Genomic DNA, 144,179 nt, shown 5'->3' with positions numbered 1-144,179 from the left:
AAACCTGACATTACCTCAGCTGTGCTGGGCACTGCAATGGGATATATTTATGTACCGCCGGTGGGTTCCAGGGAGCCACCCATGCTGTCGGTCCACAGGGACTTCACATTAGTGAGTTGTACCTGCCTGTGTCTATGTATTAAAAACCCCGGTCTGACTGGGGAATGCAGTGTGGGCCGAAGCCCACCTGCATTTAATCTGACGTTACCTCAGCTGTGCTGGGCATTGCAATGGGATATATTTATGTACCGCCGATGGCTTCCTAGGACCCTCCCATGCTGTCGGTCCACACTGACTTCCCAATAGGGAGTTGTACCTGCCTGTGTCTACTTATAAAAAAACCCAGTCTGACTGGGGCATGCAGTGTAGGCCGAAGCCCACCTGCATTTAATCTGACGTTAGCTTTGCTGTCCAGGGCACTGCAATGGGATACATTTATGCACAGCTGGTGGGTTCCAGGGAGCCACCCATGCTGTGGGTGCACACGGAATTCCCATTGCGGAGTTGTATCTGCCTGTGACTATTTATAAAAAACCCCGGTCTGACCCACCTGTATTTAATCTGACGTTAGCTCTACTATCCGGGGCACTGTATTGGGACAAACTACAGGAGCAATACAGCGCTAATGAGACGTGCACAGCTACGCTAGTATAGAAGTCCGCTCTAGGCCCGCGATTGCTGAGGGTTTGTGCAGAGGCCTATGTCCTGGGTGCAGTAAAAGTCCACTTCCAGCCTAGGATTGCTGAAGCTGTGGGCCGAGGCCTATGTCGTGGGTGCGGTGCAAGTCTGCCATGTTTGGCCGCTCAGATCAATTTTTTTTCATGTCTTGGGCTTCCTAGGACCCCCCTATGCTGTTGGTGCAAAGTTAGTTCCCATCGCGGTGTTTGACCTGTGTGGCACAAGGGCATTGACTGACTTGGGTAGAGGGCAGAGCGCTGACGGCTTTCCCCTTGCAGTGTGGATTGAGCTATGTGACACCTTGACAGAATGAATACTGTGTGGCACATGGATTCCCCATTGCTATACCCACGTTTGCACCTCCTGATGGAGGTGGCACAGGATTGGAGTTCTCATTACTTCTGCACAGCATTGTGGGCTATTGCCCCACCCCTTTTAAAGAGGGTCGCTGCGTGGCCCTGCCAACCCTCTGCAGTGTGTGCCTGCGGTTCCTCCTCATGGCAGACACACTTACAAATAGACATGAGAGTGGTGTGGCTATGAGGCCAGCGTGTGGCATGAGGGCAGCTGAAGGCTGTGCAGGGACACTTTGGTGTGCGCTGTGGACACTGGGTCGTGCGGGGCGGTTGGGCAGCATGTAACCCAGGAGAAGTGGCAGCGGAGTGTCATGCAGGCAGTGATTGTGCTTTGTTGGAGGTAGTGTGGTGCTTAGCTAAAGTATGCCTTGCTAATGAGGGTTTTTCAGAAGTAAAAGTTGTTGGAAGGGGGGGCCTCTCTTGCCGCTATTGTGGCTTAATAGTGGGACCTGGGAACTTGAGATGCAGCCCAACATGTAGCCCCTCGCCTGCCCTATCCGTTTCTGTGTCGTTCCCATCACTTTCTTGAATTTCCCAGATTTTCACAAATGAAAACCTTAGCGAGCATCGGCGATATACAAAAATGCTCGGGTCGCCCATTGACTTCAATGGGGTTCATTACTCGAAACGAACCCTCGAGCATCGCGGGAAGTTCGACTTGAGTAACGAGCACCCGAGCACTACTTACATGTTCCACAATAATCTACAATTGAGTTCAACTTTTCTGTCCGTAGAAGGGCACAATATTTAAACTTTACACTTCACTAATAGTTTCCTAACATAAAATACCAGATTTCAGCAACTGTCTTTCTAGGAATAAGTCTTACGCTAGTGAAATTGTCCTTCAAGCAATTCATCTTTTAAGCTCTATCTATCAGTCCCCTCTAACTACCAGTATCCTGGGTGCAGTAAGTTTAACACTCCAGAGTAGTCTGTACAACTGGAAATGTCAACCCTGTTTTCCTAATTCACCTGCTCTGTGGAAGTTTGTATGCTCAATTGTTTCATTAACATAGTAGTCTCTACAATTGGGCTCAGATCTCAAAAGGATAGGTCATAGATTTCTACAGTCAGAGCATTGGCAACTCAATGATCTTGAATTTCCCGGATATTCTTTTCCACGCCACTCTTCTCTGCTTGCACACATGGAACTGCTTCTCTGCATCTGACTTCACCCTCAGTTCACTTCACAGCAGCTTTTCTCTCCTAGTGCCTATGTCGGCATGCACACACCAACCACTAGCTGTAGAAACTCTCTTGTACAAGAGTACACATACAAGCCCTGGAATATATTCTCAAATTGCAGGCCAGTTATAACTCTTTTCCGTTTATCCTCAATCTGCAATGCACAGGTGTTAGGTTGTGCTTCTGGGACCTGTAGTACTATGTGTTTTCAGGAGCATATTTCCACAGGTGTGGCATTATTGAGCTGTCTGGGTGTGAAGTTCTGCAGCCAGGCAATTATCACTGGTCTGTTGCATAGAAATATCAGCCCTCTGGCTGGAGGGAGCTGGTGTTCCTCATTCCCACGTGTTTGCTTTCATGCTTATTGTTCTGTGTGTGTGAGCTGTGATGTGTTCTGTGTCAGAGCTGGTTACCAGACATGTGGTATAAACAGTCCTGTTTAATTGTGTATGTGTTCCATACTGTGTTAGTGTGAACTGTGTCCTGCGCTGCTTGGATCTTTTACCATCTCTGGGCAAGTTACATCCTAAGGTTCCAGCGCGGGGCTGTCCCTATTTGGACAATCGCCTTGCATGGAGGAAACATTCATGGGGTTAGTTGTCTCATTAGAGTCGAGGCGAGGTCCCTTGAAATTGGCTCACAGGCTTAAGTGACTTGGCCAATCCAAGAACTAATACCTCTTACATTCTTTAGCAATTCAACGTATTCTGAGTGCAGGTATGTATGGTGCATGTTTTGGTTACCAGCCCGTTAGTTTTGTCTGTCGTCTCCATATTCCACTGGAGTTCGCCATTTCCCAAGTGTGAAAGACGTAATAGAATGCACACGTATTACATATAAGGAAAGGGAACAGGACAAAGGTACGATATACACAGGTCAGGTGCAAACAACATGGGCGTAAAAATCTGCCATGCATTCCTCCTACCTGAGACGTGCATTTTGTTACATCCTTCACATTCAGTAGCTGACAAACTCCCCCCTCCCTCCTCATCGCGTGTCTTGTGATCACTTAGTAACACTTTACTCTCTCCTCCACGCAGTCTCCCTAGTGGCGAGCACCCATAGACTTAGCCTGGGTTCACACAGGGCGAAATCTCGTGCACACGGGACGGCCAATCCGCTGCGGTAAGTCCGGCTGAAACCGCGGCTGCGGCAGCCGCGGTTTCAGAAGATGCAGCATGTCTATTTACTTTTTTTTTGTTTATTTTCGTTGCGGCCTCGCTCTCCTCTATGGAGCGCCGGCCGCAACGGAAAAGCGAGCGGCTGGGCCGCTTCAAAGCCGCCGCGGCTTACACCACGGCGGTTCTCCCGGCGGAAATCGCGCGGTTTTTGCTGCGGCCAAACCGCGAGATTTCCGACGGGAATACGCCTAGTGTGAACCCAGCCTTAACATTGAAACGTTGAGCTGCTTTCACAGGTCACTCGATGTATCAAATTCAAATTTTATGGTGGTGGTGAAGATGTCACTAATATAATGACACCAAAATCATCCACCTGCAGTCACACCTGAATTTCCAGGTTTTGAATGCATATTTACATTTAATATGTTTTAAAGGGGTTGTCTGGGACTTTTTGGATTTTTCTAATAACATATCTTCTGGATCCCCGCCAATCAACGGATTTCCAGAGCCGCTTTCACTGCATACAACACAGGAAGCAGGACAGGTCATCAATTGAAAACAATCCCCAAAGTCCTGGAGATCCCCTTTAATGCAGTGCACTGTATTAACCCTTTACATTCCAATTTCCCTGGCACCTACACACCCACCACCATATTTATTTTCGATAGGCGATTCCTTGGAATTATTCAACAGAAACATATAAAAAAGAACTGGCATGATGATGTTATTACCATTTTTTATTAACCTTTTTCAATCCAATGTCTGCCCTTGTTCGGCACTAAGATTTCCTTGCATAGCTCTGATGTCTGAGAAAGGCCAACACATTTCTAACAGTATGCAGGACAATGCTCAGATGTCAGAGACTGTTCACCATAAGCATGCTACAGTATGCAGGATGGCACTCCGATGTTGGAAGTTTTTCTGTACAAGTATTTTGCCTGCAGACACTCATTATTGTTCCGTTCTCCACCGTGCTTCACTGCTGCCTGCAGACACTCATTATTGTCCAGCTCTCCACCGTGCTTCACTGCTGCCTGCAGACACTCATTATTGTCCAGCTCTCCACCGTGCTTCACTGCTGCCTGAAGACACTCATTATTATCCTGCTCTCCACCTTGCTTCACTGCTGCCTACAGACTTTTTATTGTGCCGCTATCCCTACATGCTTCACTGCTGCCTGCAGACACTCATTATTGATCCACTCTCCACCATGCTTCACTGCTGCCTGCACTCATTATTGTCTCGCTCTCCACCGTGCTTCACTGCTGCCTGCAGACACTCATTATTGTCCAGCTCTCCACCGTGCTTCACTGCTGCCTGCAGACACTCATTATTGTCCCGCTCTCCACCTTACTTCACTGCTGCCTGCAGACACTTTTTATTGTGCTGCTATCCCTACATGCTTCACTGCTGCCTGCAGACACTCATTATTGTCCCGCTCTCCACCATGCTTCACTGCTGCCTGAAGACACTCATTATTGTCCTGCTCTCCACCTTGCTTCACTGCTGCCTGCAGACACTTTTTATTGTGCCGCTATCCCTACATGCTTCACTGCTGCCTGCAGACACTCATTATTGTCCTGCTCTCCACCATGCTTCACTGCTGCCTGCAGACACTCATTATTGTCCTGCTCTCCAGCCCTTTGGAGAACAAACTACCTTCTGCTACAGCCAAATATTTGAATTTTTGACTCATTAGTTCAGGCGCCTGCTGCCATTTTTCTGCACCCCAGCTCCTATGTTTTTATGCATAGTTAAGTTGCTTGGCCTTGTTTCTATGTCAAAGTAATAGCTTTTTGGCCGTAATTCTTGCATGAAGACCACTTCTGGCCAGAATTTGCCGAACAGGAGATGGTTGTATCTGGCGCACACTGGTTTTTGCGAATTCTAAGCTGCTGGACATCTTCCGATTTCAAATAAGAATGATGTATCTCTCATCTGCTGCACTAAGTTACCTTGGCCAACCACTGCATCTACAATCCTCAATGTTGGCCTTTTCTTTGTGCTTCTTCAAAAGAGCTTGAACAGCACATCCTGAATTCCCCAGCCTGCTTCAAAATCTTTGCCTGGAAGAGACCTTACCAATGCAGTAATACCTTGTGTCTTGTTGCTGTTCTCAGTATTGCCATGCTGTATGACATGAAACTGTCTTCCACAACCTCACCTTTGTAACAGAATTTAGCTATTCTTTACCCACTTTTAAGACTACTACACAGCTATTTCTGTAAATAACTATGTTTCAACCTACATATCAAAATTATGATCATTATCAGTTGTTTGGTATAATTAATCATACACCCAACTATAATCTTACAAAAATCCCTAATTTTGTGCAAATGTACACACCAGATATTGATGTGATGTAGATTTCAATTTTCTTCATTCACTTTGCATTTTGACAAAAATAAACTATTAACACTTATTTTTTAGAGCGTTCTTACTTTGCAGCATTTTTTCAACACCTTCCTAAAACTTTTGCACAGTACTGTAATGTGTCGCCAGATGACGATGACCCCATAATGAGGCACTATATCCTGTCTTCTACCTCTGTATTAGAGGCATCCTATGATTTTGGAAGCAGACAGGTCTAATTGTGAGGAAGCTATCTGTTCTGCATGGAAGATTGATACTTGTGTCCGTGATTCTTGGAGCAGCGATCACTTCTCAACTAACATTCCATTCTCTGGTAAAGCACATTCCGTAATGTATGACTGACTGAAAGAGATTTGGGACACATAGAAGTCAATGGGGATGCGACAATACGCTAGGAGATGCGTGAAACAATGTAATTGCTTAGGAATCAGAACACATTTGGAACTCACTAACCTAATTAGCTATTACAATGGCTGGGAACACCAGTGGGGTTTTTTTGGCACACACAAATGCACATGCTTAGCGCACAGAAAAAGTACAGTAAAATAAGCTGATGCGCACTCAAAAAAGCAACACTCGTTCCCCAAAGACGCAGTGATCATTCGCGCACAAATGTGCATGCGCTCATTTGAAGCTGGCTTGAGGCTGTAGTCACACGGGTGAGCATGGCATCAGTCCTAGAAACTCGGAACGATATCGCGCTTGTAAACTTGTGATTCTGGATGTGAGGACGATGTGCTTAAATAAAATGCATCGCATTGCCTCGCATGTACCTGCTATTAGCACGTGCGGGAACAGATCACAAGTCATTTCAATGGTAAAAACCGCATCCCACTGGCAATAATGGGCAATGCCTTACACGGAATCGCCCCAAAATAGGAAATGCTGCATTTCCATAATCTCGCAGCATCGCTCATGGGAATAAACACATTAAAATCAATGTGTTATTAACACGTCTGAGTCCACCCATATCGCTCTTGGATGGAACTGTCGCGTGAAACTCACCCCTGTGAATACAGAGAAGAGGATTCACACATCATCCATTTACACCTATAGTAGAAAGTCAGCCGTGTAGTAACAGGTACTTCAGTCCAGTAATGTCTGACTACATAGTGTACTGCCATCTAGTGGCGAACATGAAAACTGTTTTCATAACAGATTAACTAAAACTGATTAGAGCATAAAAAATAAACACTACCTCACCCAGCCTTGCTGCCCCCTGCACTACTACACCCAGCCCTGCTGCCCCCTGCACTGTTACCCCTGGCCCTGCTGCCCCCTGCACCCAGCGCTACTGCCCCCAGCGCTGCTACACCCAGCACTACTGCCCCCTGCACTGCTACACCCTGCACCCGGCAGCAGGGTTAGGTGTAGCAGAGCAGGGGGCAGCAGGGCTGCTACCCCCTGCTCTGCTTCACCCAGCCCTGCTGCCCCCTGCACTACTACACCGTGCACTACTGCACCCAGCGCTACTGCCCCCTGCACTGCTTCACCCAGCCCTGCTGCCCCCTGCACTACTACACCGTGCACTACTGCACCCAGCGCTACTGCCCCCTGCACTGCTACACCCAGCCCTGCTGCCCCCTGCACTGCTACACCCAGCCCTGCTGCCCCCTACACTGCTACACCCAGCCCTGCTGCCCCCTACACTGCTACACCCAGCCCTGCTGCCCCCTACACTGCTACACCCAGCCCTGCTGTCGTCTAAATTGCTACACCCAGCCCTGCTGCCCCCTACACTGTTACACCCAGCACTGCTGCCCCTTACACTGCTACACCCTGCCCTGCTGCACCCAGCACTACGCCGCTGCACCTAGCACAGGTAGACCCTGCACTGCTACACCCAGCCCTGCTGCCCCCTGCACTGCTATACGCTACACCCTGCCCAGCTGCACCCAGCTCTGCTACGGTACTGTTGTACCTTGTCACCACCGAAAGCTAGCTTTTGACTGTTTGGATGTAGGAACAACCTTGTCACACCCCTAGCTCCCGATTGTCTGAAATCGTGAAGGTCCTAGCAACGACTGCATTGATTTTTGGCTGTGCTGGAGGGTTAGGCTGCCATTCCACGGCCTCTTTGCATTGCGTTCTCTGCTCGCGGCCGGCAAATCGCAGCACGCTGGAGGTCCGTCTGCTGGCTTCTGCCCGTGGACAGGCAGCCTTAGGGTTAGTTTTGGCTAAGGCTTACATTATAAGCTCATGTACATGTTACAGCTGTAACATGGAAGCATTTAGAGGTAATAATGTAAGCCTAACAGAAAAACTAATCTTAACTCTCCAGCACAGCCAAAAATCAATGCAGACGCTGCTGCTATCACTCTCCCCGGAGCAGGCGTTCCCCTTGCATCTTCCCTAGCCAATCGCTCCCTGCCAGCCGTACATAGTGGCAGGGCAGCTGACCGCCACGGGTGGTGAGTCACAGCGATTCCCGCCACAGGAGAACCAGTACCAGAGATGATACTACGGCGGGGAGAGCAGTGGGAACCCCAGTGATAGCGCTACCGTCTGCAATGTGCGCCGGGGAAACGGGAGCCCACCTTATTACTGCGGCGTGGAGAGGAGGCTGGAGAAGATTTGCATCAGTCCCCGCTGGCAGCGGCCAACCGGGGGAACAGAAGTAGAGGTGGCCGTCAGCAGCGGTAAGCTACGTCACAACGATTCCGGCTTCAGACCGCTGTTGTGGAGAGTACGGCGGGGAGAGCAGTAGGGACCCCAGTGACAGCACTCCCGGCTGCAACGTGCGCCAGGGGGGAACAGGAGCCGACGTTATGGCTGCGGCGTGGAGAAGAGGCTGGAGAACATTTTCTGCAGTCCCCACTGGATTGTATGCCAGGGAACAATTCAGCAAATCGGGAGCTAGGGGCATGACAGGGGCGTTCCTCCATGTAACCCATAGCTTCCGGTGGTGACAAGGTAAAATAGTACCCACTGATACACCCAGCACTTCTGCACCCTGCCCTGCTACACCCAGCACTGCTGTGGTACTGGTGTATCCTGTCTCCACTGGAAGTGTGGGTGGAGACATGGGTGTGTTGCCACAGTGACAGGGAACACCTACTTTACGCCCTCCAGTAAAACTGTTTAGTGTTACACAAACAGGCTTAGGGTGACTGTAACGGTTAGTCATAGGGTTAGGGGTTGTGTTTGGGTTAGGCATACAGTGCTGATACAGCAGCGAAAGCAAGCCACTGTGCTGCCCGGCAGCCGGACCAGGGTTTTGCATCTTGGAGGCACTTTTCAGCAGCCACAGGACGTGGAAGGACCGGCTGAGCTTTAGAGCAGGCGGAGTAGCTGCAGACACTCCACATGGACACTTACACCGGAAGACTACCAGCGGTGCGCAGCACGGAGCCGAGAACCACAACCCCGCAACAGTGACAGCGAGGGGAGCCTCACAGCAGCACACAGTGGAAGGCCGCCGGGGACACTTACAATGCCGCTAGTCTAAGCCAGGAGCTGAGAGTCGAGAACCAGCACCCTGCCAAACCCCCGAGTGACAGTTTGGGCTGAGGGAAGGCTGACAGCGGCGCAAACTGCAAGCCTGGTGGGGACAATTTAGAATGGGGGACGGGGATACTGACAATGCGGGAAGTGAAAGCTGGGAGCCGACAACCAGCGCAGTGACAGGTTAGCTGAGGGGAGCCTGACAGCAGCAAACACTGTGAGCCTGGCACTGAAAACTCACAATGGGAGACGGAACAGCCGGGAACGCTAGAGACTGTTACAGGAGCGCTGACGGGTGGGTACAGGTCTGACATGTAGCCTAGCAGAAATGGTGGGTGTTGCTTTTGACTCCTGCAGGACAAACCCTTGTCTCCACCCACTGTTCCGATGGAGACAAGATACACCAGTACTCACTACTGCCCATACTGTTCAATGCGAGGTTGCAGCACACTATAATGTACCTTATACTCACAAGGGAGCAGCTTTAGGGCAATGATGCACGCTTAACCAGATGAGGACTCGTCATCCAAACATATCCAACTAGTTACCATATAGTAGTAAGCAGCATGCGGGGTGTAATGAATCAAGGAACCATATATCTCTTAAGACACTCCTCTTCCTTATTGTTCCATCTTTGCACTCAACAGCTGTTGTGTGCAAAGATGGAACAATAAAGAAGAGTGTCTTAAGAGATATATGGTTCCTTGATTCATTACACCCCGCATGCTGCTTACTACTATATGGTAACTAGTACTCACCACTGCTACACCCTGCACTACACCCAGCACTACTACACCCAGCACTACTGTACCCTGCACTGCTACACCCAGCACTACTGTACCCTGCATTGCTACACCCAGCACTACTGTACCCTGCACCACTACACCCAGCACTACTGTACCCTGCACCACTACACCCAGCACTACTGTACCCTGCATTGCTACACCCAGCACTACTGTACCCTGCACCACTACACCCAGCACTACTGTACCCTGCACCACTACACCCAGCACTACTGTACCCTGCACTGCTACACCCAGCACTACTGTACTCTGCACTGCTACACCCAGCACTACTGTACCCTGCACTGCTACACCCTGCACTGCTACACCCAGCACTGCTGTATACTGCACTGCTACACCCAGCACTGCTGTACACTGCACTGCTACATCCAGCACTGCTGTACACTGCACTGCTACACCCAGCACTACTGTACTCTGCACTGCTAAACCCAGCACTACTGCCCTCTACATTGCTACACCCAGCACTGCTGTACACTGCACTGCTACACCCAGCACTGCTGTACACTGCACTGCTGTACACTGCACTGCTACACCCAGCACTACTGTACTCTGCACTGCTAAACCCAGCACTACTGCCTTCTGCATTGCTACACCCAGCACTACTGTACCCTGCATTGCTACACCCAGCACTACTGCCTTCTGCATTGCTACACCCAGCACTACTGTGCCCTGCACTGCTGCCCTCTACATTGCTACACCCAGCGCTACTACACCCTGCACTGCTACCCGCAGGCTCCACCACAGAGCAGCACCTATGCCTTCACACTAACAGCGTCCTACGCCTGTGGCTTCCCCGACCAATCAGCGGTCACCTCTCACGGACCCGTAAGCAGTCACGTGCGCGCTTGTATTGACCAATCCGGAGCCTCGCTCGTGGCTGTGGCTGTGGCTGCAGCTAGGAGACGGCAGGAAGTGTTTGTGTCGGTCACTTCCGGTGCGCCCTGTGTAGCGCCCGGCGCTAGCGGTTCTCCTACCCCCGGGGGCCGCAACATGTCGGACACATGGAGCTCCATCCAGGCCCACAAGAAACAGCTGGACTACCTGCGGGAGCGGCTGCAGCGGCGGAAGAAGGACGTGAGCTCTCAGCTGGTGCTGGGTGAGGAGAGCCCCGTGTCCCCGCCGCCCCCCTGCCGTAGCCTGGCGCTCATGTCTTCCCTGTTCTTCCACAGATCTCCAGAACCCGGAGGCGCCCTCCTTCCGCAGCGACAGCCCGGTCCCCTCAGGGGCCCCACAGCCACCCAAAGGGGCCCCGCCGGAGGTGACGCCGCACCCCGAGCTGGAGAGGAAGCTGCTGCAGCACCTATCTGACCTGTCGCTGGCGCTACCTGCCGACTCGGAGGCCATCCAGCAGGCCATCACCACGGTGAGCAGCGTGCAGGACCGCCGATCCGCCCGCTGCGCTACAACGCGCATTGGCATTGGCCCCTCCCTCTATAACATGCCGCCTGTAGGTCGGACTGCATCTTCAATGTGACAAGTTTCCTTGAACCGCTTGAGGAGCAAGCTGGTAAATATATGGCACTTGGTCCTGGGCTTTACTCCCACCTGATAGCAGAAATACGGCCGGGATTAAAGCTTCTGCAAGCAGCAGGAGGAGGTCGGGTCCTCAGCTGTTAGTCACAGCTGAGAACCCAAAGGAGAAGGGAGAAGCTGTTTTTAATCACTTCTACCTTCTCCTTTACCAGGTGCGTTATGTATTAAAGGGGTTGTCCCGTGAAAGCAAGTGGGGTTATACACTTCTGTATGGCCATATTAATGCACTTTGTAATATACATCGTGCATTAAATATTGGCCATACAGAAGTTATACACTTACCCCCTCCGGTGCTGGCGTCCCCGTCTCCATGGCGCCGACTAAAGCTGCCTTCTCCCTGGCAGAAGACCTCTGCAGCGCGAGCACGCCGGAGAAGACCTGAAGGAGGCAGACAGCGCAAGCACGTCTAATCCAGGGAGAAGGCAGCTTTAGTCGGCGCCATGAAGGCGAGGACGCCAACACCGGGGGGGTAAGTATATAACTTCTGTATGGCCAATATTTAATGCACGATGTGCATTAATATGGCCATACAGAAGTGTATAGACCCACTTGCTATCACGGGACAACCCCTTTAAGTGGAAGTGTTTCTTCCACTACGCGAGCCGGCGATCACATGACTGCTGAGACCCCTGTTACAGCAGAGCTGCAGGTTCCTAGCAGACCCTGACCAGCTCTGCCAGTGACTATTATCACTACAGGGGATGTTTTCCCTGTAACTGGGGCTCCTATGGATGCCCCAGCTACAGTGGAAAAGTGTGAGATAAAAAACATGTGAACATCCCCCGGAGGTCTTATGGTGTAATGGGGGACATAGATGGTAAAAAAAAAAGTTCCAGGAATAAGTTAGGAGTGCGCCCACAATGCTGCGTGCCTGCAGAGCCGTGCCTGGTGTGCAAGCTGCCTCCAGGTAACAAGTTACAGCTTATATAAGATGTGTTAATCAGACGTTCCCCCGTTTGTCATTGTAGCCAGACTTCTCTGTCTCGAGGCAGGCCGTCGAAAGCCTTTTACAGAAGTTTGCAGCTCAGGAGCTGATTGAGGTGAAAGGCGGAGAGCATGAAGATGACGACCGACCCACCGTGGTAACGTTTGCCGACCACTCTAAGCTCTCTGCTATGATGGGAGCCGTTACGGAGAGGAAAGCCCCCACTACTGCGCCAGGAACCAAGAAGAGAAGAATTCAGGAAAGTGATTCCTCGGCCTCCTCGCCATCCTCTTCTGCTGCCGGTTCTTCAAAGGAGAAGAAAGTGTCAGAGCCGCAGAAGAAGGCAAGAAAACATGCATCCCACATGGACCTGGAGATAGAGAGCTTGTTGAGTCAGCAGTCCACCAAAGAGCAGCAAAGCAAGAAGGTGAGCACGCTGTTTTGTTTCTAAATTGTCCTAAACACTTGATGGTTGTGGTGGTTTTTTTTTTGGTTTTTTTCTTTCTGGAAACGGCGGTCAGTCAAATATTTTAGATCTTCTAGGTTTTCTCTGGCAATGTTTTTTTTACAGCCATTTGCCAACTAGTGTGCCTACATCTCCCCTACGTAATAACGCACACTATTCTACTTTTATGGCCTGGCCGCCAATGGTCCAATGGTCTCACTTGTATGAGGCTTATGATCTTGGTGAAAGTTACTGCGTCTGTGACCATTCCGAATAGAACACGCCATAACCTTGGTGCCGTGTTTCGGTAAGGCTATGACATCCCTGATCATACTCGTGCATTCTAGTATTCCTAGCTGTCCACACCTGGGGAACCACAGTTTTTACTCCAAGACACCAGTTGGGAACGCTGGAAGAAATAGAGCAATAATTAAATAGTTGCACTAAAGAATGAACATTACAACTTGGAGACATGCTTAACTAATTTATTCTTATTTTGCTACTACTTGTATTCTGTTATGTTAGGTCAGCCAGGAGATCCTTGAACTTCTGAACACCAGCACAGCAAAGGAACAGTCTATTGTGGAGAAGTTCCGCTCTCGCGGCAGGGCTCAGGTCCAGGAGTTCTGTGACTATGGGACTAAAGAGGAGTGCATGCGAGCATCTGGGGCAGACTGTCCTTGTAAGAAGTTACACTTCAGGTAATGGATTTTTGGTAACGTGACACTGGTGCTATGTTGTCCTCTGGAACTAGTAGTGCACTGGTAACGTTCTGCACGTGTTGTTTTGTTTAGTTTTTTTTTTACTTTGGTATACACAATAGCCAGTTCACTGCTTCTTATGTCCAAGGGGCACTCCAGTGAGTTTTATTTATTTTATTTTTTTAATGTAGCTATCCTCCCAGACTAAGGCCTCCTTCCCACGGACGGATTTCCGCCCCGTAATTCGCGGCGGAAATCCGCTGCGTTGCCCGCAGCTATTAGGTTCTATTGAACCTTATAGCTCAGGGCTCACGGTGCGGAATTCCGCACCGTGAAATCTCCCGTCCTCACCCACGGCATGCTCTATTGGCCGCGGGTGTACGCGCGGACGTCTTCCATTGCAGTCAATGGAAGCCGTCCGTTCACGCTATCTTCCGCTGTAGCACAGCGGAAGATAGCGTGAAATCGCCTGTCCGCCGGCCGCCGCGTCACGCCGAAGCGTCATGCGGGAGTGAGGACGCCGGATCCGCAGGTAAGTTTGGGGTCTCTGGGGGGCGCCGTGACGGGCTCCGCCGTGGTATTCACGCGGCGGAGCGTGTGCAGCCGGCCTATATAAAGGAGCATGATTACCTTGGTTAGTTATTCCTTGCTGTCTGAAACTCCTGGCGTATATTATCTTACATGGCCATGTGAGTTCAGTTCTGACCAGCTCTGGTTCACTTGGAGTTGTGTGTTCAGTTTCTCACTGTGTGCGATGCTCTTACATGAACCTACCACAGTAACTGCCTAGATGGGGGACACAGACAGTCCTATCGCAGTTACTGATATGATCACACAGCTCCTGTCCCACAGTTATAATAGAGGAGATCACAGCTCATCTTTCAGCAGGCAGAAATGCTACAACCTGTAGGTGATGCTGGGCTGATGCACATTGGAATAGATGTGAAAGTGAAGGCAAAAAATGTCACTATGAAGATGGTGTCTGATAAGCATCAGACAGAAGGCTTCATTGCATGGAAGTGACTGGAATACGCAGAAGTGCCAGCCACACTCTGGAGGCCTATCTAGTGAGGAGGATCAGGAATGGAAACGTGTTTTTGCCGGAGTGGCCCTTTATACAGTCATATATTTGTTTTTTGAGTTATTGCCTAATAATGCAGTAAAATAAAATGTTAAAAAGAGGAACACAACTATTAGTTACGTTACTATTTCACCCGGGGGGGGGGGTTGCTGTACGCCTCCATTCTTCTTGTTAGTCATTTTCAACAAAACGTACATAGGATGACATGATTGTGGATGACTTTGTATATTCTGGAAAGGTATATTGATGATTAACCAAACATGTAGGGGTGAAGTGATTGATTGTCATCAACTGCCTAATTCTTGGTACTGAAGATAAAGGGTGGGGGGATGGGGGGGGGGCTTAAATTATTTTGGTTGTGTTATCTTACAGAACAGCTTCTTTCAAGTACAATATTTTTCATGGCTGCACAAAACTGGTGTCTGTGAGACAGCTGATACAAATGAGCTCTCCTGTTCACATGTACTCCTACAGCACTTACAGAACAGAATTTGCTTTTTAAAACAGGCGGATCATAAACATGCACACAGATGAATCTCTTGGGGACTGCTCCTTTCTCAATACCTGTTTTCACATGGACACTTGTAAATATGTGCACTATGAGATCGATGCATATGTAGAGCCTGCAGGAACCATAGCCGGATCTGAGTCTACTCCAAACCAAGATATGCCTCTGGCTAAAGGTGGGGGAGACCCAAGTGTAGGACGTCTGTTCCCTGCACAGGTAAGATCAGTATGACATTCACATGTTCTAGGACATGGGGAACCTACCAAAATATTCTGTTATGCTAAATTATCCATGATCCAGCTTGTAATTGTTCTTCTTCTCTATTTAGAGTTTACTCAAAATTCATTGAATTAAAGTGTACCCAACTTTTCAGATGATCTTTCAGAATAAGTTGTCATGTATGTCTACATAAGAAAAAATATTTCTGGCAATTTTTATATAACCGGTATTCTATATTCTCCTACATCTTCCCCCTCTGCAGCCTGTATCTGTGATTCTCAGAACCGGTGGTAGAAGCCTGGCTGCTGTGTTCTATATACTGTTCAGAGAGAACTGCAGATTCTGTTTTGTCTGTAACACATGTACGCCAGCGTACAGCAGGACTGAGCAGTAGAGATGTGAATAAATGGCAAATAACTTGCCCTTGGCTCTAGCAGGCAATATCTGTGTGCGAGCGTCTCTTCCTCCCCTCCGCTCGCATAGACCTCAAGAAGCACAATTGCACACTCCACCCCCCACCCCTCTTCTTCACTTTCTGTTGTGCCATCTCTAGTAATGTACTTGACAGCAGATAATTGACAACAAGTTATAAAGAAGCGATATTCCTAGTGGGCAGCACTTTTGGAGTGATTTTTCAGAACAAAAACGTAATTTTAAGGAAATAAAGTAAATGGCATTATTGCTAGTTATCACATTGGCTGTTATATAAGTTTAAACTCCTCTGCATCTAAGAACTTCTGAATTATTAGTGTGGCTCAATGTGTTTTCTACACAGTTCCTAGTATAACTGTTTCCAAACTGAATATAAAACTTTATATAATTTTATTGAACAATTGTTGATTCGACTTTAGAAAACTCTTTACAAACATCCTTCAACACCCACTTTATAACACTGATGAAAGTGCCGAACAGTCGGCTCCTCACCTGTAGTAAGTATCACGCCTCCCTCTACAAGAACAGTCAGATCCTCGCCTTACATGGCCAGTCAGTTGAGTTCAGTAGGCACGGTGTGATGCTGTATTGTCCCAGTGGTGGCCGTTGCATGGGTATCTCTTGCAGATGTGCAGCTCTGACCTCTACTGATTGGCCTATAAACTCCCTGCATCACCTTATTTTCTGGGGATCTTTCTACCTAAAAGGTTGCCTTAAGCTGACAAGACCTTTCAGTGATGATCCTGAATGAACACATAGGAACTGAAGCGTTTTATAATTGGAATCCCATGAATATTAATGAGCATCTCTACAAAGATAATATCCGTTCTTCAACGTAACATTTACAAGTGGGTAGATTTTACTTATGGCTATAAATCTGCCCCTTACTACAACTTTGAAATGTGAACACTAACCCAAAGCCACTGGAAGCAGCTGCTTATAATGTGCTCTCGTACGCCTTATGCACTTATGGGGCTTATCATGCATCCATGTATTTTGTCCAAGTGCAGTCTGTGTTTGGTGTTTGCAAAGGGCTGCACACGGACAGTACATGGACACATAGACTTTAATAGGGCTTCTTAGACATGCAATTTTTTACATTTTCTTCTACATGGATCCACATTCCATGCCAAATATTGCAGCATGCCCTATTTTTGTCCGTATCACAAATAAGATTAGCACATGCAATCTCCACTGCTTGTGGGCTCGGAGAGCACACAGACCTGTATCCACATGTAGTTCAATGTGTGTTGCGCATGAGATTCTCAGGCGCAGCTTGCTTACGCCTGTGTAAAAAAGCCCTTGGTGAAACACCAGCACTATATGCATCACCATCTTATACAAGTCTTCAGCTTCATATCATGACATCTTATAACGTACAAGTAACTTCATCCATAGTGTGGAGGATAGGGGGGGATTTCCCCCCCACTCTTCCCCAGACAGTCTTACAGAAGTGTGTCCTCTGCTCCGCATTGCTGCTGCCCTGGATTTATGGACTCTTCCTTAATTGAACTTGATTTGTCTATCCTCCAAACTACTCGTGAAGTTAGTGTTTCCCTGAAAATAAGCCCTAGCCTGGTTTTTGTTTTTTGTTTTTTTTTTCTCCCCTCCAGGATTTTCAGGAAGGCTTGAAATATAAACCCTACCCCCTATAATAAGCTCTAGTCAGATTACATTAAAAAAAGAAATAAAAATAGGAATACATAACCCAGCAAGCTCGGTCTCTTTGAGGAGGCGGCATTTATGAATTGGCTGGGCTGCTGCTTAGTCAATTCCTAAATCCCACCTCCACAAAGCGATGGCTGTGATTGGTTATTCGAATGCTGCTGCAATTGATTCTTTGAGCACCGTGCCTTAACCAATTACAACCATTGCTTCGTGGAGGCAGGATTTATGAACTCCGTAACCAGGAAGTGATCCTGTGTAGTTGGCCGGGGCTCTGGAAAGTAGCGAGGAGGACCTGGTCAGAGCCAGCTGGGTAAGTAAAATAAGACATTCCCCTAAAATAAGACTTGGCGCCTCTTTTGGGGCAAAATCTAATACAAGACCCTTTTCTCATTTTCGGGGGGAAACACAGTACTTGTTCCATGTTATAAGGGGTCATCCTACAAATCCAAGTTCAAAATAAGGGCTTCTTGAGTCCTGCCACCGGTTGTCTATACTCACTTGTCACAAAGAGACCTTACAGAGAATGCTGAAAATAAATCTGCCCGTTTTGTATCTGGAAGGTAGAAGTCACAATTCACTAGATGTACATCTTCAGACGGGTTGTTTGGATAGGTTGATGGATAGTGTCAGATTTCCAAACCATGTAAAGAATTCCCCTTCTGTTATGAAGTTCCCGCTGATGCGCCCCCTACAGCAGAGCCCTGTTCTGACATACTTACTGTGATATAACCGTTGTACACACTTACAGAGTAACTGTTTCCCCTCTCATGAATCAGTGGATACGTTGTGATATTCGGTACTTGAACATGAGCATCTTGGGAAAGTTCTCGGTGGTAATGGCTGACCCGCCGTGGGATATTCACATGGAGTTACCATATGGAACTTTGACTGACGATGAGATGAGAAAACTCCAGATCCCCGTACTGCAGGATGATGGCTTCCTCTTCCTCTGGGTCACTGGCAGGTAAGTGGCTGACTTAGTACCACTTTACAGTAGTCGAATCCACATACAATTTAAACTCTATTTCTTATTGTGTAATTTGTAGTTCTACTTTAGTGCTTGAATCCAAATCTAGAAAATCTGTTGTTGATTTGCAGTCATCGTTGATATTGCCGATATGCACCCTCTGGGTTGCTGCACTCTGATAGGATGGTGTGTGTGTTGTGGGTTATGCTTCTCTTCAAAGCAGATCTGAAAAATGGCCTCCCTTTCTTGTGTGCTGTAGTTATTTCTAGTTTTGTTAAAATCTCATGTCCAATTACAGGGCTATGGAACTAGGCCGGGAATGCTTGAATTTGTGGGGGTGAGTAGCGTCTATTTCTTTCTCCCTTTTTTTTTTTTATGCTTATGTGCTTATGTGTTTTAAATAATGTTGCTCACCTTTTTGCATTTTTTAATTTCTTGGTGAATTACATGTATGCAGATATGATCGCGTGGATGAAATAATTTGGGTGAAAACCAACCAGTTGCAGCGAATTATTCGAACTGGACGCACTGGCCATTGGCTCAATCATGGCAAAGAGCATTGTCTGGTAATGAGTTTTAAGTGTCTTTTTTATCTTTTAAAGGCCCATTTACACGGGACTATTATCATTCAGAGTTGTTTAAAATTCTGCGCTACCGCCGGGAGTTTGAACATTAGTCCAGTGTCAATGCTCGCAGAGACTGAACAACTAGCCTCTCAGTGTAAACAGCAGTCATTCAGTTCTGAACAACTTTCCGCTTACAGTGAATGAAGGCGGGCAGGAGAGAGCAGGGAGAGAATGTTCCCTCAGCCTCCCTGCTGACCTCGCTCTGAGTGATCTAGCGATACTTGCCCGTGTGTAACGGCACAGGAGCGAGCATCACTGGGGTGCGCTGTTGGGCATGGTTTGCCGGACAGTTTGTCTCCTGTAAATGGGGCTTAACTCTTGTGACATCCTGTCTAATATATGCGCACTGTTTATCTTGTAGGTTGGTGTGAAGGGAAACCCTCAAGGATTTAACCGGGGTCTCGACTGTGATGTGATTGTGGCTGAGGTGAGATGTTAATGACATTCTAGCTTTTAAGTAACATTAATTCCTTGAAGTATCTTTAAGTTTCAGTAAATCTCTGTTCGAGACAATAACAAGTTTTTTAAGACTGGACAGTCTGATTTTAAAGAGGACCAGTAATGTCCTCATGTCAGTGGGGCAGCTGTATAGCTTTGCAACTGCGGCCTCATTGACCCCAATAATGTCTGTCTTTTGTCTATTCTCGCCCCTGTTCCCCCTCCTTACTGGTGCTTAGATTTGGCTCCCAGTGCTGGGACTGAGTCAAATGGGTGAACTTCATTGCTCACTGTAAATGGATGACAATAGACTTCATTGGGGAGTCCGCCCAATCGACACATTCACACGGCTGGGAGCCAAATCCTAGTACAGCTCATGTAGGAGAACAAGGTGGGAAGGGGGGCCACAAGTGCAAAACTATGCAGCCTGCCCCACTGATATGAAGATGTGACAGGCCCCCTTAAACTTGTTGTGGTTCCACAGCACACACTAAGCAGCCCCATTGTTGCTTTTGAAGCTGAAGGTGTCAGAGCAATGTCTGCTCACTACTTCTGAATGATGTGAAGATGGAATTTGGTTTAATACTTGATTTAAGCTTTTAACTGTAACTGTGTGGTCATTCATCTAGGTCCGTTCTACCAGTCACAAACCTGATGAGATTTATGGGATGATTGAACGTCTTTCCCCTGGCACTCGTAAGATTGAGCTGTTTGGACGTCCACATAATGTGCAGCCAAATTGGTTAGTTTTTTTTCTTTTTCCATATTTGTTAATCAGTTAGGAGCTACTTTAGTCTTACGGTTGTCTTTGCACATATTACAAAATAAACTACCTAATGTTCTTCACCCTCCATGCTTTCCTAGATTTTAGTATGCTAGGTAGCAAATTCTGTTATAGTGACCGCTCTGTGTCTTCATGTCCTCTTTTAGTAAAAAGAAAGAAGCAATCAGTCGCTTTTGAACAATTGCATTTTTGTGTGTTTTTACCAAAATGGGGATACAAAAAGCATGTGTAAAGGTGGGTTCACACGAGCGTGTTTTGGTGCGTACATACGTCTGCACCTAGGTACGAACAAAAACACGCGTGAACACAGCTGCGTGCTTGTTGTCAATGGAGCCGTGGCTGCTGCCGAAGGCTCCATTGAAAACAATGCTCTGCCGGCCCCGTGCATTCTTTTTCAGGGAAGGGCTTTACATATAAGCCCTTCCCTGAAAAAGAAACATTTTAGTGCAAAAAAAAAAACAACAAAAAACTTACCCCTCTGTCACTGCTGTGATCCCACGGGCATGAAGAACACATCTGCCGCATGCGGCAGATGTTTCCTTCACCCCTGCTAGTTAAAAGAATTCCCTGCTGCTACATCTTCCACATCTGTGGCAGATGCAGCAAAGGGAATTCTTCAATTCTCCACCACAGCTGTCACACATAAGCCCTTCCCTGAAAAGCCATTTAAAATAGTGCAAAAAAAAAAATTTACTTGCCTGTCTGCTGCTGTTGTGTCCCCCGCAGAGGAATTCTTTAATTCTCTACCGCAGCTGTCACACGTCAGCTACAGTAGAGGATTCTGCTGCCAGCAATTGATTTCAGGGAAGGGCTTTGAATATAAGCCCTTCCCTGAAAATCAAGTAAAAGCGGTTTTAAAAAACAAAAAAATAGATACCCACCTCCCTTCAGCTGCTGGACACGGCAGTGTCTTCTCCTGCTCTCCCCTGCACTGTGGTGCTGATCTATCAGCAGCCGGGGATTTAAAATCCCCGCCTGCTGAAAGAGCTGAATGTGATTGGCTGAGGTGCTCAGCCAATCACAGGCAGCTCTCACCTGTCATTCATTCGGGGAGAGCTGCCTGTGATTGGCTGAGCACCTCAGGCAATCACATTCAGCTCTTTCAGCAGGCGGGAATTTTAAATCTCCGCCTGCTGATAGATCAGCACCACAGTGCAGGGGACAGCAGGAGAAGGCACGGCTGAGCCCCAGCAGCTGAAGGGAGGTATCTATTTTTTTTTTTGTTTGTTTTTAAAATCACTTTTACTTGATTTTCAGGGAAGGGCTTATATGTAAAGCTCTTCCCTGAAAAACAATACAGGTCTGCCAGCAGACCATTGTCTTCAATGGAGCCGCTGGCAGCAACGGCTCCATTGAAGTGAATGGCTGCATTTTTTTTTTTATAACACCAAAATTTTTCTTTTTCAGTGAAGAGCCTATATGTAAAGCTCTTCCCTGAAAAACAATTCAGGTGTATCAGCAGACCATTGTCTTCAATGGAGCCGCCGGCAGCAGCGGCTCCATTGAAGAGGATGCCTGCCTTTTTTTTTTAAACACTAAAATCTTTCTTTCTTAGGCAAGGACTTGTATGTAAAGCCCTTCCCTGAAAAAGAATGCAGGGAGCCAGCAGACCATTGTTTTCAATGGAGCCGCCGGCAGCAGCGCAGCTCCATTGAAAACAATGCGTGCATTCCCTATGGTGCACGCATGTCCTATCTTTGCAGGCACGCACCTGCAAAGTACGGACATGTGAACACACCATAGGGAATGCATTGTTGTAAATACAAGCGTGTTTTTGTGCGTGCGTATGCACGCACCAAAACACGCTCGTGTGAACCCACCCTAATTTGGATAAATACTACGGAGGTCAAAACCATATGTTAAATTCTACAAACACAAGGCATTCAGAATTTTTTTGTTTTTCAATGGACTTAGAAGATGAGTTGCTATGGAGAACTGCTCTGTTTCACCTTACACACCAGTATTTATCTCCCTGAATTTTGTGAATAGAATAAAATAGTTTGCTATTTAATCACAGCAAACAAAGCCAAAAAACCTGTAAGAAAACCTGGCCAAAACACACTGAATTAGGTGTTTTTCTTTGATTTTAATATGCATTTGTCATACAAAATGTCTTAAAGGCTATGAACACTTTCGATCATAAAATTATTATTTTTTATTTAATGTATTTTTGGATATAAAACCTTTTTCTAATTGCTTGTAATTCAAACTTTTTAACTGTCTTTGCTGTGCTTGCAGTATGTTCCAACATACTGTAAGCTGGAGGACTAAAGTTCTTCTAAAATGCACCAGGTGACTAATGGATTGTTCTGAATTAAGGAGGTTGGGCTTGGGGGAGACCTGACATGAGTAGTTCATTGCACTGGAAGGAGGAGAAGATGACTGTTCATTTTACAGCCGAGAGGAAGTAAGAGATGAATGTTTGCTTTATTCCTGGGGAAGACGTTCAGCTGCCATGTACATTGCATTTTCAGCTGGGAGATCTTTCCCTGTGAATCTTCTCTGAATTACTGTATGATTGTGATAGCACTATTAGCACTTCCTCCCAACTGCAGCTTGTAAAATGAGTTGTCATCGCCCCTCCTTCCGCTTGTAACAAGCTGCTCATTCACATCTTCCATTTGCTCCCTCCTGTTAGTATTTCAGAGCTGAAGAACAATGTCTGTCTGCTCGACTGTTGGATTTTAGAAGGACCATAGTCCTCCAGTTCATAGCATGTTGGAACATACTACAAGCACAGCAAAGAAATAACTAAAAATGTTTGACTTTAAACAATAACAAAAGTTTATATCTAAAAATACACAAATTTGTAAAAACACAAAATCCCCAGCAAAGGGGTTTCTAGCTTTTTAAAGAAATATAAGTATTGCATTTAGAAACGTAACCACTTTCAATGCAGCATCTCACTCCTTTGTATTAATGTCCCTTTCTTTAGGATCACTTTAGGAAATCAGCTGGATGGGATCCATTTGTTAGATCCAGACGTAGTAGCTCGATTCAAGCAACAATATCCAGATGGAGTCATTTCAAAACCAAAGATTATGTTAAACCTTCCACCGTCATAGGATGAACAGTTTTTTGTTTTTTTTTGTTTGTTTTCTTTTGTATGTTTTTTATACTGTTTTAAGCTTCTTGACTGACCTCTGACTGAAATGTAAATAGCGGTTGTATGATGTCATTCCTCTTCAGTAATGCATTCAAAATATATGCATTCACAAAATAAAAGAGAAATCGATGTCAGCGTTACTTGCCTTAATAGGGAAACAAAATTCTAAAGCCCAGGAGATAAAAGGGAGTATTGAAGATAAACAGGAGGCTTACAGGGTGTTAACATAGTGAGTATCACTAACACCCACCCCTGAAAATGTTTGTTTTTGAGTAACATTGCTTTTAAAAAACCACTTCAGTGATTGAGATTTTTTTTTTGCTTTTTTTGTTCCCCCCTTTCATTATGTAACCACACCTTCCCCTTCACCCCTGTATTAATTGGCTAGTATTTTCTTTGTTTATTTTATCTGAAGTCCTTCAGGAAGGACATGTTATCTCATTCTGACCACCTGATATTTACTTGGTTTTGTATTTTCAAAGTCAGTTTTCAGTCAACATGATTCCTGTGTGATGGACCCTGCCACACAAGCTCTTTGGAGGGAAACACAATCTCATCAGTTACTGATGATGAGAGGCTTCTGTCCACAATTGTATTGAAACAGATGGCAGTTGAGCCTTCTGACTGTAGAATTATGGTCTGTAGCTTTTTTTTTTTAAAGGTGAATATATAGAGTAATGATGATCAGTGTCCTCTCAACAGGCAGAAATGGTACAGGCTCTAGCTGTTCATGTGATGTCCTGCTGCATCACGGCCTTGATCCACTGGGAGAATGGAACATAGCACACCTCTCGTAAGGTTATGTCAGGTCTACAGACAGCGGCCCCTGTTCCTCTCAATCGCCCACAACCACCTGCTTTTCTTCTTGACAGCAACTCTGTGCTTACTACACCGTTCCTTGTGGGCAAAGTCATTTCTTGCTGTACCTCTTCATTATTCTTCGTCGTAAGAGCCTGGTACTGGTTTCTGAGCAGTATGGGTGCTGGCTGACTCCTGATCATCCTACTTCTTTGGGTCACATGTTTTGATTCCTCTGCAGGTATACGGAAAATTTATTTTCTTTCAACATTTTGAAGACTTTTCCGTCCAAGGAAATTCTCATCTTCTTTGAGTTTCAATCTAGCTATTCTCTCCTGAAGACTCTGCACTAGAAATGAGCGAGCACCAAAATGCTCGGGTGCTCGTTACTCGAGTCGAACTTCCCGCGATGCTCGAGGGTTTGTTTCGAGTAACGAACCCCATTAAAGTCAATGGGCGACTTAAGCATTTTTGTATATCGCCGATGCTCGCTAAGGTTTTCATTTGTGAAAATCTGGGAAATTCACGAAAGTGATGGGAACGACACAGAAACGGATAGGGCAGGCGAGGGGCTACATGTTGGGCTGCATCTCAAGTTCCCAGGTCCCACTATTAAGCCACAATAGTGGCAAGAGTGCCCCCGCACTGTCAGCATAAAGATCGTTCTCATCTGCCACAGCTGTGGCAGAGAAGAACGATGTTAGCCCATTGAATTCAATGGAACTGGCAATACAGCCGGCTCCATTGAAAGCAATGCACTGCGGGCGGGCGCAGGATGAATTTTCGGGAAGGGCTTAAATATATAAGCCCTACCCTGCAATTCATCCAGAAATGTGTAAAAATAAAAAAAAATATATATACTCACCCGGTCCCGGCAGACGGAGTTCAGCCCGGCCGGCGGCAGTTCTCTGAACTGCTCTCTGTAGTATTCAGCAGCCGGGGATTTAAAATCCCCGCCTGCTGAATCAGCTGCCTCTGATTGGTCGACCTAATAACTATGTATAGATATATCAGGATAATACAGAGATTTCTCCCATGATCTATTTATACCTAGGACTGCAGCAAGGGGACATCCTAGAGGAAAGAAAGCTTCTACACCGACATAGAACGGGGTTCTTTATTGTAAGAGCAGTGAGATCATGTAACTCTCTGCCTGAGGATGTGGTGATGCCAAATTGGGTAAAAGAGTTCAAGAGGGGCCTTGGATACCTTTCTTGAGCGAAACAATATTGTTATAATCACTAATAACTACAGAAGGGTCGGTGATCCAGGGATTATTCTGAGTGCCAGATTGGAGTTGGGAAGGATTTTTTTCCTTATAGGTGGAAAATTGGCTTCTTTCTCATTGTTTTTTTTTTTTTTTTTTGTCTTCTTCTGGATCAACATTGGGGGCTAATAGGCTAAACTGGATAGGCATATGTCTTTTTTTCAGCCTCACATACTATGTTCTCAAATGAATGCAAAATGAAATCACAGAAAGGCGGAGAAGGGAAGCCCATGTAATCTTCTGGAGTTCAAACAGTCCAAACAGAATACTCACTAGGCTGGGAGACCACCTCTGCTTCAGCCGAACTAAGTGCTGGGGGCTCTTATCACAGGGGGTGCTGTATTACTAATTACTCATTAAAAGTCAAGGAACCCTGGGGTAGTGGTTTGTTTACCTGGGTTGCAGTTGGCATACAGGGCATATTGATGAGAGCAGTCTGGACACGTCTGGCTGCCCCACGTGATCTTCACTCTTGACTAGATGAGTCCTTCTACGTCTTCAGTATTGACCACAAGTCTGCCTCTTACAGTCTGTTCACATGGTGGATTTAACAGAGCTAGAAAAATCTGTGTAAAAATCTGCCTATAGCAACCGTACAAACGCACTGTTTTTATGCACCTTTTTTTTTTTTTTGCATTTGATACTTATTTTGATGTCCCATTGCTTTCTATGGCAGAAACTGGCATGTAAAACAAGAAAACGTTTTTTTCCCCTGCAACGTGCATTTTAACCTCTTAAGGACCAGACACTTTTTAGGAATTTTACCCATGTGCTGGTTTAACTGTCCTATATTTTTTCCTTCACCTACCAAAATTATTTTTGCTGGGTTTTTTTTTTTTCCCTGTGACATATAGGGATATATTTTTAATATCTTTTTCACTGACTTTTTAAAAAGTTTTTTGGGGGGCAATATATTTTTATTTTATTTTGTAATTTTGCTTTTACTGATTTATGTCCCCCCATCACTTCATATAAGACCTCTGGTGGACAGTCACATGTTTTTGGTGGTTTTTTTTTTTTACACTTTTCCACTGTAGCTGGGGCATCCATAGGAGCCCCAGTTACAGGGGAAACCATCCCCTGTAGTGACAATAGTCACTGGCAGAGCTATTCAGCCTGCTACGACCCTGCAGCTCTGCTGTAGCAATGAATCCCGGCGGTCACGTGACTGCTTGCTCGTGTAGTGGAAGTTATATTTCCACTTTCACTCTTCAGTATATAGTGCTCATGAAGCGCTGTGTACTAAAGAATGGAGGCAGAAAGGGTTTAAAACCCCTCCTGCCTTCTCCTCCAGGTTATTAGCTGTGACTAACAGCTGACAACTCTACATGTCTCTGATTGATTGCAGAGGCTTTGAACCCCCACCCTATTTTATTTATTTATTTTCTTACTATGGGCTGGGTTTAAAGTCCAGGAACAAGCACCGTAAATCTACAGTGTTTGGTCCTTACTGAGTTAAACACACCTTGGGGAAAAACCGCACTGCCAAGACAGGGACACTGTTTTACAAATCGATAGAATGCTTATTGTAATGACGCATCATCTTCACAATGTAGAATTTTTCTCACCTGGATTTCAAATCTGTGTCATGGGGGAAAAAAAGTGGCAGCATCCACATCAGATATTCCCCATGCACACTAAGGCTAAATCTGCGTGCGGATCTCTGGCAGAAATCCACAGGTTGAGGCAAAAATCCAATGTGAATTTTGCAGTGGGAACTGCCAATCTGCTGGAGAATCTGACAGGTCATGTGTGACAGTGAGTCCTGGAGCGGCTCTTTTCATCAAGGGATCAGTAAGTAAGGGTACTTTTTATTTGGGCTGAGAATCACCTGGGTGATAGCTAAAAAGAGTGACTACGGGCAACTGTCATCCCGTGTAAACACGGGATCCAACCGGGCAAGAGCACCTAAAAAACCAAGCGACTGCTTATTTAGTCCAAATGGAGGCGACCAGTCCGAAGATATCACCAACTCGTTTTCAAATAAATGCTCTTGTAAAAATGATTGTTAGACCAAAATACATGCATGTAAGGGAAAATAATTAGTCCCTCCCAAACAGTATCTATAGGATTTAAGAGGTTAAAGGACCTAGTGAAGTATAGGCCTCCTTCAGATGGGCAACACGATATCATAGCGAGAAAAAAAAATAGCGAGGGAAAAAAAAAAAAAAAAAAAAAAAAAAAAAATCGCTGCATTTTCTTGCGGCAATACCACAATTTTGTAGTGCTACAAAGTTGCGCCACCAATCACAGCTATTAAATAATTTGAGTGCTGGCTATGATTGGCTAAGCATCAGAGGCAGCGTTTCCAGGAGGCAGGAATTTTTCAATCCCTGGCCAGAAGAAATGATGAAGACCAGTTCCAGGGACCAGGAAGTAGATGTGGCCGGCTGACAGTGCTTCTAGGTGGTGTTTTTTTGTTTTTTTTTCTGCAGCTATGGCTTTGACAGTAGGATTTCCTACTGTCAAAGTTGCATCGCACCACACGAAAAAAAATCGCATTTTCGTGAGCTGCGATGCAACAGAGGAAGGCTCCATAGGGAAACATGGGCCAAAAAACCTCATGTGTCCGAGGTTTTTGACTTGCAATGTTGCATACCACAAAAAAATAAGAAAAAAAATTTGCAAATGTAAAGGAACCCATAGGAAAGCATGGGCTTCACAAAGATGTGAGTTGTAGCATTCTCACAATGCCCATGTGAAGGAGGTCATTCTATATACTATCCCTGTTTTTTTACCCTATTGATTTCAATGAGGCAGGTAGGTGCTATGAATACATCACCACACTATTGTCAAAAATCAAAAGTACATTTTAAGTAAAATGCATTAGTTTCATGTTATGTGATTCCTATTCACACCCCTGTAAACTAAGTTTCATCTGGGTCTTAAAGGAGAATTAACATTTCCATTGTCTTCCGGTGGGGAGAAACGGTTGCTAAGCTACAAGCTCCGACACCACCTCGTATTCCCGTAACACCTCCTTTCTTGTGTTTCGGCAGTTTTGTATCACGATACGGACACTTATCACATTTATTTCATCAACAAAAAAACTTTCACCATCCAGAAATAAATAAAACAGTTTTCCAAAATAATTTATTGTTGCCGAAACATGTTTGAACTTTGTCCTTTAATTAATACGCCATGTGTTGTAAAACAAGAGTGCAAAATCCCGACAGGGCAGCTTCTGAAACCATCGATGATGAACAGACGCCAAATCTTTAGAGGAGCTCAGAGGTTTTGAACGGCTTTTCTGCCTGTATTGAGGCGTGTTGTATAACAAAGTAGAAAGGAGGCGTAGTTGTTTTGGATGGCGGCAACTACATGGAACCTTTTGTATGGCATCGGTTCTCAAAATTAAACATGGCTTATAAATCTTTGTACTGCCTTCACGACCGCTGAATTCTATGAGCTACACACACCTTTTTAACCATTTTTTAAATTGTTCCATTAAATATCATCGACAGCTTTGGGGGGGGGGGGGGGGGGGGTGCAATTTATTTTCATTTAAATGCATGCACTTTGGGCTAACGATCATTTTTGTAATAAGGTTTAATTGAAAATCTTGCATGGTTTGTCTTCTGTAGCTTCTACCTATCACTGTATAATATATAGACATTGCAGTCTAAGGGTCTTCTTAAAGCCCATTTGCATTGGATGAGTGGCGGGCAAACGATGCCCGACACTCGTCCCTGTAGCCCCGTGCTCCTGCACAGGATCTAGCACAGCTGGCTCGCACACGAAACGGCCAGCAGGGGAGCGGGGCAGTGCAGGAGATTTCTCTCCTCTCGCTTCCCCGCCTCTCTCCATTCACATAACACAGGCGCCGTTCACTATGGAACGACGGCTGTTTAAACTGCACTATGAGCGATGACAGTTATCGCTCGTCTTTTGGGCAGTGGGGATACGGGGATGATTGTCAGGCATAGTTTGCCCGACCCTCGTCCAATGTAAATGGGCCTTTCCACAGGTCGATAAATTGTTCAGGTTCCTGCTCCACTTCCATTTACTAATAATGCTCGATCCTGTGTAAAAGTACAAGAATGATTATTGCTGAGTCAACCCATGTAAAAGGGCCCTAAGACGTAAGAGGAGAGCTGTCAGTGTGCTGGACTGCTGGCTTGGTTTTCAGCCCTTATCTTCTCTCCTGCTCCCACCATCAGTTAATTTATGACCACAACAAAGATAAACTTTCTTGTGGTTTTAAGTTAAGGGACAAGAACATGCAGGAGGGCTTTAAAAACAAGTCCAGCACACTGACAGATCTCCTCAAGAGACTTCGAATGGGTTACTATCTGTGTCGGAGGTTCTGTTCAGAGTCTCTGGCATGAAAGCCTGGACAAAATACTGCAGCATGCTCCACTACCTCATCCAAGGAAAATGTCAGAAGTTGGACAGATCCAATTCTAGTCAATGGGGCTCATTCAGCATAGCTCAGGTCCGAGGACGGCTGAACAATGCAAATAGACTGGAACTGTGGGTGCAAGTGTTAGTGAGCCCTTAGACCACAGTCACTATATACAGTAATATGTTGAAGCTACAGAAGACAAATGGTGCAAATGTGTTTTTAATTAAGCCCTATTGCAAAAATGGTTGTCAGCCCAAAATACACATAGAAGGGCTTTTACCCACTAGTGGTTTTTTGTTTGTTTTTTTTAACGCTGCGATATTGCTGCGTTTTTTTCAATGGGACTTTCTAATGTTAAAATTGCATCGCACAAAAATTGCAAGTTTGTGCTTTTGCGATTTTTGTGCGATGAGATTTTAACATTAGAGACTCTAAGTGAAAAAATGCAGCGATATTGCAGCATTAAAAAGAACGCTAGTGGGTGAAAGACCTAAAAGTGAAATATAAAAGCCTTTAAGTAATCTCCCAAACAGCCTTGTTCCTGTAGTTTTATAACATCTAATGTATTTTAGCCTATTTTCAGTGCTTTAACCCTTTCCAATCCAATTTCTAATCTGGTTTTCCTAGGGGGCTTACTCTTTTTCTGCTGTTATACAACGGCGCTATATGCAGTACTGCATGAGGTGACACGTTGGATAGGCTCTGACAGCAGAGAGGCTGGCAATATACAGTAAGAGAACCCCGACAAATGTCTTCCAACATCGGAGCTGTACAGCCTTAAAATTATGTCTTCAGATGTCAGACAGTGAATTAGAAAGGGTTAATAAGTCATTACAAATCTACCATTTGTGTCTACAGTTTCTATGCTGATCTACTACAGACCCTGCGTAGTCTGATCCTGCAATAATGTGCCCTTCTATTCATCCCATATTGAATGTACATTAGTAAGAAGCAGGGGGCACATGAAGGGTTGTATGACTGTAGGATGGGGGCTTGTATTCTGTAACTATTGAGCCACAGATCAGCACACAAGCTGCAGCCACAACATAAATAATTCAGGAGGTATTTGCTAATTTGTTTCCGAATAATTCATTTTTTATTTTTTTTTTGCAAAGGTGGATGTGTCCTTCTATATATACCTGTCTAGTGTGATGTCAAGTATTAGGGGTAGATACCCCTTCTATATATACCTGTCTAGTGTGATGTATTTTGGGTTAGACACCACCTCAATATATATATATATATATATATATATATATATATATATATATACATACATATATATATATATATATACACATACACACACACACACCTGTCTGGTATTTTGGGTTAGACACCCCCTCTATATATACCTGTCTGGCGTGATGTCAAGTATTGAGAAGGCTTTACTTATTCAGCTTAGTTTTTTCCTAATGGCGTGAAACAAGTGATTTTAATTCAAAACTATTCTTGCTTGTCAAACGGAGATCTGTTGCTTACAAAATTTTTCAGCGAATTCAGAAGGCAAATACATATTTTACCAATTCCTCACATGTCTGATACTGTCCAAGCCCCCGTACGCTTCCTGAAGGGGGGTAAAGTATGCACATGCAGTGCTAAACCGGAGCACCGAAGCCGGATCAAGTAGAATAGAAAATGTGATAAATCATTTAAACTCATAATTTCTCTCTCAGTTATAAAACCGGCTTCTAACAAGGGCTACCGTCACGGATGTGGGTTTTCTTCCCGCTAGGAAGCTGGGCATCACTTGTAGAAAGATTTACGAACTCCACTGTGTTCCTACTGCACAAATACTGCCTTGTAGAAATGTGATAAGGACAAAGTGTCTATGGTTCGGTTCTGGTCCCGGTCTCTCTGTTCACTACCCAGCACTGTAAACACTGCCGTCATCACTGGAACGGTCTATTACCCCGAAGCTGTAGATGCGCAAGTAACAATAGATTAAGAAGCCCTTGTACACGAGTGTTTGGACCTTTCACGCAGTCCCATCATGTTAAACTAAGGGGTGTTCTAACACATGGTCATAAAGAAACTAAAAATACTGAGCCCCTTATCTAATTGTATGTGACGCTCCCTAGGCCTCTTGTGAATTACACATTAAAAAAGGCTACTTAAGACATGAGGACAAAAATGCCGCATCTCCAAAATATCTGGCAAAACATTCAATGCTATTTAAAACACAGACTGCTTCATTTATGCCGTTACTTCAACTAAATGCCAAGCCGTTTAGTCCGCTATCGAGACTGCATCCGTAAGAGGCCGGGAAACAATGGCCAACGCTACAGACCGATGGTGGACGTCCTCTATTCGTGATTCTTGCACCATTGTCTTGAAGACGCAAAATAAGTTTCATGCTTCCTCACAGAGGGTCAACAAAACGTTTAAGCAGCCTTCCTTTCTTTACGTTGCACAAATCCATAGAACCGTTCACCGTTATGCAACAGAGAGGAGGGAACTCCAAGTAACCTGGAAACACAAGGACCCCACTGCTTTGTTTTCTTGATGCCCCGTGGCATAGAAGTGGACAAAAATGACTCCACAAAGTTCTTGCCTGTCTCGTTCAGATCATATATACACAGAACAGTCAATAAAAAGGGGGTTTTGTTTTGTTTTGTTTTACACATTGGCTTTATTCTTGAGAATTACTAGCCTCTTTCCTCAGGCTCCCAAGTCCTAATCCTATCAAGGGCAACCACTGTTATTTCACAGTAGCAGTTGCCCCTTGATTTCGGGTTGCAATCCAGGCTGTAAAGGTGTCTCTGTAAGACAAAGAAACATTAATGCAAGAGCAAGAACACTAAAAGTAAATAGAGCCCAAAGGCAAGAAATAAAAAATACATTTGAGGGCTAAAATCATGCGGTAGTTTTACATATTGTGCTTTAGCTACACTGATCAGCTATAGAAGTAAAACCAAGTGCCTAATATTATGTAGGTCCTCCTGCCGCCAAAACAGATCAACTGCACAAGACCTCGGAGGGCGTCCTGTGGGATCTTCCACCAAAACATTATCAGAGGGTCCGTTAAGTGCTGTAAAGTGACACGGTGGGGCGTCCGTGGTCACACTTTTTTTTCCAGAACATTCCAATTCATTTGGATTGCGTTCTGGGAAATTTGGAGGTCAAATTAAAACCTTCACACCTCTTTGTTTTGTCCCTGTAAATCCCCGCAGCATGGCAGAGGCATTATCCTGCCATTAGGGAATGCTGCTGCCATGAAGGGGTGTACGTAGTCTGCAACAATGTTTAAGTAGGCGGTACATATTAAAGAGATATCTACAAGGCAAAACATCTACCCAACATATCACACTGCCTCCGTTGGCTTCTTCCCACAGTGCATCCTGGTGCCATTTCTCCCCCAGGTAAGTGATGCATATTCACACGGCTGTCCGCATGATATGAAAAGAATGTGATACATCAGAACAAGCCAACTTCTTCCATAGTCCGGTTCTGATGCTCATGTGCCCATCAGCAATGAACAGAAGTTGGCATGGACACAGCGATCAGTCTGCAGCCACGAAGCACCACACACAACAAGGTGTAACTAAACACTTCTCTATTAGAGCCAGCATTAAAGGGAACCTCCACGCACTCAGGCGTCCGCTCTACACGGCGAGCAGCCGAATTACAAGAAGTAATACAAGAACAACAATTACACCTTAGAACTCAGCGCCCCTTCTAATACGCACCTATTACTTTACTTTATAGGACTCACGGGAGGCGACAGATTTCCTTTAATTTTTCAGCAATTTGTGCTGCAGTAGCTCTTCCGTGGGATCATAAAGTGGTAGAGTTAGAAGGGACCTCCAAGGTCATCTGGTCCAACCCCCATGCTCAGTGCAGGATTTACTACATCATCCCAGACAGATATTTGTCCAGCCTTTGTTTGAACACTTCCACTGATGGAGAACTCACAGCTTCCCATGGTAGCCTGTTCCACTCATTGATCACCCTCACTGTCAGAAAGTGTATTCTAATATCTAATTTGGATCAGACCAGAAGTGATAGCCTTCACTCCCCACCCACATCACTGAGCCTTGGGCACCCATGACCTTGTCACTGGTTTACCAGTTGTCCTGTGACCACTTTTTGTAGGTACTAATTACTGCATTACGGGAACACGCCAAAAGACCTGACAGTTTAGAGATGCTCCGACCCAGTCATCACAATTTGGTGCTTGTCAAAGCATTTATCCTGCTTCCAACAAATCAACTGACTGTTCACTTACTGCCTAATATATGACGTAATGATAAATTAATCAAGATTATTCATTCTTTTAATGTTATGGCTGATCAGTGTGTGTAGAATTAAACACCTTCTGGTAAATAGAGGTTTCTCTTCTGGTTCAGCAGTATACAGGCATCCTTACTCACCTGCAATGTTTCACCACACAATCATTGCTGCAATACTCATTATCCCAATCCTTACTGTCCACAGCGGGATTCTCACATCCAGACCGTATGCACCGCGGCTGCGGAGATGGGCTGTGAGGGGGGGAGCCGCTCACTAGTTCAACATCCATCTGCGAAGGAGGAGACTCCTAGAGAAGTAACCATCTCACAGTCACTCATAGAAAAGAAACTAATTACAAAAAACAGCAACAAAAAAGCCATTGTGGGAAGGGATGACTGGGCACAAGCATTGGCACCTATGAATATGCAGGCGGTCAGCCAATCAACGAGAAAACACTCGTTCATCGGCTGATTGGATCTGTCATGCAGGGACAGCCATAATGACTGGTTGGCAACACATCTCCCCGTGTAAACAGGCAGGTGTGCCGGCGAGTACGGGGGCTGGCGAGGCAGGTGGGCCGGCAAGTACGGGGGCCAGCGAGGCGGGTGGGCCATCCAATACGGGAGTAAACTATCATAGTAATGACCTCTCTACAGCATACTAGTGATCGTCTGCTGCTGAGAGCAGTAATAAGCCAATTGACACACTGTTTGTTATAACAGGCCGATTCTCGGTCCGTGCAAAAGGGCCCAGAATTATTTGTGATGACGATACTATTGTTCCTAGGTTTACCACAATATAACAAAGCTGGAACACTCTGCAGATCCTTATACATCGGAGGTTGCTATTTTCCTTGACAAGACTCTTTAATGCCAACAGTAATCACTAAATGCTGTAGAAGAGAATTATGGGATAGCTCAAGCCATTACTTGTAATAACCCATTAAGGACCAAGTGTGGTAAATACGGTATACCGCGCTTGGTCCTAGCCTTAAAGCCCTGCCGATAGTAAAATTAGTGCAGAAATTTAAGCCTCCTGCATCTGTATGATAACCTGGAGAAGGATAGAAGGTTTTTTAACCCTTTCTGCCATTTCCTTCCCTGAGTACACATCGCTCAATGAGCGCTGAGTACTAGAAAGTGGAAGTGGGGTTCCCTGCTACAGCATAGCTACAGGGTCCCAGAAGACCCTGATCACCTCTGCTAGTAACTATGGTCACTGCAAGGGTTGTTTTCCCATAACTGCGGCACCTTTGGATGCCCCAGCTACAGTGGGAAAAAAGCAAAATAAAAAAATGTGAATGTTCGCCAGAGGTCTTACAAGATGTCATGGGGGACATTGTAAGAAACATAATTACATACATCAGTAAATTAAAATCAGGAGGCTGGAATCGGCACAAGTGACGGGGCGGAGCTACGCAATGACGCATAGAAGGGGGCGGAGCCAGAACGCCACTGCTGCCGGACAGACCCGAAGGCAGAAGATCCTTCTGCGCAAGCGCGTCTAATCGGGCGATTAGACGCTGAAGTTAGACGGAGCCATGGAGACGGGGACGCCAGCGCAGGGAAGGTAAGTGAATAACTTCTGTATGGCTCATATTTAATGCATGATGTATATTACAAAGTGCATTAATATGGCCATACAGAAGTGCTGAACCCCACTTGATTTCGCGAGACAACCCCTTTAAAGGTTTAAGGACCAAGTGATTGCCATCATCGCAATGCAACAGCCAGAACCTGTTGACACAGCTATGTTAAAGGGGTTGTCCCGCGCCGAAACGGGGTTTTTTTTTTTTCAACCCCCCCCCCCCCCCCCCGTTCGGCGCGAGACAACCCCGATGCAGGGACTTAAAAAAAAACTGCACAGCGCTTACCTGAATCCCCACGCTCCGGTGACTTCTATACTTACCGGTTGAAGATGGCCGCCGGGATCCTCTCCCTCCGTGGACCGCAGCTCTTCTGTGCGGTCCATTGCCGATTCCAGCCTCCTGATTGGCTGGAATCGGCACGTGACGGGGCGGAGCTACACGGAGCCCCATTGAGAAAAGAATAAGACCCGGACTGCGCAAGCGCGTCTAATTTGGCCATTCGACCATTTGGGACGGCGAAAATTAGACGGCAACCATGGAGACGAGGACGCTAGCAACGGAGCAGGTAAGTGAAAAACTTTTTATAACTTCTGTATGGCTCATAATTAATGCACAATGTACATTACAAAGTGCATTATTATGGCCATACAGAAGTGTATAGACCCACTTGCTTTCGCGGGACAACCCCTTTAATGTGGGCTTGTTTTTTGGGGAAAAGTTGTATATTTTAATGGCACCACCCTAGGGTACACATATTGTATAACTTTTATTACATTTTCCTTTATTAGGGGATGGGGGTCCCTTAGAAATTCTGCAATTGTTTTTGGCTTTTGTTTTTATGGCGTTCACCATTCGGTAAAAATAACATGTCAACTTTTTTATCTGGATCAGCATTGTTACTGCAATACCAAGTTTATATAATTTTTTTACTACGTTTACACAATAAAAACATTTTTCCAGAAAATCAATTGATTTGCCGCATTCTAAGGCTGCCTGCACATTAAACGGATTTGCATTGCGGAATCCACGGCCAGCGTCCGACCTGCGGATCCACCACATATACTGTTCGTAACATGCTATGGAAAACCTATTTTTCCTGCACACTGGCGGAAACCAATTGCAATTTGCGCAAACGAAGGAAAAATCGTAGCATGTTCTATTTAAGTGCGTATTCTAAATTAAGTCAATGAAAGCCGTCCGACCCGCGGCCCATCCACAAATCACATTGCGGGCATCGTCGCCTAGTGACGGGTGGGAAAAAAAACATTAAAAAAAAAAAAATCTGTACTGCACATGTCCGACGGCAAGCCGTCTGGACCATCCGCAACACAGATGAAACTAAAAGACCGCTACAAGCGGACGCCGTCAGGGCCAGAGTCCTCTGTGGGTAACAGTGAGCTCCTGCATGCGGAATCCAATCCGGTCGTGTCCAGGCGGCCTTAGGCCTCATGTCCACGGGGAAAATCAATCCCGCAGCGGGTCCCTCCTTACCCGCAGACATGAGGCCTAAAAAGATTTACTCACTTGTCTGGATGCTGCAGATCTTCTCTCCGTCGCGGCCGGATCTTTTCTTCGGCCCGGCGGATGTGCTCGGCATGCCAACAGCGTTCCGCGCGCATGCGCCGCGCACTTTTTTTTTTTTTTAAACTGCTGCTCTCCCGCGCAGGAGAGCAGGAATTCAGCTGCGGGTGTGCCGCGGATCCGGACGGCTTCCATAGGCTTCAATAGAAGCCTGCGGGAGCCGTCCCCGCGGGAGACCCGCACTAAAATGAAGCATGCTGCGGGTGTTTTCCCGCACACGCAATCTGCGCCTCAAGGGAAAATGAGATCCGCAGGTATTTAATTACCTGCGGGTGTCCAATGCATCCCTATGGGGTGCGGATCACGCGTGCGGGACAGCTGCTGCGGATCTGTCCCTGTGGCCTTAGATCGATAACATTTTTATTATTCCTGGCAACGGAGCTCTATGAGGTTTTGTTTTTTGCTGGAAGCGTTGGAGTTTTTGTTGGTACTAGTTTGAGGTACATGTGAATTTTGGATTACTTTTTATTGCATTTTTGGGGAATTGAACAAAAGAAAAATGGCAATTCTGGTGTTACTTTTTTAAATTATTTTTACGGCATTCACCATGCACATTTGTGTAATAAATAACAAGAGATTTTCACTTTTTGTGTTGTTAGCAACGCGGCAATATCTATTATGTCCTGCTAAAAAGGGCTTTTATGGGGTAAAAATATATGTTTTTTTAAACTGCATTTTTCTTCTTTAAAATAAACTTGATTGAACTTTTTTGATGCTATTTTTAAGTCCCCCAAGGGAACTTGAAGTTTCAATAACTCGATCCCTAGGACAGTACACTGCATTACTTATGTAGTGCATTCTACTAAGCCTGTGACAGCAGCTTATTAGACTATACTGGAGGCAGGGTCTAATGGGCTGTGTGACATGGAGGCCGTTGTCAGGCTCCGGGCTGCCACGGAAACCCATTGGTCCCTTGCAAACACTGTGAAGTGCTGATGGGTGACAGAAGGATCCCCCTCCCTCTGTCATCTACTTAACCTGCAAGGATCAGAGATTTGTCCGCTTCTACCAGTTAGAGCAGGAGCCTGGCTGTCAGTAGTCAGCTAAGAACCACCATAAAAAGATGTGCAAATTTTAAGCCCGTAAGGGAGGTCAGTAAAAAGGAGTCATGGCCGTCATTAAAGGGTTAAAATAAGTCACGGCCGGAATCGTCTGTGGGCTCCCACATATTATACAGGAAGCAGTTGTTCAACTATTTCCCACAATTTCTCCATAAACAACCATAGACATAAGACAGCCGCCACCCAAACACGCTTTCTTAAAATGCTGCAACAGAATAAGCCACCACTTGAAGCTTACCTCTTGAACTACTTCTGCTAACACTTCCAGATGCTCAGGTGAGATGGTCACCTCCGGTGAGGTGGGTACATTGATAATTGGAATGGTTTTTGTTTGAACTTGAACAGTCTGTGGTTGCGGTTGTAGAGGAGGGGGTATGATCTTGATCTGCAACGGAGGCGGCTGATGCAGACTGAGGCGCACTTTCTGCATGGGCTGCAGAGGTGGAGGTGACTGAAGGATAGTGATGGATGGCTGCTGTGCGGGGGCCATCTGCTGCAGACGTGGGGGCTGCTGCATCTGCTGTAACGGTGGAGGCTGTAACCGTGGGGGTAACTGTCTTGTTGCCTGAAGTACTGACCGTGTAATTCGTGCCTGCGGGCTGGGCTGTAACTGATGAAGAGGAAGGCCTCTTGAAGTTACCACAGTGGCTGGGATTACCGTCACCATGCCTTGGGACATTGCAATAGACGTGGGAATCTGTCCGGCCTGCAGCATTTGCTTTGAAATGATTATTTTAGCAATGCTGGGCTGAGAAGGTGCAGCGGCTTGGGGTGGTGGTGTAGGGGCAGGGGGTGGAGTTGGTGCTTGGGTACTAGTAGGTGGTGAAGCAACACATTGTGGCATGTTAGGAACCGTCACAATAGAGGGAGATGAAACAGGCGATTCCGAAAGTACAGCTGCCGAAGCAGCGGGAGGGTCCAAATCCAATGTCTCAACAACGACCTGTTCAAATTAAGTAGAAAGGCAATAAATATCTTGCAAAGATACAGAAATAAATCACACAAAGCATAAAAAGCTGTCTGAAGTGAGAACACCCCTTCAGCTCTACATCAGATGATCGGCATGTACTACTATTGGAAAATGTTCTACAACATTATCTATATATTGGATTAAATATTAAATACCAGGTCTGAAAGTGTAACTATTAAACAGAAAATTTTTGACATGTCAGAAGTTTCAATCAGTCGGGGTCTGGGTGCCGAGACCCCCACGATCACTGTGCCCCTTTAGCTATGCTTGGCTTTCTGTGGAGAGTGCAGTGTACAAATTCATACTGAGTCTATGAGTCCAGACACCGTAAACCTCCCCTCTTCGGGGAAACCCCGAAGGGGCACAGCGCCCGGTTAAGCACTTCTGACCATTTGTTTCAGTGATGAGTGTTTTTTTTCAACACTCAAACCCTCGATCACTCACAGCCAATCACAGCCTGACGGCGGGTGATGATAGAGCCGAGCAGAGAGAACGGCGGGGGGCGGACAGAGGGGAGGATTCCAGCAGCTTGCCGCACTGCCTCCGGGAACACAGAAATTAAAGCAGCTTTCTACACCCCAACGCCGGGGATACAGATGCTGGCTGGGAGGAGAGTATGGAGTTGTTTTTTCAAATCCTTCCCTGACTCAAGTATAAGCCGAGGGGGGCTTTTTCAGTACAAAAAATGAGCTGAAAAACTCGGCTTATACTTATACAGTATACTGCTCATCTCCTTGCAGCAGTGACTACACTGCACTATCTGTTCTTTGTTCTATGCAAGTTATGTAGAGTCAGGAGAACTCTGCAGCTAATCATTGTATGGACTTGCCTACTATAACACAGAACTCCCAGCCCTTAAATAGGGCAGAAATTATATCCTCAGCATGGGAGGGATATACAGAGAACGAGGAGGGAAGAGCTTGGTAGGGAGGGGAGATAGAGAGCCGTCAGGAGATGCTGAGGTCATCATGTAGTTTGCAGGACTTCCTCCATGTGGGTGGACAGACAGAGATCAGTCGTCTGACTGGTGATCAGACTGGAATCATACGGCACAGCTACCCATAATGAAAGAGTTCAACATGTAAGGATACGACTGAGCAGGGGTGAAACAAATTACCCTCCTGGAATACTGCTGGTGAGATAAACTAAATACTGGACAGGTGATGCAGCTCACTGTGGAGTAAGGAGCGCTGTGGATTCACAAGGCTTTATCTCGCAATCTATTAAAAAGGTCCAAAGCACTTTAGGACATTCTAAAAGAAGAGGAGGGGATGTAGCATCTCTGTGAATCAAGGTCATCCCGTCACCCCCTGCATTCTCATCACATGGAAGTGCACACACTTAATCTACGGCCTGAGGATCTGTGAGAGCAGCCCACTGACAAACACATCCCGGCAGGTCTGACAAAATTATACCTGTGACATCTGATTTTCCTTGTACAAAGCCAAAGCCTTCAAATATTCCTTTTTTGCAGCTTCTGTTTTTCTCTTGTAAACCTGAGAAGAAATAGTTCTTTTCTGATCAAATTCTAAAGTGTTTAAAAGCAATTAAATGAAAAGATCAAAATTTCCAGAGCGGCGGTGTAAAACAAAGTCTAAAGTCTGTTCTATTGGACAACGACCAAATACAATAACTTGTACAACAAGAATCTGTCCACGGTTACCTGCTTCTGCTCTTCTCCAAGACTATCCCACATGGAAGCCACAATTTTGGATACCTCCCCAAAGGTGGCATTGGGGTTTTGTCCCTTGATGGCCGCTTGGGTGTCCCGGAAGAATAGGGCGTATGCAGAAAGTGGTTTTTGAGGCTCGTTGGGATTTTTCTTCTTCCTTTTCTTTGATGCTTTCTGTTTCTTTGCTTGTTCGACAACAATGTTCTTCGGCGCTGTTATCTGTAGGCGAAACAGCGAGCAAAGCGATATGAAAACAGTGAAAGCCGAATAGGAATATGTCAAAGTACTACGGTATATAACTACCAAAACATGTAGTCTAAAATCAGGAATGGAATCCAAAAGCAGCACTGAACAACTATTGATAGATAATAGCTGATGTGTTAATAGCATTGTGTAGATTTATGGATGCCGAACCAAGCAAACCATATACAACTTAAAGGGATCGGTCATCATTATACGCACCATACACTAAGTGCTTATTGGTGATGTGGAGTCCGGTGAGCCCCTTTCCATACACATCTGGCTCCCCATTCCTGCAGTGTCCCCCTATGAAGTCAGTGCTCGCACACCAGATTGACTCTTATGGGAGCGTGAGCACAGCCTTCTTAGGGTCACACTAACGGTGTACGCGCTGACATCACCAGGGACACCACAGGAATGGGGAACCGGACTTCACATCACCTAAACCACAAGCACCATAACTTTCTTTATGGTGCTTATAGTTGATGACAGGTTCCCTTTAACCGTAACGTTTGTGTCATACAATAAATAACGCTCACCCTTCTGAAGTCTTCCATGTCCTCATCATGCAAAGAACTTGTTGGAGAGGGAGTAGGAGAAAGGTGATCCTCAGGAGACTGAACTGGAGGTAAGATAGTACCACCACCAAGGCTTAGGCCAAGCTGGGAGCTCAGCTCTGACTGGTCAATAGTAGTCAGCTGACTGTGAGCCAGAAGGCCAGATGATATGTCTGTCATTGAAACGTCTATGGTGACTGGGGGATTGGCGCTGTAAGCGGTGACAATCGGGTGATCCAAGTCCTGTAACAAATATTGACACTAATTATCAATGCTATACCATACAGACAATGTGGGAAAACAAAAGCCAGCTGTTTTATAGTAAACACAAGAAACACTTTACCATGGTTAATCCGGATCCAAGCAGGCCTGCCGTTTGCTCCATAACCTCATGGGTCATTTCCACTGGCATATCCAGAGTCTGAACTCCATATTGTGCCGCAAAACCTGAATCCGGGACTCCCGTAGGATCCCCAAGGTCATCGAAGTGTCCGACCACATCAGACACTGCCAGAGAAGGGTCCGAATCTAGAGAAATGGGTGGAATTTCAAACTCCTCATCCCCCAGGTTGGGCGTATGAAATGTCTGCAGAAGAATTAAGAACATACATGTTAAGAACAGACATAATCCAATGTGGGAATAATCAGCCCACCGTCACTACAAGTGCTGAGCAAGCACTCAGATTTAGAAGTGTGTATTTCTTTGCTGTATTCAGTGAAAAACTTGCTTTTTTCATTTGCATTTTTTTGCTCTGCTCTTCCTAATTCTTTCTCTCATGTAGTCCTCACGGTAACATGCGTTAAAAACACATCTCATTTATATGCAAATCGCATTTCATGTGATGTTTTTTTCACGCTCCCATAGAAAATAATACGCGATTCTTGAAGAGGAATCGCACAAAATAGGAGACGCAGTGCTTTTTCTAACTCCAGGCTGCATTTACACGGGCGAGTGGGATATTGAGAAACTCACACCAATATCACAGTCTTGAACTTGCGATTTTTCCAACGAGTGTGATGGGTTTTGCAAGAAAGATTTTGCAAGATTTTCACTGCTCCTGCAATTTTGATGTGCGGGAAAAATCACACATTGCTTCAATAGTAAAAACAGAAAGAGCACATAGCATGCAGGTACGAGGTGCTCTTTTTCACACTCCCATACAAAATAATGGGCGATGTCACGCAAAAAGAGGATATGCTACAATTTTTCAATCTCGGACTCTTGGTCGGAAAGAAAAAAAAAATCAGCCATGTGTATAAAAACATAGAAAATAATGGGTTGTGCGAGTTCCATCCATAGGACAATAGGACAGAACTTTTGTGAAGAAACCGTCAGCATAAATATTTCCTCGGCCAGAGAGAAAAATTCCCCGTGTGGATTAACCCATTCAAATGAGTGTGCTCTTTTTCTGTATGAGTTCTGGCCATCTCAGAATTGGACAGAACTCCCGCAAGAAAAATGGCCGGTGTGAATACAGCCTTAGGGCTCAGTCACACGGGCGGCGATCCGCCCGTGTTTCAGGACAAGAAAACGGCTGCACCGTAGTCCATTAGGTGCAGATTTTGAAATCCACCTTGCAAAAAAAAAAAATACATTTAAAAATTAACGTGTTAATTCTTGGTGCAAAATCGGCTCCACCTCAGGGTTCTGCTGCAGTCTACACTGTCAGATCCATGTCAGCAAAAATCCAGCGTAGATCTGACAGCTAAATCCCGTGTGAACATATCCTAACGATGAATATAGAATAAGCCAAGACATATTCTGCGTCTTGCACTCACCTCTGTCCCGGTCAGGAAAGGGTGTCCGGATCCCGTGATGGTCAGGTAGCTGTCACTTCCCCCAGGAAACTGCGGATTATAAAGTTAGAATGACACACATGGACGTCTGCTGGTTTGTAGGAGGTAAAGGAATTATTTAACCCCTAATGGTGCTCTGGCTGGAAGAGAAGGACCTTACAGATTAGCCCCATCCCATTCTCCATGTAGATAGTAGTCGGAGCCAAGGTTAGCCCGTCACAACAATCTGGAGCCGCGGCGGTCACGTGTGCCAAACACTAAACACAGAGAGGGGGCAGGAAGACCTGACACTACACACAGAAGCAAAAAGTGAGACCTCCTGCCAAAATGTTATTAAAGAAACAGGACAACATGCTGGATAATTAAAAAGCACAAAAAGCCCCCGCGAGTCTGCCCGGGATGTCTGATGATATATGCTGCTTTTAAACGTCCTGTGTCTTTAATAACATTTTGATATGAACGCTCACTTTTCGGAGAGTACGCCTCTCGCTGTCATGTGTATACAGAATGTCACAAACGCAGACAAACAGTGACGGGGAGGCCTAGAGTTGGAGTAGCGAGTAAAACTTTAATTTTTAACCATTTCCTGCCCTCTCCCCAATTTTGCAATAACAATGTTCCTGAAAGTCTTTTCTGGACCTCTGGTTGAAATAGTCGAAAAGTTAAAAGAAAAATAAACATAACTATACTCGTCAAAATAAAACAAAAAAATCTAGCAGAAGTTGTCGTTTTGCTGCAAAGCTCGGCATGCAGTTACATCTCAGGGTGCCTTCACACTTGCAATCGCGAGATCGCTGTGTTTTATTCAATGCAAATGTCAATAGGAGTTTCTAATGTTAAAAATGCAGCGCACAAAAATCGAAGAGCACAACCAAACATCTGATTTTTGTGCGATGTGTTTTTAACATTAGAAACTCCTATTGACATTTGCATTAAAGAAAACACAGCGATATTGTGGTTGTAAGTGTGAAGGTCCCCTTAGGGCTTATTCAGACGACCGTATATCGGCCGGGTATTCACGCCCAGCTGATATACAGCGTCTCTGTCTGCAGGGGGGAGCCTGGAAGGGCCAGGAGCAGTGCTCTGAGCTCCCACCCCTCTCTGCCCCTCTGCACTATTTGAAATGAGAGGGGTGGGACAGGGTGGAGCTAAGTTCCAGGACTTAACCCTGACCCACCCATTGCAAATAGTGCTGAGGGGCAAAGAGGGGGTGGAGAGGAGGCAGAGAGGGGGCGGAAGCTCAGAGCACTGCTCCCTTCTCTCCCTGCAGAGAGGGATACCGTATATCTGCCGGGCGTGAATACCCGGCCGATACACGGTCGTCTGAATAAGCCCTTAGGCAGATATACAAATGATTAGAGTTGTGTGATTAGATGAATGGTCTTGCCATCTGAGGCCCTAAAAGCGATTCCACCCTTGGCCTATAAAGACTCCCAGAAGCTCCTTGTGTGTAGTGGACCTCTTCTTCCACTTGTGTAGAGCTTGTTGAACACTAGACGCCTCCACGATGCAATCCAAGAGATTTTGCCCAGTTAACATGGTCTAAGAGGGGCGCATTCTTGGAATGGAAGAAGCTGGATGGTCGTATCAACGAATTGCCACCACCTGGACCGTTCTGACCAGACTGTAGGTGTTGGGACTAGTGGTTGCAGGAGGTCACCAACACAAGGCGACCGGGCTCAGGATGCTCTCGAAAGACCACCAGTAGAGAGGATTGTCTGATCATCAGACAAGCACGAGATGCTCCAACTGTTTCATAGTCACAGGTGGCACCATCATTACACCCGTGTCTGTCAGAACCATTTCCAGGCGTTTGGCTAAAGGACATTTGGTCTCATGGCGCTCATTACATGTACTGCCTTGGACACCCACCCACTGTCTCCTCAGTTTTCAGTGGCGTCGTGGAAGATAAAACTGGATTGAGACAGTAGAACTGGGGTGTCTTCAGCAACGAATTTAAGTTTGGTTTGGGCACTGATAATGGCCATGTCTGGAGACCTCGGGGTGAGCGTCTCAATCCTGCCTTTGCTGTGGATTGGCACACTGCCCCCACTGCTGGTGTGATGGTCTCGGGGGACACATCGCATACAACATTTGGTCATTCCTAGCAGTGGTACGAGGGACAATGACAGCTCAGTGATAGGTTCAGGACATCCTGCAGCCAGATGTGTTCCTCATATGGCGGCTTCCAAGAAGCATTTTCTAGCAGGATAATGCTCGGCCGCACACACAAGGGGGTCACAGGAATGTCCCCACAACATTGTCACACTACCGTTACCCAATCGGTCACCAGATTTATCACCAATAGAACATGTATGGGATCATCCATGGTGCCAACTTAAACAGTCTACGAACTAGAGGTGGTACAACAGTGTACTAGAGCTTCCATGCCCAGCTGTATTACATCCTGTACCCAAGCTAAAGGGCGGTACAACAGGGCACTACAGTCTCCATACCCGCGCATATCACATCTTGTATCCAAGCTAGAGGCGGTACAACAGGCTGCTAGAGCCTCTATGCCTGCCCGTATCACATCTTGTATCCAAGCTAGAGGTAGTACAACGGGGTACTAGAGCCTGCATGCACCCCATATCCCATCTTGTATCCAAGCTAGAGGCGGTACAACAGGGTACTAGAGCCTCCATGCCCGCGCATATCAACTCTTGTATCCAAGCTAGAGGTGGCCAAACAGGGTATTAGAGCCTCCATGCCCGTCCGCATCACATCTTGTATCCAAGCGAGAGGCGGTACAACAAAGAACTAGAGCCTCCATGCCCCCCATATCACATCTTGTATACAAGTTAGAGGCGGTACAACAGGGTACTAGAGCCTCCATGCCCGCCCGTATCACATCTTGTATCCAAGCTAGAGGCGGTACAACAGTGTACTAGAGCCTTCATGCCTGCGCATAACACATCTTGTATCCAAACTAGAGGCGGTACAACAGGGTACTAGGGCCTCCATACCATCTGTATCACATCTTGTATCCAAGCTAGAGGCTGTACAACAGGCTGCTAGAGCCTCCATGCCTGCCCGTATCACATCTTGTAACCAAGCTAGAGGTGGCCCAACAGGGTACTAGAGCCTCCATGCCCGCCCGTATCACATCTTGTATCAAAGCTAGAGGCGGTACAACAGGATACTAGAGCCTCCATGCTCACCCGTATCACATCTTACATCCAAGCTAGAGGTGGTACAACAGGCTGCTAGAGCCTCCATGCACCCCATATTACATCTTGTATCCAAACTAGAGGCAGTAGAGCCACCATACCCATCTGGATCACAACTTGTATCCAAGCTAGAGATTGTACAACAGGCTACTAGAGCCTTCATGCCCGCCCTTATCACACCTTGTATCTAAGCTAGAGGGAGCCCATCAGAGAACTAGAGCCTACATGCCCAGCCAGATCACATCTTGTATCCAGACTAGAAAGTATAGAAGGGGAATGAGTCATCCTGCTCATTGAAGTCTATGAGAGTAGAGACGAGAGGGTAGTGGTGAGAGAGACTCACATAGAGGTTCTGTTAAAGCTAATGGCGAGTTATTTACTGCTTTTTATTTCACATCTACACTGATCACTACTGCTGTACACTGTCCTACAAGATGATGTTATGCCTCTCTGTGTGTTACAAATAGGCAGAAGAATCTGCAGTTCTGTGTGTGTAGTGATAAGGACACAGTGAAGCAATCTCCTCTGACCAGCTAAGAAAGAACTGAGAGTTAGAGATACAGGCTGCAGAGGAGAAAACTGGTACTAAATGAAGGATATAAGTCATATAATGGTCAGAAATAGTGTTCATCCTCATGGATGTACACAGCAGCTTATTCTGTAAAGTCATCTGCTATAGTTATAAGGCGTACCTATCAAGGTAAACCTACTAAGGGTTACTGCACAAATACAAACTTCCATTGTAGGCTTCCTTAATCTGAGGTTCAATCTATGTGTAAAAATCCACAATGGCTGGTCTGCAGGTACCGCTGCTCCATCCTCTACAAGTGGCTGAACAATGCCCACCAATGTCTGACTATTGAAAACATTCTTTAATTCTAAAAAGATTGATATTGACCCAATATGTCAAACACTTCCTGCACTCTGCAACCAATCGGAGTGCATCTTTTATTTCTTAATCCCCCTACAGAGTAACCCAAGCTCTTACATGGACCTTTCTTCATGTTAGCTTCTACCCCCTTCCCCATCAATCAGAGAACATATTTGGCACATATGGAACTTCTCTTCCCAGAAAAGGAGCAAAAAGATGGGCACTTGCTCACCTAACCTCTCCCCTGCCCTGTTTAACCCTGTGGATGACTGCGGCATCTAAGTGGTATTAAAGAAAAAGTTTTTAAAAAACCACACAAGGCTTGAAATATTTAAAAATACAAAAAAAGGATCAAAAATATTACACATAATTGGTACTGCCACATCCATAAAAGCTCATACTACAAAACATCATGTTAGTTATCTAGCAGGGTAAATTCCGTAAAAACAAAAAGCCAAAGTAGTCATTTTCTGTTCATCTTGCTTCCCCAAAGCAGAAAGGAAAAGTAATCAAAAAGTTGTATATGTCTCAAAATGGAACTAATAAAAAGTACAAGACATCCCACAAACCCTCATACAGCTGGCAAAGGAAAAATACAAAACAATGGTGAAACTGCTTTTCTTTCCATTGCCACTCCAGAAAAATACACACATATGTACCCAAAATTGGTTGCTCTAAAAACTGGTACTTGTCCTGCAAATTGTCCAACCCTGATAGCAGAAAGTGCCAGCCAGGAGGCACAGTACCACCGCCAGCACTATCACAGTCCGAGGGCGGAAAGAAATGCAGCTCCATTAGAGACTAGCTGCACTTTTCATAAACTTTTGACATGCCATAGAGAAATGTCAAAAATTTTGATGAGTAGGGGTCCCGCAGCCGAGACCCCCACGGACTGATAGAATGAGGAGGCTGCAGCACTCACCTGAGCACTGTGACCCCTTCAACTGCCGTTATTCAAGGAAAAAAGACCTTTTAGGCCGGCTGCACACGGCCGTGACGGGCTCCACCGCGGAATTCCGCGGCGGAGCCCGTCACGGCGCCCCCCCCAGAGACCCCACACTTACCTGCGGATCCGGCATCCTAGGTCCTGCATGATGCTTCGCGTGACGGACGGCGGAAGATAGCGTGATGGACGGCTTCCATTGACTGCAATGGAACCCGTCCGCGTGTACACCAGCGGCAAATAGAGCATGCCGCGGGTGAGGACGGGAGATTTCACGGTGCGGAATTCCGCGGTGGAATTCTGCACCGTAAGCACTGAGCTATTAGGTTGAATAGGACCTAAAAGCTGTGGGCAACACAGCGGTAATCCGTCCGTGGGAAGGAGCCCTTATTCTAATTACGGACATCCCTTATTACTACACTGTGCCCGTTTAGAGGAGGGTAATGAGTGTCACCGCTTCTCTCATATCCACACACCATTATTGGACAAGGCCTTTCAGGTGCCCACAGACTCAGCGCACCGAAGAAGCCAACCGGGGGTCCTCACCCCCTCCCTGCATCGAAAAAGCCAACCGGGGGGCCTCCCTGCCTTCCCCATCGCAAGTGACCTATAACTCCCCCCAGGCCAATGGGCTCACATGGCAGCCTTCACTAGGCTCCGGGCTATTATATACTGCAGCCTATTAAGCTGGCGCTTGTGCAATTCTCACATCTAAATCTGATGGCTGGTGTCCCCGGGGCGCATGGGCACCAGCTCCAAGAGGTGGTCGGTTTCCCTGGCAACAATCAAAGGAATCAACATTTGCCATAACTGGAGAACGGAGCACTTTGGAAATAAACATCTTATGGCTGAAGACATTGTTTGGGGATTTTGAAGGCACTGAAATAGGATTCCCAAGAAAGGAATAACCCCTTTTAATAGTATTATTTTAAAAAACGCAGATGTTGCAGAATATTTTGTCCCGTGTGAAGGGTCCCCAGAGAGTATTCAGCATTCTTATTAATGGGAAATAAGACTGTTCACATGTAACAGATTTCTTGCAAAAATTTCTGCTACTGACCCCCTCCCATCCCCGTGCTTCTGATTGTAGATATTTTAGCAGTATGCTACACGGGGACTGGTGCACAAAGTCCTACAAGTCTGCAGTGTGTGATTCACAGTCCGATATCACCTCCACAGTCCTACAGAAAACCCCTGGATGTGAGGCGTTTTCACAAGGAGACCACCTCACATTCCTGCGGGCTTCCCTTCATCTCCACCGCGGCTGTCATGGCTGCGGCAGGAGATTGCGATGTTCTCCCACTGTTTTCAACTTGGCCGACGCTGCTGCTGCCCCCATTGCTAACATGTGGAAACCCCTGAATGCAACAGCCTCACATCCCTGCGGGACTGAGGGAAACCCCTGGAGCAGCTGTCAAAGCTGCAGCAGGGGATCGTGATCCTCTCACATTGGTTTCAATGGCACCGGCACAGCTGCCACCGGTCCCATTGAAAATAATGGGTGATATTGCAAAAAGAAAGGACACGCTGCGATTTTTTTTCACGCAGCATCGCAGAAGTGAAAACATCGCAAATGAGTATTAAACCACTAAAGATCATTGGCTTCATAATCATGCGTTTTCACTCACTCTCGCATCACAAGAAAATCGTGCGATTATCTGGCCAGTGTGAAGGAGCCCGGGCAGTAGTCACTTTCATCCGCTCAGTAGGTACTAGTGGACAGATCGCTCATAGAGGGGATGTCCAGGCAGATACTTTCACAAGTCGTTCAAATAGGAACAAATATGACTTCACATGAGACGACTTGATCCCCCAGCGACTACTTTCTTTAGGCGAGCTGAAGCAGAGTGACTACTCAGCGACCGTCAGCTGCCTCCTCGCCGATGGCCGCGCTTATGCAGAATGATTGTTATTTGCAATCGCTCTTTTGAGTAACTGCTCAGACAAGTCGTCCCGTGAAGCCCACCGAACCTACGAGGTAAAGGCGCGTTTACACACAACGTTATCCTTCTAAACGCACGCCAACGACGAACGAGAACTGTTGGCTTCTCGCTCGCTGTTCAGATTGCGCAGGCATATAAGTCACCGTCGGCTCGCTCACTTGTCGCTCCGTTTAAACAGCGGTCTTTCAGTGTTTTGCGTAGGAGCTGAAGGGAAGTGAACGATTGTGGCTCAGCGTTACAGGAGGTCGTCCTCTGCTGACTGTCCCAAACCTTTAGTAAAATCTGCACATTCCATGCAGATTAGGCCGCTCTCATACCGTCTGTGACTCCGGCCGGCGACCTCACGTATCTGCTAGTTCTGCACTGCGGACACTCGCTGCTGGTCAGGCTCAGTTTTGTTTTTTTTTAATATTTGTTTTTCCCGTGTTGTTTCTTGGCGATGACACAGGTACCCACGGCCTATCTGCAACGTCAATTTCAGGTGGCCTGCGGGTCGGAAGGTATCCACTGACTTCAACGGAAGCCGTCCGTGCGGGAGCCGCACAAAAATAGAACATGCTGTGATTTTAAATTTGTCATGGAAATCGCAATTGCTGTCCGCTCATCTGAGCAGATATGCAACTATACTATTTATGTTCAACAGGTGCGGATCACACCCGCGGATGACTATTGTGGATTCCGCAATTGAAATCCAGTTGTGTGAGACCGGCCTTCTGCAGAGATCTCCTCCGGCTACAGACCAGACTTGTGGATCTGCAACCTGCCTTATGGCCCTTGTCTACGGGACGATTCGCGCTTAGACGAGCGCACAAGTGAGCGACGTCACCGCTAGTTTTTCACGCTTGTGCAGAAAGTTTATGAATTAGCAATATTAGACAGGCAGATCATTGCTGAGCGGGGAGCGTTTAGACATAGCAAGAAGTGAGTGAGCGGCGATGATTTATAACAATAGGTGCGCAATGGCTCGCGTTTAGGTGTAATGATTATTGAGCCCTTTCGTTCGTGTAAATGGGACCTTAAGGGGTTGTCCAATTACTAGCCAACATCCCTTTAATAAGGCTGGATGTAGTGTAGTAATAAACTGATCCTCTGGGAAGCAGCGCTGCAGCAGCACCATCCAGAGCCGCTGGCATGGATGTGAGCCCGGGTGCCAGGAGAACAAGCGCTGATGCTCCAGCAGTCACCTGGCATCAGCCGTCACAGCAGCGCCGCGCCCCAGCGTTGGGGCAAGTACTGCTCAGTCTAGGGCCCGATACACACGTGCAGGTTTTTGCTGCAGACTCTAGTGCGGGCGTCCGCCTCCGCGGCATTAACCTTCCAGAGCACACTACGTAAAAACGATTCTTTCTGCACACGAGCGGAAACTGATTGCGGTTTCCACTTGCGAGTGAAAAATCGTAGCATGCTCTGTTTTGCTGCTATTCACGCGCGGGCGACTTCCATTGAAGTCCATGAAAGCTATCCGACCCACGGCTCGTCCGCAACTGACACTGCAGATGGGCTGCGAAAATCTGTCCTGCACACCCAGACGGCGAGCTGCACGGACCATCCGCAGTACAGAAGGAGAAGACACAAATAGGTACACGGGGTCGCCGGCCAATTCTGTGCGTCCTGTGTACATTCGGCCTATTACAGTCAGCCCTATTAAAGGGATGTTGGTCGGTGACAGGACATCCTCTTTAAGGGGGTTTTCCGGGCTATTTTTCCTGCTGACCTATCTGCAGGCGGGGGTCACCAGTAGCGCATCTTCGGGGTCCGCTGCTCAGGGCCCTACTCGCCAGCGGGTGCCGGCTGCCACCATCTTTTTGATTTTAATGGAAGCTACGCCTACAATTACCGGCGCCGGCCACTACACAGGTTGGCGCTGCTTCTGTGTTTGCAGCAGGCACCCAAACAACTGATCGGCCATGACCCTGAGCGGCGGACCCCCACCCGTCCCCTGAAGAGTGAACCCCCACCCGTCCCCCCCCATACCCTGAGCAGCGGACCCCTGCCCGTCCCCCCAGGAGCGCCCAGCATAGAACTGCCTGGAAAACCCTTTACAACCGCACATTATTTACCGCTAAATGTAGGCGGGATTATAAAACTGTCATTCATTGGGAGCGTAACAGTCGTGGATTTTCTGCGACTAATCCGGTAAATATGAGGGGAGGCCTTCTCAGTGCCAGTCATGTGAAGTAGGAGTGGCAGGACGACACAGTGCCAGTCCCCTGCACCCTGGAGACCGGGAACATGTCCTCTCATGGTCAGCTGCAGGCGCCGACCACTCTGGGGACACCACATGTCTCCTGTGCCCGGGGTGGTCATAGGGGGTACCGCTGACTCTACACAACCACCCCACCGCCTCACCTCCATCGTCAGGGCCGAGGGCTCCCCTTCTTTTTAATAACCACACTTCTCCGCCTCCACCAAGATGGCGGCACATCCGCTTCCGGTGCTGCTCGGGACGTCACCCAGCAGACAGGGTAGTTTAACTTCAAGCATTCCGGCGCGAAGAGCGTCGTTTAGCGTCAGACTGGAGGGACGAGCCGGTGATAGGACGGCGCTGCCTGCAGACAGCCAACCAATAGGATGGCACTTCCTGCAGCCATAGAGTACGGCTGTGTACAGAGCGCCTCCAGCATAGAGCAGAGCGGCTAGAGCGTCTCGTGTCCTCCGTCTGCAGTCATGTCGTACGCCTACCTGTTCAAGTACATCATCATCGGGGACACAGGTGTGTGGGGCGCTGCGGCACTGGTGCCAGAGACGGGACTGGTATCCGGGGGTGGCACTGGTGCCAGAGATGGGACTTGTACCCTTGTCCTCCTGCAGGGATGTGGGCGCTGTTATACTGATGGCTGCCAGCTATGTAGATGGGGCGCTGCATGATGGGCGCCTGGTGGCGTGCGGTATGCCGAAATGAAAACCTGCGAGATAGCGCAAAATGCATCACTGGCGTTGGCACCAATCTCCTTATGAGTGCGGTATAGGGTGACGCCACTCTTGGGATGTGCGCGGTCTTTGGCGCGGGTCACACTGCTGTCATTGTGTCCGTTTTTTAATTCCGTCTTCAAACCAGAGCAACAGAAAAACCTGCGGACCTAATGGACCCTGCTGACTATAATGGGTGCTGTCGGCTTCTGGCGTGCAGGGAGAAACCTCTCTGGATAAAATGGCGCAGCGTGTTGTGCCGCTTCGTCCAGGATGTCGCGCCGGGGCGGATGGGAAGCTGCCTGATTCCGCGCTTTGTCTTCTGGTAAAATGTTGAACAGAAACTAAATGGACCGCGTTACAGTCAATGGCGTCCGTTCATCGCCGTTTGGTTCCCTCATCAGACGGATCCGTTCAGCTGGGGATCCCCTCTTCCTGCTCCCCAAATAGAGCAACCCCCCCCCTCTCCCCCGGACGCAGCTGTAGGGCTCGTTCACACGAACGTGTACGTACAATGCTGTGAGTATACCGCAGCGTTGTACACATCACAGGGATCACGTAGGGCTGCCATAGGCACTGCACCTGCCCGGGATTATGGCGTCACAAACATGCGCAGTGTGACTTTTTTTTAATCCCCCGGACTAAATGCTGTTGTGAAGGCTGCAGGCCTGAAGACCCCATGATGGCTCTTCTGCTTGCGTGTTATAAGACTTTGACCTAAATTTACAAATATGTGTGCTGCTAAGATTTTCAGCTTTCCCCTAAGATCTACAGCTGGTAGACTTCACTCTGAATATGTAGCTGAAGGCCACAACCCAGCCAGACTGCACCCCCCAAACCCCCCCCCCCCCCCCCGCCCCGTACAGGGTGTCCTGTTTGGGGTTTCTTATCTTGGATGTTCTGTGTAGAACGCACTAACGATGTGGTTAGGAGGTATGTCAAGGACGACCATCTTCAGAGAGGGAGATAATGATAAGACGCTGGTATGTGCGCTTATTAATTGTCTCTGGCATAAAGCCACTCACCTTGTAAAATGCTAAAAAGAAGGGGCATATAGCATAATAAAGCAGAATGGGCTGATGTGCTCGTGGGGCCGGGCTGATGTGCCCGTGGGGCCGGGCTGATGTGCCCGTGGGGCCGGGCTGATGTGCCCGTGGGGCCGGGCTGATGTGCCCGTGGGGCCGGGCTGATGTGCCCGTGGGGCCGGGCTGATGTGCCCGTGGGCCCAGTCGGGCCGGGCTGATGTGCCCAGTGGGGCCCCCGCTGCTGGGCTGATGTGCCCGGATGCCTATGTGACCACTGCAGCTATGTTAAACAAAAAGTTTCCTTAGACTTCTGCATAGTATTGTGTGTCAGCCCGTGCCTTTTAGGGATTGCCTACGGGTCTGTCCCTGGCGCGCTGTATAGCACTGACTGTCACTGTTATGTAATGGAATGACGGATAATGTGTTCTTTTCACAGGGGTGGGCAAGTCCTGTCTACTGCTGCAGTTCACAGATAAGAGGTTCCAGCCCGTCCATGACCTGACAATAGGTGAGACCCTCCTATATGTGCTATCTGAGTATATATGTAACCTACAGCTTTATCTAATATACAACGGTCACATATGCTATATGGCTACAGAGTGGGAACTCTCCATCAGACTGCCCCCAGTAGGGCCAGTGTATCTGCGTGTCTGACCTCTTAAATCCCTAAAACCCGAGCGTGTTGGCGCTCTATTTCCGTATATCCTTACTGTATATGACATACAAGAGCACTCTTAGGCCAGGCTCACAGGAGCGAAATTTAACCACGTATTACGCACACATAATACGTGGCGAATGGCTCCACTGAAAATTCATTAATTTACATTGATCCATTCACGCTCGCATATAAACATTGTGTATCATACATGCATACAAAAGAACGCAGTGTGTTCTATTTTACCGCATGATGGAGCCCTATTGTTATCCATGGGAGCATAATATACGCTGTACATATGTAATTACATTGTGTATGTGCTGCGTTTATACACACTGTCGCTAAAGGCCCATCTACACGCAACAAAATCGCTCAAAAGCCATCGCTTGAGCGATAATCATTGTGTGAATGCTTCTATCTTTCACTCTTTGGCTGCACGATGATTTTTAGGTGAGCATAAAATCCATTGTTCAGCCAGAGAGAAGATAACACATGTTGTGTTTGCTGTCCATGGTGCTGTATTCTCCACGGGAACGCTGATTACATTGTATTCAACTTGCAGCCCCACAGCAGAACAAAGGAGCTTAATGCAGAGAACAGACCAGGTGCTGTTCTCAGCTTACTGCTTCGGAGGTTCATTTACATGCAAATTAAAGGGGTTGTCTCGCGGCAGCAAGTGGGGTTAAGCACTTCTGTATGGCCATATTAATGCACTTTGTAATATACATCGTGCATTAAATATGAGCCATACAGAAGTTATTCCACTTACCTGTTCCATTGCTGGCGTCCCTGTCTCCATGGCTCCGTCTAACTTCAGCGTCTAATCGCCCGATTAGACTCGCTTGCGCAGAAGGGTCTTCTGCCTTCGGCTCGGTCTGGCACGAGCGGCGTTCTGGCTCCGCCCCCTTCTACGCGTCATCGCATAGCTCTGCCCCGTCACGTGTGCCGATTCCAGCCAATCAGGAGGCTGGAATCGGCACACATAAGGGGGTGGAGCTACGTGATGGCGCTACAAGGGGGTGGAGCCAGAACGCCGCTGCTGCCGGACGGACCCGAAGGCAGAAGACCCTTCTGCGCAAGCGCGTCTAATCGGGCGATTAGACGCTGAAGTTAGACGGAGCCATGGAGACGGGGACGCCAGCGCAGGGAAGGTTAGTGAATAACTTCTGTATGGCTCATATTTAATGCACGATGTATATTACAAAGTGCATTAATATGGCCATACAGAAGTGTATAACCCCACATGCTTTCGCGAGACAACCCCTTTAAGGTGATAAGCTGCTAATGGACATTAGTGTCCATTAGCAGTTTATGCAAAACAATCGCTCAAAACCTCTTTTTTAACGATTATCTTTGCGTGTAAATGGAACATAAGCAACAGAGCGGGAAATAAAATTTTAAAAAAAGGAAGGACTCCTCATGACATTGTGTGTGAGTTATGCTGTCATGTGCAGCCCCAAATCACTGCCGTACGCAGCGGCATGCCGATTCACAGCAATAAGACGTTTTAGGCATGCGCTCATGTGAGCCCGGCCTTACTGTATTTGTTAGCCACAGTGCTGTGGATGTTACTGTTACATAAAATACATCTTGCTGACATAATATGGCTTCTTCTTTCTTCCCAGGAGTTGAATTTGGGGCCCGAATGATCAATATTGAAGGAAAACCCATCAAACTTCAGATATGGGATACGGTGAAATAGACTATTTTGTATAATGTAGTGCACACTCTGTAGATAGATATCAGACAGACTAATTGATTAATGGTCGCTCACTTATGTCATAGAATAAAACTTTTTTTCTTCTTCTCCTCCTTTTTGCATGCTCAGTTTTCCAGGACTTGCCTATTTCTAGAACTTGAACCTGGAAATAAATGGGTGAAAACCATCTAATATACTTGCCCTCCAAGCCATGGCTAGATCAGACCCTCGCAGCAATTCCTTGTTTTGCTACATACCTTTTTTTTTCTTTTAGTTGGCTACTGGGATGTGTGAAGCACTTCTGTATGGTGTCTGAAACCTTCCCAGATGTTCCCAATAACCTGGTGTTATCCATTTATCCACTTGCCGCACTCTTATACACTGTTTGTTAAGATATAGTTTTGAAAATCACTTGAGTCTTTGGCTAAAGGGCTTGTCCAACTTCTAGCTGTTATACTGCAGGAAGAAGACACCTCTGTACATTGCACAGTGGCCATTCACTTCAGTAGGACTCGGCCTGCAGTACCAACTCAAGCCACGGCACAATGTACAGCGCTGTCTGCCACCTGCAGCAAAATAGCTAGAAGTGGGACAACCCTCTTAAACCTAGGAGTCTACATCATTGGTCTGATATAATTGCAAGTTATCACTGATGTTGTTCCATTTTTTTTTTCTCTGCTTGTTTCGCAGGCTGGACAGGAAAGTTTCCGATCTATAACACGGTCCTACTACAGAGGCGCTGCAGGAGCACTGCTGGTGTATGATATCACTAGGTGAGGGCAACCTTAACCAGGTCCGCTTTTATTTTTGCAGCTCTGGGCCTTATTTACATGGGCGAAAAAAATCGCACTAGGTCTATGCATTTGTGTGGTGCACGGAACTCATGGCATGTATTAACCCATTGTTTCCAATGGGTTAATTTGCACGGGCGTTTTCCTCTCACAGCCAAGTGCAAGAACTGAAACCTGCTCCTTTTTTCAGCGATCTTGCAGAAAACTTGCGCATTATTTAGTATGAGTTAAAAATTACATTGCACTTTAATGAAACTCACATACATACACACATACATAAGCACATACATACATACGCAAGTTTTATGCGAGTGCGATGCAACTTTTAACTTCATATTAAAAGATATGATTGTCTCGCGTCTGAAAACGGCGCATGAAGATCACGCAGACCCCAATGTGCCTTACCCGCATAAAAATTGCAGATCTAGGAGAACAATATTGTTCTTAGCTTCTCGGGCTGATGTCGCACTAGCGCGTGTAAATGCGCCCTTAATTTGTATCTCCCTGCGTATCGGTGACGCAGAATTAAGTGGAAGGGCTGTTTGAAGTTACATTTCCATATACCGGGTCCCAAGTGATCCCTGTTTTCTACAGCCTCTTTGTCTTTCCTTCACCTCAAAGCCTGTAACTGAATGGCACTTGGACAGACCCCAGCTCCTGTTATTTGGGAGGTCACAGTATGTCCTTAATGTCTGGTTTATATCTTCAGCTTCTTTAACGATGTTAGACTTGTAACATTCACCAACTTTCTTTGAAATTCAGGCGGGAGACATTCAGCCACCTCACCTCATGGTTGGAAGATGCCCGGCAGCACTCCAGCAGCAACATGGTCATCATACTGATTGGAAACAAAAGGTGCCAATCCATCTTCTTTTTTTCCCTGCTTTTGCTACCTTGGGCATGCGGATTGAGAAGAAAAGGCAGCAATTCTATTTGTGGTGATTTAGGGCAGAGAGGGATTGTGCCTAAAGGCTCATTTACACGCAAAGACAATCTCTCAAACGATTGAAACACTGTGCAGCACCATTTTTGTAACAGATAAGCAGATAGTTGGCATATAGTAACTTTAGTGCCCCGAATTCAAATATAATATCCGTTTTTTGGGGGGGGGTTTTGCCACGTAAGGTTTTCCAGTTTTGGGGAATAATGTAATGCCCGCCCATTCCCTCCAACGGCTTATTGCAGTGTGTAACAAGGTCATGCTGCATATATTTCACGCGGTTGTACATCGTGAAATGTGAACGAACCCTTTGATATCAGTTGGTTCTATCTTGACTACGTATTACACCCGCAAGACATCTCAAGACTGTTATAAAGGGAAGTGCAATCTGAATATGACGGGCGGCTCTTGCTGGGTCTTACAGAGGGAAAGTAATGTTTCTTACAGGGAGAAGTCGAGATCCAAGCGTCACTTTCCACCAATAATCAGTTGAATAGTAATATTATGGCACGTCCAAACTGTCATCTTAACCCCTTAGTGACCAAGCTTTTTCAGTTTTTTCTATTTTCGTTTTTTCCTCCCCCCCCCCCCCCCCCCCCTTGTAAAAAATCTTAACTCCTTTATTTATCCATCGACGTCGCTGTATGAGGGCTTGTTTTTTGCTGGACGAGTTGTATTTTTCAATGGTGTTATTTATTATACCATATAATGTACTGAAAAACTTTAAAGAAATTCTAAGTGGAGTAAAATGAAAAAACATTCCGCCATTTTTCAGTGCGTCTTGTTTCTACAGCGCACAAACGGCACCAAAAATGACATAACTTTATTCTATGGGTCAGTACGATAACTACGATACCAAATTTATAGTTTTGGTGGTTTTTTGTTGTACTAATTATTTTCTGCCGCCATCTTCTGCACACAATAGCTTTTTTTTTTTTTTTTTTTAATTTTTGTCGACGTAGTTGTGCGAGGGCTCATTTTTTGCAGGTTGCCTTGTAGTTTGCGTTGGTACCATTTTGGAATACATACAACGTTTTGATTGCTTTTTATAGCATTTTTTTTCTTGGAGACTGGGTGACCAAAAAAGTGCATTTCTGGCGTTCTTTATATATTCTGATGACGTTCATTGTGCGGGGTAAATGCGTTACTTTGATAGATCGGACTTTTACGGACACTTTAATAAACAAAAATATATGTTTGTTATTGCTAAGTATATCGGTGGTCACAAAGGGTTTGAATAAAGGAAATGGTTCGTAACTTGAAAGTGAGATGTGCTACTATTCGATCTTACCAGTGGAATCAGCAGGTTCTAATTTTACAGAAACAGATCAATTACTTTCTGTTCAATTTTGTTTCAAAATGTGTTGTAGCGTAATCCTCCAAGTAAACACACGCACCGAGAATTGTTCGGATGTTCAGTTTCTGCGTTCACTATAAACAGCGGTCATTGACTTTTGAACGACTGCTTACTGTGAATGGAGACTGGCGGAGAGAGAACGCTCCCCGGCCCACCCCACCTCCATTCTGGCAGCGCTGTAAGTGATGCCAACAATGCTCTCTCCTGTGTAGCGGCACAGTATCATTGGGACGTGCTGTTGGGCATCGTTTGCCTGAAAGCTCATTCTGTGTAAGTCGACACAACTGACCTTCCTTTGTTGCATTGTACAGTTGGACTGAGCTCTTACACCACAGCTGTCTTGTGTTTTTTCTGGGTTTTTTTTTTTTTTTTAAGCGATTATCGCTCCGTGTAAATGGGCCTTAAGTAGGTCGCGCCAACGTATCAGTGTTTTTCCCTGACCCACACATAGACACAGTAGTGCAACCTGAAGCTGTTATACGGTATCTGCTATACGCAGATGCAGTTAGTGTTAGGTACCTTAGGGTTAGCGAGTGATCGCATATGCTGATAGCAAATGTACCATTCTATAACACACTAAAGTTATGTGGCCCCCGAAGACTCGCTTCACCCAGTCTTCCCCATTTTTGCATCTCCTTAGTGACCTGGAGGGCCGTAGAGATGTTTCAAGGGAGGAAGGGGAAGCCTTTGCCCGTGAACACGGATTGATATTCATGGAAACATCTGCCAAAACTGCAGCCAATGTGGAAGAGGTAACAATTAGAGGAATTGGCTAACCAAGATTAAATTCCTTTTTTTTTCTTTTTTTTACTTATTTTTTCTAAATTTCTTTTTTTTTCTTAAGGCCTTTATTGGCACTGCCAAAGAAATCTACAAGAAAATTCAGCTTGGACTGTTCGATGTAAATAATGAGGTAAATGTGGTTCACAAAACTTGAATATATTCTGTTTGTTGCCGATTCGTTATACCTATCACCTTTATTTCTCTAAAGGCTAATGGCATCAAGGTTGGGCCTCAACAATTATTAACCGAGCCACTAGGGGGGACGCGACAAAACCAGGCAGAAGGGAGAGGTTCCTCTGGATGCTGCTAAGGATCAATGGACAAAGCTGAAGATGAAAGGGTCCAATTTCTGGCTCGCCTTGTCTGTGCACCTCTTTCCTATTTTAGTGTTTTGTCTTTCTCTTCCTATTTAGAACATGACCTCTCAGCCTACTTCAATGCACACGTGAGAGGCGGTATTCTCTTCTGAAGTCCTAGTGTCATTTCATTCTCCTGCGCAGTGTAGCAACTACAATTTATGTTCCTAGAAATACGATTCTATTACAATCCACTTAAATGAAGGAAAAGCAAACACGTGTTCACATTCCGCTGTCTCTAGATTAAATGTGGAACTGCAAAGGGAGGTCAGAACCAAATCTATAGCTGTCCGGCTCGCTATGTACACAGATGCCTGCTGACCTTCAGTTCTGAAGGCTTCCATTCCAGCTTCTAGCCATTGACAGTGTAAGGGCAACACCTTCCGTTTTCATGGATGAGCCTCCATATGTGAACAGGGTTCTTGACATGTTTACTACATACCAGATGATGGCCTTCTGAATATGCAGCCATCTTGTACCCTTCGTACATATTCTGTAGGCACAAACTCTTATCGCCAGCTAATTATCCAGAAATGTGCATTACTCTAGAACCTACAGGCTAAAAGGGAAGATAAAATGCCGCTTGTGTTCCAGGTGAAGATGACCTAGATTAGACAGTACAATTATTGATGGGAACATCTGAAGGTGACCGTAGAGGAAAACTTGAAAATCCGAACATGGGAATTTAATTTAACGTATTAGTCAGTAATGATTTAATTAAGGGAATAGTATAGCAACACTAAATAAGTTCTCGGAAGAGAGAATACATAGAAGAAATGATTCCTGTTGCTGTGTATATCTTGCAGCATGTGCCCCTTTTAGCAATTAGCGTCTTGACACTTCAATTATATCAGAACTTTGATCAAAGTGGAGGCAAATTGTCACATTTGTGACCAGTATTATTTACATTCACCTTAAAGGTATGTTTACACGGGTGGGAAATGCTGCGGAGTGTTCGCGGCGGGAATTCCGCACATCTTCACATCCAAAACGGAGTCAGTCTGCTGAGTACCCGCGGCTGATTTCAGAAGATACAGTGCCCGACTACGAAGTCTTCAGCTGGCAGCTCTCCTGGGCATCTGTAGTGAGCGCAGTGTCACTGGTCATGCGATGGCACTGCACTCACTAGAGACCTCTGGGTGAAGAAGTAAGCTGACGGCCAAAGACTTCTTCGAAAATCGGCTGCGGATTTTGACTCTGTTTAGGATGTGGAAATGCTGACATGGAACTTCCGCAGAGTTTCCCCTCCATCTAAATCTATACCCTATAGGGGGTTTCCCAGTACTTGCGTGCTTGGCATATCAATGGGGTTTGCCGTTAATGTATTCTTGGTGGGTCAGTACCCTCGCCAATCACTAAAAAGGATGACATCGTTTTTTACCCCGTGTACCATACTACTTTGGCTCCTATTGGCCATTCATTGGCTTTTCTCTGGGGACAAAAAGTAACATACCTATAAACTATATTGGGTCCTTTGCAGCCCCTTTGTTTTAGCATTCCAAGGGGGACCTCTGCAGTGGGACATTGATATATTGTATCGATGAATGCATAAATGTTGGTGGCGGGAAAAACCCTTGGGTGAAAACAGTAGCAATCTCCTAGATAATCATAGCATGATATTTCAGATTGCCTTTACCTGTCTGTCTTATTTATTTATTACTTGTATGTATATACAAACTGAAACTTGTTTTTTGCAAAAACACTTTGATTTGTATGATATTCTGTCTCTGCAGGGTTTTGTTAAATGTGTTTTTTGTTTTTTCTCTTTTTGTTTTTTTAATGTACGGAATTTTAATTTGTTTTTGCACTTTAATGCCTGTACGTAGGTACCAGAGGATGTAATAAAGTATACAGCGCTTTATGTATTCGTTTTCTGGTTGCCAATGAATGTGTTAATAAACTTTTTCCCATGTAAGAATTTTTTGTTGTTGCTGTTTACATTCTCAAACGGCTTTTTTAATCTTATCAGCTCCCATTGCAATGACTGGCCTTGGGGCCAAGGCAAGCTTGGCAACTGCCCCAGTCTAAGACGAACCCACCCCACCCCAGCTGCAGTTTAACAGAGCGTAAAAACATGATATCTGCTTCCGAGAGAACTGTACTTCAGCTTGTAGGGTCTTGGCCCTCTTTCCTGCCCGGCACTGATGGCAATGTATAGTACTTTGCCCAAATGTACAGCGTTCCATGGGAGTGTCTTATGTATTCTTATTTCTTCTGTTTTTTAACATTTGTCATACTTAATAGTTTCACATCTTTTAACTAGATTTATTAGGGACATCCTGAGTGAGCAAAAAATAGTTTAAATTATTTTAATAAATGAAATAGAAAAAATATAATAGCAGCTGTGTGAAACTGCCCCGTAGTGAAGGTGCTATTACAGCTGCCACTAACAATCGCAACTTAATAAGAATCGCCGTTATATAGCACTTGACATCACTTGATATTACTGTTTTCTGTCCTCATTACTATTTCTCCATTCACCTATTTTGCATATTTTTTGGAGTGTGGTGGGAAATTCACACAAATGCTGAAAGAACATACATACATACCCCATGCAAATGTTGTCCTCAGTCAGATTTGAACCCAAGACCCCAGCTCTGCAATGCAACAGTGTTAACCACTGAGCCACATCCAACAGTGCTAAACAATAAGCCGTCGCTAATTGCCGGGCTAAAGACGCAAGTCCAGGTGCTGCCCAGCAATTAATGCAAAATTTTAGTGTTAGCTGCTGTCATGTAATAATGCTGTTAGTCAACTAATTAACCATATTTAGTTGAATGTTGGGTTCAAGGTAGGATAACTGCCTGCCATTTTGAGACTATAGTTACACGTAACTGTTTGGGCTTTTTTTTTCTTGCGGTCTTGCAGCAATTACTACAAAACTGCACTGTAAGACATTGTAAGTTTGTCTTTTTAAAGGCCCATTTACAGGCAGTGATTATTGCTCAAAATTCGTTCGGACAAATTTGGGAGATAATCGTTACATGTAAACGCAGGCAGTCGTGCACTATTCACTTTTCGTTTATGGTTGTTTTTTTAGCCCGCATAAAAATAGTTATCGGGCAGCTCAAAATTAGTTCCATTTGAATGGGAATAGTTTGTCTTTTGAGCGGCTTGAGGATTTAAGGGGAGTAAACCATGTACTCATTGTGTTTGCCTTGCATACATAATGAGTACATTGTTTCCTCATGCCTTGAGAAGACAACGGAATCCTGTCAGTCAGATAATCCCTCGCATAAACACCCTCCCACTTGAGAAAACAACTGATACAGAGTTTACTTTAGCTAATGAGGGAAACAGAGCTAGTTTCACTCCATTATCTGTACTGTAATTTTATGCAAAAAAAATTGTCAATTCGTTCAGTCGTTTGGTCATTTTAGCAATAATAGTTGAGTGTAAAAGGGAGTTAAGTCCACCAAGCAGCACAGTAGGCTATGTACTACCAGCTGTAGTGGACAATTTATCAAAATAGCTAAGGGACGCCAAACACAGTTAGGCTAAGGTTGATGAAAATGGATGATTTCGTCCAAAATGATTGGATTGATTTGAAATTTAACAACACATGATTGATTGTCTTGGTCAGCTAAAACAGTCTCAAAAGAAGTTGACCACATGAAATTATCATCCAATAATCTGACAAGATCTTATGTTCAAGAATGATCTTTTTTTTTTTTTGTCCTTCTTGTGTCCCTGAAAATGTATGCGCACAATTAAAATGTGTATGTTTTGTTGATGCAGCCAATCATTAAAGTGTTGTTCAGCCATCAACCTACATTCTGTCTAGTGTATGTGACCAAATTAAGAGTCTTCCAAAAACTGCAAGAAGTCACAAAGTTCAGATGTAGATCTAAATAAAGCTGGCCATACAACCTAGCTAGAAGCAGGTTGATGGCTGAATAAACTTTTTTTTTGGTTTCACCGATGCAGCCAAACATATTTTTCCCTTCAGCCATGATGGCGCTATGAGAAAGGGCATCTGCCCCCAAGGACAGGAAACCTGCAGAAATAAAGGTGGAGCCTCTCCCTTCACATTAATGGTTTCCTGACCTTGGGAGGGAGACTTGAAGTTCCTGGTTTGTCAGGGTGAAGGAAAGGTTTCTTTTCTTTTTCTCTCTCCTTGGGAAAGCACCTGCTGTGTCGGTGGTGGCTTTGATCAGGGAACGTCTGCTCTGGCTGGAGGCGGTAGTGATGGTGAAATTGGGCGGTACCCCTTTGGTTGGACCCGGTGGTCGGCGGTGGCTGTCTTGCCATTTGAGGTTCTGTGACCCTGATTTTGATTACTGACTTGTGTTTCCTTTTTTTTATGTTGTTCCTTGGAAAGACCCAGGAAAGCTTTAGATCAGTGTTTCCCAAACTCCAGTCCTCAAGGCACCCAACAGGTCATGTTTTCAGGATATCCTCTAGGGAACACCCGAGGCACCAACAATAATTACATCACCAGTGCAACACTGAGGAAATCCAAAAAACATGACCTGTGGGGGTTCCTAAAGGACTGATGTTTGGGAAACACTGGTTTAGATAAATCAAAAGATAATGAATGTGTCTTATGGAAAGAGAAGCTTATCTACCTCTTATATGAATGTATTGAGCAGACTTTCGGCGGAATCTCCCTGTCCATTTAAAGAAATCAAATCATTCTTTAAGCAAAAGAATATTACTAAAAGAGGACCCCATACATCAGATAGAAGACAGGAAGGTTTTCATATTTCTAGTTCAGAGGGAGAATATATCCTTTCGGAATAAGGGGAAGTTATTTCTGGGGATTATTCCACTTCATCTTCCAATGAATGTTAGGGGTATCCCTGCTTTCCTGCAGAAGAGACAGATTACTTAAAGCTATTGGAGATACTATGGAAATTTAGGAACCTAAGAGGCCTCAATCTATCCAGGATATCCTGTTTGAAGGACATAAAATCTATAAACGTAGGACCTTTCTAGTCCATAAAAATAGATGGTCTAATCAGGAAAGAATAGAAAAATCTAGATAAGATAAGCTATTTTGCAAGAGGTGTTTAAAAGAAAATTATTGTTTGAGTAAGAAGTTTCTTCAAGGTGGGATAAGGCTCTTAAAATAGATGTTGCCATCTCTAAAGTTTCAAGGAGATCAGCCCTGCCTTTTGATGATACGGAACTGATGAAAGATCCCTAGGATAGAAAATAGGAGAGCTTCCGAAAAAGAACTCAGGAATCTGCGTCTGCATCCTTCAACCTAATAATCTGGTTAAACTACTTGGAATACCATATAAAGGCTCTAGAGAGCAGCCTGTTTTCTGGCTGACACATTGTCTAATGCCATAAGGCTAACTTCTAGGACCACATCTTTTAACTAACTTCTTGGCCTGTTGCGCGCTGTGGTTACAAAATTGAGCAGGGGATTTGCAATCTGAGAAAAATATGTGCCATCTCCTGTTGAGGAGAATCTTTGCTTTTTAGGTGCGGTTTTAGGTGATTATCCTTTACAAAGCCTCGAAAAAGAAAAAGGGTTTCCTGGAGCATCTGTTTCATCATTTAGCAGAAAACATTTTTGAATATTCAGGAGATCTAGACAGGAGAAATCCCCAGGCGAAAAGGTGGAATGGTACCAGAGGCGCCGGAAGAGGCTTTATGTTTGATACCACCTCTTCGGAACAAGGCAGAAAGCAGGGCCATTAATGACACCAGATGGGAGGAAGATTACGTTATTTCCTGCCTGCGTGGAAAGAAATCTCTGCAAGTGCCTAGGTTAGAGACACTAAAGGTTTAGGCCTGAAACTAGAATTCCGCTCACATCCACCAGAAAGATTTGTGATTACAAAACAGTTGAAAGGTCCAGGAAAACTAGCTCTGGAAGAAAAGGGCTTAAAGAAGTAGAAAAAGAGGTTCTGCATTCATTGTCAAAATAATAAACAAGCACCTATAAGTTGTCAATCGAATGAAACGTTCTATGTGCGATTGTAAGGTTGATATAAATTATTTACACTATCGGAGCAAAATGATGATTTATTGTGGAAAACGGAACACTTGAAGAGAGGCTCTAGCACCCTGTTGGACCTCCTCTTGCTTTTATACAAGATGTGTTATGGGCGGGCATGGAGGCTCTAGTACCCTGTTGTACCGCCTCTAGCTTTTATACAAGATGTGATACAGGCAGGCATGGAGGCTCTAGTACCCTGTTGGGCCGCCTCTAGCTTTTATGCAAGATGTGATACGGGCGAGCATGGAGGCTCTGGTACCCTGTTGCACCTCCTCTAGCTTTTATACAAGATGTGATTTGGGTGGGTATGAAGGCTCTAGTACCCTGTTGGGCTACCTCTAGCTTGGATACATGATGTGATACAGGCAGGCATGTAAGCTCTAGTACTCTGTTGTACCACCTCTAGCTTGGATGAGAGATGTGATACAGGCAGGCATGGAGGCTGTAGTACCCTGTTGTACCACCTCTAGCTTGGATACAAGATGTGATACAGGCAGGCATGGAGGCTGTAGTACCCTGTTGTACCGCCTCTAGCTTTTATACAAGATGTGACACAGGCAGGAATGGAGGCTCTAGTACCCTGTTGTACCGCCTCTAGCTTTTATGCAAGATGTGATACGGGCGGGCATGGAGGCTCTAGTACCCTGTTGGTCCGCCTCTAGCTTTTATACAAGATGTGATATGGGCAGGCATGGAGGCTCTAGTACCCTGTTGGACCTCCTCTAGCTTGGATACATGATGTGATACTGGCAGGCATGTAAGCTCTAGTACCCTGTTGTACCGCCTCTAGCTTGAATGTAAGATGTGATACAGGCAGGCATGGAGGCTCTAGTACGCTGTTCCTCCGCCTCTAGCTTTTATGCAAGATGTGATACGGGCGAGCATGGAGGCCCTAGTACCCTGTTGGGCCGCCTCTAGCTTGGATACAAGATGTGATTTGGGTGGGCATGGAGACATACATGTCACATACGGCAACCTACAACATATCGGTCCACATTTGCTGTAACTGAGCCTCTAGATCGTGCAAACTCATAGGCTGTTTTAGTTGGCATTAATCTGATGACCGGATGGGGCAAGGAAGTCTAGCAATGTTGTAGAGGCATTCCTATGACACCCTTGCTGTGTGCTGCTGAGCATTATCCTGCTGAAAAATGCTCATTGGAAGGTCTGACATGAGAGACAACACATGTGGCTGCAGAATGTCCTGAATATCGCTGAGCTGTCCTTGTCCATTGTACCACTGTTACGGGTGACCTAGTGTTGTATGAAATGCCCCCCCCTTACCATCCCAGACCATCACACCAGTAGTGGGGGCAGTGTGCCGCTCCACAGCAAAGGCAGGATTGCCCCTAGGTCTCCAGATACGAACATGGCCTTACTTACCCCTCTTTCTAGACAAGAAGCAAGCTGGTTCCTTTTGAAGAGGCCAAATTGTGACCTGAAATTTTTTAAAGTACAAAATGGAATCTTTGAGGACGACAGAAAAACTTTTTTTCCTCACTGTTTTATGGTAATAATTGAATGAAAAATATATGTTACCTTATAGGTAGTCATGAGCAATGTCAAAAGTTTTTAAGCATAGCAGTATTCATCAAAGGGGAGCTACATCATTTACAGTATCAAGCTCTTCCTTTTGGTCTATCTGTGGCCCCTCATGTTTTTACCACAACAGTGGCAGAAATGGCAGTGCACATCACAGAAGAAGACAACCTGTTTATTCCCTATCTAGATGACTTCTTAGTGGTTCGAAGAACAGAAGTAGAATGCCAAAAAATGATAAATCATGTCACATCAGTGTTGCTAAAGTTGGGATAGACATTACATCAGAAGAAATCCAGACTAGGTCCAGTGACGGGACAGCTGTTCCTGGACATTGTCTTGCCTCAAACCTACAATGCTGTTTTCTACCTCTCGAGAAGATTTTAAAGATACAGTCCCAGTGTCTACAGTAAATACAGAATCTGGATGTTACTCTGAGGAAAGCAATGCCTATTCTGGGATCGCTGACCACATGTATTCCCACAGTCACACAGGGTCCCTGCAATGGAAAATCCTGAGTTATCTGGAAAAAGCCTAGAGTTTTCTAGGCCAAAAAATTGTTGTGTCAGCAAAAATTTGAAAGCAGTTATCCTGGTGGTTAGCCAATGAGAACCTTTCCTAAGGTGTCCCTTAGGTGATCCCCTTTCCCAGGATAATAGCCACCAACGCAAGCCCCTGGGGATGGGCTCACTTAGAAGATCAAGTGTTACAGGGTCCGTTCTCTTTAAAATGATTCTTCAAATCTAAGACCATTAACATCAGAAAGGTTGGCTTTGGTGGCAGCAAACCGGAACTTACTTAAACATCAGGTGAGAGTGTTATTTGACAATCCGACTGTATTACATATATTTTATCATGGGAGACACAGACTTTTATGATGGAAATTAAAAAGATTTTGATTCTAGTAGAGAATTTCCTTTCTCTATCAGCCCTTCATATCAAAAGGAAGGAAAACTACAGAGCGGATTTTCTCAGTTGCCATCAATTGAAACAGAGAGAATGGATTCTGAATGAATCAATATTTCAGATGATGACTAGGGATGAGCGAGCGTACTCGGAAAAGCACTACTCGCTCGAGTAATTTGCTTTATCCGAGTATCGCTGCGCTCGTCCCTGAAGATTCGGGTGCCGGCACGGAGCGGGGAGTTGCAGGGGAGAGCGGGGAGGAATGGAGGGGAGATCTTTCTCTCCCTCTCTCCCCTGCTCCCCGCTGCGACTCACCTGTCAGCCGCAGCGGCACCCGAATCTTCAGGGACGAGCACAGCGATACTCGGATAAAGCAAATTACTCGAGCGAGTAGTGCTTTTCCGAGTACGCTCGCTCATCTCTAATGATGACCCATCTGTGGGGAGAACCAGAAATAGATCAGTTCACTACAAGAGAGAACAAAAAAGTACAATGCTTTTCCTCTCTAAATCCCAGGGACCAACCAGCTGGAATAGATGCTCTAGTCCAGAGGTAGCAGTTCAACCTGGCTTATTATTTTCTCTCCAATAACTTTCACTCCCGCAGTATTATAGAAAATAAGGAAGGCAAGGGTGAAAGTCATCTTCATTGCCACATTTTGGCCCAGGAGATCCTGGTTCAGTTGGCTAAAAATCCTCTGTATAGCGGATCCATTGATCTTACCAGAAATGCTGGACCTTCTTCATCAAGGTCCAATCCAACACCCTCACGTGACGAATCTTCATCTAACAGCTTAGATTTTGAATGGGACCTTTTTAGATGCTGGAGATTTTTCACAGCTGTTGGTCTCTACCTTATTTTCAAGCCGTAAAAAAACAACTAGGGTTACCTATACTGAAAGTTGTAGGAATTTTCTACGTTTTTCTAGCAAGAGGGTTTCAGATTACAAGACTATTTCCATTAAAGAGATCTTAGAATTATTACAAAAAGGGTTAGAGAAAGGTCTAGCTACCAGTACTCTGAAGGTCCAGGTTTCTGCATTTTGAACCTAGTTTGATTACAAGCTAGCAGAACACCCATGGGTTGCAAAATATATTGAAGCACCCTGAAAAGAGTTTGAATTCCTTCATGGACCTTTATCTTGTTATGACAGCCTTATGAAGGAACTATTTGAGCCATCTTCATTTAAAAATCTTACACTTAAGATCCCCTTTTTAGATAGCCCTACCATCTGCTAGAAGGGTTAATGAGCTCCAGGCTTTTTGGGTCGATCCTTCCATCTAGGGTGTTAGGATTATCAGACCTGATCCTGCTTTTTTACCTAAAGTTGCTTCCAGTTTCCACTGTTGTCAGGAAATAATTTCACCATGTTTTTTGTTCAAATCCCCCAAACCTGAAGGTATTAGAGCTGCATCCTTTGGAAGTGCGCAGATATTTTATTATATCCAGAAGACGGGTGGGTGGAGGAAGTCCAGTGCTGTTTTTGTAACCTTTCTAGGTCAACATAAGGGGAGGCGAGCCTCCAAAAGTACCCTGGCTATTATTCTTGCCTATACCTTCACCTATACCATGAGGATGGTCTGTCATCGCTCGGCTCAAACCATCATTGCTTGGTTGAAGTTTAACAACAAATGATTGCTTTTCATGATTGTCTGTTTTCATTAGTTTTAGTCTAATATGTATGGGCACCTTAGAAGGAACTGCAGGCCCACTGACCTTATCTAAGATCAGTGGACACAATTCATCCGTTAGATTTAAACTGGGCAAAAAGTGATATCCAGCAAAGAATTGTGAACATTTCTGATAATCAGAAGGAACATCAAAAGCTCATATCACCCCCAAGAGATAATATGCCCTCAACAACAAGGATGCGACCCAGACCAGTTATCGTTAAATATCTGGACTACACAGATAAATCCTCAATCCTACGAAATTTCAAGAGTAAACAAAACTTATTGGAACTCGGGGGACAAAAAATTTTAATCTTCGCAGATTTCTCTTTAGAAGTACAGCGTAAAAGAAAGGCTTTTTCACCAATCTGTTCTGCATTATACAAGAAGCAACAAAAATTTGCACTCTTATACCCAGCAGTTCTAAAAGTATATCTTAGCGATGGCCGAACCTTCACCTTCTATGACCCAGAGAGAGCGGAGAGGGAACTACGAATACCATCACCCAAGACCTCACCAGCTCGATGGGAGGGCGATCCTTCCCATACTACTACAGAAGGCAGGACTAGGCTGAGAGAGACCTCAGGATCTTCCACGACGTCGGGGCAGCAGAGCCATAGAAATGGAGCAACATCGATTACAAAAGCCTGAACACTGCAAAGCATGTTGTGAGTATGTGGAAACGAAGGCCACACCCCTAAAATGGAATTAAATGCAGAACACTAGGCAAAGCATTGCTTTTTTTTTTATTTTTATTTTTTTCTCTCCTTGTTTTTGGTTTTCTCTCTTTTCCCTTCTGGAAAGAGGTGGGAAATGCTAAACAGTGGGATGCCATTGATAATGGGGTAATATTGTATGTTAACGGAAAGGAGAAAAAGTGTTTTTTTTCCTCTTATTTTCTCTTTTCCGGTGATATTGGAGTGAAGTCATTGTTTTAGATTTAATAGTGAAAATTTTAAATTACAAAAGGAGCAAAGAAATAGCGTGACCCAACTTATCTGCTACGGTTGCGGCTCCCAAAGTGGAATTTTAAGGAAGTCAGTTTATGCACTCACTTCTAGGATTGATGTGAGGTGTTTATTCCTAGAAGAGAACGCATTTTACTTGTTTATTTTTTGGAATCTCTGTATCCTGTTAGACGTGAGGTGTGAGAACTCCACCTCTTGTTTTGTTTTTCTTTCGTTTTCTGGTTTTGCTATTATCTGTGTTTTAAGTTCTAGATTGGTAGATTGTAAAGTATATATATACACTCTCCATACACAATCAAATTCTTAATGCAAGTTATATCCTGGAATGTGAAGGGACTCCGGTCCCCACAAAAACGGACACTAATACTGCGTCAGTTAAAACGGTTGAAAGCAGACATTGCCCTCCTCCAGGAGACACATTTGGTTGAGGCCGATTATTTTCGCATGCGAAAATTATGGGTGGGAGAGATTTATGGTTCGCCGGCGGTAAAATCAAAGGCGGGAGTTATGATGCTCATAAAAAAAGGATCAGGATTGAAAGTAACAGACCACTGGCATGATTCTAGTGGCAGGATCCTGCATGTCTGTATTAAAAACAAATCAGAAGAATTCAGTATCTACAACGTATATGGCCCAAATGGTAACAACAAACAATTCTTTACAGAGTTGTCAGACCGACTTCTAAATGACGTAGTAGATTCAAAACTAATAAGAGGAGACTTTAATTCAGTACTCAACGCAATGGAAGATCGCCGTAGCTGGGCAACATGTGGGAACCCCTCTAGATACCAGGACAACAATTTCCAAAATTTTCTCAATGCACAACAATTTAGGGATATTTGGCGACAACATAACCCAGAAGGCCGTGAATTCACACACTACTCTCACGCACATGACTCCTGGTCAAGGATAGATTACATACTTTTATCTTCTACCCTACTCTCTAGAGTTAGTAATGTCACTATCGAAGAACTTGTGATTTCAGACCACGCCCCTGTGACAGTGACACTGCATGACAAAATTCCTAAAGGCACCGATTTCTTGTGGAAATTCCCCACGTATTTAGCTGAAGATGAGGTATTTGGGTCACTGATACAGGGATGGTGGTTAGAGTTTATTTCTGATAATGAAGTACACTCTGATAATCCCCAGCTACTGTGGGATACAGCTAAAGCAGTTGTTAGAGGTAGACTAATTTCATATATCATTTCACTAAAGAGAAAAATCAAGAACAAAGTAGAGCACTACAGCTCCTTACTACGTATGGCATACACAACATTTCAATCTACCCCAAATGTACAAAATAAACAGGAGTGGATGAAGGCTAAAGAGTCCTATGAGCAGTGGTTACATAAGCGTGAACAACTATCGTACTCCTACAATGAGGCACGGCTGTTTAAATTTGGCAACAAAGCGGGCAAACTTATGGCCAAATTAGCAAGAGGACCATTCATGGTATCAAACATCTCCTGTTTGAAAGATCAATATGGTAAAATGCAATCACATCCCAAAAAAATAAATGATATTTTTTATAAATTCTACTCACAACTCTATACACAAAATCAGACGCAACCAGACATCTCGATATCTGTCCCCTCCAATATTTCACTACCTTCTTTGTCTGAAGAACAATGCTCCCTGTTGAATGCCCCTATATCGCAACTAGAAATAAAAGCAGCCATTTCAGACTTGAAAAACAATAAAGCTCCAGGGCCAGATGGATACACAGGAGAGTTCTTTAAGATCATTAAAGATCAGGCGACCCCACTATTGGAAACTCTATTTAATGGGTATATGCAGGAAACTCCTATCCCAACTGAGATGAACACAGCTTATATTAAATTGCTCCCGAAACCTGGTAAAGACCCTTCTGATGCGACGGCCTATCGCCCGATTTCCCTTATCAACACTGATTTAAAGTTGTTAGCAAAAATTATGGCAGATCGTTTGGCCACTGTGATGCCACAGTTGATTTCCCCTCTGCAGTCTGGATTTGTAAAGGGCAGATCGGCCACTGCAAACTTGCGGAAAATACTAACAATCCTGGATGAGATCAAAAGCAATCCATCAGCTCACCCCTTTTCTGCACTCTTGACAATTGATGCAGATAAGGCTTTTGATAACGTCTCTTGGAAATGGTTGAGGGCAGTAATGGATAGAATGGGATTTGTAGGCTCCTTTTGCTCTTATGTGTGGAACTTGTACTCCTCCCCACAAGCACAAATCTATACCCCTGGTTTTCTTTCTTCACGGTTCCCACTACAGAAGGGCACTAGACAGGGGTGTCCTCTTTCACCCTTGCTCTTTAATATCGCAATAGAACCATTGGCACTTATGCTAGAGGGCAACAGGGACATAGAAGGAATAAAGATAGGTAATAAGATGGTAAAGACCATGCTCTTCGCAGATGATATAATTCTGGCACTCGCACATCCGCACACGGATCTGCCAAAGGTCTTTGCCCACCTTGAGTCTTTTGGAAAGCAATCCGGCTTTAGAGTCAATACTGCAAAATGCGAATTGTTGGATATTTCTCCACGAGGCAATTTACATAATATAGACCTTAAAGAAATCCCTGTCACCTTAGTAAAAGAATCTATTAAATACCTGGGAATAAATATAGGCAAGGTCCCCGAGAGTTTATATAAATTAAATTACCCCCCAATAATTCATAAAATTATAAACGAACTTCATAGATGGAATGGTCTTCCGCTATCCCTCTTGGGAAGATGCCATCTGATCAAAATGATAAGCTTCCCAAAACTCTTATACCCCTTACAAACTATCCCCCTATTACTAAAGCGCCACGACTTAGGAAAACTGAACACCGCGTTCACTGCCTTTATTTGGTCCAATAAACGCCCACGCATTGCTTTGAAAAAGCTTACACTTCCAAAAAATAAGGGCGGGCTAAATTTCCCAGATGTACGCACTTACAATGTGGCTAGTCTTATGCGACACTCATTGGACTGGCTACAGAGGTCTAGCCATTATTCAAACTATGACCTAGAATCGAGCTTGCTGCACCCCTGGAATCTTAACACCCTCCTGCACACAGGATTCGCTAACCTCCCATCAGGAGCTAAATACTCCATTATGGCAAGGGATACTATTGCAGCTTGGAAAATTACCCGCAAAGCTTACAGATTACCATTTAAAGTATCAAAACATATGGATTTATGGGGGCATCCGGAGTTTAAGGAGGGACGAGAAAATAAAATGTTTGAGTTATGGCATAAAAAGGGTATTGAGAAGGTCCAACATCTCCTTCATGAGGAGGAACCCAGATATAGAACTTTTGAGGAAATGCGTGAGATATATAACTTACCTGCATCACAATTTTTGTCATACGCACAAATACGGAGCTTTTTGAGCACTAGACTGGTTGATGTCTCTAAGGAGGCAATACTTAATCCTATTGATTTATTAATATGTGCACATACGCAAAGGCTCTCTATATCTGATTTGTATAGTCGCTTTAGGGACGGATGGACAGTACAGGATGATGCTTCCTTGTTCAGAAAATGGGCACGAGAACTTCACGACCCCGAGATACCCCAAAAACTGATAGAGGGATGGACCTCTGTAAGAAAAGCCATAACCAATGAAAGATGGCGAGAAACCTATTTCAAAATTATACATGGGGCGATATACGGTTTTGATATTCCCCCACACCCTGGTAATCCAGACAGACTGCTGGCATGCCCTAGATGCTGTCAATCAAAATCCGATTTCATACATGGCATTTGGAATTGCCCCAAAATCAAATCATTCTGGGCAGAGGTCCAGTCCTTGATACATGAGATTGGAGAATCGCTCGTACCTTTAACTCCACAAACCTACGTGTTTCATGATATCCCTAGCCAAACGATAAACACTAATATTATACATACTATTCTTATAATAAGCAAAAGATGTCTGCTATCAAAATGGCTACAAGCCAAGCCCCCGACATCATCCGAAATATTGCAACAGCTAAAATACAACCTAAAAATGGAACGGCTGGAGATAGAAAAATGCGCGGAACCCCAAGCATCGAAATTTTTCAATAAATGGAAGGTTTTCATGGAAAAGTTTCTAGATCCAAACGAGATTGCTGAATGTATGCGTCCATTTAGCAATACAACATGGTATTATACCCAATTGGATGCAAATCGCTTGGGGAAACTAAAGATCACGGTTTAAAATTAAAGATAATATAAAGCAACATTTATTGGATACAATAGGAGAAATTATACAAAGACGAGAACTATAGCTAATCATAATACAAATTCTAAATGGGGGTAACACTGTACTAATACTGAGCTGGGGGGAGGAGGAGAAGAAGAAAAAAAAGGAGGGGAAAGAAAAGTAAGAGTGAAAAATTTAAGAAGATACATCTTTCTTGCGTTCCACCTGTGTATGTATATACTCGCTAATTTAGTGGTTTTAGTGATAATATTGTTAGGTTATAAGTTAACAGACATAGTAAAGGAAAGTAGAACAGATGATATATGTTCTTGAAGAATAGCCAACTATGTGTGTCATGATGCTTTCAGTTATGTGTTCAACTCTGTTACATACATACAGAAAGAGAATGTTGTATATGTGAAGACGTATAACTTGTGGAAAACAATATGTACTTGGTAAGTAAATAAGACACCACGCAGATATAATAAGTTATGCTGTTTATATTGAGGATATTTTCATATGTATGACACATGACAGCCATTTATGTCAAAGGTATTATGTTACACATCCGCTGTACTGTTCTGTGATTCTTTCTTTGAAATATGAAAATGCAATAAAAAAGAGTTTAAAAAAAAAAAAAAAAAAAAAAAAAGCTCATATCACATTTGTCAAGAAAATGATTTTTGACCTCAAGCCTTTTGGGATGATCATCTATGGAACTTTTTGGAGTCCCATTCGATCTGGCATAAAGCCAACTCCGCATTCAATATAAGAACCTCATACCAGTAGTCAAGCACGCTAGAGCCGTGTAACGATGTGGGGATGTTATGCTGTCCCAGGCCTCCACAGCTTGCCCTAAGTGATAGACATATTAATTCTCCTCATTATTATAAAAATTAGTTTAAGAATGTCCGGTCCATGCTCTCAAGTTCAATTATACAAAAAGGGCAGTGACCTGAAGCCCGAGCACACCCACCTCTGAGGCCGGGCTCATACACGGCATTGCTCTTAAGTTTGTTTTTTTAATATATGTTTATACAGGTCTTATCTCGTGTTTTTGTTGACTCAGAGCTCCAAATCCCTGCATGGATATAGCATGGAATTGTGACTACATGGAGCTCAGCAGCGAACTGTATATTGTTAGAGGTTGAACATGATCACAAAACAGCATGCAGTAGACTCCCCTGCTCCCCCTAGTGTTGGATGCAAGTAGCTAGCATGTTATTTAAATAGTTTCTTTGGGATTTTAAGAAATTTCTTAAAATCCTTAATAACACCTAAAATCCATGTTTATACTAGGGATGTATCAGAAAAACAAAGTTCTTATCGTTATTAACCCTTCAAGCACCAGACAATTTTTAGGGATTTTACCCATGTGGTGGTTTAACTGTCCTATTTTTTTCTTCTTCAGCTACCAGAATTACTTTTGCTGTGTTTTTTTTCCCGTGACATACAGGGCTATTTTTTAATATCTTTTTCACTGACTTTTTTCCCCATTTTTTAGTTTTATTGGGGGTAAAAACTAAAAAAAATTTGTATATTTACGCTAAAATAAAGTATGGGAATGGGTTCCTCATTTTGCCTCAATCGTTTTGATATATAATATGTATGGTTTAGGATTACAGGGTGCATACGGCGTCGGTTTTGGGTTATTTTCTGTCTTATGTATTTTTATTTTATTCTGTAATTTTATTTTACTTATTTATGTAACGGTAATTATTTTTTTTACCATCTATGTCCCCCATGACGTCATTAAAGACCTCCGGGGGACATTCACGTGGTCTTTTTTTTTTTTTTTTCATTTGACATTTTTCCACTGTGGCTGGGGCATCCATAGGAACCCCAGTTACAGAGAAAATATCCCCCTGTTGTGACAATAGTCACTGGCGGAGCTGATCAGGGTCTGCTAGGACCTGTAGCTTTGCTGTGCCAGGGTCACGCGATCGCTGGCTTGCAAAGTGGAAGAAACACTTTCACTCTTAAGTACATAGTGTTCATTGAATGCTATGTACTAGTGAAAAAAGAAGGCAGAAAGGGTTAAAACCACTTTTCTCTTCTCCTTCAGGTTACCAGCTGTGTCTAACAGCTGACAACCCGCCCTGCTTCTGATTGATTGCAGAAGCAGGGGTTTTCATCCTCTCTTGCCCCCCGACATGTTTTTACTATCGTGTGGGATTAATGCCCAGGACCAAGCGCTGTAAATTTTCTGTGCTTGGTCCTTAATGGGTTAAAGTGACCCTCTGCGCCTGTTAAAACAAAGATGGCCAAACAGCCTCTCAGACTATATGATGCACACTGTGCATTTCTGTGCATTGGTAGTCTAAGATACTACATGCTGCTCTGACTGGTCTTCAGTGCTCATGTGAACAGCACTGGCCAGTCAGCACAGCATGTAGTGTCTTAGACTAATGGTGCACACTAATGCACAGTGTGCATCGGGCAGTCAGAGAAGTGGTGCAGCAGTCTTTGCTTTTCCAGGCCCAGGGGTCACTTTAACCACTTCCAAACTGTTTCACATAAATATACGTTGAAAGAATCAAGAGCGTCCCCAGAAAAGGAGTAGCATGTGCTGCCTTTGGATTCAAGGTAAGCAAGATTCCAGGTAAACCCAATTTTCACTTTTTCCATTTTGACAAGGGGGAAACAGGATCACAAACTGCATCACGCACACTAGTAACAAAGGCTGGACCCGTCACGCTGATCTCTCCCCCCCCCCCCTCTGCTCCCCTATGCTCACTGCCACAACTCACCGCTTGCCCCCCGCATCTTTTGGCACGAGCGGGCATGTACTCGAAAATGGCAATACTCACTCGAGTTTTTTGCCTTAGCGAGTACGCTCGCTCATCTCTAGTCTCAAACTTTCTGTTATCTTGAGGTAGATCAGAACTGCTCTCTTTATATCCAATGTGTGAAGTGATCTTTGTTGTACACTATTTGGATTACAAAAAAACATTGGTGAGAAAGATTCCCTATTGACATTTTGATCAGAAGGAACCTTGGGCACGAAAGAAGGTAGAGTCCTGAATAAATCACATCAGGTAAGAATTGCAAATCATAATACTAACGACCACCTGTCCGTCCGTGAGCCCGTAGACATGGGGCCTTAGTATCCATATGATGCCTGATGGCATAAATGGCTCCACTGCGTAGAAGAACTGTAGAAAGAGAGGAAACATCTCTGGTAATCCTAGAAAAGTGAGCGGGCCATTCTAGTTTATCTAAAAGCTGGAACAGCGCCTCGGTATCTTTAGTGTAGCCAGGAATTGTAGGCTATCAGCAAGCCATGTACCGAGGCGATCAGACAAGGAGCCATTACAATTTTTTTATATTTGATTTAAAAAACTTTCTTCAGGTTTGTGGTTGCTCCATGGACTCATCATTCCCCCATCCCTCGCTGACCTCTACATGTCTCTATGGGAGGAGACTTGTCTATATGCCTCCTAAAACCCAACCGTTGGTATGGGAGGTATCTAGGGGGCCTCCTCCTTATCTGGCAGGATTCACCCAGTTTGGGTTCTGATTTTGTTTCCTATCTCAATAATAATAGTTTTGTTCTCACCTTAACATTTCAGCAACATTGTGTCTTTCTCTCTTTTTTTGATGTCTTCCTTATTGGTGACCTTTAATCAAAGAAAATTAAACTAAATTGTATAGGAAGCCTCCTCCGGCAACTCCTAATTACATGCCCCCCCCCACTTATGTGGTTAATAGCCTCCCAGTAGGAGAGTTTACTAGAGCCAAAAGGGCACGTTCATTGGAAAACGATTATAATCAAGAATGTTATTTCTGACAGGTTGCGCCATTGTGGCTATCACAATGGGAACATTAAGGCCTCATTCCCACGGCAGTGATGGACTCCGTCAGCAGAACATCCCAGCGGAGTCCACCACGGCACCACCCAAAACTCCCATGCTCACCACTCCGAATCCGCTGTACACGTCCCACCGAGCAGTATAGTGCATGACGCGCCGGAAGTGCTGGATGACATGGCCGGTGGTGGGCTGGGACGCGCATTCACGCGAAGTGTAGCGTGACAGCCGGCTTCCATTGACTGCAATGAAAGCCGGCAGCACATACTCCTGTGGCAAATAGAGCATGCAGGGCTTTCTTTCACACTGCAGAATCACGCATTGAAATTCAGCAGCATGAACATTGAGCTATTAGGTTCAATAGAAACTAACAGCTGCGGGACAACTGCAGCTCCGTTTTCTTTAGTCTTTTCTACAAGTTTTAGTGTGGGGTTTTTTTTTACATAAAAAAAATCATGCTAAAAAAAAAATCTACCTGTTTTTATCCAGGATGATTCCCTCCTCCAAATTCTCAATCCAGGTATCAAATTTGTTGCCAAGAAAACCTGTAGGAATGCTGTCATCCAATAGGTGGCGCCGTAGAGGTATTGTTTCATCTCCCTTATTTGACTAAAACCATGTATTGCTGAGCATGTACCCGGCTCTAATCTCTCCTCATGTACATGGAGACGTTCTCTGTCTGCAGCATCCAGACACTTTTTGGAAATCCACTAAGGGGATATCTCCTCATCTAAAGTCACTGCCCAGCTAAAGGTGGAGATTAGTTTAAATTTTGCTTTCCAGAGAAGCTTATTGGATTACACCGTTATAGAGCAGATTTCCACATGACCTTAGACCTCGTCCTATGTTTCTATCCTCATGCCCTATTCATCAGTAGGAGTGCTCATGTTGTGCTTTGTCATATCCTGTTACCTTTCAGTTACTTGCTTCTTGTTACTTGCTTACTTGCTATATACTATGGTTAAAGTGTAGGTCCCTGTTCGCACATATGAGTGTTTTTACCTTTCTATGGATAGATTCTAGTAAAGATGCATGTTTTATGACAAGTGCCAGAGTTTTATGTATCATTTTTTCTAAATTGCATTCCTGAGAAACCGGCTTGGTGTTGTTCCCTGTGCGCTCCCATTATTAGAGGTTGGGGGTTTGGCATAATGCTGGGGAGTAAGATTTTTGCTGAGCTGTATTTTAGCTTTTCACTGTTTATATATGCCTATGTAAAGAGCCATGGGATCACTGGCGTGACTATAGAGGATGCAGTTGCACCCGGGCCCAGGACCCTTGGGGGGCCCATAAGGCCTCTCTTCTCCATATAGTGAGCCCAGTACTATGAATAAAGCAATATAGTTGGGGGCCCTGTTACAGGTTTTGCATTGGGGCCAACAACTTCATGTTACGGCTCTGCGTTAATGGGTCATGCGAAGTAGGAGGGCCCCAAGATAAACTTTTGCACCCAGGCCCATGAGCCTTTAGCTGTGCCCCTGCATGGGACAATTAGTTTTGAAAACAACGTGTGGTGAATGGCCTTGTAAGTTCAGCAGATAAACCCAAGTCTCAACAACGAATTTTGAAGAAACTGTGTATTTCATGGTGGTTATTACAGGGGATTACGCCAGATATACACCTACGACCCTACTGTCCCTGACTCATAAACACGTTGAGCGAGGATCAGCTGGACAGACGAGGATGAGCTGGACAGACGTGTTGAATTTGCTGAAACCTGGCTTGGAAACCTTGACAATGAGGCAGAGCAGCAAGGGCAAGTGCTGCAGACGGATGAGGCCTGGTTCCAGGTGCTCGGAGGCGTTAACAGACACAACTGGGATTATTGGCACCCTGAACACCCTGAAGTGACCGTTGAGGTGGATAACAGAAGTGGAGATGTGATGGTCTGGGAAGGAACCACGTATCAGGGATGGATAGACGCCTTCATTTTTGAAGGATATGGGATAGGAAACAGTTACTTGGATCTGCTTCATCCCGGCTCATTCTACACTCTGTGTTTGTGACAGGTTAGAGATGTTTCCAGAGTGTTGGATAGTCGGACGCGGGCCAATGGACTGGCAGGCTCGCTCCTTGGATCTTACCTCAGTTTTTCCTTTGCGGCTACTTTAACCCTTTAAGGACCGTCCGCTTTTTTCTATTTTTGTCTTTCCCTCTCCCCTTTTAAAAAATCGTAACTCCTTTATTTATCCATCGCCGTCGCTGTATGAGGGCTTGTTTTTTGCGGGACGAGTGGTATTTTTCAATGGTGCTATAGAATGTACTGAAAAACTTTTAACAAACTCTTAGTGGAGTGAAATGGAGAAAAAACTAATTCCGCCATCTTTTAGTGCGTCTTGTTTCTACGGCACACAAACTGCAATAAAAATGAAATGATAACTTTATTCTAAGGGTCAGTACGATTACTACGATACCAAAAGTATATCTTTTTTTTTTTTGCTGTACTACTTTTATTTTTTTTCCAGATTTTTTTTTTAAATTATCTTCTGCCGCCATCTTCTGACAGCTATACCTTTTTTTTATATATATAGTTGTGCGATGTCTCATTTTGTGTGGGGCGTCTTGTGGTTTCTGTTGGTACCATTCTGGAGTACATACGACTTTTTGATCGCTTTTTATTACATTTTTTCTTGGAGACGGAGTGGCAAAAAAAGGCGTTCTTTATTTTTTTTTCTCACGGCGTTCATCGTGCGGGGTAAATAATGCATTGCTGGGATAGATCGGACTTTTACGGATGCAGTGTACCAAATATGTATTTTTAATTTTATTGTTTAGATTTTATTATAAATATGGCAAAAGTTGCCGCTGAGTGTCGGCTGTCTTCCTCCATTCACACCCGAAACGTGCAGGACGTAACCTTACACCCTGTGTCATTAAGGGGTTAAGGATAAGGTGTATCCCATTTCACTAGTTGATAAATTTAAGCTTGTTATCACTGTTATCAGTTCTAATGTATAGGGATGCACTAGATAGAACATGAGGTTTATCATCTCCAAGCTTCATCGATCTTGAGGGTGTGATGGTTGACTATTATGTCAAAAACAGACATTTGATGTTCTTTTTGAATTTTCATTTCAATTTCTTAAAATTTATGTAATTAAACTGGTTTTGTACTTGCATTCCATTAAAAATTAAAGAACTACTTCTGCACCACCTTGCAGATTAAATTTATACAGCCCGAAATTATTTTTATTTTTTTTACAAAAAATAACAATTTTTTAAACAAAAGTGGTAAAATTTAGGCCACTAAAACAAACTGAAAAGTAATGATCCTATTTGGGAACACTGGCATGGAAAAGGTTAAACCTGATATTACCATTTTACTTTAATAAATTGGTGGTGACTAATTTACATAAGCCATTTATGATTGTGGGAAAATCGAGACATACTAAAAGCCCATGGATGTCATGAGGTGAATATTAGAATACATGGAACATTTTTGCACAGATCACATATGCATTTTTTTTTAACATCTGCATTTCAGCCACATTACAAAAAGAGACAATGAAATATCAGGTGAAATGCAGAATGATAAAGTAAACTCTCAGTAAATGTCTCCGGTTTAATGCTGGAAGTGGAAAGCCACCTTAAAATAGATTAAAAAAAAGGGAAATCATGGGTTACCGATGGCATACACCCCTGGGATATAAGGGAGTTAAGTGATGTGATAGACGGACCATTGTTTCTTATATTTAGGGACACCATAGTGACAGAGTCTGTTCCACTAGATTGGCGCACAGCAAATGTGGTGTCAATATTCAAAAAGGGGGTTAAAAACTGAACCCTGAAACTATAAGGGCTCATTCACACGGGCGTATTGTCACTGCATTTTACGCTCATTTATTTCACGTGCGTAATACGAGGTGAATGGAGGCAATGAAAGTCTATGGACTTTCATTCTTCCATTCACACCTGCGTTGGAACACAGGAGAAATAAATCGCAGCATGCTCTATTCCCCCCCCCCCCCCCATTTTATACGGATGGCATGAAGGTCTGTGTATTGAAACGCAACGCCTGCAAAAGGACAGCGTTTAATACAGAGTGTGGGATTTGAAAAAAAAAGTCACACTGCGCATGTCCGTTACATCATAGTCCCGGGCGTGCGCAGTGTCTATGGCAGCCCTATGCGATCTCTGCGGGCAGAGCGTATGGGGTGCCATGAGCACAGAGCTGTGACACTCGCAGTGTTGTACTCATCCGTCCGTGTGAACAAGCCCTTGGAAGGTAAGTCTAAGAGATGCGAGCCTGGAGTACCTCCAGGAAAATGGCGTATACCTCTGTCTCAGCACGGGTTTATGAGCGGTCGCTCCTGTCGAACCAACCTGTGAAATACCGCATCTAAAAATTGGGGAACTATTTCAGGAAAAGGTTCCTCAAAGTAAAATTGCAAATATTGCATCATGGCAGCTAATGGGAGATTGGTACGGTGTAATACGCGGTGCCCACACGCTCATGTGCGCCCGCCTACACATACTAGATTACTAGGTTTTAACACAAAAACAATAAATATAGATTTAAAAAATGCAGCAAAATACAAAACAAAAAAACACCAAAAACAGAAGAAATTGTAAGAAAAAAAAAAAAGGCTCCCCAATGTGCAGCGGTATTGGGACTGCATTCGCATATGGAAGTATGAGTTAGACCTAAAAGCCAATCATTGTAATCTGTGCCAGGTAGTGCCTGCCTGCTGTGGGGGTAACAGCGGCTTGCTTTGGGGGTCACTGCTGTCATGAGAAAGGTTCCCAGTGAATGAAGCTTTCCTGCATTTGCTTATTTATTAAGGATTCTCCAATCAAAGCTCAATGGCTGTATGATGAAACTCTGCAGTTTGCCAATATCTCTGCATGCTGTCAGTGAACTGACCTTTTCCCATTTCCATTCATTGGCTGTAACCCTAGCTCTTCAGGGTTTGTTAGCGATCTAAAGACGACTGCACCCCCACACTCTCCCCACCCCGTCCTACAGCCGGGCGGACAGTGCCAGCCCCCACTGATACATTGTAACAAACAGCATTTTTGCTTGTTACTAAATACGATCAGAATAACGGGATATATTTTCCCCCTTTTAATGCACGGCAGGCAGATTACACACAACACTGATAACTCCTCCGCCTTCATTCACCTGCTTTTGGCGTTACATTTTTTATTCAGGCATTACCAGGGCAGTCTGTGTGAAGGACCCTCTGCCCTCTTCCGTAGCTACTTCCTGATCAGCACAACCTAACCTCACTGCCTGACGTCACCACGCTTTCTTGAGTGATATGTTTCTTAACCAATCAAACATGAAATAGGGCGGGATGTGAGGCATAGCGCCTTCTCCCATTGTCCCAAGCAGCCGTGACGTAGCGCGTAGCTGTGCGAGGCTGAGTTGCACCGCACGGCGCGTCCATGCTCGGCACAGCCGGGACCAGCTCATAAAGGGTCAACAGCGGCCGAGACCCGGACAGTGTGACGTCACAGGTGAGACGGGGACGTTGACGTCACAAAGTGGGGTCACAGGTGAGACGTGGGGGAGGGGGTAGAACCCAAATACACGTCACGTACATATCTAGCCCGCTGACGTATCGGCGGTGTTCGCGCACGGCGGGATGTGGGTCGGCGCTGCACAGAGCGGCAGTGGGGTGAGGCGGAGCCGCCGAGCGGGCGGCGGAGGATGTACGCCTAGTATCAGCGGCAGGACGGTGTAATAAGGAGGCCTTCGGCTGGCTGTCCGGGGAGCTGCAATAAATGTGTCCACCACCTAGAGCAGGATCACTGTACTCTGCCGGAGTGTATCCAGGCATGGGGGCTGTGTGACTGGGGGGCTGGGGAGAATGCTAAGCTTACTGGTGAGAGAGTGACCAGGCTGGAGAGTCCATGCCAGAGATCAAACGTAGGATGGCACTGGGGCGAAGCTAAACATGGGCAAAATCTGGGAAAGTAGGGTTATCGGCATGGCAACTAAACACAGGATAGGGCAAACCACAGTATTCCCCATAGCCATGTATGGGCTGGACTGGGAAGAAGCTGATTGATGCGTTTGAGCTGTGGTGCTGGAGAAAGCTGCTGCGTATGTCCGGGATGGGGAGAGTAACAAACAGGGAAGCCCGGAATCGTATAACACCCCATATATATCACTGGGGTGGAGATGGCCAGGCTGATACGGGCAGAGCTGATACTGGCATGGATATCACACAGCTGAAAGAAGCAGTGCAAAACCGAAAAACATGGAGGGAGCCTACAGGGTCGTGAACAACAGCAACAACATTGCTGGCCTGTCCTCAGGATGGGTCGTCCATACTAGATTGACAAGGGTTCGGGTGGTTTCACATCTGCGCTGGGGATTCTGCTTTTCTGCTCCATTCGGGAACAGTGAAGGGGAATCCCCGCAGACGAAAGGTTCCATCTCTGAACAGCGCCGGATGGACCGCATTGACTATAATGGGGTCTGCCTGCTTTTCAACAGAAGAAAGAGCACTACATGCAGCACATTTCTTGGTCTCCTCACTCACCTAGGCGCTCTCCTTAAGGAGTGATGATAGCCCTCTCGATACAGCTACATCTGTGATTAGCCTGATGTTCCACTGCAGATGTGAAGCCACCCAGGACCCTCGCCTAGCAGCTGGTTGCCAGGCCATTGTGCTTGTGCCCTGAGCTGATTTCTGCAGGAAGCAGACAGTTCTACTCTCATTGCAGTCACCAGTGTTATAGACAATGTTCTCATTCATTTTGAAGGGAACTTTGCCTGTAATACCAAGTCTGGCCACTGAAATAGGAATGGAGCTGTCTGCTTTCTGCAGAAATAGTCTCCTTGCACAAGTCAAAATATTGGATACAGCACAAACCTGGATGCATATGAAAACACAGCTGGCCGTGAGTCAGCGGCTCCACATGGATGCAAACAATATAGGAATAGCCAGCACTGATTGGGCATTGCATTTGAGCTGACATTTTTATGCAACTTTTTAAATCAAGAAGAACCCCTTCTTAAGGAGCTGGCCTTTCCTATACTGTTTACATTCCATGCAGGAGGGCTTTGGCACAGAGAACAGCTGATCGGGGGGGATCCCAACCCGTCTTGAGGATAGGCCATGGATCGTTTACAACTGAAGAACTCCTTTAAGGCCTAGTGCCCACGGCCGTGATGGGCTCTGCAAGCGGAATTCCGCAGCGGAGTCCGTCAAAGCGCACCCCTACCCCCCCAGAGACCCCATACTCACCTCCCGATCCGTTGCCCGATGTCCCGCGCACGCACAGTACAGCGCATGACGCACCAGCCACGTCATATGACGTGGGTGGGGAAGTGTTTTCACGCTATCTACCGCTGCGCTACAGCGCAAGATAGCGTGACGGCCGGCCTCTATTGACTGCAATGGAAGCCATCCGCGCGTATGCCCGCGGCAAATAGAACATGTCACGGGTGATTTCACAGGGCGCACCGTGAGCATTGCGCAATTAGGTTCAATAGAATCTAATAGCTGCTGGGCAACGCGGCAGAAATCCGCCCATGGGAATTAGGCCTAACTCTTCAGGAGAGCCATTAGTTTACAATGAAGTGGCACATGGTCCCCTTAGGCTGCATTCAGACGAATGTATATCGGCTCGGTTTTCACACCGAGCCGATATACGTTGTCCTCGTGTGCAGGGGGGAGGATGGAAGAGCCAAGTGCAGGAACTGAGCTCCCGCCCCCTCTCTGCCTCCTCTCCGCCCCTCTGCACTATTTGCAATGGGGAGAGGTGGAACAGAGGTGGGGCTAATTCTCGGAACTTAGCCCTGCCCCCGTCCTGCCTCCTTTCATTGCAAATAGGGCGGAGAGAAGGCAGAGAGGGGGCGGGAGCTCAGTTCCTGCTCCTGGCTCTTCCATCCCCCCCCCCCCATGCAGATGAGGATAACGTATATCGGCTCGGCATGAAAACCGAGCCGATATACGTTCGTGGGAATGCAGCCTTAGCTATATGGAAACAATGAAACTAAATGATGCCATTTGCATCCGAAATGAAGCTAGAGGATGTGGTCACACTGGCTGCCTATAGTAACGCTGAGTACTTGATTAAAGTGAACCTCCGGTTTCGTGGGAAAATTCTGCCCCAGAATCGGAGGAGGGGGGGGGGTATATTATCTGCAGCAGTTCTATGTCATTCACAGGCCGTTTTTAGTTACCCAAGAAGGCTTGATCCAGGTCCTTCCCGCTTCTCTCCGAAGCCATGGCATTATTTGGCCAATTCATAAAACTCACAACTTGATGGCTGTGATTGGTTCTTCGACCGCTGCTCAGCCAATCAATGCCGTGCAATCATAGCCATCACATTGGTTCATCAAGTGCTGCATTGATTGGCTGAGCAGCCCTCGAGAACCAATCACAGCTTCCTGGAGGCGGGATTTATGAATCCTGTAACCAGGAAGTGATCTGTGGGTGAACTGCAGGACACAGCAGGAGGACCTGGACCGAGCCTGCTAGGTAAGCGGTCCTTTTTTAAAAAATGTATTGCAGCTAGGGCTTATTTTGGGGGTAGGATTTATATTTCAAGCCTTTACAAAAGATCAGGGAGGGCTTATTTTCAGGGAGACGGTATAACATAACTAACCAGCATATACTGCAATTATAAAGTCTCTTTGCTTCTGTATTGACCAACGTTGGAAGGTCTTTGTTGATAAATATACGATGCTAGTGGTTGTTACTGATGTCTGCATGGAGTGAGCTGCGATCAGCTTGTTAGCAGGAATGTTTTTACCAAGTGCGACTTGCCATAGGCTTTAGAGTGCAGGCATGAGCATATCGCTAAGGCCAAATGCCCATGGACGGATTTTCGCTGTGGAATTCGCAGCCAGACGCCCGCCGCGAATTCTGATGCAATGTCCATCCATAGACATGCTAGGTTAAAAGATTCTCCCCTGCCCATGAGCGGAAATCAACTGCTATTTTTTGTTTGCGGGGGAGAATTGCAGCATGTTCTATTCCATGCGGAAAAGCGCACAGCCGGCTTCCATTGCAGTCAATGTCCGCTGTGAGCACTGCAGAAGTATCTCGGGACTCCGCGTCATAGCCCAGTGCACTCATGCGACCCAGACACTCGCAGCAGATCCGGACAGGTGAGTATGTGTCTCTGGGGAGCGCCAGGTCTGATTCGGCTGCAACGTTTCGCAATCTGAATCTGACCAGGCCGTAGGCATGAGCCCTAAACCTACCCGACTAGTCCAGTTTTGACAAGCCCATTTACTTTTAACAGATTCTTTTCCAAACTCTGCTTCCCCGGAACGGACTTTAACTTTATAGTTAGTGTAGATGAGCATTTAAAGAAAAGGTCCATTCTAGCCTGGTGAAGAGCCGTGATCCCCTTCTCCTCGGGCACCATAGAGACCTTGATGATGTCTGACAACTGAACTATGTTCCTAGCAGTGTGTGTGTATACACCTCCTGGTAGTCAGTTATTGGAGTGCGCAGCTTGCTGGAATGCTGGAATGGGTGAGGTACATAATTGGTGAAGAGGACCGGTCAGCTCTCCTGAGATGACTAGTTATTAAACACTCGTATTTCAATATGCCGGAGCAGCTTCTGTTATAATTATACACCGTGCTGTTCTTCCTGAACGATTATTAATAAATTGTCAACTGGGTGTTACCAGCGTGACACTGACCAATCAGTGCTGACAATACCAGGCTGAGGACACACAGTCTAGCTTGGGGCCTGTGACCAAACCACACCAATCTATGCAGCCAATAGCCACATGATTTATGGGCAAAATCATACAGCTATTGGCCAGCGCCGGTGGGTGTGGCTTGGTCACATGGGACCACCTGTGTCCTCAGATGGTGACGGGGGACGCCCATACAAAGACCCAGCTGTGAATTCATTGGAGGAATATGAGAGTCACATTGCAGAGGTCTAACCCACAATGCTCCAGGCTTGTAGATGATGGGGAATCCAGAGAGTGCGGAACGCTGGCAGAGCTGCTCATTACTCAGGGGCTGGGAGCTGAAGAAATAATACAATAGAGAAGCCCCCAGCACTCATGCCCTAGTGGTCCCTCCTGGTCTCTGTCTACATGCCGCAGCCAATCACCAGCCTCCGTGTCACGTCTTCGGGGCGCCACAGAAGCGCTGGGGGATTTAAAGGGGTTGTCCCGAGGCAGCAAGTGGGTCTGTACACTTCTGCATGGCCATAATAATGCACTTTGTAATGTACATTGTGCATTAATTATGAGCCATGCAGAAGTTATAAAAAGTTTTATACTTACCTGTTCCGTTGCTGGCGTCCTCGTCTCCATGGTGCCGACTAATTTTCGCCCTCCGATGGCCAAATTAGCCGCGCTTGCGCAGTCCGGGTCTTCTGCAGTCTTCTATGGGGCTCCGTGTAGCTCCGTGTAGCTCCGCCCCGTCACGTGCCGATTCCAGCCAATCAGGAGGCTGGAATCGGCAGTGGACCGCACAGAAGCCCTGCGGTCCACGGAGGAAGAGGCCATCTTCAGCGGTGAGTAGAGAAGTCACCGGAGCGCGGGGATTCAGGTAAGCGCTCCGGTGAGCTTTCTTTACCTCCCTGCATCGGGGTTGTCTCGCGCCGAACGGGGGGGGGGGGTTGAAAAAAAAAAAAACCCGTTTCGGCGCGGGACAACCCCTTTAAGGGGGTTACCAAATATAATTAAAACCAAATGCTGCTCTCTCTGACCTCCTCGGTACTACCGCACAGAATTGTTTAGTAGATAAAAAGTTTAATAACTGTTCTTATTAACTGGGCTTGTGTAGTAATATTACTGCCCTACTGGAAATATTGCTCTTCTAAAACCGTTCCCCTTGCATTAGCAGCACTTCCCCTATATTCCTATGTAATTCTTCCCCTTCTGGAGGGATTCCCCTCAGATAAGTTTCTGCTGGCCTCCAAGTAGAATGCAGCTGCTGGAGTTTATCCCAAGTTATAAAGGTATCCCCTATTCATAGGACAGGGCATAACTTTATGATCGTTGGGGGATTCAACCGCTGGGACTCCCACTGATCTCAAGAATGGGGTCCAGTTGGTCCCTGATTGCATGCAGCGGAGGTCGCACAGGCACACCACTGCTTCATTCACTTCAATGGCCACACCAGAGTTCAATCGCTTCAGCAATCTGCGGCACGGTCATCGAAGTGAATGGAGCAGCCGAGTGTCTGTGTGACCTCCGCTCTACTTACTTGGGGACCTGCTGGACCCTTGCTTTCAGGATCGGTGGGAGACCCATCGGCACACTTGATTATAAAGTTGTGTAAGGAATAACTTCAAACCTTGCAGAATCCCCTTTAAGGGGGTTGTCCGGTTGCTTCAATAGGGCCCCTTGTATTAAAATAATAAACCGAGATCTACTTACCCCTCCGCCCTTCTTGTGGTCCCGGGGATTGTTTTTACAGATGATGTCACAGGAAATCGGGTGACTGCTGCATCCTGATTTCCTGTGACCTCATCTATCACAACAATCACCGGGACCACAGCGGGAAGAGGGGCGGGTAGATCTCGGGTTATGATTTTAATACAAGAGGCCCTATTGAAGCGAGGTTTTCCAGTGACTGGACAAGCCCTTTAAGTTGCCCGTTCGCAATAGATGAAAGTTGATGTAAATGATTGATGTCGCTTAGAAGGGCCGGCAGTCAGGTGACATTAAACAAGGAATGTCTGTTTCAGCTGACGACAGCTAGTCAGCATCCAGGAAGAACCTGGTCACATTTGTCTCTGTAGTCAGAGAGAAGGTCTTTCCACCAAGAACAATCATCCTGAGGGTGCCTTTACACTGGCGATAAAAGGGCACAATGTGAGAGTGAGTGAAAACGCAGAATTGCTAAACCCACGCTTTTCAATGGTTTCCTTTATATTTGCAATATTTTCACTCCTGATGTTGCGAGATTTAAAAATTACGGCATGTCCTATCTTTCTGCGTTTTAAAAAAAAATAATTTTTTTATCCCCCCCCCCCCCTCCCCCCGTTTCCCTATGGCGCCTTCTTTTTATTGCATTGCAAAGCTTGAACGTGCGGTTTTCATGCTATTGACTTTCACGCTAACAAAAAGCAGCAGGGACGCTTAAAAATCACAGGAAAAAAGTTGCGGTGAGATCGTGATCGCTAGTGTGAAGGAGCCCTAAGAAAGCATGTCCGTGGGCGGCAACATTGTGCGACCGGTCCGCGGGCGGCGACATTGTGCGACCGGTCCGCGGGCGGCGACATTGTGCGACCGGTCCGCGGGCGGCGACATTGTGCGACCGGTCCGCGGGCGGCGACATTGTGCGACCGGTCCGCGGGCGGCGACATTGTGCGCCCGGTCCGCAGGGCGGCGACATTGTGCGCCCGGTCCGCAGGGCGGCGACATTGTGCGCCCGGTCCGCAGGGCTGTGATGTGTGGGCTGGGGGTTCAGCCATCACCCCACATGTTATGCTTCTGGTACCAGTTATTGGGTGGTGTGCACGGTGTATATGCCGTATCCTCCTCCCCCAGGCCAGCAGATACACCTGTGCCCCCTACTCCCTGGGGCACTACCACACTCTCCTGCCACTTGTGTATAGGCTACCTCACGGCACGGCGTGTAGGCAGCTCCTCTATAGCCCCGCTTGTATCGCTGCGGGGAGGTGTGGTGCTGACTGCCCGGCGCAGCGCGGGACCAGCCCTCGGGGTGTCGCTCTCATTCATTCTCCGGCGCTGCGCTCTATGAAATCGAGGCTGGCTGCGCTTTTGCCTTGGATACGGCTAGGCCTCAGAGTTATGGGTGGGGCGAAAGTCTCAACCTAACATAGTGCGTCACTGTGGCTTGTGATTGACTGCGGAGCTGCCCTATGGCGTGGCGCTGCAGCTGTGCGGGGCGGGGCCAGGCGGGGGTTAGGTTGCAGTGTGTCTCTGTGTGGGGAGGAGAGAGCGGCGCACAGCAGCATGTGTGTATCCGGGAGACTACATGTGTATGACTGTGTGCGGCGACGACCCACGGGCCGGACGGCAGGTGAGTGCGGGGAGGACGGCCGTCCTCGGGGGGATGCTGGGCGAGGAGTGTGCAGGAAGTGGGAGCAAGGTGACCGGTGGAGGTGATGCGCTCCACAAGTGTTGTCCCCGCACATCTGGGCTGCAGCAGCTCACTACAGATACTTGGGGGCGCCACAGCCACTGAGGAGGGGTTCCTGTTGGATAACTAAAACTTGGGGAACTTTCTGATGTACTTTTGTCCTTTTTGTTTTCTGTCGGCCTCCAAGATCTCTGCTTGCTGTCAGTGAGTGGGAGATCTTGTTTACATATGGAGGAAGAGGATCTGTTTAGGGGTTTTCAGGCCGAACAGAACAGGCTGCAGCGCAATTGCGTTTTTAACTGCGCAATATCTTGCGTTTTTTTTATTTTAACGTTGACTTTTTAATTCCTTCTTCTGGATGTTAGAAATCCGCAACAACAATTCCCAAGCCGCTCTTAATTCTGCGCCAGGAAGCTTTTCCGCTGCGGAATCTAACCTCGTGGTTTTGAAGTAAAGACGTGGATTTTAATAGGTGTGGAATCCAAGCCCCACGGGGATAAGATTGTCGCGCAGGAATGTCCGTGCGACTAATTCCATTCCGGCTGACAGTATCTTAATGGCTCGTTTACACGGGACAGTTATCGCTCAAAACTCACCCAAACGAACAAAAATGTTTAGCGTAAATGCAAAAAGTCGGCATAAAACCCATCGTGGATCGCAGGCTCCTCGTTGCGTGTAAACGCTCAAGGCTTCACATAGAAGATGAAGTCGGTTTGGTGTAAACACTCTGCTGCAGCGCTGATGGCCTGGGTGATGCTAAAAGCATTAGCGGCACAGTTCTGCCGGCTGCTACAATGTATCGGAGGCGGACGGACAGCCGCGGTCTCTTTAAACACGTTTTGCAAAATATTCTAGCACAGTCCTGGAAAAAAAACGACTATAAACGTCTTCCGGCTTTGGTTGGTCAGTGCTGACCTCTATGAAGGTCCATGTGGCCGCAGTTTGGGAATTCCCATTTGCCTGTTCCTACGACTCATCTTCTGTCTGATGGTTTATTCTAGGGCAGAACCCCAAGGCTGACCTTCCGAGTTCCATCGTGGATTTCCATGCTGATCCACAGCCCTAGGCAATGCGCCAAATCCATATGTAGCCACCCAACATGGTTTTCGCACGCATGCCGTGCCAAGAATTGACTTGAGATTTCTTTTTTTTTTTTTCTGCAACCTAGATTTGAAAATCTGCATGTGGAAAAAATGAACAAAGTATGCGGCAAACATTCATAGCATTTAGAGGAATGCAGAATACTGCCGATTTGGGTACTAAATCCGTGCTGCTGTGTGAACGACGTCTTGCAGGTTCCTGAAGAGGACTTCATCTTGGCATGATGGCGGCTCAGCTGTCCATGATGTCCGCTATAGGTGCGAAGGAAGAGCGTTTAGGATGCTTTCACACCTAGTAGATTTGGTACAGCAGTTCCACAAGTGTGGGGGACTTGGTAGACTTTGGTAATTTAGTGGGCGAGAAGTTGTATATTGAAGGAGTCTTATGGCCCATTTACACAGAACAATTATCACTCAAACGAGTGAAAGTGAGCGGTAATCGTTCCGTGTGAAGGCGACGCTATCGTGGCGTCTGAAAGCTTCCTGCGGGGAGCGAGAAGCCAACGAGCCGCCGGCAGGACTTGAAGTTTGAATGCTCTGTACGGGTGTTGACGACCTTAGCGGTGACGCCGACCCTCGTGCAGTCGGTGAAAGGACTGTTGGCCCGTGTAAAAGGGCCTTTACTAGGCAAAACATTGTTGGGGGTCTATTGTGACAATTCTGGGATTGCCGTGCCGCTCTGCGAGTTGGGTATAATCACAGCGCCGTTACTTATTTCTCTTCTTTCTCTCCACAGACCACCATCCTGGCTCATTTCGCCTTACACCATCCTGTGACTGAAGTCCATTTTCACTTGTAATCTTGGGGAAGGCTACTTGCCTTCCCCACAGAATTGACCTTGAAAAGACGTCGAAGATGGCAGACCCTATCATGGACCTTTTTGATGACCCCAATCTATTTGGCCTGGATTCTTTAACCAGTGACTCATTTACCCGTGATGGACCGGACACCATGGACGAAGCTCTTGGTTTGGGCAATGTTCTGGAGCCTCTAGAACACCTTGCCAGAGGTGCGGAGCAGACAATTCCACATGGAAGTGAGCCACAACCAGAGCCCCAGATCCTGCAGAACGTTCCTGTCCCTGTCGCCCCGGCAGAGACCGTGCTTCCATCCCAGACAGTTGTTATTCCAGAACCAGTAAATCAAGGCAATCCCTTTATGGGAACTTCTACAAGTGGACCAGCGGCTCCAAAAATCATGATTCTCAAGGCCCCACCAGGAATGACAGTGAGCGGTTCTCCTGTGACTCAGATCCAGGCTTTGGCTCCTGGCCAAGCAGCTAATGGTGGCAAGGTGACATTTGCTAAAGTGCTAACGGGGACCCCGCTGAGACCGGGGGTATCAATTGTATCTGGGAATACCGTATTGGCCAAAGTTCCAAATCCAGCTGTCGGAGGACAACCGGGAGTAAGACCTGTCCGACAATTATTACTTCAGCCAGTGCGCACTTCAGTAGGTCCAGCCGGCACGGACGCCAACGCGGGCATTAAAACTCCACTTACTTTGACCTCTGTGCCTCAGCAGGTAAAGCGAATGAGATCCTTACATCATATTGTTTGTGTTCCTTTCCTTCCTGACTTTAGGATGTGGAGACCGGTCTCAGACTTGGGTCGGGTAAACATGTAAAGCCGTATACATGACCCTTGTACCGCAGTACACGAGGTACCTACAGATCTACTATGGAGCTGTAGATATCCCGTGGCTGCCCCATGATGCCTCACTAATCGGACATAACATGATCTTTTTTTTTTTCTCACTAATTCTATATGGATTGGTCAGAAAAAAAGTGTCTGTGGAAATGGGAGGTAGAGGATGAGCTTCATAGCGGGGAGCTCTATAATAGGATGTGTGCGTGACGGCTCCTGTAAGTAGCTGCCCCCTTCCTTCTAGTTTCTTAGCGGTATGATTTCATGGACCTTACAGTGACGCTTCATTTTAGGATCCATGAAATCCTATCCGGCTCTAACTCGCAAGGAATTCCTCAATCTAGATCTATTACGTAAATGAATTCACCATTTTTAGTGGCACTGAGGCTAAGGGCGTATGCGACTATGGTCCATGAAAGACGCCCTGTTTTTAATTTGTGTATGCGCTTTGTATGTCCACGTTGCATCAGTTTGCACTGCGTTATTTCGCGAGCGCAAAAAAAGCCAGTTTTGTCACAACCCACAGAAAACTGGTGCAAAAAAATACGGATGCTAGTGTATATTCACTGCAGCTTCTTTCTTTTATGCACCCATATAAATTAAATGGGGGACTTTGGTCTATAAGGCATACGGGCGGAAACTCTGCGGCGGGATTTCCCGTAGAATTTCCGCCCGTGGAAGATGCCATAGGATTGCATTAAAAATGCAATCCTAGATAGATGTCTGCGTAAAATCACATGCGGAAAGCAAACCGTGGCATGCTCTATTTCTGGTCTCGCAGAGCCCCGCACAGGAATGTCACTCCCGGGCCGCCGGCTCCGATCTGCGCATGCGCCGGCTGACCAGCAGCCGGCAGATCAGAGAGCCGGAGCCACGGGAGCAGGTGGTCCCTGGAGGGACATGGGTCGGTCCCGCTGCCAGAATTCTGTCATGTGACAGATTCTTCTGTTCCTAAGACAGAGGAGGAATCGTCTTGTTGTGACCACATCTACAGAATGAGTTGTTATTAGAGGGTTTGTCCGGCTCCTGTACAGCATTCCTTCACTGGGGTTGGCTGCAGTGTAACTGGGTGCAGCGGTCACCTGACTGCCGGTGACGTCGGCTGTCACAACAAACGCCTGGACTGCAGTGCCGGATCCCGCGGGCAGCAGAGAGGTCAGTATTGATCAGTTGGCCCTATTGAAGGAATGTTGTCCGGTAAGCGGTCATCCCCTTCATGAGGGGTTTACTCTTATAGCTTGTATATGTAGAACAGATTGGCAGTCCTTTTTTTTTTTTATCATACAAATGATACATTTTCCTTATTTTTTTGGAAATCCTAGCGTCGGTTGTGTGGGAAACCGTGGTTTGTAACGGGCAGCTCAACGCGGCCAACACTTCACTGTGTGACGGCTATAGCGGGAAGTTACACCGGGTCGCACTGATGAATGGCGCGAGGTTTATTGCTGGGAACCAATAGTTAAGGCTTGTGAAGTCCGTGCACAATCTGAGACGCAGCGACTTCTTCCTGCGGACGGCTCTTGTCTTGGTGTAGGACTGAAAAGTTAAATGAGGCCGGCTTCACATGGGCGAGAAAATCGCGCCAGACTTGTGCATTGTGAGACGCACAAATATGGACCCCATTCTTGGGGTTGTAGACATGACCGATGTTTTCCTGCATGTCGATACTTTGCTATGCGATAAACAAATTGCGGCATGTTCTATTATGCTGCGTGATCTCGCATCACAGCGCCCATTTGTTCTAATTGGGGCCGACCTCAGTGGGAGAAGCTCTGCGATCGTCTGCCGCGGCTGTGACAGCGGTGCTGGAGGATTCCTGAAGTGATGCGGGGCTGCTTTCCCATGAAAACGCCTTGCATTCATTGGGATTTCACGGCCGCATATCGCGTTCGCCCGTGTGAAGTTAGCCTGATGGTGGTTTCACGCAGGTGATAAAATTGTGCTATTATTTTTTTTTCCCTTACCCGCTGAAATGCAGGAATAAAAACACTAAATTATGAAACCAATAATTTTCACTGGTTTCCTTCATATTTGCAATGTTTTTCCTCATGCGATGCTGCGAGAGAAAGGGCATGCTGCGATTTCTATCTTTGTGATTTGCGTTTTCTTTCTATCTGCCATGTTTCCCTTCGGAGCCTCCTTATTATCGCATCACAAAGCACGAACTTGCAATTATCGTGCGATGCGTATTTAACTTTAAAAAGTCCTATTGACTTTTGCGCTAAAAAATAGCGGGGGAAAAAAGACCTGATTTTTGCCGTGATTTTCTCACGGCGATATCGCGATCTTCCCTGTGAAACAAGCCTTATTGAATGATGAAAGCTTGTTGGCTTTCTAATATACGGTGTTTCAACACCTCCTTCAGATCTCTGCTTGCTGCCAGTGAATGGCAACATCCTTGTTTACATCCAGGATTTGTAAACCTGTAGACCCCCAAGCCCCCGGCCATGTGGTGGATGTGCGGTGCTAATTGTGGACCCGTTTTTAGTCCAAGTGTACAGGGTTTCCAGATGGCATCGCGGGGATCGCTGTGAGCTGTCACATCTGCGGGGTAATCATTGTGTTGGGGAGGATGAGCAGATTCTCAGCATGACCTCCACCCTCTGCGCTGCAGTTTGTGACCCTATCCTCATATATCAGGCGGTTTATGGCTAAATCCACAGGGGGAATTATGTCTGGCCCCATATCCTACTCACAGCTGAGAGTTCGCTGCAGTTGTATTCAGCCTAGGCAAGTCCCTGTGGTGTCCCGCTAGGGAGGCTCATGTGTGTTGGGATCTAGTCGCACCTCCATTTCAAGGTTACGTCGAGGGATTCCTGAAAAGTTAGCAGCCCTAACGGACCCAACAGAAGCCATTCCAGTAGGTGGGTTCCCTTAGGCACCATTGGCGTCTGTCATATGACTGATTTGGCACTCCATTATTTCTTTTTGTTTTTTGTTCCTGTGACGGACCAGAAGACCTGTAATTTTGATGGAGGTGTGAATAGCGCCTTAGTGTAGCCGGTCTGTCAGGTTTTCTGCCTCTAGTTATAAACATAGATTTCCATTTCCTACCAGAAAGTAGAGAGCATGAAGCATAGTAGAAATCTAAAGAATAGCATGGCCTGCTGGGAGTTGTAGTTTGTCAACGGCTGAAGACCTCTGCATTATACAGGATTACTACAAAAGAAATGGATACTTTCAGCGGTTTATAGAACCAAAACCGGTAAAATAGTAGTCGTCCAATATCGAGTTGGGCTGTAAGTTTTTGTGACTGTGACGTCTGCAACATGCGAGCGCCCCGCGGAGCAACAAGGGTCAGGACAATTGTTCTGTTTGCAAAGTAAAAAAGTTCTGGGAGACATTTGTAGAAGAGGGACAAGTGGATCGTGCGCAAGAGCCGGTGTCACACAACCAGATTCCTACTGCACAATCCGCGGTCCGTGTCCGCCGCAGCAAATCACACGCATTTAAAGGTATGTACTTTCACTTTTTCCTTGTCACTCGCAGATACGAATTGCGTATTCTGTGAGTGGTTGAAAAATTGCAGTATGCTCTATTTTGGTGTGAACGCTGCTTAGATGGCCTCCTTTGAAGTCGGTGGAGGCCGTCCGACCCACAACCCATCTCCAATTATCAGTGCGTATGGGCTGCGGGCATCTGCATCTGTGTTGGTGCCCAATGATGCTGCGGGACTTTCATATATTAAAAAAAAAAAATCTGTACTGCGCATGACAGGCAACGAGCCGCTGCTGCATCTGCATGACAGATAATGCAAGTACGCGGGGTCGCCGGCTGGGGTCACACCAGGATTCCTCTGCGGGATCTCGCCGTCTGCAGCCGGCCTCATAAAAACCTTTGTAACATAGTTGCACAAATATAAGCAGAGCAGAAACCCTTACCTGCCTGTTTAGTATATGCCTGTAATGGTGGTTTCACATCGGCTCTGAGATTTTCGGTTTTCTGTTCCATTCGGGAAGCAGAAAAGACGAATCCCTGCAGCCGAACGTCTCTGTCTCTGTATGGAACTGAACTGCACTGGGAGGGCCCCATTCACTATAATGGGGTTTGCCCAGCTGCCTGGGTTCTGGAAGGAAGAAAAAGCTCTGCATACAGTACTTTCTTCTGTTATTTTCAGCCAAATCTGCGCCGGAATCACTGGAGGGTCCAACACTGATGTGAAACTGGCCTATTACTTTTCTGTGCATTATTGAACTAATCTAAGGGCTCGTCCACGTCAGTGGCGGAGCTTCTGTTCAGAACTAATCTAAGGGCTCGTCCACGTCAGTGGCGGAGCTTCTGTTCAGAACTAATCTAAGGGCTCGTCCACGTCAGTGGCGGAGCTTCTGTTCAGAACTAATCTAAGGGCTCGTCCACGTCAGTGGCGGAGCTTCTGTTCAGAACTAATCTAAGGGCTCGTCCACGTCAGTGGCGGAGCTTCTGTTCAGAACTAATCTAAGGGCTCGTCCACGTCAGTGGCGGAGCTTCTGTTCAGAACTAATCTAAGGGCTCGTCCACGTCAGTGGCGGAGCTTCTGTTCAGAACTAATCTAAGGGCTCGTCCACGTCAGTGGCGGAGCTTCTGTTCAGAACTAATCTAAGGGCTCGTCCACGTCAGTGGCGGAGCTTCTGTTCAGAACTAATCTAAGGGCTCGTCCACGTCAGTGGCGGAGCTTCTGTTCAGAACTAATCTAAGGGCTCGTCCACGTCAGTGGCGGAGCTTCTGTTCAGAACTAATCTAAGGGCTCGTCCACGTCAGTGGCGGAGCTTCTGTTCAGAACTAATCTAAGGGCTCGTCCACGTCAGTGGCGGAGCTTCTGTTCAGAACTAATCTAAGGGCTCGTCCACGTCAGTGGCGGAGGTACTGTTCAGAACTAATCTAAGGGCTCGTCCACGTCAGTGGCGGAGCTTCTGTTCAGAACTAATCTAAGGGCTCGTCCACGTCAGTGGCGGAGGTACTGTTCAGAACTAATCTAAGGGCTCGTCCACGTCAGTGGCGGAGCTTCTGTTCAGAACTAATCTAAGGGCTCGTCCACGTCAGTGGCGGAGCTTCTGTTCAGAACTAATCTAAGGGCTCGTCCACGTCAGTGGCGGAGCTTCTGTTCAGAACTAATCTAAGGGCTCGTCCACGTCAGTGGCGGAGCTTCTGTTCAGAACTAATCTAAGGGCTCGTCCACGTCAGTGGCGGAGCTTCTGTTCAGAACTAATCTAAGGGCTCGTCCACGTCAGTGGCGGAGCTTCTGTTCAGAATTTCCATTGCTGAATTCTGTTAAAGAGCAGGATGAAATGGCACAGCATGGGCCATGGTTTTGTCCTGAGTAATGTCCGAAGACTGGCGGGAACCCCACCGGACCTAGTTATGGGGGGCCTCTTCCGTTCCATTCGGCCCCAGGGTTCTGTTTTCTTGCCCCCATAGCAGATCAGCAAAACGGAACTCAAATGCTCCGTTGTGAACGAGCCCTTATTTCTTCTTCTATGATGACGTAGCTTTATGTAGGATCCAACCATCTCCTGTATTATACAAGCCGCTGCTTGCTACATAGTGACAAGATGAGGAAATAGTACCTACCTGAAGCTTTTATGGTTCTAAGGCCCAATGTCCACTTGGATGCGTCTGAAAATGCTGGCCAACGTACCAGACGCATGTGCAGTGCAATTTTTTTTTAAATCTTTCTCGCATATCCGCAGTACATCCACAGTGGGAGCTGCAGGCGTGCCACAGATCGGACTGCTTCCTTTGACTCCAATGGAAGCCGTCTTGGAGGATCTGCAGAAAAATGGAGCGATCCGCACGCCGGGAAAAAAAAAAAATCACATCCGCATGCTTTAACCCCTTAAGGACCAGGTTGTTTTGTACCTTAAAGGGGTTGTCCCGCGAAAGCAAGTGGGGGTATACACTTCTGTATGGCCATATTAATGCACTTTGTAATATACATCGTGCATTAAATATTGGCCATACAGAAGTTATACACTTACCCCCTCTGGTGCTGGCTTCCTCGTCTCCATGGCGACGACGAAACGTCTCCTCTGGTCGCAGGAACAGTCGCGCTTGCGCACTGAAGATTCCTCTTCTGGATAGTCCGGGCTCACGAGCTGCGTACTGGCTCCTCCCTCTTCTCCGCATCATCGCGTGGCTCCGCCCCCATCATGTTGTGCTGATCAGCCAATGAGGTGGCTGTAATCGGCAGTGGAGCTCAGACTGGAGAAGAACATCCACGGTGCACCGTGGGAGAAGACCAGCGATGCACCATGGGAAATGACGGCGGCCATCTTTGAAGAAGTATTTTATAACTTCATAAAACTGCTTCATGGTGAGTAGAAACGCTCTAAAAAACCGATTTACATGGGTAGTTTGTGAGGTTTGCTTAACAGGGGGGACTGGGCTGTGAAAAAATTTTCATTTTGGCCGCGGGACAACCCCTTTAAGGACCAGACACTTTTTAGGGATTTTACCCATGTGGCGGTTTTACTGCTCCATTTTTTTTCCTGTAGCTAGCAAAATTATTTTTGCAGCGTTTTTTTTTTCCCGTGACATATAGGACTATTTTTTTTAAAATATTTTTTCCACTGACTTTTTTTTCCCGTTTTTTTTTTTTTTTAGTTTTATTGGGGGTAAATTGCATTTTTTTTTTTCAACATTTATAGTTTTTTTTTTTTTTTTAATTATTTTTATATTTACACTAAAATAAAGTATGGAAATGGGTTCCTCTATTTATTGCGGACGTTTTGATATATAGTATGTACGGTTTGGGTTTATAGGGCGCATACGGCGACGGTTTTTGTTGACGTCTGCTTTGTGTTCTCTTTCTTTTGTATGTATTGTTGTTTTATTGTGTTGTTTTGTCTTACTGATGTATGTAATTCTGTTTTTTACTATCTCTGTCCCCCATGACGTCATATAAGACCTCCTAGGGGACATTCACTTTTTTTTTTTTAACTTTATTTGACACTTTCCCACTATAGCTGGGGCATCCATAGTAGCCCCAGATACATGGGAAAGCAACCCCTGTGGTGACATTAGTCACCTGCAGAGCTGCCAGGGTCTAGTCTGACCCTCCATCTCTGCAGTAGCAGGGAATCCCAGGAGGTCACATGACCCCCCCCCCCCCCCCCCCAGGCTCCCGTAGTGAAAGTACTTCTTACTTTCACTTTCCCCATACAGTGATCATTGAGCACTGTATAACGGGGAAGCAGAAGGCAGGAAGGGTTAAAAACCCCTCCTGCCTTCTGCTTCGGGTTAGTTCCTGCCTCTGACTGATTGCAGAGACAGGAGACTTAGAGCACCGCCGTATTTTTACTATCGGCGGTCCTCTATGCCCAGGACCAGCCGCCGTATATATACAGTGGCTGGTCCTAAATGGGTTAAATTGTTTTGCGGATGCTAATGCATCCCTAGGAGCGACTACAGGTGCGGATCTCCCGCACGGGCTACACAAATCAAATCCGCCCGTGGACATTGGGCCTAAGTGCAGCGCGTTAGTAAAGTTGTAACCTGCAGCATGTCTTGGGCCCTTTAAACCTCTCCCCCTCCCCATTTCCAGCACAAAAGGAGTCCTTAACTACAGAGCATTTATATAAAATATCACAACTGTGGGTATACAAGGTGGGTAGGAAGCGATGGCGTTTCCTGAATGGTGGGGGTCTGACTACCAGGACAACAATCTACCCTGAGGGGAGAGTCTTTTGCTATTGAAAATGGGCTTTTTGTTTAACTCTTTCACAGGACAATCATGCAATTTTGCGCCAAAGTGCAGGTTTGCCTAAAACATGCTAATATTGGTATTGTTGACGAAAGGTGTGACCCAGGCAGAAAATTACATACATGGTTTCATGAAATCAGCACAACTGGAAAGCACAAAAATCGGGTTTGAGGCTGGAAACTTTTAAGAAGCCTATAAAATACAGAATCGCCCGTCCTGATAAGTAAACCCTGTTTATCTCCTGGAAGCGGGCAGCCTGCTGACTGCAGCTGTCTTACTTTGTGACTAACATAAGTTAATTTTTAAAACTGTCAGATTCCCGCCCCCGGTGTGTGCTATCAGTACTACAACATGACGGCTTGGCACAGAGGTGGTAATCTGGGCACCACAAGCAGCTACCGTCCTACCAAAATCTACATATTTATTTTTCTTTGAGAATCACAGCATGATGTGTGAAAATACCTAATTTTTAGGCAACAGTGCATGAAAATTCTAATTTGTGAGTGAAATGTGTCCTGAAGACCTTTTAAATAGATATAATGCTGTAAGATGGGATGTACATATACTGGCACTCGTCTAAAGGCCCTTTTACACGGAACGATTGTCATTCAAACGAGCGGAAATGATCGATCATCGCTCAGTGTAAACGCAGCCAACAATCGAACAATAAATTGCATAAACTTTTTGCTTTTCGCCCATTTGCAGGCGCACAGTTCGTGGGCTCCTTCACTTATCGTGTGGTTTAAACAGCGATCCTTCAGTCGTTCTCATTCACTTACATAGTGAATGACTGAACAATTTCTTGTTTGAGCGAGCCAACAATGTTGCCTGAGCAAGCGATAAATGAACCATAAGTTTACAGGTGATTGTGTTAAAGAGCACCAAAACCGCAGGAAGGCGCTAACCAGTTTTTGTACGCAAGTTAAATTGAGGCTATTTTAGATATATATTATTTTATAATTGTCTACTCCCTTATCCAAGCTGTAACCCTGTAGATGCCTAAAGCTCGTGTAATGTGACAACAATGGCCACTTTCAGATGGGCATAAAATGGGTGCTTTTTTTTTTTTGCTCCCTTGTTATGGTCACACCTGACACTCCCACTGTTCATCAGACCCGGAGTTGGAGCGCCAGAGCACCGGCTCTGCTGATCGCTGGGAGGTATGAGTCTTGTGTCTGTAATACAGGTGTTAAGGCCCATTTACACAAGAAGATAATCGCTCAAAGAGGGGAGGGGGGGTACACAATGCTATCAGCACTCCCCCATGGAGAACGACTGATTAAACTGACCCCTAAAATCAAGTGAGCTTGATTTTAACGATCAGCGAAAGGTGCCCCACACCCATTCACACGCACCGATGATCGCTACAACGATGGCCGATGAGCGAAGTCTTAGCGATAATCGTCCAGTGTAGATGGGCCTTTACATCCATCAGGAAGAGGCTAAATCATCGTTTTTTCTGACTGAAATTAGTTCCATGTGTGATCAATATATTACATTCGTCTTGTCATTCGCGCTAGACTAGAGTGTGTAATGGGGATCACTAGAGAAGAGGGCAACGACTTTACTCTACAGTCTGAGCCTATCTTGTCTAGACCCGATGTAAATGTATAAACTTTATGGTGGTTTGTGAAACTTATTTGATGTCAAAATCCAGCCGCTGGTAAACGTCTGACCCGTGGAGTCAGTAAACTGCCTACGTAGGAGCAGAGGAGCGGTTAGATGGGCATCCTCTTCTCATTCCAGTGCTGAAGGAAAAAGTAGATGTCTAAATGAGACGGGGAGTAACACGAAGAAAAGTCCATGTTGTTCCCCCCCCTGGGGTCTTGTAGGGTTATATAGGAAGACATGAGGATCTCTTCCTCTTCTTTTCTCCCTGCAGCCCCCTTCTCCTCCATGCTGAAGTGAAAGATGGCTGAGAAGAGTAGGCATCATTAAACTTGTTCTATCCCTTGCTAGATAGGAGCTAGAGCTTTTTTCCCCCCCTTATTTTATAGCAAAAATGTTTGGCTTCAAAACAAGACCACCGTTCTAGCTGTAATGCAACTGGAGATAGATAGCAGAAATGCAGTCAGGAACACTTTGCTGAGAGCAGTTCCCAATATCCCAACCTACTGTCTTTAGCTATATTACAGCTAGGACTGCAGTTGTGGTCTTGTTTGAAAAGTGAAGATCAAAACTGGCTGGAATGCAGCCTGAGAGATACGTTCTTGCTACAAATGGCAATTTCATACATCCTTTGCAAATGAAGTGCCTCCCTGCAACTGGTATTGTATCTTGTCACCACCTAAAGTACAGGTGGAGACACGATACAGACAGCATGACTGGCTGGTCATGCCCCCTGTTCATGATTGCTGCTCCGCTGGCTCCCCACAGGTCCTGGCATTGAGGTCTCCTGCGAGTGTCCCGCTGCTATCTCCCCTCCCTCTCGGACTGTTGCCACCACCCTCCCAGCAACGGTGCTGTGACAGTGGCCTACCATCTCCCCTTAGCAGCCCCGGTGTCACTCTCCCCCCCTGGCTGTACTCCCAGCTGCGGTCCCCTTTAGTAGGCCCACTGTAACTGTCCCCTGGTGGCTGCACTGTCCCAGCTTCGCTCCTTGTGGGTGCCCTGTTGTCGGCCGTCCGGCTCCTTATGCAAGCCAGCACAGACAGCCGGCAGTCGGCACATATCACCGCTCCTAGCGCCCATGCGGCTTGTAATGCAGTGGTGAAGGCAGACGAGAGACCCGTGGCCACATGTGAGCACCGGTGGGGCGCGCACACTGCTGAGACACGCAGCATGGGGTTGGACAGTCTTAGCGGTGGGGTGTAGGTTCCCCGGTGACAGTATGTTTTGCTTTTTGCCTGGGCTGGAGGGTTAGGATTAGCAATTAGTTTTCCAGGGAGGCTTACATTATTACCTGTAAATGCTTCTATGTTACACCTGTAACATAGAAGCATTAACAGCGAATAATTTAAGCCTTACTGGAAAACTAATCGCTAATCCTAACCCTCCAGCCCAGGTAAAAATCACTAGACACCCTGCTGGCTACCCTTCCAGGGCCTTGTGGAATTCAGCTAATCGGGAGCTAGGGGTGTGACAGGGGCATTCCTCCATTAAAGCCCTGTCAAACCCGTAGCTTCCGGTGGTGACAAGGTACAATAATAGTGCAAAAACTCATGAGGTGTCCTTGGCGTGGAAAGGGTTATAGAGGTTGTCCAACAAAACTAACTTGTCACCAATCCATAGGATAGGTGATGAGTAGCTGATCAGTTGGGGTTTCCACCAATCGCAAGAACAGCATCTCGAGTTTCCCAGAATGAATGCTAGGATGGTCACTTGTGTACTACCGCTCCATAAATGGGCATTAAGTATCACTGGATTGCTTCTACTTGCACCAAAGCATGGCTTCACAATAGCTAGGCTTAGTACATATGTTATGTTTGTGCTACTTAGCTGCTGCTTAGTTTTTAGCTTTTTTTGCTTTCCACTTTACCTATATACTTTTCTGACTACTCAGGGGGACTCTAAACGGATCACACTCGTGCTTCAGCAACCCACTCAGACCGCTTCTGGAGCGCAGCAGGGCCAACGTCACGTGGTACTTGGTGGGCTTCCTGGAAAGCTTGTTCTTCAAGGAAACCAGTTGGCTGCTCTGACCCAGGCCAAGACTAGTCAAGGACAACCGGCCAAAGTGGTCACTATTCAGCTGCAGGTGCAGCAGCCTGGTGTGGCTGGACAAACGCCACAGAAGTTTCAGATTGTACAGCAGTCGGCGGGGAGTATAACGCTGGCACCTGGAGGGCAGCAGACGCATGTAATCAGTCAGCAAGGCGGTCAGAGGCTTTCAGTACCCCTCAAGGTTCTCCTACAACCACAGGTGAGTCAGCAAGCTGTTCCTGATATAAATAAAACTCTTTGATACTTACAGGGGTGGTCTGGGGAAGAAATGTTAAATTGAAGTCTGCACTGCACTGAAAAAAACCTAACGAAGGCCATACTCGCCTAAACACCCATAGTAGCCATTTTTACGGTGCCCAACGGAGGACTGGGCATTATTGGAACCGGAGCTGCTGTGGATCGGGTGGGGCAAGTAGGACTTTTTGTAAGGTTTCTATATGGTGCTGAGCAGATTTCAGTAGTTCCCCAGACTATGGAAAGGGGTTATCTAACTTGCGAAATTGTATTTTTTTTTTTTTTAAACCCACTTTAAATCTTGTACAACTATAAAAGAACCTGCAATTGCCTGTTCTTTTTCCCCGGCGGTCCGGTGCCGAAGCTGCGGCAGTCCTTTTGGTCTTTGTTCATAAACTGCTGCCAAATGACCGCTGTAGTTAATCGGAAGAGAAGGCTGTACACCACACATCAAAGTATGGAGAGGGGAGTACTTTAAAGGGACTCTGTCATCAGGTTCATGCTGCCTGGACCACCGGCATTATGAACCCAGGACAAGTATGCTTATTGCCCCTGTGTGTGCCTTGCTCTGAAAGGCTTGGACGTTTCAGAAAAAACATACTTTTGAAGGTTGTTTTGGAAATGAAGCTCCAAGTCATGGAGGTTGGCCACGCTGGCTTACCCCCTCCTGCCACGCGGAGTGACAGTACTCTTCCTTTTTGTGTAGCGGTTAGTGTCCATGCTACAGGTGGGCAGAGGCCTGCTCACCTCCGTCACTCAGAGCTTGTGTGTGTGTGTGTGTGTGTGTGTGTGTGTGTGTGTGTGTAATATATTACTGGGCAGCAGGCATCCTTCGTCCCAGGTGAAAGCTGCGCTGTGATTGGTTGCTGTGGGCAACAGAGATTTTCTTTTAGACATCTTCCATAGCAGTGTGGTGTTTGGCTAATTTTTGTGGCCACTTTTTCAGGACTGATATCCATAAAATCGCTGTGTATCACAGGGTATATCGCCTAGTAATGGGATAATATACAGTGTTGTTCTATTAAGGTTTTTCTTATTAAAGTGAAGTTTGTGTTTTCCGCCAGGCCGGCTCCTCACAAGGCGCTCCACAAAGTCTGTCTGTGGTAAAGGTTTTAAACGCAAATGACGTGGCCAACCTCACCGCTAACCAGTCCATAATAAAGGTTGGAGGTATGTTATACATGACGGATAGTGTGACATGATGCTTAAAGCTGAAGTATATGGGAAATACACACTTCATGTGGAGTTAGAAGTTGCTTCCGTGTTAACAATGTGATTGGACATTTTAAATTTCTTCCCGCTGCAGCCCCTTTTTTTTTTTTTTTTTTTTTTTTTGTTTCCTCATTTTTATTCTTTTCTCCCCACAAAAAATCCTAGCTTCTATTTTCCCACTTACATAGTTTACATGACTTTTTTTTTTTTTTTTTTTTTGCGGGACTAGTATTTTTCAATAGCTCCACTTAATGTGTACCACATCATGTATTGGTAAATTTTACATAACTCTGCCGTTTTGAGGAGGGGTGTTGCTTTTATGTCATCCATAGTCCAGTACAAATTACATGTTATCCTTATTCTGTGGGTCGGGACGATTAGGAGATCACAGGGAGCCGTGCAGGTGTCTTGGCAGACGGGGGCCTTATGAAAGGTCCCAGGGCTGTCATGGCATAATGCCTATCAAGCCACCGTCGTGGGGTGTCTTCATAGACTGCCTGATCACCGTATGATGTAATGCCATGGCATTACATCACACTGCAGGAGCGATCAAAGCATTGCTAGTTGTTGTCCCCTCTGGGGACCAAGAAAAAGGTGAAAATAAGAACAAAGTTTTACTAATTGTTGAAAAAAAAAATAGGTAATAAAAGTTAAAAAAAAGAAACCCTTTTGCCACATTTACAATAAAATCTAAATTATGAAACAAAAATACATATTTGTTATGGCTGCTTCCGTAAAAGTCTGATGTATTAAAGTAATGCATTATTTACCCCGCGCGAAGAATGGCGGCAGAAAAAAATGCCAGAAATGGTCACCCTGTCTACAATTAAAAAAAAAAAAAAGCAATAAAAAGCGATCAAAAAGTATGTATACCAATGCAAACTATGTGACGTCCCGCAAAAAATGAGCCCTTGCACAACGATGTTGATCAGGAAAAATAAAAATAAAAAAATGTCTTTTGGAAAAAAGAAAAAAAAAAAATTATATAAGTTTGGTATCTTAGTAAATGAACTGACCCGTAGCATAAAATTATGTCAGTTTGTGCGCCGTAGAAACAAGACGCAGCGAAAAATGGCAGAAGTTTGCTTCTTTTTTTCATTTTACTCCATTTAAAATTTTCTAAAAGTTTCTCAGTACATTATAAGGTACATTAAATAGCACCACTGAAAAATATAACTCATCCCACAAACAAAACAAGCCCTCATACAGTGACGTCGATGGATAAATAAAGGAGTTACGTTTTTTGGCTTGTTTTTTTTACAAGGGGGGGGGGCTGCGTCATTAAGGGGTTAAAAACATATTTTTAATTGGTTTCTGTCAACGTAACTTATTTTTCAGTCAATTGGATTGTTTTTTTTTTTTTTTTTTGTGTTTTTTTTTTTTTGTTTTGTTTTTTAATATTGATTTCTTTTTGGGGTACTTTTTAATCATTTTCTACTCATTTTTGTTTCTTGTAGTTGGGGTGACCAAAAATATACAATTCTGGCATTGCGTACAGTTTGTTTGTTTTTGTGTTTTTTTTTTTTTTCCAAAATGTGGTATTTTAATAAAGTAGACTTTTGGGGCTCATGCCCAGGGAACAGAGCGAGATACGCCCGCGGATTTACGCCATGGGAATACTACGGTGGTAACCTCTGGTGACCTCTGCTGCGGAAAAACGCGGTGAAATAGCACATGCCGCAATTTTTTCCCGCTGCAGAAATCCACAGCAAGAATCCGGCATGTGAGCACTGACAGGCATAAAAGCTATTAGGTCCAATAGAACCTAATAGTTGTGTTATTCTGCCGCGGGGAATGCGGCAGAAATCAGTCCATGGGCATTAGCCCTAAGGCCTCATGTCCACTAGCAAAATTGAATTGCAGATTCCGCGGGTGAAATTTTGCCCATAGGAATATCATTAGCCATCTGCAGTCAATTAAATTGAATTTTGCACCTGCAAATGGCATTTTAATTGATTTGCGTTTTTCACGAGCGGAAAAAAAAGCGCGGCATGCTCCGTTTTAGGCCTCATGTCTACGGGGAAAATCAGGCCTGCTACGGATTCTCCATAGAGAATCCGTAGCGGGTCCCTCCTGCCCCGCGCACATGAGCGCTGAAAATAAGAATTAACTCACCTCTCGCACGCTCCGGATCTTCCCTTCGTCGCGGCTTTATCTTCTCTCCGTCGCGGCCGGATCTTCTTTCTTCGGCCCGGCGGATGCGCAGGGCACGTTGTTTGCGTGCCCTGCGCATGCGCCGGCCTGAAGAAAAAAGATCCGGCCGCGACGGAGAGAAGATAAAGCTGCGAAGAAGGGAAGATCCGGAGCAGGTGAGTATATGCTGATTTTGGTCTCCCGCGGATCCGGACGGCTTCAATAGAAGCCTGCGGGAGCCGTCCCCGCGGGAGACCCGCACGAAAATGGAGCATGGTCCATTTTTTTTCAAATCACTTTTATTGACCATCTGCGGGTATTTATCTACCCGCGGGTGGTCAATGCATCCCTATGGGATGCGGATCCGCATGCGGGTGATCCGCTGCGGATCTTAAATCATATTTAGCCCGTGGACATGAGGCCTTAGTGTGGATTCCGTGCAGATTAACCACATTGCTATCAATAGGTGGGGATATCCGCATGAAAAAAAATACCATTTAAAGCAAATCCGCTTGCAATCTTGCAAAAATCTGCGCGGATTGTATTTTTCTAGTGGACATGAGGCCATTATAGATATGGTGATAATAATTTTAGATTTTTATTTAGTGACTGGGATTTTTATTTAGTGGGTTTTTTTGTTTGTTACAGTCTGTAATTTTTACAGTAATATAAAAAATAAAACTTATTAACTTTACTGACTTAACCCTTTCTATATCTTAGTCCCCATGGGGGACTTGAATTTGCAGCCATCTGACAGGCGTTCTATTAAGGCAAAGCCATAGGCTTGTCTTACCAGGGGCTCCCTCATGGCAGCGTTTAGGGCCTTCAGAAGGACAAACCGTGACTTCTCAGTGTATGGCACCATGCACACACCATGTACGTGCTGTGTATATATACAGTGAATGTCAAGAAGGGGTTAAGATCCAAATGCCGCTTTATAGTATAGCAATGGCTGCAGGTTTATCTTCTATTGGAGGTCGCCCAGCTTTACAATCTGTAAGAACAAATGCTATAACGTAACTTTGTCTTTATTTTTTTTATGGATGATTTTTGAATATCTATTTTGTATTTCTCAGCTGGTGAATCACGTAAACTGGATAATCAGAAGAAGCAGGAAAAAGCAAACCGCATTGTGGCTGAGGCCATTGCCAGGGCTCGTGCCCGAGGAGAGCAAAATATTCCCCGTGTCTTAAATGAGGATGAACTTCCAAGTGTCAGCGCTGATGATGACGATGGAAGTCGGAAGAAGAGGAAGAAAAAGAAGGGTGATCCAGGAGATGGCTCTCTTATGGACAAGTCCAAGAAATCGAAATCTTGTAGTAGCTCACGATCTAAGAGCAAGTCAAAGCCTAGGTGAGGAACCGTACACAGAAATGGGCAATTCTGCCATTATTTTTCTTTTTTTGCTGACTCCGTTCGCTATGCGGGATTCAAAATTTTGATATTTTGAAAAAATTGGACTTTCATGGACAAATTTAAAAAAAAAATTTTAAACATGTTATTAATACAACCTAATATAATTTGATTTGATATGTTTTTTATTACTGTTATTTTTTTTGAGTGTTTTGTTTAGTAGACAACTGAGACAATCTGTAATACTGATAACCTATGACGCTCTGCAGTAACCGGCTGCCATCCTGTAGAAGGAAAATCCTTTATGCCCAAACTACTCCCTTTGCTCTTTTTAGAATAGATCATCTTAACTACTTTCTACTGGGGCCTCACCAGCCAGGATATGGTGCCACCTCAGCTCATCAGTAGTAGAAATTTGTGCCAAAATTAGAAATCTTGTTTAATTTACCTCTGTCTCCTTGGCAAAGTATGGTATAAGCACAAGGGGAGCCAATTATGGTTTTTTTTTGTTTGTTTATTTCTTTAGTATTTTTAAATTGAGAACTTCTGCAAGCAGAAAAATGCTTAAGTAGTATGTGATCACTACTGTGAAAACTACCTACTTCCCCCAACTCTACTTTGCTGCGCAGGTGGATTTGGGAGCTGCAAGAGGGAGACCAAAGACTTGCTCAGATGAGTGTAGATAATGGGGTTTGCTGACTCACATCTACTAAGTTCACATCTATGCTGCTCAGTACTGCTGTATAGTGTCCTCCATGATGCTGTTACTTACGATAGTGTGCTACAGAGATGGAGAAGAATATGTCCCGCTCTCTTCAGTGCACAATGTATGGGAGATGGCATAGCAGATGGTTTCTACTTATTTGGTGAGAACTGAGACTTCGAGATGGAGCCTGCAGAGGACAAAACTGGTGAAAAATGTTGTGTACAAGTTATATTGTGGCCAGAAATAGGGTTATTCTTCATGTACACACATGACAGCTAATTGTGAAAAGTGAAGTACATTTTACGTTAGGTTTATGCTATGTATGTTCTCAGTCTAGTAAACTTCTACCACACATATATGTGTGCCAACTCTCTAGATACTGTGCGGTATAAGCAGTGTGCATTGGTAAGGAGCAGTTGTAAATCCTAAGGCCCTTGACTATGAGTGTCTCCATTCTTGTTTCTAGTACCATCACTCCCATTGTGGGTAAGAAAAGAAAGCGAAACCCGTCATCTGATAACTCTGATGCTGAAGTGGTGCCATCTCAAGCTTCTCCAGCGGAGGATGAAGATAGTGTCCAGGTACAGTACTTCACATCGTGTATGATGCAATATGAAATGTTAGTAGGTTCCACATCCTGCAGTTTGATGAATGGTGGCTGAGCAGACTTACAAAGTGGGGGAGGTTGCTATATTATCTCATCCAGAGACGGTTTAGGAGGCAATATAGTGGCTGGTTGGACTTTTAGATTGGATTAGCTTGGATATATGCTGCAGGTAACATTTAGGTCTTCAGTATCTAAAGGGTTTTTTTTCCCCACAGGGGACAATCCTTCCTCTGCTTCTGTCAGTCGCTTCGATTTTTAAATGTAGTGATAAGACGATTTTTGCAAAAAAAAAAAACTTTAAAAAGTCAACTTTTTGTTTTTAACCCCTTCCCTCCCCATGACGTAAGGGTAGGTCATGGGAGCGGGATACTTCCCGCAAAATGACGTACCCTTACGTCATAAGGAATAGCGTGAGATCATAGCAGATCTCGCGCTATCCCGCAGTGGGAACTGGCTGTCACTGATAGCCGGCCTCCCGCTGCAAGTAGATCGCGCCAGGGAAAGAGTTGACCGAGGCTTCCTCTGTGAATTCAGCCGGCTCTCGCGATAACATCGCGAGAGCCCGGCTGGTTGCTATGGCAACAGGACGCCAGATACCCGCATCCTTATTGCCATTGCCTAAGATCACTATAGTAAGCGATAAGCCATGGCAGGAGAGCAGTTCTACCATGCCTTATCGTAGCGATTATTAGTGCTGCACTGTAAGTCCCTCAGAGGGACACGGTGTGAAAATAGGAGAAAAATAAAGTACAAAAAATAAACATGTTGAAAAAAAGTTAACCTTTGTTTTTCCTTTTAGAAGAGACGATCAAATCGCCAGGTGAAACGTAAAAAGTACACCGAAGATTTAGACATTAAAATTACTGATGATGAAGATGATGAGGAAGTTGATGTGACTGGTCCTGTCAAGAGTGAACCCGTCCTTCTGCCTGAACCCATCCCACTGCTTGACAGTGAAGCCGTCCCTTCTATGCAGTTTTTTGTTGTGAGTTGATTCTCTTTTTTGTTTTTTTGTTTTTTTTTTAGATACGAGACTTAAACTCCAATATTGGAGTTGAACCTAAAATTACCAGGAAAAAAAAATTTAATTTCTCAAAATTATTATAGCTCCCTTTACAATTTTAATATTTTGTCCAATTTGAACATGCATGTACTAGATGTATGGTGTTCTTATTTGCTAAGACCACTGTTTCTTAAGTACTGCATGTTGTCCCTCTGTTCCCCATCACCCATTTTCTGTCACAAAAATATCCCTAATCGTTGTAAGCAATGTTTTCATATATTTAAAATGTATTGGGCCTGGCATGTCGAAGAGCCAAGGAAATTTGTCTTCCACTTCCCCAGTAGTCACAGCAGGGCTATCACTCCCTCACATAGACAGCCAGAATTTTTTTTCCTCGTCCGTGCTTTTGGATACAGGAAGACCTTTGGTATAGCCTCTGCCACTAGGAGGCAGACACTAAGCAAAGACAGTTACCCCTCCTACCAGCTATACTTCTCCTGCAGGCACCAAGCTAAATTTGTTTTAGCTTAGTGTCCGTAGGAGACCGACCTCCTGCTCTACAGGCATTCTGTATTTTCTCATTTTAGTTTTAGCCTTCTTTTTTCCCTCTTGCTGGAAATCGGGGTTGATCTAACTTCCCTGATTGTCCACATGTGGAGAGGGCAAACGGTGCTGCATGAGATATACGTTAGTCCTTCTCCCAGGAAGGCAAAGAGGTGCAAAGTCGCACTAACTGCTCTGTATCCTGCCGCCTACCATCTCTCCGATGAATAACAGAGTCTGCCTCTGCACCTTCTACATCTAGCAGTAGGCAGCCACAGGGCCACCAGCACTGGCTGAGCACAGCCAGGCCACCTCCTAGTGGCAGGAGCTTATACCCAAGGCCTTCCTATGTCCTCCAATGAACATGACGAGAAGGGGATTTTACAGTAGGTACAGAAATCCTGTTTTTATGATTTGGCTTTGTGGTTAACACTGTGAACTTGCGGTGCTGGGCCCTGGGTTTCCAACAAAGGGCAACATCTAGGTGCAGTTTACATGATCCCTCTGTGTTTGCGCAGGTTTCCTCCCACACTCCAAACTGCTAGACTAATTCTGAATTCAGATTGTGGGGACAATGCATGCAAGTACTGTAAAATATGCTGGCGCTATATAAATGAGTAAAGTACCTACATTTGTACTCAGTAGCTTTCAAATACATATTTCCTTTAGGAAAACCCAAGTGAAGAAGATGCTGCAATTGTAGACAAAATCCTGTCTATGAGGGTGGTGAAAAAAGAGGTGTGGAAAACTTGTCAGTATTCATTAACTTTTAGATTGATTTTTCTTTTCTCCCCCCTCCTCTAACTTGGCTTTGCTATGCTTCTGCCTTCTCAGCTTTCTACGGGAGGTTATATTGATGCTGAAGAATTTTTTGTCAAGTATAAAAACTAGTGAGTATGCCTGAATGTAGTACTGTGGCTGCAAGTATTGTGTTCGGCTCCCATACTAAATCTATTCCTTCCTTCCAGCTCTTATCTGCACTGTGAATGGGCAACGATTGAACAGCTGGAGAGAGACAAACGCATCCACCAGAAGCTCAAGCGGTTTAAAACCAAGATGGCTCAGATGCGTCACTTCATGCCGGAGGATGAGGAACCCTTTAATCCAGACTATGTGGAGGTCGATCGGATTCTAGATGAATCCCATAGTGTGGATAAGGATAATGGGGAGGTATGTTACATCTGTCATAAGACTGAATGTTAGAGTATGTTCTTAAAGGGATTATCCTCTTTGGATGTTCTGTTAGTGTCTTCTATGGAGTTCTTTATTTCTGTATGTTATGAACACGGCCATAGATTCCAATGAATGTTTTACAACTGAGCATTGAAGCTCTAACTCTCTGATTTGGCAGTGATACTAACTATTCTGGAGGGGGATTGTTCACACAAAAATGTTGTCCAAAGTCGTCCCACCACCAATAGCTGTTGCATCACATTGCTAGAATATACCATACCTTAAAGGGCACCTTTCACCGGGTTCATGCTACCTGTAGTCCAGGCAATATGTTTTAGGTAGATAGATTAGATATAAAAATAATGTGTGTGTTGGTCTGAAATGCAGCATTTTTTTCCCTTCAAATTACACACACTTTGAATTTTAACTTGGGAACGGAGCTTCATGTCAGAGGCAAGCTGCTTTAGCCTCTCCCTACCCACAGCATGTTGACTGACCGATTTATCCATATACACAAAATGGAAGGGAGCTGTCAGTCCACATGCGGCAGGCTGCATTCAGACTAATACAAACATGAGGACACTGTGCATGCCTGTCCTGGGTTCACGCTGTCTGTAGTTTGGACAGCATGAAGGCGGTGACAGGTTCCTTCTAATGATCATTTGCAGCCCATCTTCCGGATCCACGCAATTTCTAGAACAAAGTGGCTACAGTACTAGTGAAGTGCAGCGGATGCTGCTTCACATAAATGGAGGTGTAATAGTGCCCAGGGCATAAGAGGTGCGGTGCAGATTAGGTGCCAGTGGGGCCTTGGGCCTCCCTTCTCATGGTCATACCCCCAGTGATCATGAATTTATAGTGAATTTGAAAGAAGTCATGTTTATGTGATGCTGGTTTTAGATTGAGTTTTAGAGAAAGCGGGTGAGTCTCTAGAATCTAACCATATGGCCTAGATGGAGTAAAAACCAGGAGAAGAATCGTCATGGTCTCTAGTTCTGAACTCTTCCAAATACCTCAAGGAATGTAGGGCCTCGGCCCACGCCACTCGTGGTATGGAAACGATGCTTCCAAAATCTAGGAATAACCTGTCTCGTGGCCATTATAAAAGATCTAAAGACTTTTTTGAGTCTTAGATGGAGAACATAGAAAGGAAAGCAAGCTCCGAAGTGATGTCTGTTGTCGACCCACATAATGCTTTGTATAATATGGCTATAAGAGGACGGTCCCACCACATATGGATTATTGTACCGGCTACTGCTGAACACCTCCAACACGACTCAGAAACCAAGAGAAATACTTTACGAAACTTAAATAATTCTGTATGTAAGTTCTTGTGGCCTGCTAGAGACTGAACCAAAGCCTTTACATCAACACATAAATATCAGATTTCCACAGGAAAAAGCCAACCATTGACTCCTCCCAACCCCTAACCCATCCAGGGCCAAAATCCTCAGTCTGTCCATCCAGCAGCAATCCATAAGTCAAAGAGACGGCCTCTGAAGACTGACATACCTTCTCAAACGTTCAGAGGTCAAGTTAGATTTCGTCTTTGACAGGAAGAATCACTTTTCTTTTTTCTTTTTTTTCCCTGTGAAATGGAAAGGGACAGTGAAACGGATCCCGACTGACCCGGTTATAGGCTAGTTGGGTTCTGTTCTGCTGTGGATTTTGCTTCTTGTGTATAAGGGAAACCGCGGAGCAGATGCGAACGCAGCCTTACAATTAAATTTACACTTAATAACTTAAACCCGCTCGCTCCCTCTTCTAGCCCGTCGTGTATTATCTGGTCAAGTGGTGTTCTCTGCCTTACGAAGACAGCACCTGGGAACTTAAGGAGGATGTCGATGATGGGAAGGTTGACGAATTTAAACGTGTAGAATCTCGTCAGGCCAATCTGAAGCGCATGGTGAGTAGCGGCTCTGTTGGTAAAGGAAATCTGTGAAGGTAGAATATTCGTTTTTCACTAATTTTACGTATTTCTCATTAAGGCAAGGCCAGCCTCTGCAACATGGAATAAACTCGATCTGTCACGGGAATACAGGAATGCAAACCAGTTAAGAGAATACCAGTTGGAGGGGGTGAATTGGCTGCTCTTCAATTGGTATAACAGGTGCGACTCGTGGCTTTAAAACCAATGTTTTAAAAGTTTTCTACTGTGTTCATGCAATACTTACTGAAGCGGTTTACGGAAATCCTTTGTAATCTCGTGCTGCTTTCTCTTTGCAGGCAGAACTGTATTCTTGCTGATGAAATGGGCCTGGGAAAGACAATCCAGTCCATTACATTTCTGCAGGAAGTGTACAATGTAGGAGTCCAGGGTCCATTTTTAGTTATCGCTCCACTTTCCACAATTACTAACTGGGAGAGGGAGTTTGCGAGTTGGACACAAATGAACACCATTGTTTACCATGGCAGCCTGGCAAGCCGACAAATGATTCAGCAGTATGAGATGTACTGCAAAGACTCCAAGGTCAGTTCCTTCAGTAATTGGTTTAAATAACAATGGCATGTTAATTAGATATTTGATAAGTGGAGGGCCAACCCCAGCAATTTGAACTTCGTAAGCACCACTCTAGACTAGGTGCCATTGGGAATCGCAGCACACGAATGTGAGTTGTCCTCAGGAATAACCTGAATAGGCTGCTGCACTTTCTCAGATGTCATAGTAAGGTCTTTTTTTCAGCCTTATAGATATATGTCCATCCAGTTCAGTCTATTAACCCCCAATGTTGATCCAGAAGAGGGCAAAAAAAACCCAATGAGGTAGAAACCAATTTTGCCCATTTTTAAGGCAAAAAAAATCCTTCCTGACTCAAATCTGGCAATCGGAATAATCCCCAGATCACTGACCCTTGAATGCTTCCCTTATCACAGTATGCACATAAAATTCTCTATCTCGGTTCCATAGGTTTACCTGCTGGTCATAGACCAAGCTTCGTGGACCTTTAATCCTCCAATGTGGCGGAATAAGTAATCAATATGCAGTAATTGTTAATAGCATCTTAGACCTAAAATAAGCCTGTTCTGTCCCATAAACAAGAGATCCCATCAGCGAATCTCCATGATTTATTTTATGGAGGTTTTTATGGTTCTATAGACCTGCTACACAGTTACACCACACACTTCTTTTATATTCACTGTATATTTGGAAACCTTCTTCACTTTGACCCCTGGTTGCCGTTTACAGGGTCGTTTGATCCCTGGAGCTTATAAGTTTGATGCTTTGATCACAACATTTGAAATGGTGCTTTCTGACTGCCCTGAGCTGCGGGAAATAGAATGGCGCTGTGTGATTATTGATGAAGCTCATCGTCTGAAGAACAGAAACTGCAAACTGTTGGATAGTTTGAAGCACATGGACCTGGTGAGTCTAAAAGATGCTTTCTCTTTTCACAGTGCTAGACTTGGTGGGTGAGCATGCTCCAAAAAAATTGCCTGCTTCATTTATTTTATTTTATTTTTTCTTCCAGGAGCACAAAGTCTTACTGACGGGAACACCATTACAGAACACGGTGGAGGAGCTCTTCAGTCTGTTACATTTCTTGGAGCCAACTCAGTTTGCTTCAGAGGCAGAGTTCCTGAAAGATTTTGGAGATCTGAAAACAGAGGAGCAGGTACTAAGAAGCATGGCATTTGTAACAGAGATGCATAGATGTACAGACTTGTACAAACTCCGTTAGCTGAATTCCTCATCTCCATTCTAGAAATACTCCTCCCCAACCTTACTCTATACCGTTATACTGCCCATAGACCTTAGCTTTTAGTCTGCAGATCTAAGCGTTGACACTTTGGATTTAAATGTAATTATCCTTGAAGATGACAACCATCAGTGCCTCTTTCCTCCTCCCCTATTTAAAAGGCTTATCCCCTTTTCACAAGGTTGAGGACCGACTGCTAGGCCACCCCCCCCCCTCCCCATCAGACCCTTATATGAATGGAGTGAAGGTGTTATGCAACGCTGCAACTTAATTTCAATGGAACTATCTCCAGCAGTCACATTGAAAGCTATAGAGCGGTAGTGTGCATGCAGGACCATTGCTCCGTTCATGCAGGGACCTTTGGACCCCCATCATTCTGATTTAGTGCGGGTCCCAGTGGTCATTTCCCCATCATTCTGCTAGCTGTCCCCTTTTCTGTGGATAGGGGGTAATTTTACTTAGTTTGGACAACCCATTTAAGGCTTTTTCTGAGCTGAATATCTTTGCTGAGGAACCTTTCTATCTCCAAATGGATCTACGGAGTTCGTGTGTGACATCTTATTGAAACATTGGGGTAAACTTGTTACCCATTTTTTATATAGCAGTGACTTCTGGTGCCATGCTCTATAGAAACTGTGTACGTATTGGCTCCAGTAGTCCTTTTTGAGTTTAATATACCTATCTCAGAAGTGAGTGAGTGAACCTGCATCTTAAGGGCCATGTTGTGAGAAGTCAGGTTTACAAGAAAGCCTTGTTCATTCTGCATAAACACTACACTAATGCATCCACTAATGCGCATACACCCGTGTGAGGCCGGCCTTACTGTGTACTCTGTTAGGACTAATAGATCCTTATGTATATCTTTTCATCTCTAGGTGCAAAAGCTGCAAGCCATCTTGAAGCCGATGATGCTGAGAAGATTAAAAGAAGATGTAGAAAAGAATCTTGCACCTAAGCAGGAAACCATCATTGAAGTTGAATTAACCAATATTCAGAAGAAATATTACAGGGCTATTCTGGAAAAGAATTTTTCGTTCCTGACTAAGGGTGCCAGTCAGTCCAATACACCCAATTTGCTGAACACCATGATGGAACTACGGAAATGTTGTAACCACCCCTACCTCATTACTGGTATGTGTGCATTAGCCGATACTGGCTATACGTGTTCATAGTGTTCTTTTTACGGTTGCATGCTAATATTTATATTTTTGTTCCCAAAGGAGCAGAAGAGAAGATTCTGTTTGACTTTAGGGAGGCCACACCAATAATTCCTCTAGACTTCCACTTACAAGCTATGGTGCGCTCCTCTGGTAAACTGGTACTAATAGACAAGCTTCTGCCCAAGCTTAGAGCTGGAGGACACAAAGTTCTCATCTTTTCCCAAATGGTTCGGTGTTTGGATATATTAGAAGATTATCTCATCCAGCGCAGGTAAGCCTTGTAGGTCTGCTTATCTGTTGGTAGATCCATTTCTGTTGCAATCCATAGTTGTCCTTTGATTATCATATTCTTTTTATCTTCTACTTATTTGTGTGTTCATAATTGTTCTTAGTATCATTTTTTTTAGGGAATGTATTGCCTCTTTGTATGTATTATGTTGACTAAAGTATTGGGACACATACATAGGTGATGAAATTGGATTTTATTCACATTTTTCAGTACAGTGTTGGGCCGCCTTTGGCCTCAATGACTGTAGTAACCCTCCTAGGCCGCTCTCCACCAAATTCCGATAGATGTGTGGAGGGATTTGTCTTCATTCCTTGAGGAGAGCTTCAGATAGCAATGCGGGGGCTGATAAGGGTGTTTGGCGTGCGCGGATACAGCATTCTAGTTCATCCCAGATCTGGTTGATGGGATTGAGATCCGGACTTTTAGCTGCTCCTCAAACCAAGCCCCAACACTGTGTGCTGTATAACATGGTATATGGTCATGTTAGTAGAGAGACACAGAGTTGTACCAAAGTATTGCCACACCATAACATCATCCAGACTTCACCGTTATGGCGATGCAGTCGCATAGAAACCGCTCTCCAGGCCCCCGCCACACCCACCATGTGGCCATCCGACTGGAAGATGATGTACTGTGATTCAGCAACACTTGCTTGCACTCACTCACAGTCCAAGAAGAATGCTCCAAGCCCCATCGCAGACGCCCCTGTCAGTCACTGCTGTTATGTTGGGCTTGTGTGCAGCCTCTCGTATATGATAACCCTACACATGCCGTTCCCTACGGATGGTTCTGGTGCTAATGGATGATTGAATGGCCTGTGAGGCTTCCTGAGCGACTGTTTCAGCAGACGATGTGCGTGATGCCTTCACAGCTGGTACAAGGCTTCATTGTCCAAGTTCTGTCAGTTTACAAGGTCTCCCCTCACAGATGTTATATGGAAATGGAAATGGAAACCAACAGTGGACTTTGGAAGGTCCAAAAGCGCTGCCATATTCCATACTGATTGGTTGCTCTGGTGACCTCCCATCACCATATCCCATTGGAATTCTCTTAAGTCTATACCTTGCGGCATGCTGATGGTTTCTGTACTGGGATATGTCTGTGTGATACTTTCCTTTTATACCTGATGCTCAAACATCCGATTTGCATATTCCCTTCGCCTGACGGCACAGCATTGGTGAGGATCCCAATACTTTTGTCAACATGGCATATACTGTATATATTTTTTTTACTAATGAAAATCAACCAGAAAGTGAGATCCATTTAATTTTAATCATTTTGATTTTCTAATTTAGAGTTGTTTTTGTTTTGTTTTTTTCCTGCTGTGTCCTTGACTATGGAATCGGCCATCTTGCTTGAGCTGAAGTTAACAGCCTTTGTGATTATACTCAGATGACTGTCTCTTATGAAGCTAATTAGTGGTCTGTGTGAAAGCTGTGGGATTTTAGTGTTTTTTTTTTTTCTTTCTAATCTAGACTCTGAAATAAAAAAATGATCATATATTTAGGGTTGTGTTTTCTGTTTGTTTTTTTTTTTGCTAAAAAATTAATTTTTTTGTGATAACACATTTGCTTTAAGCTATAACGTGAATTGATTTAATTGTATTACTGAATTAAACGAGCAATGCATTTAATTTCCCTATATCTAGGTATCTCTATGAAAGAATTGATGGGAGAGTTCGTGGAAACATGCGGCAAGCTGCAATTGATCGTTTCAGCCGGCCAGATTCTGACCGCTTTGTGTTCTTGCTGTGCACACGTGCTGGTGGACTTGGGATCAACCTGACAGCTGCTGATACCTGCATCATCTTTGACTCTGACTGGAATCCTCAAAATGATCTTCAAGTACTAATTTAATTTTCTGAATTAAATCAATACAAATTCTTTTTTTTTTTCTTTCCATGTTATGACATGTGCCATGTTTGACTATTCTGTAACCTGCGGTGGTTCTTCCAAGTCCAATCATGCCAAGAAAGCTGTAGACTGCTTTGCCATGCTGAGCCTTTTCATATAAACTCTAAGGCCTCATGTCCACGGGGAAAATCAGATCCGCTGCAGATTCTCCATGGAGAATCTGCAGCGGGTCCCTCCTGCCCCGCGGACATGAGCGCTGAAAATAACAATAAATAAGAATAAACTCACCTCCCATCCGCTCCGTTTCTTCTCTTCGCTGCGGCGTCATCTTCTCTGCGTCGCGGCCGGATCTTCTTTCTTCGGCTCGGCGGATGTGCAGGATGACGTCGGTGACGTGCCCCGCGCATGCGCCGGCCCGAAGCAAAATGATCCGGCCGCGACTGAGAGAAGATGGCGCCGCGGAGAAGAGAATAACCGGAGCGTGTGAGTAAACTCTGATTTTTGTCTCCCGCGGATCCGGACGGCTTCCATAGGCTTCAATAGAAGCCCGCGGGAGCCGTCCCCGCGGGAGACCCGCATGAAAATGGAGCATGGTCCGGATTTTTTTCATGCTCCATTTTTTTAAAAATTCCTTTTATTGACGATCCGCGGGTATTTATCTACCCCGCGGGTGGTCAATGCATCCCTATGGGATGCGGATCCGCGGGCAGAAGAAGAGTTAAAATCCGCTGTGGATTTTAATTCTTATTTTGCCCGTGGACATGAGCCCTAAGACCGTCGCAGGTTGCAGTATATTCTTTAAGCCTCATGCTCATGGCTGGGTCGGATTCTGACTGTTAAATTTTGCAGCGGAATCAGATCCGGCGACCCCCAGAAACCCTACACTCCCCTGTCTGATCCGCTGCGAGTGTCTTGCCCGGCGTGCATGTGCAGTGCAGGGCATGGTGCGCCGGCTCTGGGCTATGATTTATCCCCCCCCCCTTCCCCCTTAATTGACAAAATAAAACCTGATGCGATTCTTCCCCACGAGCGGAAAATCGCGGTTGATATCTGCTCGTGGGCAGGGGAGCATCTTTTTAACACAGCATGTCTATGGTCAAACATTGTTGTAGAATTTGCGTCTGGCCGTGAATTCCGCAGTGATAATCCGTATGTGGGCGTTAGCCCTTATAGTAAACTCATGACCGCACTGTCAAAGTTCAGAATTACCTGGCTGCTTGTACTAAATGGTTTGTTTGTTTTGCACAACTTAAAAAAACCTCTGCTTTTCATTTTTTCCAAGGCACAAGCTCGTTGCCACCGGATTGGACAGAGCAAGGCAGTAAAAATTTACCGCCTGATAACCAGAAACTCCTACGAGAGAGAGATGTTTGACAAGGCGAGCCTCAAGTTGGGGCTTGACAAAGCTGTACTGCAGTCCATGAGTGGCCGGGACAACCACCTTAGTGGGGTGAGGACCTTTATGGAAGTAACCATGCTTCTGCTCTACTGATGGCTTTACAACACCTGACCTTTTTAATCTGTGATTCTTTCAGCCAATCCAACAGTTTACAAAGAAAGAAATCGAAGACCTCCTTAGAAAAGGAGCCTATGCTGCCATAATGGATGAAGATGATGAAGGGTCTAAATTTTGTGAAGAAGACATTGACCAGATTCTCTTGAGAAGAACCACAACAATTACCATAGAGTCAGAGGGCAAAGGCTCGACCTTTTCCAAGGTTTGCATCTTTACGGGTCCTTAATATCCGTGTTGATTTTTATCTACTCTAAATGGCATATGGAAACTTGATGCAGAAGATAGGTTCGTGGTGAGGATGGCGGCTACTCAGAGCCCTTTAGATTCAATTACATTTGTAAAGAAACTGAATTGCAATGATGATGGTGCAGAGTGTACATTCTGACGACATTCATTGTGCAGGATAAATAATGCATGGGGCTGAATGTACACTGGCAGAAATTCCACGGCGAGATTTTGCGCAGAATTTCCGACGTTACATGCTGCCATAGGATTGCATTAGTTTATGCAATCCTATGCAGACAGCCGCGATCTGACCACGCGAAAACCCGCACAGTAACCAAAATCGCAGCATGCCGGCACATTGCAGAGCAGAAAGAGAAGACGCCGGACAGGTAAGCGAGAGGTCAATGAATGGGCACGGGTCGCATCCCGCTGCGAGAATCTGACCCAACTTGTGATTCTTTGATCATACTGCTATCGAGCAGGAAGTTGTCCCACCGGGATGGCTTGATAGGCATTCTATCATGAAAGCCCTGGGGCTTTCAGAAGACCCCCAGCTGCCATCACACTTTCACGGCTCCTTGCGATCTCATCACGGGGGGGCTGTACGAGGCTACCCCCACCCCCTCCCCCACATCGTTCGGGGGATTTAAATGCAGCTATCAGCAATTGACAGTGGCATTTTAAAGGGTTAACACCTCAGATCAGCTGCCGCTGGGTGTCGACTGTAAGAATCAGCCAGCACCCATGTTGTATGGAGGGAGATCATCGAGCGATCTCCATATATAGAACGTCCATACAGGCCATCAAAAGGTGTATCACTAAGGGATTAATGGCTTTAGCAGAGACCTTGCATAGGGTTGGCAGTTGGCTCTTTCTTGCTTCATACACAACTGATATGTCTGATGATAAATATGCTTCATTGACATCATAATAGTAACTCTGCAGGGTCAGAATCTCGGAAATAAAAGTCCTTGAATTTACAGACCAATTGGAGAATTAAGTGCAGTCAGTTTTGGCCTCATAACTTTTCAGGGTTTGAGTTCACTAGGGCAAATACTTAGTGGATTTCCTTTTCTCTTTTAGGCAAGTTTTGTGGCTTCTGAAAACAGGACAGATATTTCCCTTGATGATCCTAATTTCTGGCAGAAATGGGCTAAGAAAGCCGATCTAGATCTCGATCTTCTCAGCAGTAAGGTAAGTGCACTGTGTGATTTTTAATTCTATTATAGGGATTATGCAGATCCTTAGCTCATGTTCATCTAACATTTGGAAACCTACATAATAAGCGCACACTCTTCTCACCTTGCTCCCACTTGCAGAACACGCTGGTGATAGATACGCCCCGTATCAGGAAACAGACTCGGCACTTCAGTAACAAGGATGATGATATGGTAGAGTTTTCAGATTTGGAAAGTGATGATGAGGACCGTCCAAGAGCTCGGCGTCAGGATCGTAAAAATGGTTATGGTCGTACAGACTGTTTCAGAGTGGAGAAGCATCTGCTTGTGTATGGGTAAGGTGCTATACAATATCACTTTATAGTCTGTACACTTTATAGCCCTTTTACATTTCTCTCCCGGTAATTTTACTTTGGTTGCTTACAAGAGGTTGTCTCTGTTGTTCTGTTTCAATTAGATGGGGCCGTTGGCGCGACATTCTATCCCATGGTCGCTTTAAGCGTGGAATGACTGAACGGGATGTGGAGAGAATCTGTAGAGCCATCTTGGTCTATTGTCTGTTACATTACCGAGGAGATGAGAACATAAAAAGCTTCATCTGGGACCTTATCACTCCTGCAGAAAATGGCAAAACTAAGCAGCTGCAAAACCACTCTGGTAATTCTTCTGGCAGTTAGATGCCAGTTCGTTATTTATACAGCGGATGCTTATTAAATGATGGCTTTATTTAGAATTTTAAGAATTATTTAACCTGTTCTATACCTCACTACTCCTTTTACTGACCTCACGAATAGGCTTTAAGCCTGCACATACAGCTTTTTAAGGTGGTGGCTTGGATGATTGACATCCAGACTCCAACTAGTAGCGGAGAGACCTCAAATCCTGGCAGTTTAACTCCTTACATGCCACAATAGCAACTGCAACATGTAAGCAGATGACAGGGAAAGGGGGCTCCATCTGTCACTTATCGGCACCCCAATGTGATCGCAAAGTACCAGTGGGTTCCCGTGGCAGCTGGAAGCCTGACAAAGGCCTCAATTTCTGCCATGTAACTCAGCCTCTTAGGCCCTGCTTCCTGCAGAGTCTAATAACCTGCTGTTATAGGCTTAGTTGAATGCAATACATAAGTAATGCAGTGTACTATTCTGGTAATTAAACAATCGTATCTTCAAGTCCACTACCCCCCCCCCCCCCCTCTCTCTCTCACTCACACACACACCCCTTCCCCAGAAATACAAATTTAATAAATTATACACTACATTATATGTACCTCAGTGGTGCCATTAAATAAATACAACTTGTCCCACTAAAAACAAGCCCTCACATGCATGTGTCGATTTTATGTCTCTTGTAATGTGATAATAGAAATGAGTTGGTCCTTGAGGCACATAATAGGATGGTCTCTGAGGGATTAAATAACTTACAGTTATTTCCACAGGTCTTTCCATCCCTGTCCCTCGGGGACGCAAGGGCAAAAAAATCAAATCACAGAGCAGCTTTGACATACACAAAGCAGACTGGATTCGGAAGTACAACCCTGACACCTTGTTTCAAGATGAGGGCTATAAGAAGCATCTGAAGCACCAGTGCAACAAGTGAGTATACATGGGAGAGAGTAAGATGCTGCAGTCATCAGTATTTCTGGAGTACCTTTTTATACTGATAATCAAATTCTTATGACTTACACCTATGAACAACAAGTATGCAATACAGCTCATGCATTATCTTCCCATAGGGTTCTGCTTCGTGTGAGAATGTTGTATTACCTCAGACAGGAGGTGATTGGGAACCAAGCTTCAAAGGTGCTGACAGGGGTAGATGCTAGGTGAGAGCTCTTGTGCTTCACGTATTCCTCCAGATATACTGTAGTGGACTTAAAGGATTATCCTGATCTTATAAAATTGATATGCTTTTTATTCCTTGGGAATAACCCTTTGACCATACATCTGTGTATGCGCTAGAAAGTGCTTCCTTGTTAAAATATTGTTTATTTTTAGGCATTTCCGCACGGTTTCTTTTTTTATATTGCACTTACGTACAGTATGGCTGATTTACTGATACAATGAACAGGGCTTGCTCCACTTCCAATCGTTTCTTTCTTCTAGCCCAGGGTTCCCCAACTCCAGTCCTCATGGACCACCAACAGGTCATGTTTTCAGGATTTCCTCAGTGTTACACAGGTGATGTAATTATTGTCAGTGCCTCAGACATTGACACAGGTGTTACCATAGGATATCCTGAAAACATGACCTGTTGGTGGTCCCTGAGGACTGGAGTTGGGGACCCCTGTTCTAGCCCACTTCCTTTTGAATTAACTAATAAGTACCCGTAATATAAGACGGGCTGAGTTGTCGGGGCTTGCATTACGTATACTGTGGTGTTGTAGTATCCTATGTAATTATAATATGTGACTCTTCTTTACAGAGATATCGATATATGGGTACCTCAGGTTGATCAAGCAGATGTTCCCTCACTCTGGTGGGACAGAGAGGCGGACAAATCTCTTCTTATTGGTGTTTACAAACATGGTGAGTTTTGGTAGGAATCACAAATGACTGCTGAATAATTTGTAGTCACCCAACTACAATATGCGTGCACCAAATTCCTCAAGTGGGGTACTAGGTGAATTAACAGATATGCTCTAATGAAAAAAGAAATATGAGTAAAATTTTAATTTCTTGTCCATATCATTGGGGAACACTGCAGACCCTAGGGTATAGCTCTTGCTACTAGGAGGCAGACACTAAGCAAGGAAAGGGTTAGTCTCTCCTACTAGCCAGACTCTTCCTGCAGGCACTAAGCTAAATCTGTTGTAGGTGTCTGTAGGAGGCAGACCTACTGGATTGCAGGTCTTTCTGCTTTTATTTTACACTTTTTTTTGTTTTTCTTTTGTTTTTTTTCCCCCCTTTAGTTGGGCATCAGGGCTAATTAAAATTCCTTGTCTACCCTAAGTAGCGAGGGCTAACAGTACCGCATCAGACACACTGTTACTCCCTTCTCCAAGAAAATAAAGTGGACCAGCACAGCTCTAATTAACCTGCTTCCCACCAGCCATGGGGGTCACTGGAGTCTCCTGCTTGCTTTCCCCCTCCTTTCGCCACCATCTTTCACCACTATGTAATAGTCGATGAAGTGTTGACCCTACTGGTACCCTGGGGAAGCCAAAGCAAGTAGAAGAAGATGGGCTAAGTATGGTGACATCCTGCCTTTTCACCAGCCCACCCCCTTCCCACCTTTTATCCTCTCAACACTTCTCTGCTGTCGGGTGCCTTAGCCGCTTCCCACACCATCAACTCTGGGGAATCCGTGGCTGCTGGTGGCCTGGCAGCATGCTGGGCTATGTTCTGGCAGAGCATTGTGCCTTCTTCCCTCTGCCTCTGACGCATGCCATTCGCACCTCTTCGGGTCCCTGTTCAGTGTCAAAACTCCCTGTTTTGGGATGGTTCCCTAATCTAGGCCCTGGCTTGTCAGGCCTACTCAAGCTGATATCTGAAGATAGAACTTCCATTGGGCATGCTGTTTAGTGGGCGGGACTTCCAGCATCACGCTGTTCCAGGGCAAGACTTCTGGCGGGCACTCTACTGTGAAGATGTAGTTTCTGGCAGACCTGCTGTTTCTGGGGAGGGCGACTTCTGGCAAGCACACAGGTGTATGCTCCACTGAACCAGCGGATATTGGGTCTGATCTACCGGCATAGTTCTTTGTTTCTGACAATTCATTTGTAGAATAATGCAATTCCAGTGGGTGCTATTGCAGCTGTCTGATTTCCAGCAGACCAGGCTAGATGCGACAGGCGCACATTCTGTAGGGGGATTTACTTTCCCAGCTCAACTTCCCTGCCCCAGGAATCCTTCTGCTCCCAGCCCTATGAGCAAGTAGCATTCCACTGCATATTTTTGGCCATTTTCCTGGAATTGACTGTGAACAGCGTTCCCAGTGATATCTACAGCAGCACTCTTGGACTCTTTTCCTGCTTTGCACCATTTAGGCGCTGTCCCAGGGGTCCCCCCCACACCCTTTCACCATCTATTAAACAGGAAGCCCTCAAACAGGGATTCTCTTATCATTGCTATGCAATCACACTTAACTGTACTTTGATACTGAGCCACTTGGCCAAACTGGTACCCCTAAATAGACATATTGATCAAACACACCTGACCTTTTCGGGGTATTGTAGGCCTCTCTAGTGTCTATATTGTCTAAGTTCAGCAATGCAGATTGCGTCTCTGCTTTTTCGGTAGGCTCAAGCGTGGTATCTGATTTAGATCTGGGAGCTCACTCAGCCTGCTCCAAGTTTCGACTCCATATTGCCCTACCTTCAGAATCTGACACCCCCTTGCTACAGCAAATGTCCACAACAAGAGACAGCGTGTTTTGTTTTTTGTTTTTTTCCCCTCTATGATCAATCCCATTACCTTGATTAGAACCAGGGTGCAGCTCTTTTCTTACTAAAGAATCGTCAGGGGCTCACTCTGATCTACATGGGTTTCACTCAGCCCCTACAGGTTTGTTTGAACCACTGTGGGCATACTTCCCTTACATGGTGACGTCGCACCACACCTAGATGACAAAGCCCATATGTTCCGTGTTGAATCAGACGATGCATCAGGCTCCTCTTGGCATCTACAACTAAGAGTGGCATGGCTCCTGCACACGGAAAGAACCCCAGTCTTGGGCACAGGCGTTTCCTTTAGTTGATATGCTTCTGAAACAGCTATGAGAGCCCTTCACATGGTGAATATATCCTACCTCATTCCCCTCTCTATAACATGAGTAAGGTAGTGCTGCATGACTAGGTCCTGCATGACGAACATATAGTCTCATTATGCCCTTCTGAAGGCAGAGTAATGTAGCCATAAGCGACAGTCCTCTGCATGATTGGCATATACCACCCCCTTCCTCTCATGCACAGGAGGAGTAATGTACCGCTAAGGCACTGTCCTGTATGATAAGCATATTCCGCCTCATACCCCATCCATTGAAGGAGTAAGTAACAGATGAGTGACAGCCTTTCACAACTTGAGCGCCTACAACCTCATTTCCCCCTTCCAAAGTAGAAGTAATGTGGCTACCAGATGGCCTCCCACATACTGAGAAAGCATGGCGAGACTTCATTCCACCCGATTACACAACTGAGAGACTACATCCCATGTGACTGCAATAAGATTCTGTCTCATTACCCCCTCCCCATGGGAGTAATAACGTGTCACTGTCCGCTCCCATGCATGGAGACCATACATCCCACTGTTATGCTCGCAAACATCAAGCACTTGCGTCCTTCTTGAAGGCGTAACAACCGTTCTGCCATATGTTGTATCTGACACATTACACAGCGAATACAAGTCTAGGCCATCCGCGTTCTCCTAGATTCTGTTCTGGCGAATACTGTACTACTTCATACTGCTGACTCTGACAAGTCTCGGGCCATCTTATTACCCTCTTCTAGGGTCAAAATTCTCCTAATTTGCTATACGCTGCATTGAATATAGTTATTTTTACACATCGCCTTCCCTCTCCATCGACTGCTAATTACGTCTGGAGGAAACAGTAGAACAGACACTTGGACCATCCTAAGTCTTGCTGCTCTTCGGTGCTGTTCGCTCTCCAATGAACTATTGCTCTTCTAAGGAGACTCCTGTTATTTCCGGGACATAATACATAAGAAGAATTATGCCTTGGGATAATCATTTATGTTCTTAGCAGTATCTGTCCTGATGACATCAGACCTTCTCTGCTCGAAGCAGCCTAATGCAATGCCCTACCCACTAAAAAATATATATTCACTTTACTACCGCCATATTGGCGCATCGAGCGTACTGTTGCGAGCTGAGGTCCTATATTATAGATCTGCTTTCCACATCCAATGACGAACAGCCGGAAAGTCAGAATTAACAAAGCTTCCTGACCTTTTACGTCCAATCGCAGGCAGCCGAAGGGCCGACCTCAACTGCCGGGACACAGCAGTCCAGTGCATGGGCCCTGCTGTTCTGGAGGGCGTCAATATGGAATCTCCTTGCCAGTAGCAAACTGGAGAGCACTCAGTACCTTTTCTCTTTGGCCTTTCTCATCTGTCCTTCAGCCCTTTGAGGATCGAGTCTGTCTCTTCCCCCTGCTCCTAGAGCAATTACTTGTCTTTGGCATGCAAGGCTCTATCTGCCCATACTGGTTAAAGGATAAGGGCATTGCCCTCCCTAATTGTTACCACACTACAAAATTTACAAGCACTTCCTTGACAATTTCTTATGCTATCCTATTGACCGGCACCCCTTCCAAGCTTCATTATCTCTTAAGTCCAACAGAAAGCATTACCTGGCAGCCACCACTTACTTGCGCAGCAGGCTGCCCACTCTACCCTTTCTTTGCCTCTCCCCCTTGGGTACTGCTCTAGAACATCCCAAGGTTTGCTCTGTTCAAGGATGCAGATAAGAAAGCAGGATTTTGCTACTTACCATAAAATCCCTTCCTCCTCACGTTCATTGGGGGACACAGCACCCACCAAGCCATTTCTTTCTGCTAGGACTGGTGGTGGTTTCCCAACCGGGGCTCCTCGTTCTGCCCTCATTTTTACCGGGTACTCTGTTCCTGGTTATCCTCTGTCTTGATTGACTGCATGTATTAACTTGTTCTCTCCTACTGCTCACCTACAAACTGATTTTGGCTCAGTGCCTGCAGGAGGTGTACAGCTAGTAGGCGGAACTAGTAGGCTAGTAGGTTTAGTGTCGGCCCCCAAAGGGGCAAGATCTATACCCAAGGTCGGCTGTGTCCCTCAATAAACGTGACGAGAAAGGGATTTTATGTATAGTAACAAAAATCCTGTTTTTTGGCACACCTTTTAATTGTGAGGGTCTGGTTATTTAGCAAGGTTCCCACCTCCTCGCAATGGTGTAGGTTAATTGTTTGGACAATCGAGTTCCAGGAGAAACATGGTTATAAAGTGTAACGGACAATGAAGGCGATAACGTTAGATGGTAGAATGTGATATGTAGATGGGATAACGTGGCAAAATATGAAAGGGGTCTCTTTTGACTGGTATTTCCCCTATAATTTGGGAAGGGGCAAATATTTTTTTAGATTGATTACATAATTAAACAAATTTTTTTTAAATCTATTGTAAATAGAGATGAGCGAACGTACTCGGTAAGGCCGATTTCGCAATCGAGCACCGCGATTTTCGAGTACTTCACTACTCGGGTGAAAAGATTCGGGGGGCGCCGTGGGTGAGCGGGGGGTTGCATAGGGGAGTGGGGGGGAGAGGGAGAGAGAGAGAGCTCCCCCCTGTTTCGCGCTGCTACCCCCGCTCCACCACGCCCCGACCCCCGAATCTTTTCACCCGAGTAGTGAAGTACTCGAAAATCGCGTGCTCGATCGAGTAATTACTCGAAACGAGTGGGTTCGCTCATCTCTAATTGTAAACTTTTTTTTTTTTTTTTCTGTCTTTTTAAGCAGTAAATTTCTTGATCTGCCGTGTAAGAATATACAGTGACCTCTTTACTTTCCATCCAGGTTATGAAAAATACAACACCATGCGAGCTGATCCTCTGCTTTGTTTCTTGGAAAAGGTGGGAGGACCAGATGAGCAGGCAATTGCGGCGGAGCACCATGCTCAAGACTTCGCTGAGTTGCCTGAAAGGTGAGAACTGTTTGCACAAAAGCGTGTAACAAATCTGCATGTGAGGCTGTCGATGATGAGTTGCCATGCTAATACCGACGCAACAGCTAGGGCCTTGTAGGACTTGGCTGGGGGCGGGTGAGTTGAATCCATTTCTCAACCTGTGAGCTCTGATGGCAGCTTAATATGTTGTGACACAGTAGACTCTTAAGGGTTAACCTCCTTTTGGTTGTGCTTTAATAACCTATTGCAACGCTTCTAAATCCTTCAGTGGAGACTTTGATAGAGATATTGAAGATCCAGAATACAAACCACTACATGGCCAGAAAGATCCCGAGGATGAGGTAGGCTTGGGTCATTGTGGGGTCTTCTCCCTCTTTTCCCTAACTGTAACTTGTTTTCGTGTTAGTGTAACATCCCCAGCCCCACTAACATTATGTTAAATTGCTGGTTCTTTAGATGGATCCTTTAATGATGGATGAGGAAATATCTGTAGTTGATGGTGAAGAAGGTGAGTTAATAAATAACTTTGTATACTGTAATATGCAGTCGGTATAAGGGAGTATGCACAAATATGCACAATGTGTTTTCTCTAAGGAAGGAACAGCCGCCTGCCAGCAGTAGATTTGTTTCTGGTGATCATCCTAAATACATTGATTTTTCAAGTCAAATACAAGTAGTTTTGCCTTGGACTGCAATGGCAGGAAAGCCTATTCGGTTTTGCCATGGTGTAGCTCTCTTGATTTGCCATCACCACCTTGTGTGAAGGTACCTGTACCCAGTGTCACCGCGTAGCGGTCAGACCTCCTTTGCTGATTTTACATTACGGTCTATTAAAAGAAATATGGGGCAATAGATTTTTACTGCTATGCTTGCAATTGTCCCGTTGGCTTTTGGAGTATATAGGTAAACCTCTGTCAGCCAAAGAGCCCTATAAATGACAACTTCTTGTATTGAATACTTGATAATTTGCATACCATCATCAACCAGATATTGTCAGTGTCGGTCATTCTTGAGCTCACTTATTTCTTTGCCTTTTAGCAACACCTATGCCAAGTGGCATGTTATGGCCACCAGGGTCTGCCCTCACAGCTCGTCTCCGCCGCCTTATTACTGCTTACCAGCGTAGCTATAAACGTGAACAACTCAAGATGGAGGCTGCGGAAAGAGGTGACAAACGAAGGAAACGTTGTGAAGCAGCTTTCAAACTGAAAGAAATTGCACGTCGGGAGAAGCAACAAAGGTGAGCGTGTCATGTAGCGTGTAACAAGAACTTTTTGTATATCCTGATGTGTATGGAGAGTTTTAGGGGTTTTCTAGGTAAAAAACTATTGGTAACGTTCCCTTAGGATAGGATATCCGTAGTTGATTGGCTGGAGTTCACCACTCAGGACCTCGGCAGATTGGGTGCCTGTTGTCAATGTCGATACACTGGTACGGAGCTGAAGCTGCTGATCCAACCCCTGTGTAATGGCCGGCACTTCAGCCACTACACGGGTCAGAGCAGCAGCTTCCGCTCCGTACCCCTGTGTGTAGCGGTGCTGACAGTGGGCAACCAATCAGCTGGGGTCTCAAGCAGCAGGCTCCAGCCGATTGACCATTTATGACCTATCCTGAGAATAGATCACCAATAGTATTTTTCTGGAAAACCTCTTTTATGCTTTCTATTGGAAGTAGTTGTTTTTACAGTATCTATTATGTTTTGTCTTTTCCTTTTTTTACTTTCCTTAACTTTGTATAATTTTATGTCTTTTGGCAGGTGGACACGTCGAGAGGCCTGCGACTTCTTCCGTGTACTCTCCAGCTTTGGGGTGGAATATGACCCTGACACACAACATTATGATTGGCAGAGATTTCGTAGCTTGGCTAGGTTGGACAAGAAAACAGACGAGTCTCTACTTAAATATTTTCATGGTTTTGTGGCAATGTGCCGACAAGTATGTCGTTTGCCCCCAGCCGCAGGTGATGGTAAGTAAAATTGATACTTGTTTTAAATACTATTCCATTTATTAAAGTATATCTAATTGCTAGTTATGAACACGCAAAGGGTATCCTGCATCTTATTTGTGCATTTAAATCTTGTCTTTAGAGCCACCTGACCCATCTCTCTTCATTGAACCTATATCAGAAGAACGTGCCTCGCGAGCTTTGTTCCGTCTAGACCTCCTGCGTAGGGTGCGCGAACAGGTCCTTTGCCATCCTTTGCTTCCTGCACGTTTATCTCTTTGCCGGCCAGACCCAGAACTGCCAGAGTGGTGGGAGAGTGGCCGTCACGATAAGGAACTACTTGAAGGAGCAGCTCGTTATGGTCTGAGCCGCACTGATCTCACACTAATGCCAGACCCCTCATTTTCGTTCCTAAGTTGCCGCCTCAGCTGCCTCCAATCTCGGGGCGTGGGTAATCACTCCCGGCCATCCACTCCCACTTCTGTTGTTCCTTCGTTGGCTGTCCCAGAATTTCAGCAACCTCATATACTTTCACTTTCCTCATCTGTCAGCTCTTCTCCAGCTCCACGCAGATCCTCTTGTTCTTCATCTTCTTCATCATCTAGTTCAGACGATTCCTCAGATGAAAACAATGAGAACAGATTAACCAAACTAAATGGTGAGTATAATCAGACAGAGATCTAAATAGTGATAAAAATTAAATGGTCACTGACTTTTCAATAAATTTGTGCTTTTGTAATGGTCAATGTGGTAACTAGCAAAATACATATCATTATATTTACCTAAAATAATGGTTTTGTAGTGCAAAATCACTTCAAAGTGCTGGCCACTTCTAACTTTGTCCACCCCTGTTATCATATGAAGTTCATCTCTAGTTACAGAGACACAAAGACAGATTGTATGGCCCCCATGTTGGATTCCCTGCTGTAGTACTGGTTGATGTCCTGCAGGAATACTGAAGGATGTTCTTTATTTTCCCTGTGGAAGTGCTGAATTAAACATTTGCTACTGTTTTTGCTGGGGATTCCAGTAGCTCCCTCTGATCAGCTAATTGTTGGGTCCCTTCTTCCAAAAGATTGTCCCAAGTGTGCGTTTCCTTCCAAAACCTTTTGCAGTTTTTTTTGTATGCAAATTTATGTACATTTTACATACTTTCACATGAATATTAACGTTGCTCTCTCCTTTTCACTTCAAGGAGGTCTTTGGTAAATTGGTTCTGTTTATTAGGATCCTGTGTTTGTTTCCTTTAGCAGGTCTACCACATTCGCGTTTATATGATGAAGAAAGTCGCTTATCTCTCACTGCCTCCCCTGCTGACCTCAACACAGAGGACAGTGCCCAGACGGTTTTGGAGAATCCACACAGCGCGGAATGGCCAAAGGTAAGAAAGTCACTCATTCTGACTGTCAAAATCTTATTATATTAGGTAATAATCTATGTGACCGGGACTAACCACTGTGGTGTTTATAGGACCGAGTTCTAATCTGTCGAATTGAACAAGTTTGTAATGCGGTATTGACTGGGAAATGGGCTTCACCGCGAAGAATAACAGACCCACCAAGTGACAGCCCTGACAGCCTTTCTCCAACACCAGAAGAACGGAGTCCGCCCTCTTTTACACAAATACGCACTGTATCTGACCCAAAGGAGTTTACAGTACAAATCAAAAGTGTACGTACATGGCTCTCACAGAAGTACCTTTCTGGCAGCATACAATTGTAAATTAGCATCCATGTATGGTGTGACCTACATACACAAAGTATATCTTATGAAGCCTATGTTCTGTATCTTCTCATGTAGGAAGAAGGGTTAAAAATAAAGTTTCAGAAACACAAGCTCCTAGGTAATGGAGCGGTGGAGTCTGTACAGCATGTCCACAAGAAGAAAAGTAAAAAGAAACTGGCACAGGTAAGTCCCACCTGGGGGGCCTGACTCTACAGCCATAAGAGCAATGAAAGGAAAGGATGTGTGTGTCCGTAAGGAGCCGGCAGTCAGCGCTTGTAACCACAAGCCGTTAGCAAACTGCACTTCATAGTTAGGTAGAGTAATACAATTATGTCCCACTGCATGTCCCTCCTGCTGTAACTTAATATCTCTCACATTCCCCCGCACACACACCTACTATAAACTGTATGGTACATATTTCCCCCCTCCTGTTATTAGTTTCAGAGTTCCATCAGTCTGCAAGAATCCTAGTCCTCTTAGTATTTCAGCATAGTAGATGAACTTTTGTTAAAACTTTTTAACATCCAAATAGAAAAAGTGGTTTGTTTTTTTTTTTTGTTTTTTTTTTAAATACACGGACTCCGTGAAGGTGCCCATAGGCTGTAACTGGGAAGTTGTAGAAGTGGACATTGTATTTACATTTTGCTATGAGAGGTACCAACTCCAAGTCATTTTATTCCTCTAAATTTAAAGTGTACAACACTTCACACACTTAAAGGGGTTGTCCCGAGAAAGCAAGTGGGGTTAAGCACTTCTGTATGGCCATATTAATGCACTTTGTAATATACATCGTGCATTAAATATGAGCCATACAGAAGTTATCCACTTACCTGCTCCGTTGCTAGCGTCCCCGTCTCCATGGTGCCGTCTAATTTCAGCATCTAATCCCCCGATTAGACGCGCTTGCGCAGAAGGGTCTTCTCCCTTCTCTTGGGTCTCGGCACGAGCTGAGATCTGGCTCCGCCCCCTTCTACGCGTCCGCGTAGCTCCGCCCCGTCACGTGTGCCGATTTCAGCCAATCGGGAGGCTGGAATCGGCAATGGACCGCACAGAGCCCACGGTGCACCATGGGAGAAGACCCGCGGTGCATCGTGGGTGAAGATCCCGGCGGCCATCTTGCTAAGGTAAGGAAGAAGTCGCCGCAGCGCGGGGATTCGGGTAAGTACTAAACGTTTGTTTTTTTTTTTAACACATGCATTGGGTTTGTCTCGCGCCGAACGGGGGGCCTATTGAATAAAAAAAAAACGTTTCAGCGCGGGACAACCCCTTTAATTCTGGAGAACTAAGAAATTCTGTTTAGCAAATATGCCTACTATCTAAAAATGAATCTGAGAAATAAAAGTCAGAATCAAACTACTATCGACCACTTGTCCGTCAATTTGTATATGTGTGAGTTACATGCAGAGCTTGACAGCACCTGTGATATCAGTTACTAGTTCTTATCTCCGCGCCCTGATCACATGACGGTGATTTCATCACAAATCCTTTATCCTACTTCTGCACTGAATAAGGAATTATGGGCGGACTACATCCCCCTACAAACCCCTGTGGTCTCAGTTGCTATGGATACAGCAGTACTCAGTCTGGCAGTTTGTCACTGTACACCTGTGTGGAGACTCCAATAAATGACACATCACAAATGTCCACATGCATAGCTGCCAGTGCATATTGGCCAACAACATTGAAGCATAGTCCTTCACAGCTGTCTTCACACCTCCTGAACGTGATATCATGTTCTCTCTAGTGCTAATGCCGCCAACACCAGTCCAGCCTTCATCTAATCGTCAACCGTTGTCCAGTGTTGAAACTAAGTCGCTGTTGTGCAAACGTGTCACCACAGAGGTTTCAACGCTGCCATGAAGCTAATGCAGCTTACATGACACAGCGACGAGCCGCGATTTCACTTCAGCCACCAGCTGAAGTTTGTAAAACACATGCTGTTCATATGTGAAAGCTATGAGCCAACATGTCTCTTCAGTGAGCTGCTAAAGTTCGTAATTCACATGCAGCTCATATGTGAAAACAACCTAGCAGAGCTGTGAGTGTGACATGCCTGCAGCAGAGCTGTGTAGCGCATTGCGTCACCAGAAACACTGCTACTATAATTTCCTAATAATTACTGGTTAGTTTGCTACTGATAACTTGCTCCACCTTTCTTGGCACTAGTTTTCATAAATCTCTCTTTACTGCCTGTAAAGCCTAAGCTTGTCTCCTTTATGAGCCAATATTCTGCTGATGGAGCAGGAAGTCCCCAGATGCTCACTGCAGCCAGACAACTTTACCACAAAGGTTGCCTGCTGCTCCCTTAATACAGTAGAATAGAGGCTACCATAATGTGTGGGGTCCAGTATATGTGTATTTCCAAACATGGAAGGTCAAGCTTATCTGCTCCGTAAACTCTTAACATCTGCCAGTGTAACGTAACGTCCGTTGTTTCACCACCTTGTTCCATTTTAGATGGATCTAGATATGGATGCTCGAATACCAGTTGTAAATCAGAGGGATGGCACTGTTCTCCTTGGAGAGGAAGCCCCAAAACGATGTCAGTTGCATGAGTGGCTGCATAGACACCCAGACTACATTGTGGATCCCCGCTTTTTAGCAGTAAGACCTTTCTACCTTCATAATAATGTTTTAACCAGCATAACAACTTGTACTACAAGTTAGTCGTTGGTTTTAGTGCATTCTCTTCAGATGCAGGAATCAGTTTTGTCATGTCCATGTGTTACTGCGGGAGCTATTGGTGTACTATAAGATGTGTAATGGTTTATAGATTGGTTTCCTAATAATGAAGCTCCACACTCCATTGTTCTCAAGAATGATAATTTCTTCAATGTTTTTTTAGCCCTCTTTCACACAGGCAACAGCAATATCGCTGCAAGAAATTCGCAGCTATGTTCTGTGCGATATCACTGCATTTTCTCGCAGCGATATCACAATTTTGTGTTGCTCTTTTGCTGAGATTTTCCTGGGGCTTTGAAATATAAGACCTACTTTGAAAATAAGGCCAAGCTGCATTGAAAAAAACCAAAACCACAATACATCACCTAACAGGCGCAGTCCACTTTGCTGCACTTCTCCTCTGCAGCTCCAGCAACGGTCTGTATTCTTCAGACAGTGCTTCCTGGTTTGGAGGTTGGAAAACCCCGCCTCCAGGAACCGCTGGATCTGATTTGGCGTAGCCGCGGCGCTCGAGAATTAATCACTGCAGCGCTTGACGAACCAATCACAGCCATCGAATTAAAAATTCTGCAATCAGAAAATAAAATCCAGTCAGAAGAAAAATGCTAAATGTTTCACTATCTAGTTTTAATTTCAACGCAAAAAAGATTGTGGGGAAATAGTCCTTTTAAGTTCGACTTCACAACTTCTACAATGCCCATTAGCATATTTTGTTGATCCCTGTTAAGGTCATCCTCATATATTGTGGATTTATGCTCCGATTCCACTCCTAATACCAGATGGCATCCGCACCAATTCTGACCCATTCATGTGGTCCTGAAAAGCCACGGATTTAGCTTCTTTGGACGTCAGTGGCGTTAATCTGCATGCATGCATGTGTATTTCAATCTGTGACAGAAATCGGGGTTCCATGTGTGGATTTCTGCTATAATGATCATAATTCCCCACTGTAAAGAAAACCCCTGAAAAATGACAAATTAATTGTACAATAAAAATATGCCAAATACTTGTGGGTCTACAAAAATTTAAGGAACAGTAATTTCGTACAAGTTCCCTGAAGTCAGATGTATGATCACTGACTTAAGTCTCTAAGCTGAGTAGTTTTTGTAGTGCAATAAAAAAATCCTGGCTTCATACAAATGTCCAATGATGATGCTGTAATTGAAAGCTGGTGCGGCTGTACTGCGGAATTCTTCATGCTGTTTTTTTTTTTTTTCCCCCAATACAGTATATGGAAGACCGAAGGAAACGCAAAAAGAAGAGTAAGAAATCAAAATCTTCCTCAGCATCACATGGAGCTGTGGGTTCTCTACAGCAATCCCACCATCACAATGGTAAAAAGGTAAGATGGCTAGCCCATAGATGCTCCGTAACTTGCTTAAATCATGTAGTTTGTCTAAATGATTAAAAGAGACGATTATTGCTCAAAATTCGTTCAAGCGAACGAAAATGAGCGATAATTGTCTTGTGTAAATGCAAAAAAATTGTTTATTATTAGAGATGAGCGAGCATACTCGCTAAGGCACATTACTCGAGCGAGTAGTGCCTTAGCCGAGTATCTCCCCGCTCGTCGAAAGATTCGGGGGCCGGCGCTAGTGACAGGTGAGTTGCGGGGGGGGAGGGGGAGGGAAGGGAGAGATCTCCCCGCCAGCCCCTGACTCTTTAGAGACGAGCAGGGAGATACTCGGCTATGGCACTACTCGCTCGAGTAATGTGCCTTAGTGAATATGCTCGCTCATCTCTATTTATTATGCATTCACCTTTCATGATCGCTGACTTTCAGTCAGCATTAAAAATCATTACTGGCTTCTTGCTGTATGTAAGTGCTCCCAGCTCAGTGCTTTACATTGTATGTGAAGTGCAGGGCAAAAAGCCGCGACCCAGCAGTGTTTTCTGCATGTCCAAACACCTTGCACGAGTGCCAACTACCTTACCGGTGAGGTCAGCGCTCGTCTAGTCGTTTAGACGGCTGTCATCCCATCTTAAAAAAATTTACAAGCTTTTTATCATTTTTACATAGTGCTCGCAATTTAAAAAACAAAATGTAGTAGTGTTCCTTCCAAGGGCCCAATACATTTACTGTAATTATGCCCTGGAAATTGGCTGGCATAGCTTTAATTTTCTGACATACCAAATTTTATTAAGAACTTAATACATTGGGCACATATTACCGGCTTCAGATTAAGACCAGCCTATGAAACATTGGTCTTGCCAAATCTGAGCCTTAGTGTTCCTTTTCAAGTATAGGTTTAGTCACTCTGCAATATACCATATGCAATTTTTTAAATTCTTGCAGTTGCTCTGTAGAAACAGACTGTAAAATGTCACTTTTTAATAATAGCGGTTAGGGCTGACAGTCAGTGAGAAGCAACTGAGACTTTTTAATACTATGGGGCAGATGTAAGTGATGCTGAGTCAATATACTGATGACCACCTGTCAGTCTGTGAGGGAGTTACATGCCACGCCCCCGATCACATGACAGTGACATCACAGGACCTGTAAGCAAATGGCTGCTGTCCGGCTAGGTGTTCATTAGTATTCCATAGCAACTGAGGCCACGGAGGTTTGTCGGGGATGGAATCCTAATGAAAACTTACAGTAGCTGTGTGTCTGCAGGACGCTATGATGATGTCTAAGTCATGTGATCAGTTGCCAGTGTGGGAGGAGTCCAGGGTCACATGCCCGGGGGGGAGGGTAATCGGTGTGTTCAGGACTCTGCTATGCTGCTTTTGATCACTGTTGTATGAAGAATGTATGTAGCAGAGCTGTATGTGATGTACATGTAGCAGAGCTGTGTGTGTGACGTGCATGTAGCAGTGCTGTGTGGTGCACCACCAGAAACACTGGTGCTATAATTTCCTAATAATTACTAGTCTTTATAAAATACCTTTGCTCATTATCTACGTCTTCTCAGTCTTCTCTTCCAGAGACTACATTTGACAGTCAACACCTTCCCACATCTGCTAAAAAGAGGAAGAAACGCCCTCCCTCCAAGATAATAATGCCGCCTGTGATGCACACAGCTGGGGACTCTTCTCATTCCTTTTCCCGGGACCCTAGATCGGAGCCCACCGCTAATCCACTGCGGGCTATGTATGGAACAACAGGGGGAGGAATACTGCACCAACCTGGACTTGGAGGAATGGGATTAAGCCGTTTCCATTCTTTGCATGCAGCTTCTGCAAGCAGAATTCAAGGACCTACATATGGTGATGAGTTACCTGGCTATGAGCCCCCACAGCAACATTTGTCTTTGCTCGATGATCCTATGATGCCAGCGAATTCTTCTTCTAGTGACGATGATTTGGACAGACCCTGATAAGACACTTCCCGGTGTGGGAACCTTGAACAATTCAGCGATGCAGGGCCAAAACCCCTCTTTAGAGACATTGTTACCATTTCCTCATCAGTAGCCTGTTTTTTTTTTTTCGTTTTTATTTTTTTTTCTCCCCTCCTTTTCAGGACTCTAAACCATTTCCAGCTTCTAGTCCCAGGATCCTCCGCGACAGGATTCACGCTGGATCACAAAGGACAAATTATATATTTTTTTTTAATTTAATATTATTAACTCTCTTGCTGGAAGGGGCCTTGTACCACACTAGCACAGAGCAGGTTCTGGAACATAAGGAACAGTCTTAAAGTGCAATAAGCACTTAGGATCTGGGTGACACAGTCCCTGTCCCATTTTGGGGTTCTCCACTATTCACCCAGCCCTGATGTGCATCACTCCCATAGGTCACTGTTATGGGGATTAGAATAATTGGATGCATTGTGGAAACTTAACTGCAACCTGTTAAGTTGCACAGGACACAAGAAAATCTTTGCAAAGCAGAGTTAGATCTGTGCAAAACATGTATGAGGGAGGGAATGGGCACTTCTGTTTGTGTGTATGTGCGGGACCTGACACCGAGGAGCAGAAAATGAATTTTGTAGGGTGCAGGAGATGTGAGGGGCCAGCCCTCGCTTTGTCTCCTTAGACACCCATAAAAATCAATAAATTACTTGATTTAATAGAATGTCTGTGTTTTCTGGAATTAATATTTATGGTCGATAATAGTTTTTGACGTCATGGAAAAGGGCTGCCTATTTAGCTGGTGTAATCACTTGTGCAACCCATTGGCTCACCCTGCTTTTCATCTTTTCAGTTTTCTGTGGTGCTAGTTTAAACATAAAATTACATTTAAGAGGCTATGGACACCTTTTGGACCTTTTTTATTTATTTATTTTTTCCTTAAATGTATGCCTTTCATACTGAAACGCATTTTTGCAGCAGTGTATTAAAAAATTTTGCACTGCT

At 45.3% G+C, this 144,179-nt stretch overlaps 4 protein-coding genes and 1 non-coding gene across 10 annotated transcripts; 4 read left to right on the top strand and 1 right to left on the bottom strand.

The window, feature by feature from the left end:
• The first annotated feature begins 10,874 nt into the window (after nucleotides 1–10,874).
• Nucleotides 10,875–23,527, top strand: METTL3 (methyltransferase 3, N6-adenosine-methyltransferase complex catalytic subunit). Its single transcript, XM_066603935.1, has 11 exons — nucleotides 10,875–11,056; nucleotides 11,130–11,323; nucleotides 12,462–12,845; nucleotides 13,389–13,564; nucleotides 15,153–15,369; nucleotides 18,249–18,436; nucleotides 18,738–18,776; nucleotides 18,897–19,005; nucleotides 19,427–19,492; nucleotides 20,133–20,245; nucleotides 23,223–23,527. Exons 1-11 carry the CDS (start codon nucleotides 10,951–10,953, stop codon nucleotides 23,350–23,352), a joined length of 1,722 nt encoding a protein of 573 aa, XP_066460032.1. The 5' UTR covers nucleotides 10,875–10,950; the 3' UTR covers nucleotides 23,353–23,527.
• Nucleotides 23,528–31,092: 7,565 nt separating this feature from the next.
• TOX4 (TOX high mobility group box family member 4) lies at nucleotides 31,093–52,970 on the bottom strand. The gene is made up of 9 exons (XM_066603933.1): nucleotides 52,779–52,970; nucleotides 43,485–43,553; nucleotides 42,049–42,291; nucleotides 41,688–41,948; nucleotides 40,900–41,127; nucleotides 40,652–40,732; nucleotides 38,505–39,209; nucleotides 34,177–34,343; nucleotides 31,093–32,565 (listed from the first exon to the last, which is right to left on the bottom strand). The coding sequence occupies exons 1-9, from the start codon at nucleotides 52,782–52,784 to the stop codon at nucleotides 32,505–32,507; spliced, it is 1,821 nt and encodes a 606-aa protein (XP_066460030.1). The 5' UTR covers nucleotides 52,785–52,970; the 3' UTR covers nucleotides 31,093–32,504.
• RAB2B (RAB2B, member RAS oncogene family) lies at nucleotides 52,939–62,863 on the top strand. The gene is made up of 8 exons (XM_066603934.1): nucleotides 52,939–53,142; nucleotides 54,801–54,872; nucleotides 56,645–56,712; nucleotides 57,409–57,491; nucleotides 58,272–58,364; nucleotides 60,447–60,558; nucleotides 60,651–60,719; nucleotides 60,798–62,863. Exons 1-8 carry the CDS (start codon nucleotides 53,097–53,099, stop codon nucleotides 60,897–60,899), a joined length of 645 nt encoding a protein of 214 aa, XP_066460031.1. The 5' UTR covers nucleotides 52,939–53,096; the 3' UTR covers nucleotides 60,900–62,863.
• Nucleotides 62,864–85,319: 22,456 nt separating this feature from the next.
• CHD8 (chromodomain helicase DNA binding protein 8) lies at nucleotides 85,320–143,899 on the top strand. Of its 6 annotated transcripts, none has more exons than XM_066603931.1 (38): nucleotides 85,320–85,420; nucleotides 94,785–95,572; nucleotides 106,875–107,234; nucleotides 108,334–108,439; nucleotides 111,691–111,967; nucleotides 113,140–113,254; nucleotides 114,080–114,265; nucleotides 115,496–115,564; nucleotides 115,661–115,716; nucleotides 115,795–115,996; nucleotides 117,768–117,905; nucleotides 117,988–118,109; nucleotides 118,226–118,469; nucleotides 119,187–119,363; nucleotides 119,470–119,613; nucleotides 120,573–120,828; nucleotides 120,918–121,128; nucleotides 122,795–122,990; nucleotides 124,282–124,449; nucleotides 124,535–124,717; nucleotides 125,824–125,934; nucleotides 126,060–126,253; nucleotides 126,376–126,575; nucleotides 127,357–127,513; nucleotides 127,654–127,743; nucleotides 128,343–128,446; nucleotides 133,422–133,548; nucleotides 133,799–133,871; nucleotides 133,987–134,038; nucleotides 134,569–134,770; nucleotides 135,287–135,495; nucleotides 135,617–136,132; nucleotides 136,725–136,855; nucleotides 136,945–137,145; nucleotides 137,275–137,382; nucleotides 139,657–139,803; nucleotides 141,110–141,223; nucleotides 142,797–143,899. In XM_066603931.1, exons 2-38 carry the CDS (start codon nucleotides 94,904–94,906, stop codon nucleotides 143,199–143,201), a joined length of 7,020 nt encoding a protein of 2,339 aa, XP_066460028.1. In that variant the 5' UTR covers nucleotides 85,320–85,420; nucleotides 94,785–94,903; the 3' UTR covers nucleotides 143,202–143,899. The 6 variants fall into 6 exon arrangements, with proteins under 6 accessions (XP_066460028.1, XP_066460027.1, XP_066460023.1 ...); XM_066603930.1 differs by having other exon boundaries at nucleotides 127,345–127,513; nucleotides 136,728–136,855; XM_066603926.1 differs by having other exon boundaries at nucleotides 127,345–127,513.
• LOC136630983 (small nucleolar RNA U6-53/MBII-28) lies at nucleotides 133,596–133,704 on the top strand. Its single transcript, XR_010792985.1, has one exon. It is a non-coding gene; the product is annotated as a small nucleolar RNA U6-53/MBII-28 (small nucleolar RNA).
• Nucleotides 143,900–144,179: the final 280 nt, after the last annotated feature.

The sequence above is a fragment of the Eleutherodactylus coqui genome, chromosome 5 (genome assembly GCF_035609145.1).
Source record: "Eleutherodactylus coqui strain aEleCoq1 chromosome 5, aEleCoq1.hap1, whole genome shotgun sequence".
Lineage (NCBI taxonomy): Eukaryota > Metazoa > Chordata > Amphibia > Anura > Eleutherodactylidae > Eleutherodactylus > Eleutherodactylus coqui.
Note: the sequence above shows the minus strand (reverse complement) of the source record. Positions and strands in the feature narration are given on the sequence as shown.

Bases quoted from the DNA above. Each gene is read 5' to 3' on its own strand.
- METTL3 (XM_066603935.1), top strand. From the start codon at position 10,951: ATGTCGGACACATGGAGCTCCATCCAGGCCCACAAGAAACAGCTGGAC. The intron at 18,437-18,737 runs GTAAGTGGCTGA...GTCCAATTACAG, and splicing joins TTCCTCTGGGTCACTGGCAG to GGCTATGGAACTAGGCCGGG. The intron at 18,777-18,896 runs GTGAGTAGCGTC...ACATGTATGCAG, and splicing joins GAATGCTTGAATTTGTGGGG to ATATGATCGCGTGGATGAAA.
- TOX4 (XM_066603933.1), bottom strand. The intron at 41,128-41,687 runs GTGAGCGTTATT...TTTCGCCTACAG, and splicing joins ACATGGAAGACTTCAGAAGG to ATAACAGCGCCGAAGAACAT. The intron at 34,344-38,504 runs GTAAGCTTCAAG...TTACTTCTCTAG, and splicing joins TAGCAGAAGTAGTTCAAGAG to GAGTCTCCTCCTTCGCAGAT.
- RAB2B (XM_066603934.1), top strand. From the start codon at position 53,097: ATGTCGTACGCCTACCTGTTCAAGTACATCATCATCGGGGACACAG. The intron at 57,492-58,271 runs GTGAGGGCAACC...TTTGAAATTCAG, and splicing joins CTGGTGTATGATATCACTAG to GCGGGAGACATTCAGCCACC. The intron at 58,365-60,446 runs GTGCCAATCCAT...GCATCTCCTTAG, and splicing joins ATACTGATTGGAAACAAAAG to TGACCTGGAGGGCCGTAGAG.
- CHD8 (XM_066603926.1), top strand. From the start codon at position 94,904: ATGGCAGACCCTATCATGGACCTTTTTGATGACCCCAATCTATTTGGC. The intron at 117,906-117,987 runs GTGAGTAGCGGC...TTTCTCATTAAG, and splicing joins AGGCCAATCTGAAGCGCATG to GCAAGGCCAGCCTCTGCAAC. The intron at 136,856-136,944 runs GTAAGAAAGTCA...TGGTGTTTATAG, and splicing joins ACAGCGCGGAATGGCCAAAG to GACCGAGTTCTAATCTGTCG.